Raw genomic sequence first — 144179 nt, forward strand, 5'->3', positions numbered from 1 at the left:
GCAAAAGCCTTTCGCACGTGCAAATCTTCGGTCAAAATTTGGTTTACGTTAAAAATGTTTAAGTTTAACAGGTCATCCTCTATCCTTATTGTTAAACGTCGCCTGACCTCACAAGAGACTGCGCATGTTCGGCGTTTTTGTCGGTTTTTGAAGTTGAATGTCTGTCTGAGCGAGGTTCTTCTACAAGGTGTTCTCAGCCTTCCAAACATAATTTGCGCCAGCGAAAAGCTTGTGCTCTTGATACGGAACGTTTCCGAAAGACCTGCTTCAACTTTTCAAAAGTCTCACTTGCAAATTCCCCCAGTTTAACGCAAAACTTGATTGCATAACGTTGCTCTAAATTCCTCTGTTCCGTTTTCGTAACATACAACAAAAACACAACTTCACTGACAGTGCTTTCAAAATTCACGTGGTGGCTTTACGGAGCTGATATGCAGACTGAGCATCTGGAAGGGATGAACAAACTCGTCTACACGAGTAGTACAGCCAGATTGCTCGCAGTGTTGTCAGTCTCAATAATTTTCTCACGCATGGTGTACCTCGCGAAGAGATTATCAAGACAGGTTTCGGGCACACACAGAGGTTTACCAGCAAGCGTTCTTCCGCGAACCATACGCTACTGGAACAGGGAAAGGGGAAAATAGCACTGGTACACGAAGTACCCTCCGCCACACACCGTAAGGCGGCTTGCGGATAATAAATGTAGATGTAGAAGCAGAAGTCGTCGAAGAGGCATCATATACAAAGTAAAAAGACTTTCGGCAGGCATCCAAGCAACCCCAGAAATTGTCTCCCAGCCAGTAGCGCCATACGATCATTTCATTATCATCACGATTTGTAATACAAGATCTTATCGCTCAGGTAAACTGGCGTCCTCTAACTTTTCTGTTACTAATTTCCGTCTCTGAAATCAGCTATCTTACATTTCCAGATCACTAGAACAGAGCTCCAGGAAGGATGGAGCAGAGACAGAGGTATTGTTCAAGATGCAGAGGGACTATCTAAAGCGACACTGGAGTTTTGCTGTATAGGGTCGTTAGCAGATATGTTTGAAAAAGGTCACTCGTTTCGTGATATGAGAGAGGCACGAATATGATTCACGAGTGTTCAAATGGTTCTGAGCACTATGGGACTTAACTTCTGAGGTCATCAGTCCCCTAGAACTACTTAAACCTAAGTAACCTAAGGACATCACACACATCGATGCCCGAGGCGGGGTTCGAACCTGCGACCGTAGCGATCGCGTGGTTCCAGACTGAAGCGCCTAGAAGCGCTCGGCTACTCTGGCCGGCTTCAAGAGTGTCTGTAATCATTAAAAGACATCTCCGTAGGATCCAAACCAAGTATGTGGTTGAATGGAGAGACTCGATTCCATATCGCAGACAGCATTTCTTCCAGAAAGCGTAACACTATGTATCTGAAAAGCCAGTGTATTGGTCTTAGGATTTTGTACATTTGATATTCGATATGGTCTTCCTCCAGGCAACAAGCTGTTCTGTGGAAGCGACTTCAATCACTGGTCACCTGCTCCAGTGGACCAATACACGTATAGTTAATGGGATCACCAGATACGGTTGGCACCAACACGCAGACAGTCTTTGTTTCCTGATATATTGGAAGAGGGAGAGGTGGTAAAATCTTATTGAGTTCTTTACCAACAGACTTTGGCGAAGTTTTTATAGTTTCTAGTCTTATTCAGTTGTGTGTTACAAAAAAATAAGACTCGGGCACCGTTAAACTGTCATATACGATAAAGGAGATTAGGTCATGTACAGGAGAGATATTTATAGTCAGTCATTTAATATCGATGAATTGTAGGGCTCATACTTCTTAATTTCTTTGTGAAGCCCATCTATACTCTGCATAGTTACGAACTTCTTCATGTACGTTAGTGTGCTTTTTTTCTTGTTGTGATAGTTCTCTACCTAGTCAGTGATGGACAGGGGACTAGACGGTCTTCTAACGAATGGATCAGTGCTGTCGAAGCGTGATGGGATGTTGAGAGAGTTAGAGGGGTCTGTAATGTTGCTGGGCGGACATCTCTTAGTCGCTGTTGGATTAAACGCTATATATCGAAGAATGGAAAATTCGTGGAAATACAGCAGGTAAGCGATTATGTGACGACTAGGGTGAGCTCTGAACCGTTTCTTCTAAGTATTGTGGATAAACATGTTACAAACTTTCACATACGTCTCGCAAAGTGAGTGCACTGAGAAAATTATGCGCTAATACGAATGTTTCTACAGAGAGACAGTCAGCAGCAGCAGAAGTTCCATCTTTTGTTTTCTCGATAAATAACAGACTCCTGTGACTTCTCTGCGTCTATAAATGTATGGGCTCACATTTTAATAGGTGTGCTAAACTTACATCTATATGCTCACTTCGCAAGCCATCGTACGGTGTGTGGCGGAGGGTATCTGTAGCACCACTAACATTCCCTTTTCTACTCCACTCGCAATTACAGCAAGGGAGAATCCCTATGAGCGCTAATTTCTCGTACTTTATCCTCGTGGGCCTTATGTGAAATGTACGTTGGCGGCAGTAGAACCCCTTGCGGTCAGCTTCAAAGAATAGTTCTCAATAGTGTTCCTCGAAAAAAAAAACATCGTCTTTCCTCCAGGGATTCCCATTCGAGTTCTCGAATCATCTGTCCACTAATTTGGCGGGAGGCGACAGGAAAGCTTCTATAGGGCTGTACTCTGAGGGAAACTTAGATATGCAGACTCGTACAGTTTCGGATGTGATGGTCAGTATACTGATGTATTGTTATTGTTCACTGTGTCATCCTTTCCAGGATATTTCTGAAACAGAAATCAGAACGTTTCAGTTTGCTGGAGGGACGAGGAGGTGGGGGTTATATTGTTCGACGTCCCGGTATCTTCAACAGCGACGTTAAAGGGCCGAGTCCTTCTGGGAAGGATAGGACAACTTTTGCGAGTCTGGAATCATTAACAGCAGTCTGTCAGAGAAAGTTTTTATCTCGCCTGTGGGAAGCCTCCAGAGACACCACGAAAACATCTGTAACGGTTACCTGGCGAGTGTAATCCGATTCCAGGAGAAAAAAAGTTTTTCACCATGCAAAGGGGTTCTCATGATCAAACTAATTAATTAGCCTATCAGTTTAATATCAATGACGTGCCGCTGGGCGGGTGGAAATAGGGGTGAAAGTACCAGAGATATGATTTGAGAGCTGGAGCATTAATCAGGCGTTCTTCCGTTGCGGTGAGATACACTCCTGGAAATTGAAATAAGAACACCGTGAATTCATTGTCCCAGGAAGAGGAAACTTTATTGACATATTCCTGGGGTCAGATACATCACATGATCACACTGACAGAACCACAGGCACATAGACACAGGCAACAGAGCATGCACAATGTCGGCACTAGTACAGTGTATATCCACCTTTCGCAGCAATGCAGGCTGCTATTCTCCCATGGGGACGATCGTAGAGATGCTGGATGTAGTCCTGTGGAACGGCTTGCCATGCCATTTCCACCTGGCGCCTCAGTTGGACCAGCGTTCGTGCTGGACGTGCAGACCGCGTGAGACGACGCTTCATCCAGTCCCAAACATGCTCAATGGGGGACAGATCCGGAGATCTTGCTGGCCAGGGTAGTTGACTTACACCTTCTAGAGCACGTTGGGTGGCACAGGATACATGCGGACGTGCATTGTCCTGTTGGAACAGCAAGTTCCCTTGCCGGTCTAGGAATGGTAGAACGATGGGTTCGATGACGGTTTGGATGTACCGTGCACTATTCAGTGTCCCCTCGACGATCACCAGTGGTGTACGGCCAGTGTAGGAGATCGCTCCCCACACCATGATGCCGGGTGTTGGCCCTGTGTGCCTCGGTCGTATGCAGTCCTGATTGTGGCGCTCACCTGCACGGCGCCAAACACGCATACGACCATCATTGGCACCAAGGCAGAAGCGACTCTCATCGCTGAAGACGACACGTCTCCATTCGTCCCTCCATTCACGCCTGTCGCGACACCACTGGAGGTGGGCTGCACGATGTTGGGGCGTGAGCGGAAGACGGCCTAACGGTGTGCGGGACCGTAGCCCAGCTTCATGGAGACGGTTGCGAATGGTCCTCGCCGATGCCCCAGGAGCAACAGTGTCCCTAATTTGCTGCGAAGAGGCGGTGCGGTCCCCTACGGCACTGCGTAGGATCCTACGGTCTTGGCGTGCATCCGTGCGTCGCTGCGGTCCTGCGGTCCGGTCCCAGGTCGACGGGCACGTGCACCTTCCGCCGACCACTGGCGACAACATCGATGTGCTGTGGAGACCTCACGCCCCACGTGTTGAGCAATTCGGCGGTACGTCCACCCGGCCTCCCGCATGCCCACTATACGCCCTCGCTCAAAGTCCGTCAACTGCACATACGGTTCACGTCCACGCTGTCGCGGCATGCTACCAGTGTTAAAGACTGCGATGGAGCTCCGTATGCCACGGCAAACTGGCTGACACTGACGGCGGCGGTGCACAAATGCCGCGCAGCTAGCGCCATTCGACGGCCAACACCGCGGTTCCTGGTGTGTCCGCTGTGCCGTGCGTGTGATCATTGCTTGTACAGCCCTCTCGCAGTGTCCGGAGCAAGTATGGTGGGTCTGACACACCGGTGTCAATGTGTTCTTTTTTCCATTTCCAGGAGTGTATTTTAACCGAACATATACGGGGCGAGATGATCATTGTAATAAATTCAGCTGTATTATCGAATTTAGAAAGTGACACATAGTATAGACCTGATATTTACAACTTCTCTGTGCTTTTACCTTGAGAGACTTCGTTGGTGACGAAACATTTGTCTACTTTAAGAGAGAGTTCGAAAGTAAAGAGGTCTTAATCAGGCGTTTTTTCATTGCGGTGAGATCTACGGAACCAGCGCGGGGTGAGATGATCATCGAAACAAGATCAGCTATAATATCGAATTTATAAAATTACATGTACTATAAACGTGATATTTACAACTTCTCTGTGCTGTTACGTTAAGAGGCCTCATATGTGGCGAAGCATGTGGTTCCTTTAAGAGGGAGTTCGAAAGTGGGGAGGCATTCTGAGACAAAGGTACAGCATGTTCTACACTCCGTCATGAGCCAAAAACGAGTTTAATATTCTAGTCCTGTGATGCAGGACTTAACAGATAAGAAAAATACTTTCCTACCTCATGAGAGAACACTTAGAGGAAATATAACCTATGGCATAGTGTTGTACAGGAGTTTCGCAACAGCTAACGATAGTTTTATCGACGTAAAAACGTGCGGGTTTTTTTCTTTATTGTATTTCAATTCCCCATCTGGAGCGGGCTGGCAGCAGCTTAGGTGCTACTCTTCAGCCGAAAGACATTAAGTACATAACAGAAGACATTTAAAACAACATAAAGGAGAGAATATGGCGGTACATAGATATACGAAAGGAAGAGAGCATACAAAAAAGGGGATGATTGTAAAAATGGAGATAAAAATAAAAAGTAATTTACACAAAAAAAAAAACACACACACTGTAAGGATTAAAAGAACACAAGGCGAAGTATGGCTGGAGCATAAAATTTGCGATGGGCACTCTAGCACAGAACAATCACGGACAGTAACACCATGTACAAGTCAGGCACACGATTAAAACCACATCACTTGACATCACTGCAGAACGGCACCGAAAGCAACACTGAGGTAGCACACTGATGACAAAGAACAAACTGAGAGGATCTGCCAAGGGTAGGGATACAAAGAAGAAGGGAAGAAAGGGTAGTAGGGGCGGTGCTAGAGGGGGCAGAGAAGGAAAGATGGGGTGGGGGGGGGGGCGCACGGAAGGGGACCAGGGAGGGAAGAATGGGAGAGGAAAACAGCAGAGGAGGGAGTGCACAGACTCAGGGGGGGGACGAGGAAAAACTGGTCTGTGGGAAGGAGAGGAGGGAAAGGGAGGGCGCTGGGGAGGGGGGGGGGGGGGACAAGACCAGGCTACAGTTGGTAGGAGAGGTAGCTGTCATGGTGAAGTTCATCATCTGGAGGGCGAGGTGCTGGAAATTGCTCTGATGAAGGATATGGAGGGTGTGGAGGTGGAGAGTGGGAGGTATACAACGGTAGACCCACAGCAACGGGTGGGTGATGGAGAGGAAGGAGGACACCATTGGGTGGGGGGATCAAGCCCGTGGACAGTGTAAAGGATGAGGATATGTTGGAGTAAAAGTAGGAGATGGTGGAAGGGGATGATGTCATATAGGAGCCATGTGGGGGTTGGAAGAAGGTAGATACGGAAGGAAAGGCAGAACATATGGCATTCTAGGATTTGAATGGCCTTATAAAAGTGGGGGGGGGGGGATTGGAGATCCAAGCAGTGTTGGCATAACAGATGAGGGATTTGTAGGTGTGGAGAACGATGGAAGGATGCAGCCCTCATGTACGGCCGGACAGGATTGTCCGGAGGAGGAGGCAGGTATGGGCTTTCTGCTGGAGGGTCAGGAGATGAGGGGTCCGGGTGAGGTGCCAATCGAGGGTGAGGGCAAGGTATATCAGGGTGGGGGTGAGCTGGATGGGATGACCATAAATGGTTACGTCGAAATCATGGAGACAGAAGGAGATGATAGCCTGGGTCTTAGAGGGTTGATATGAAGGAACCACTGGTTGGAAGGAAGTGACCAGATGGACAAAATTGATAGGCAGGGGATATGTTTGGAGTTTAAAGAGGAGACTGGGATGCCATAAGTGGTCATAAGCATTTTGGAGGTCGAGGGAAACAAAAATGGTGGAGCAACGGAGGAATTAAGTTTGTGGGAGAGAAGGTTGACAAGGTTAAGGAGTTGATCATCGACAGAGATGGAAGCCCTACTGGGTAAGGGGGAGGATGGTAAAGCTTTGCACAGATGCATTGCGCAGTGTCTCTACTATGCCCGCCTATCGTGGCAACACACTTCTCAGCTCTGAGTGCACAGTGAGCACGTAAACTTGCCTGGAAAATACATTGAAGCGCCAAAGAAACTGGTATGGGCGTGAGTATTCAAATACAGAGATACATAAACAGGCACAATACGACGCTGAGTTCCGCAACGCCTATATAAGACAACAAGTGTCTGGCGCAGTTATTAGATCAGTTACTACTGCTACAATGGCAGGCCATCAAGATTTAAGTAAGTTTCAACTTGATGTAATAGTTGGCGCACGAGTGTTGAGACACAGCATCTCCGAGGTAGCGACGAAGTGTGAATTTTCCCGTACGACCATTTCACGAGTGTACCGTGAATATCAGGAATCCGGTAAAACATCAGATCTCCGACATCGCTGCGACCGGATAAAGATCCTGCAAGACCGGGACCAACGACGACTGAAGAGAATCGTTCAACGTGACAGAAGTGCAACCCTTCCACAAACTGTTGCAGATTTCAATGCTGGGCCATCAACAGGTGTCAGCGTGCAAACCATTCAATGAAACATCATCGATATGGGCTTTTGGAGCCGAAGGCCCACTCATTTACCCTTGATGACTGCATGACACAATGCTTTACGCCTCGCCTGGGCCGGTCAGCACTGACACTGGACATGTTGCCTGGTCGGACGAGTCTCGTTTCAGATTATACCGAGTGGATGGATGTGTACGGGCATGGAGACAACCTAATGAATCCATTGACCCAGCATGTCATCAGGGGACTGTTGAATCTGGTGGTGGCTCTGTAATGGTGTGGGACGTGTGTAGCTGGAGTGATATGGGACCCCTGATATGTCTAGATACGACTCTGATGGGTGACACGTACGTAAGCATCCTGTCTTGTCACCTGCAACTATTCATGTCCATTGTGCATTCCGATGGGCTAGGGCAATTCCAGCAGGACAATGTGACACCCTACACGTCCAGAATTGTTAAGAGTGGCTCCATAAACACTCTTCTGAGTTTAAACATCCAAACTCCCCAGACCTGAACATTATTGAGTATATCTGGTATATGATGCAACTCGCTGTTCTGAAGAGATCTCCACGCCTCGTACTCTTACCCATTTATGGACAGCCCTACAAGTTATTTGTTTTTGTGTGTATATAGTGATTGTTCGAGAAGTGTAGTTCAGTTTCAATAAACGACATTATACTGAGTGTTCTACAATACTGAGTATTCTAAAGTGGCGACGAGTATAGTGGAACGAACCGACGAACATCATGTTTACGACAGCAGCACCTACGGAATGGCAACAATTCTTTCAAGGACTTCTGCACCAGTTATTGGAAACTCAGACACAACTGATCGCCGAAATCCGAAGCCTCCACCGCCCCGCGACGCCACCGCCGTTCCAAGCATTCAACGATGAAGTTGAAGAATGGGAAACACACAAACGACGTATCCGTCAAACACTTCACGATTCATCAAGTCACCCAAGAAGACCGGCAGCGCGCTTTTTTCTTGTCGTGGAACCAATCGAAGACGTACGTCCTGCTCACGAAACTACAGCCGCAGGACCCCGACTCCTTCACCTTCACCGCCGTCTGTGCGACGTTAAATGCCTACTACAAACGCCGATATCATGTACTCGCAGCCCGCGTCCAGTTCTACCAATGCCGGAAGAAACCCGAGCAGACCTATCGCCAGTGGGCCGCCGAGCTGCAAGGTCTCAGCAGGAAAAGTAAGTTTCACACACATCTTTCCAAGGAATCATACGCTGATGACATGGTGCGTCACCACTTGATACAGGCAGCGCCAGACGCCCGCCACGACGGCCTCAAGTTAAAAGACCTGTCCCTCGAGCAGGTCATAGAACTAGCCTATAAGTTCGAAATTTCTACAGCCACCGATCTTCGACTGGAATCCTGGGCAGATGTAGCAGCAATCCTGTGCTCAACGCCGCGCTCCTACCGCCGCCGCGGTCGGTGACCACCTCCACAACAAGACGCCGAGTAGCACCATCCCGGCCGGAGCCAGAAACCACTGCAGCAACAACATGTAATGTCTCTTGCAGCGGTCTCTCCGCGATATTTTCAGAAATTTTATAAATTATATAACTCAGTACATATCTCGAAATATCTCTTCTTATCTTACCGATTCCTAAACTTTAATATACGATGATTATCAATGCAAAGTACACTCCTGGAAATGGAAAAAAGAACACATTGACACCGGTGTGTCAGACCCACCATACTTGCTCCGGACACTGCGAGAGGGCTGTACAAGCAATGATCACACTCACGGCACAGCGGACACACCAGGAACCGCGGTGTTGGCCGTCGAATGGCGCTAGATGCGCAGTATTTGTGCACCGCCGCCGTCAGTGTCAGCCAGTCTGCCGTGGCATACGGAGCTCCTTCGCAGTCTTTAACACTGGTAGCATGCCGCGACAGCGTGGACGTGAACCGTATGTGCAGTTGACGGACTTTGAGCGAGGGCGTATAGTGGGCATGCGGGAGGCCGGGTGGACGTACCGCCGAATTGCTCAACACGTGGGGCGTGAGGTCTCCACAGTACATCGATGTTGTCGCCAGCGGTCGGCGGATGGTGCACGTGCCCGTCGACCTGGGACCGGACCGCAGCGACGCACGGATGCACGCCAAGACCGTAGGATCCTACGCAGTGCCGTAGGGGACCGCACCGCCACTTCCCAGCAAATTAGGGACACTGTTGCTCCTGGGGTATCGGCGAGGACCATTCGCAACCGTCTCCATGAAGCTGGGCTACGGTCCCGCACACCGTTAGGCCGTCTTCCGCTCACGCCCCAACATCGTGCAGCCCGCCTCCAATGGTGTCGCGACAGGCGTGAATAGAGGGACGAATGGAGACGTGTCGTCTTCAGCGATGAGAGTCGCTTCTGCCTTGGTGCCAATGATGGTCGTATGCGTGTTTGGCGCCGTGCAGGTGAGCGCCACAATCAGGACTGCATACGACCGAGGCACACAGGGCCAACACCCGGCATCATGGTGTGGGGAGCGATCTCCTACACTGGCCGTACACCACTGGTGATCGTCGAGGGGACACTGAATAGTGCACGGTACATCCAAACCGTCATCGAACCCATCGTTCTACCATTCCTAGACCGGCAAGGGAACTTGCTGTTCCAACAGGACAATGCACGTCCGCATGTATCCCGTGCCACCCAACGTGCTCTAGAAGGTGTAAGTCAACTACCCTGGCCAGCAAGATCTCCGGATCTGTCCCCCATTGAACATGTTTGGGACTGGATGAAGCGTCGTCTCACGCGGTCTGCACGTCCAGCACGAACGCTGGTCCAACTGAGGCGCCAGGTGGAAATAGCATGGCAAGCCGTTCCACAGGACTACATCCAGCATCTCTACGATCGTCTCCATGGGAGAATAGCAGCCTGCATTGCTGCTAAAGGTGGATATACACTGTACTAGTGCCGACATTGTGCATGCTCTGTTGCCAGTGTCTATGTGCCTGTGGTTCTGTCAGTGTGATCATGTGATGTATCTGACCCCAGGAATGTGTCAATAAAGTTTCCCCTTCCTGGGACAATGAATTCACGGTGTTCTTATTTCAATTTCCAGGAGTGTAGTTTCAAGCCCTATTATTCCTTGGAGCGTCCATTTACTCCATGGAATAGCTTCTCTGCTATCTGTTTTCTCTTATGAAAAGAATGAGGCAATGCTTGCCGATTAGCCGTGAAAGAAGGAGGATGTATATGTATATATTGTTGAGCTAGTCGCCATCTTGATGAGATTCTGTATGAGAAGGAATTTAATACATGAACTAAACTAAAGTAAGTGTGTTTGCGTACCATTTAACTGATTATTATTGACAGTGTCTGCTTACTACGCTGTGTTGCACGGGATCAGTGGGGAACGTCTGATTTACACTGGACAAACCTGCCGTTTTGTATGCTCAAGATATCCAGTTACTTCAAATAAATAGGCTAACACGGTCTTACCAGCAGATCTCCGGTCTTCCCCACGTGATCACCGAAAGTTAATAATTATTACAAATGTTTTCAGGAGATCGACTGACAATTTTCGTCGCACCGAGACTTCGAAATTGCTTCACTGCGTTATGGAATTTAAGTTAAGCTCAATTTAATCAGGATAGAACAGTACTGAACTGTGTGAATGTGATAAGCCTGCTTTGTGAATGAACGTTCCCTTAACATACGCATGTTTTTACTATCTTGATCAGCGAAGCTAAATCAGGCCGGTGTGAGAAAGGTTTTTTAAATTTTTTGAATACCACAAAAAAATATTAAATTTGGCTTCACTGTGAAAGGACAACATTTTTGAGCATTACTTAAACATTGTGTGAATTTTATGTTGCATGTGCACGAGAGAAAAGAAGACGAGGCCTGTTCCAGAAGTCACAATTTCGCCGCAACCTACGAGAACGTCGTTCAGGCCAGACAATATACAATTAAATTTTTGTAGATAGAAATTTAGAATAACTATTTAAATGTCTATCGGTTTGAATCTGATTGATTGAGTGACTGTTGGGCTGAACTTTAGATAGGAAGTGCTTATTATAAGTGAGTATTATGCAAAGTTTAGGTCAGTGACATTATTAACTCAGATGCGAGTGACTTTATATATTTGTTGTTCTGTGTATTAATGGTTCTTGCTAGGGCGGCTTATAAAACGCCAATGCAACAGCAGAGCGAATCACAACAGCCCTCATCTGTTTCTGGGGTTAGTGAAACATTAGACGCTAGCTTAACTGAAGTAATGCCTAGCGGCAGCATTAATCAGGCCCCACAACAAAGCTTAATGTCATCTGAGCAGGACGAAATAAACCCATTGACTGTAATCATGCAGCAGTTAACACTGTTAGCCAAAAATGTAACAGATTTAACTAAAGCGCAAATAGAGACTAAAAGGGAAATGAATGAACAATTAGCAGCAAATCAAGTGAAAGTCCAGGAGCAATTACTAGCTAATCAAACAAAGTTGAATGAGCAATTAGAAGCTAATCAAGTGGAATTAAATAAGTTAGTAGAGAGTTTTCAGAAACTTGATGATAAATTAAATAAAACTGCGGAAGAATTGAAAATTCAGAATGAAAAAACAGAATTAAAATTAGCTGCTCAAATTGAGCAAGTCACTCAGCAGTGTAATGAAAATGCGAAGAAGTTACGCCTAGAGCTAACCGAGAATGTTGCTACTAAGCTTGATACTATTAAAGAGCAGGTCGAGTCAATCCCACAGATAGTTCAAGCACAAGAACAGATGCAATGTTCTATGGCGGTAATTCCGGTATTAGTTGAAGTTCCAGATGAATTAAAGCAACAAGTAAATGAGATGTCAGCAGATATGCAGGATTTGAGACGATCACAAGACAAGATTCCGAAGGACATCCAAAATTTGGATAAATCCATAAATAACATAAAGGAGAGATAAGATGAGGTTGATCATAAGGTAAACATTCTCGCGGGAAAATTCTCGCAGTTAAGTTTGGAAAGGCAAAGCATTTCTTCAGACAATATTGAACATACGGGCAGTGCAGCCATACAATCTATGACTGAGAGTTCTGAAGAAAGTTTATTTAATAAAGGTTTGCGAGAAGCCAAACAACAACTAAGCGAAGAACTTTAATAATGAAAACATTGAGAGATCCTTAAACCTATCTCGAGAAGATTTGCGTTCCTTAATAAAGGTTTGCGAGAAGCCTGAGAACAACTAGGCGAAAAACTTAAACAATGGAAAGAGAACATTGAGAGATCCTTAAACCTATCTCGAGAAGATTTGCGTTCTACGAAAGGAAATGAACCCATACCAGGATCTATCAATGAAGCTACATTACTTCACATTGAGAGATCTTTAAACCTATCTCGAGAAAATTTGCGTTCCTTAACAAAGGTTTGCGAAAAGCCTGAGAACAACTAGGCGAAGAACTTAAACAATGGAAAGAAAACAATGAGAGATCTTTAAACCTATCTCGAGAAGATTTGTGTTCCACGCAAGGAAATGAACCCATAACAAGATCTATCAATGAAACTACATTACTTAACCGATCAAGTACAGAAAGGGACATTAATGCACACGTTCGTTTTTGCAATCAACATCAATCACAACACTACGAGGGCAGTCATAATGACTGTAATTGTAAAAGCAATACTGAGGAGAAAATGCTGAAACAACGTCAGTTCCAGATCTACAACCCAGACAAGAAAAATGTTCATCCAGTAGTGTTTATAAGAAGTTTTAGGGGAGTATTGCCAAAAAATTGGAGTGAGTGGCAAAAGGTTAGTTTCGTGACCGGTTATATTCAGGGGTCAGGAGCTATATGGGCATCTGGTATGATATCAACTTGGAACACATATTTTGAACGAGCATTTTTATCCAAATACTGGTCCGAAGGAGTACAAGAACCTTTAAGGCAGGAGGTATTATACCCGGAACCTTTTTCCTTTTCACGTGGGTCTTTAAAGAAATACTTTGAGAAATATATAAACAAATCGCGGTATTGGGATAAATGGAAATGTCGTGTGGCTAGGGCCTCCCGTCGGGTAGACCGTTCGCCTGGTGCAGGTCTTTCGATTTGACGCCACTTCGGCGACCTGCGCGTCGATGGGGATGAAATGATGATGATTAGGACAACACAACACCCAGTCCCTGAGCGGAGAAAATCTCCGACCCAGCCGGGATAAGCCTATGCCTCTACAAGACGTGATTGGCATATTAAAATCTCGACTTCCGGCCAGCATCAGAAATAGAATGCTGTATATTAATGAGCATGACCTTGACTCTTTCATGACTACGCTTGACACTATAGATATGATCGAGGAAGATGAACATCGGCCAAGACAACCGGTTATGCAGAGGAGAGCGATTGAGGCGCCAAACGCAAACCGGAACGGAAGCGGATTTAATAATTGTTATACTAGGAATAGTCAGAGATTCAATGGAAACAATTGCAACAGAAATGGAAATTACAATAACAGTGCTGCGAGGGGCAGATTCAGAGACAATCGAACAGGTCGCAGATACAACCCAATGTTTGGAAATGCAAGAGATTATCAGAACCAGTAGTTTTCAAACAATAATAATGCGTACAGAAATTCTGACCCACGATTTGAAGCAAATAACACAACCAGTCATCAACAACAACCAATCATAACAGAAGTAGTAGATGATTCAACAGGAAATAATAATCGACATTTAAACTGAAGGGGGCCGCTTTATGCTCCGTAAAGTCGGCCGGGGAAAACAAAATGGGCAAACCTGTTTTAAACGAAATTTATTCCGTGGCAATGTTGAGATATAATGAGGGCGAATTAATGACAGATGAATTGACGAGAGACTTGGAGGCCTGTGTAGTCGAAGATAAAAGGATTCCTGTGTCTGAGATCATCACAGAAGTGGGAGGAATTTTAACCAATGTTGTATTGGACACAGCTTCATCTACAGACGTAGTATCCGGAATGTTGTTTCGCAGAATTAATAAAATTAAGAAAATCCCTGTTCTACCAGTACAAAATTGCCGAGTTATAGGTGCAGTGGGAGCAAAATCCCGGAACGTCAAGATACAAATGCTTATAGAGATAAAATTGGGAAATGTAGCTAAACAATGCACATTCCTTGTAGTGGAAAAGTTGTTAGTAGATTGTATTCTTGGCATTGGATCTTTGCAAGCCTGCAATTGCAAGTTGGACTTGGTAGAAGGAAAGGTGCATTTTAAAATCGAAGATCAATTTGTTACACTGATCTTACTGAGAAAGGAGGCAGTGTATGAGCGATATTTCCGTGGTGCTGCTGTGCAGTTGATTTGTGCTGAAAATAATAATATGTACCGACTACCGATCAAGTCAATTCAAGTAGAGGATTTCAGACAAACAGTCGAACAGAAGATTGCTAAGTCAGATTGCCTAACGGATAGTCAGAGGGAACAATTATTTAATATTTTAACAGAATATGAGTCAGTTTTCGATGAAAAGCCCGGAATTATTAGAGGATATGTTTGTACGTTACAGATTAAGCCCCATAAGACATTTTGCCGCACACACTATCCCATTCCCTGGCGATTAAAACAACCAGTTCAGGAGGAGATACAAAAAATGTTAAACTGGAATCTTATTGAACCGTCGAACAGCCCATATTGTTCTCCGTTGCTTGTTGTACCAAAGCCAGGAGGAAAAGTTCGATTGGTATCAGATGCAAGTGAAATTAACAAAATTATAGTACCTGTGCGCACACATCCGGAGAACATCGAAGAGTTAATACAGAAATTTCAAGGTGTATCCTATTTAACCAGTATTGATTTGAAAAGTTCGTTCTGGCAAGTCCAGTCAGACAAGGACTCAAGAAAATATACTGCCTTTATATATGGAGGGAGAAGCATCAGTTCAAGGTCGTTCCGTTTGGTCTCAATATGAGCTCTGGAGTTTTTATTTCTGTGTTGGACTATGCCCTTGGACCAGAACTACGTAGTCGAATAACAATTTTTGTGGACGATCTATTAATTGCCTCTAAAACTTGGGAGGAACATGCACAACTTATTATGAGGATTTTTCCTGTGTTCAAACAAACTGGTATAACTGCAAATCTAAAAAAATACCAATTTTCTCTACAGAGAATTAAATTCTTAGGACATACGATTAATGCAAAAGGCATTCTTCCAACACAAGCGAAGATTAATGCGATAAAAAATTTTCCAACACCAAGAAACAGAAGACAACTGAAAGGCTTTATAGGTTTGGCTTCATTTTTTCGTCGATTTATTAAAGCTCAAGCAATGAACTCTGAAGCACTAAACCGACTACTGAGGAAAGATGTACCATGGCAATGGTCTAATGATTGTGAAAAGGCTTTTTGTAAAATTAAGGATCAACTGATAAATGCTCCGTTATTATACCACCCTGATATGAATGTCGGATTCTGTTTAGCCACTGATTCATCAGATGTGGGATTAGGATCTTGTTTATTTCAAATTAGGTACATCGATGGTGTAAAAACGTTTTGTCCAATTACATTTGCTAGCAGAGTTTTATCTACCTGTGAAAGAGCATATACCACTACGGAATTGGAAGCTTTAGCAGTTATTTGGTCTTTGAAAAGGTTTAATTATTATGTATATGGCTCAAGGATAACCGTTTATTGTGACCACTAATCACTAGCCTTTTTACAAACTTGTAAGTTGCTGCATCCTCGCTTGTCAAGGTGGACGCTTTCGCTGCAAGAATATCGGTTTCAAGTTATTCATGTAGCCGAAAAAGAAAATATTACAGCTGACGCGTTGTCAAGATCTCCAGAAGGAATAACACCTGAAATGGATGTAAATAATAAGGCAGAATTTCCAGTGCTTCTTCTTCAAGAAAATCATTATAAGTTATATTATATTCATTTATGTAAGACAACGGCTCAGCTTCAGAAGAAGGATCGGCGATGGAATGCTATAATACGACAATCCAATCAACAAAATCCTACGGTCAATTTGGAATACTACCGGCTTGTGAATAATATTTTATTTTTTAAATCTGGGAAGGCTGAGAATCCAAAGTGGTGTGTCTGCATACCTGAAGAATATGAAGAACGATTAATTTGGTTTGCACATTTGACCTGGGGTCATGTTGGTGTTGTAAAGTGTGCTAATAAGATTAGATATTATTGTTACTTCCCAAATATAAGGCGAAAAGTGCACAAAGTCACACAGAAATGTGTTTTCTGTCAAAAGGCTAAGCCGGACAACAAGGGAAATAAAATTGCGCTTCACTCAATAATAGCTGGAGCACCAAGATCACTTATATCATATGATATTTGTGGACCACTTCCTAGAGCCAGAGGTGGTGTTAAATACATTATTGGATTCTGGGATGTGTTTACAAAATATGTTAAACTATATCCTATAAAATCAGCAACTACAAGAGCTGCCGCAGTAAAGTTTGTAAAATGACTAAATTCCTCATGCAGGGATTCCAAAATCTATATTCTCTGACAATGCGAAGATATTTACTGGATATTTATGGAGGAAATTAGTATCACAACTAGGAATAAAACAGATATTTACATCTTGCTACCATCCACAAGGGAATTTAATTGAACGGGTTTTCCGAGAACTAAACAGATTCATGAGAACGTACTGTCACGATAAACAAACTACCTGGATAAACTATTTGACCGAGTTTGAGCAGATTTATAATAATTTACCACATAGTTCTACAAACTTTACCCCGAATGAACTGATGTTCAGAGATAACGAAAGAAACTTTTGGGTAGATAACTTGCCTAAACTCGAGGACACCAAAATGTCATGGGAAGAAAAAATTCGCAATGCTCTCATTAATATTACGGAGAAAGCAAGACAGCGAAAGGAAATCCATGATAGAAACATCAAACGGACTCAGACTTTCAATATCGGACAGAAAATTCTTTTAAGAAGACACATCAAGTGATCAAGGTTGAAGAAGACCATCAGAAAATGGAATCTAATTTATACAGGTCCATATACAATAGTTGATATACCGAATCCTGGTGCGTATTTATTAGCATATCCGGATTCTGGAAGAATAAAAGGATTATTTCCTCATGCAGACCTAAAGAGGTACTTTTAAGGCAAGTGTGTCATATTAAATGAAAAGTCTGTATGAAGTATTTGGGTGTTGACAAAAAAAATTGAAGTGCGAAGGACAGTATGCCTCAGCTACTGTGATAGGTTAAATGACAGCATGCCAAGCATCTGTGATAGTTTAATGAACAGAAAGCGATTGCTTCTGTGATAATATAGGAATATTTAGAAAAGTAAGTGGAACTGTAGCTATTGCTGCTGTGAAGACTTACGGATTATCTGTCTACACGATGATCACAAAGAAGCTTGTGCGTGTGAAATAATATACATTCAGGGAGTGTTAATCTCCAGTGATGATAAGTTTACTGAAACTGTATGATCGAATACGGCGCTTGCGTGTGAAGTTAGTGTTTGTAAACTGACAGTTCACAGGAGAACCAATGAACCGCGTTAGAAAATTAGAATTGATTGCAACTGTCCACAGACATAAAGACTCGCTGGTTTTTTTTGGCGCGAGCTAAATTCTGTTTAAGAGAATTTAATTAACTAGCTTAGTGTGTGTTTATAAAATTAGAGTTAATAAGAAAGTTCTTCATTGAAGTTATAATAATGTGTCATTTTCCAGTTGGATTTGCTTATTGTTATATTGCATTCATATATGTTCATGAGAAAATGCGGCAATCGAAGTATAAAAGAGAAAAATTTGATCGTCAACCACTACTAACAAAGATTAATTTCAGCTGGAGAGGTCATGCAGCAAGACTTAATTAAACGTTCTCTTTCAGCAAAATTTCATTTTAATCATGTATGAATAAGATATAATTTTTTTGGAAATTGTCTCAAATAATAAAGTTTTTAATATTCTGACATGCTATCCACATTCGTACTTGAAACCAAATTAGGAAAGATTCAGACCTACTTCCACCTGGAAAAGCCAACGAAACACAAATTAAAACCAGTATTAGAACCTTTCGGCTTACTCAAGAAGATGGATGAAATTATCCAAGTTTTTAAAATTGTTTTTCGATCTGGAGTTGTGATATTGTGCAACTACAGTATCGATTAAGACACCTAGGTGTGGAAAGTATAAGACGAATGGATTTTCCCATTCCTCAGATGGAAGATTGGATGGATCAGGTCCATATTTGAGTTCAAAATGAATCTGGAGAAATTCGATTAACCCTTCTCTTCCAGGAATCTTTAATAGTTGACCATTCCTTAGACGAATTTCGATTGTTTCATGCCACAATCCTGAGTACCTGTTCCTGGGGTTCCTTCTGGTCTCTCAAATCCGTTACGTCTCTTGTCCGGTACGCCAATGTCCTCCGTGCCGTGTCCCATGTTCCTGTTAGATCAGTTTCACCGCAGTTCAACAAGACATCGATGAAAAAAGTTTTTCAGAAGATTGTAAAAATTTGCATGTGTAAAGATTTTTTTTGGCTATGAGGCAGATTTTATCTTTCCTATGAATTCTAGAATATCTCTCAAATTTCTAAATTATTCTGTCTTTCCTATCATCTGTGATACCTAGTTGGGGTCTAAGCCTCCAGGTTTTCCGGGTTTCCCTGTGAAGGCCAGTTCCTGAATAGGTAGACCTGATTAACAACTATATAAGTCCATCTTCCCTGGTTGTGTACGTGGGATGCGGATATGCCCCAGTACACGTGAAAGCAAAAACTAGGTATCTAGGTAACGAAGATACCAAATCTCATTTCTTGTAATCAAAAAATCTTAACTTCTTAAAATTTATAGGAAGGTATGTTACACAAATTCTAACGAGTTAGCTAAGCCAATAGTTAGCTCGCAAAGTGCATACATATCAACTTTGCTCGCTGCGAGGGGCGATGTAATGTCACTTGCAGCGGTCTCTCCGCGACATTTTCAGAAATTTTATAAATTATATAACTCAGTACATATCTCGAAATATCTCTTCTTATCTTACCGATTCCTAAACTTTAATATACGATGATTATCAATGCAAAGTAGTTTCAAGCCCTATTATTCCTTGGAGCGTCCATTTACTCCATGGAATAGCTTCTCTGCTATCTGTTTTCTCTTATGAAAAGAATGAGGCAATGCTTGCCGATTAGCCGTGAAAGAAGGAGGATGTATATGTATATATTGTTGAGCTAGTCGCCATCTTGATGAGATTCTGTATGAGAAGGAATTTAATACATGAACTAAACTAAAGTAAGTGTGTTTGCGTACCATTTAACTGATTATTATTGACAGTGTCTGCTTACTACGCTGTGTTGCACGGGATCAGTGGGGAACGTCTGATTTACACTGGACAAACCTGCCGTTTTGTATGCTCAAGATATCGAGTTACTTCAAATAAATAGGCTAACACGGTCTTACCAGCAGATCTCCGGTCTTCCCCATGTGATCACCGAAAGTTAATAATTATTACAAATGTTTTCAGGAGATCGACTAACAATTTTCGTTGCACCGAGACTTCGAAATTGCTTCACTGCGTTATGGAATTTAAGTTAAGCTCAATTTAATCAGGTTAGAACAGTATTGAACTGTGTGAATGTGATAAGCCTGCTCTGTGAATGAACGTTCCCTTAACATACGCCGGCCGAAGTGGCCGTGCGGTTAAAGGCGCTGCAGTCTGGAACCGAAAGACCGCTACGGTCGCAGGTTCGAATCCTGCCTCGGGCATGGATGTTTGTGATGTCCTTAGGTTAGTTAGGTTTAACTAGTTCTAAGTTCTAGGGGACTAATGACCGTAGCAGTTGAGTCCCATAGTGCTCAGAGCCATCTGAACCAACCTTAACATACGCATGTTTTTACTATCTTGATCAGTGAAGCTAAATCAGGCCGGTGTGAGAGAGGTTTTTAAATTTTTTGAATACCACAAAAAAAAAAATATTAAAAACACAACCAGCAACGTCGTCGTGGGGTTCGTCTCCGCCCGCCCTCCTGTCCCACCTGCTATTCAACACATGATAGAGAAGACTGCCCAGACCGCTGGGAGCAATGCACACTCTGCGGCAGGGAAGGCCATTTAGCGTCCGTTTGTCGCGCAAAAATCACCACCTCCAGCAACCGCCAGGCCAGGCCATATCCAGACGGCGAGAACAACACCACAATGGACATCAACCAGGTAGACAACCCCTCGACATGAAAAATTTTTATAGACGTCACTATCAATGACAAGCCACCTGCGTCTGCAAGTGGATACAGGCGCAGCAGTATCCTTGATTAATTACACTGCATATGGCAACATTGGTTCACCACTCCTCTCTCCAGCCCCTAAGCGCCTATTGGCGTACAATAAGCAAGAAATAGCTCTCCTAGGGCAATTCACGGCTCAAGTCAAGTACAAGTCGGTTCACGATCCAGTCACGTTTCTGATTGTCAACAATTCCTCCACAGCAGACTTATTCGGACTGGACGCCTTCCGCTTATTTGGATTTTCCATTGTGGACGATGTTCACCTAGTGTCTCAGCACGTTCCTTTTCCTGAAGTTGATGCACTCTGTAATGAATTCCATGACCTGTTTTCACCGGGCATAGGCTGTGCCAAGGACTTCGAGGCCTCGCTCCAACTCTGTCCCGCTGCCGGCCCCGCTACTTCCGGGCACGCCAGGTACCAGTGGCACTACAACAGCCGCTCAAAGAAGAACTCCAACGTCTTCAAGATGAAGAGGTTCTCCAGCCTGTGCGGTTCAGCTTGTGGTCCACGCCTTTAGTCATCGTGCAGAAGCCAGGCCGCCGCCTTTGCCTCTGCGGTGTCTAAGTCTACAGTCAACCCACAGCTTCTCGTTGACGACTATCCCCTTCCACGACCGGAAGATCTTTTTGGCAAATTGTCAGGGGGCTCCTACTTTACCAAATTCGACCTAGCAGAAGCATATCTCCAAATTCCTCCTGATCTTTCCTCTCGACGATACACTGTTATAAATACTCCTTTCGGCCTCTTCCAACTAAACCGACTCATATTCGGTTTATCCAGTGCTCCTGCAATCTTTCAAAGATACCTTGAACAACTTCTCACTGATATAAATTACTTAGACGACATAGTCGTCACAGAGTCCTCCTCCGATGCACATAGCCAACCTCTGCCCCTCTTCCTCCGCCTTCGAACTGCAGGTCTGAAATGTAATATTTCTAAATGTTCATTTTTGCAACAATCTATTTCCTATCTGGGTCACATCATTTTGCCAGAATGGCATTTCTCCATCTTTTTCTTATACTGACGCCATTAACAACCGGCCCGTCCCCGGGACCTTCATCAGTTGAAATCTTTCTTGGGCAAAATTTTGTATTACAGGAAATTCGTTCCTTCTGCGGCTCAAGTGGCAGCACCCCTGTGCCACCTCTGCCACAAAAATGTCCCATTTTGTTGGGCCCCAGTCTGCGAGACCACCTTCCATACCCTCAAACAGCAGCTCCAATCCGCTGCATGTCTCATGCCTTATGATCCAAATCTTCCTTTGATACTTGCTACGGACGCCTTTGTGTGTGGTGTGGGAGCCATCCTGTCTCACAAATTGCCGGATGGCACAGAGCGCCCCATACCGTACATCTCAAAAGCTCTCTCCACAGCACAAATCAAATATTTCCAAATCGAGAAAGAAGCACTTGCCATGGTTTTTGCCTGTTCCAAGTTCTATCCCTTTCTCTATGGCAAGTCCATTCACATTATTACTGACCACAAACCGCTCTTCTCTTTATTTGCGCCTTCCGCGCGATTTCCTACCAAAATATCCCTACGTCTCAAGCGTTGGGCGCTATTCCTATCCCAATTTCGCTGCACCATGCATTTCAGTACCACTTCCCAGCACGCCAACGCAGACGCCTTGTTGCGTCTACCACAAGGTCCGGACCCTGCTTTTGACCAGTTGGACCTCCTCGTTTTTCTGATTGATGATGACGTCCAAGAGGCCCTGAAGGCATTTCCCGTTACAGCTGTCAAAGTAGCTGCAGCTACCACAGAAGATTCCCTCCTCCGAGTCGTCAGACACTGCGTTCTCCATGGTTGGCCATCCTTGCCGCCTCCTCAGGAGCAACGCCACCTCTGGTTGGATTATTCCATCTGACACCAGCTTTCGGTGGTGGATAGAGTCCTACTTCGCTTAGATTCAGCAGAACCAAGGGTCATCGTTCCGAGATCCCTGCAGTCGCCGATCCTCCACATTCTTTACCAAGGGCATTGGGGGATCGTTTGCACCAAATCCCTCGCAAGAAGGCATATTTTTTGGATCGGCCTCACGTCTGACATCACAGAGATGGTGCAGCACTGTACCGTCTGTGGCCAACAATTGCCCCATCCCCCCCAAAAATTCCTTCCCTGGCCTATGCTGAACAGTCCCTGGGAACGTATCCACCTTGACTTCATGGGCCCATTTCTGGGCCAACAATGGCTCCTAGTCATGGATGCATTTTCCAATTTCCCGTAAGTCATTTGGTGTTGAGCAATCACCATGCACGTTACCTTGTCAGCCCTTGCAAAAATATTTTGTTTGGAAGGATTACCGAAAGCCATAGTCACGGACAAGGGACCACAATTTCGAAGCCAGGAATTCCTCTCCTTTTGCACCAACAATGGCATCCAGCATCTTCTCACCCCGCCCTTCTATCCCCAATCCAATGGGGAAGCGGAACGCCTGGTCAGAACTTTCAAGACACAAATGCTCAAATATACCAAAGACCACTCCCTTGAAGATGCTCTGATGCTATTCCTCAGTTCCTATCGAGCCACTCCAATAGGGTACAAAAGCCCAGTGGAAACACTCCACGGCTGCCAACCCAGGACCCTCCTACATCTTTTCTTGCCCTCTCCAAGAATTAAGATTCCTCCTGGACAGCCCCAGTTCTTCCCTGGCTCCTTAGTCTGGACCCGAGGTTTTGGCACTAAAGCAGGTTGGCTGCCCGCCATCATCCAGCGTTCCTGGGGTCGCCAACTTTTTGATGTCATCTTGGATGGCCACATAGTCTGTCGCCATCGAAATCAATTGCGTCTTCACTACCCTGCAACACATGCACCGCACCCTAAGACACAGACCACCACCACCTCTACAACCCATTCCGGACCAACTACACAGACGCCTTCACTAATGCCATCTAATCGTTGCATGGGCGACGTTTCAGGGCATCAGTTGCCACCACCCGCACCACCGACACAGCAGCCGCAGCCGAGGGACAGCTACCCGGCCCCTCTTCGGCGCCTCCCCGACAGCCGATGGCCACCTATGAAGACAAACCGATGCCACTGGTCCCACCCATGCCGCCATTACACCCAGTACGCAGGTCAGCCCGCATCGCAGGCCGTACAGCACCATATTCTCCAAGAGGCAGCCTCCACAGCCTCCTCCAGGGAGCCGCAGCCGCAGGTCACCATGACGTAGCAGCTATCGATCTTTCGCGCAGCTCCCTCCCGAAAGGGAGGTATGTTACGTCTGCCACAGATGGCTCCTGCCAGTCAGACTACACTCAAGACACCCCTGTGTACCATATAACATACACAAGCACTTGCGGGCGCAACCAAGAGGAAAACAATTCGTCAAAATAAATAGAACTTGCTAGAGGCTAATGCGAACCTTTTCCTGCAGAGGTCGCCTCACAGACGCAGGGAAAGTTGGAGTACTCCGCCAGCCTCCACCGGCTTTATAAGGCCAGCGCAGCAGCAGTACAGCCAGTTCCTCACCGAGCTAGGACCAGCTCCGACGGACCGCACCGACGCTCTTGATGAATGATCGACTACAAGTTATTTGTTTTTGTGTGTATACAGTGGTTGTTTAAGAAATGTAGTTCAGTTTCAATAAACGACATTATACTGAGTTTCTACAATACTGAGTATTCTAAACAACGAAGACTCTCTGCATCGTTTTCGATCACCCACCATACAGCCCGGACTTGGCTCCTTCTGATTTTCATCTCTAGGCTCATATAAACCGCTGTCAATGAGGTCAGCATTTTGGAACAGATAGCAGACCAGCATAGGGGATTGGCCGATGTCCCTGGTGGCTGTCTTCCTATAACAATGGTATTAGAAAGTTGGTACCACGCTACGATAAAAGTCAATTAGAATGGTGCTTATCTTGGTGTAACTGGTAGGTGTAGCTAAATGTTGCAAATAAAATCATTTTGATTTTCACTGTTGTTTCCATTTCGAAACCAATCAGACGTTGAAAAAAAAGTAGCCCTCAGACGTTAGTGGCTAGACAAGACGGACGGTATAAGTAGACAATATGAGTATAAACTCTTTCCCTGACTACAGACATTTATTCCTAAGGAACTATGCTAGATACAGTTATGCGGCTTGTTGCACATGATAGCTCCACTCAGAAGTTTTTTATGGATACGTTTCACCTGTGCTCTGTTTGTTTTCTGGCGATATTTAATTTCTCTACGTCTCTTTGCCAAGATTTCTTCCGCCTCTATAGCATTTCGTATTCGCGCCCTAAAAGTGTGCACATCAGGAACTGATGATCTGAACACTTTATCCTTAACGTAAAGCTACAAGAAAGTCATTTCCGCCAATAAATTCTAAGCGCCGACCAATCATAGCAAAGCTGCTCGCTGGCTGTTGGTGTTACTCGCGCAAACAAAGCTGACACTCAGCGCGCTGACTTATAGGAGCGACTGTAAATGGGAAATGCCTGTACAGTCGCTCCCCATCAACCACCGCGCCGAGTATCAACTTAGTTTGCGCGAGTTATGCAAGACACGCTGTAGATGGGACCTTTGAATCTGACAGCTGCCAACTACGTAAACTGTGTTCACACTCAATTAGAAGTCATATTACGGCATTCTCATCACCAAGTGCGAGTTTATTTGGCTTTATAGTTGTAAATAAACGAAATTATAGCCGCTTCATTGATTATACCCGAATTTATTTCTGGGAGTTTCCGTGTTACATGTTCTTTTGGTGTTTGTTGCCGAATTCTGACGTGGTTACTTTAGTTAAGTCTGGGAAGTAAAACAGGTTTCTTTTGAGCTTAAATAAACGAAATTCACGGTCAAAGACTGCGTCAAGGAGATGTCTGAGGACGGTTTTCTTCACGCCTTCTATGTCACATATGGCAGGTGGAACGCCACAGCAGCTTCCTCTATGATGCTCTCCCCAACCCTTTCGATTAACGAATTTCGCCATAGATCTGTTCGGCAACTTCCATGTGTTGATGGATTTGCTAATAGCTGATGGTGTGCACATGCTCCTCCTTGACCTCAGTCTAGGTTTTTGTGGTTCATATCCAAATAGTGGGTCCCTGGGATCGACTACCTGCTTCTTTTTCTTCATTTCTGCGACGGGGTATATCACGTGGCACTATACTCATAATTTGATTAATTATGTTGACGGAGATGGTCCTAGGCAGTCACTGACAATGCATCCAGTCTCGTGCAACACCGTGCCCATTGTTTGAAATGTACGGAATTTCACCGAAGAGGTGCTGCGTATCCTGCTGCAGAGAAGCGTAATGCCAGGGCAGATTAACAGTGCACGTTTGATTGTGAGCTCCGGTGGTATCATAAGTTTACAGACGATGATGTTCCGAGCAAATATTTTTAGCTTTATTGTTTGGCAATGATCATTGAAGGTGGGACTACGAGTCATCTTAATTCCCAGCTGTTTTGGAGTATGGGAGTGGCATAGTTGTTGCGCTCTACTCCTCCTAAGAGGAATTCTAGCGGCAGATCCAAGGTCCAAAGTCGCCAGTTTCAAGCCTATAATTATGTTCGTTAGTGGTTGGCACTGAGTTTGTTTAAATTATGTTGAACATTTAATAGCGTTTTTGTGTCTAGCCAATTTGTAAACATTTCTGTGAGATACTAGATATATCACTTGCATGAGAGGACTTTATTGTTTCAACCACTGCAAATGTAAATACTTTGAATTCTACGACAAAATATTACGTCTCGATTGAAGAACAGCCCGCAGTTGCACAAAATTATGTTTATTTTAAACCTTGACCATGGTTTCTGCTATAATAATGTAGCCTTCTTCAGAAGTCTTAAAAATGATCAAAATAACGTCTAGACCAGTGATAGAATCTACACATAAACTTCAAAATTAGGTAAGTGATAACATATTACTTACATACACACTAATAAATGTAAAATGTCTTAGCCCAGCGGCTGTGTCAAGACCAATAAAATAACTTCAAAAGACATAAGCCTGTTACAAACCTAAGTAAAATTACATATGGCCCCGTATGTCCTCCGCCACTGCCTCTGTTATACTGGCCGCACGGTCGTCAAACGTGCTGCACCCCGCGCACCATAGGTGGCGCTCACCACAGTGAGCCACGTCGCACCGTTTATCAGGCAACTAGTCAATATGTGCGACAGTAAATTATTAACAAGCATACATGTGCAAATGAAGGACCATGTACTATTAATACGAATATCCAACAGATGAAATACTGTTGCATACCGTCATTAGAGTGGTAGCACTTTAACAATTTCATATAACAAAGTATGTCGTATCACTATTTGATGCATGATTCGCAAACGAGACTATCATATGCAAGTAACTTCAGCTCACTCCATACGCTCTAATAGCTTATAGGGCTAATTCTACCAGCCGACCGTAGTCGTTGTACATACCCGCACTACCAGTGACTGGCGTTATTTCTACGACTAGCACCCTAGTGCATGAGTGCTGTAACATGGTACAAGATGACAAAGGGCACACTAACATATCTGTCTCAACATAAACCACTATTAACATAAAAGCGGCTCATGACTCTTTGTGACAAAATACTACTGGAGCATTGTTCTAAAACATACAATCATATGTCACAATGGAGTAACTACTAGTGCCTATCTGCTACACCCAATACGGGCTGAGAACCTTCAAAGAAGCTGGAACTTTTCAAATAACACTGATCATTCAGTCCCTACCATGATGAAAATAATAAAATATTATGTGTTTGTCTGGTAGACCCTAACATAAGAGCGGTCCGAATATTTCGTTAGAGACTGCGTGTTGTGCCAATGCCCACTGCACAAATTTGCGTTAATAACGAGCGATGATACTTATCTTAGAAGAAAGATTAAGGAAAGGCAAACCTACGTTTATAGCATTTGTAGACTTAGAGAAGGCTTTTGACAATGTTGATTGGAATACTCTCTTTCAAATTCTGAAGGTGGCAGGGGTAAAATACAGGGAGCGAAAGGCTATTTATAATTTGTACAGAAACCAGATGGCAGTTATAAGAGTTGAGGGGTATGAAAGGGAAGCGGTGGTTGGGAAGGGAGTGAGACAAGGTTGTAGCCTATCCCCGATGTTATTCAATCTGTGTATTGAGCGAGCAATAAAGGAAACAAAAGAAACGTTCGGAGTAGGTATTAAAATCCATGGAGAAGAAATAAAAACTTTGAGGTTCGCCGATGACATTGTAATTCTGTCAGAGACAGCGAAGGACTTGGAAGAGCAGCTGAATGGAGTTGACAGTGTCTTGAAAGGAGGATATAAGATGAACATCAACAAAAGCAAAACGAGGATAATGGAATGTAGTCGAATTAAGTCGGGTGATGCTGAGGGAATTAGACTAGGAAATGAGACACTTAAAGTAGTAAAGGAGTTTTGCTATTTGAGGAGCAAAATAACTGATGATGGTCGATGTAGAGAGGATATAAAATGTGGACTGGCAATGGCAAGCTAAGCGTTTCAGAAGAAGAAAAATTTGTTAACATCGAGTATAGATTTAAATGTCAGGAAGTCGTTTCTGAAAGTATTTGTATGGAGTGTAGCCATGTGTGTAAGTGAAACGTGGACGATAAGTAATTTAGACAAGAAGATAATAGAAGCTTTCGAAATGTGGTGCTACAGAAGAATGCTGAAGATTATACGGGTAGATCACATAACTAATGAGGAGGTATTGAATAGAATTGGGGAGAAGAGGAGCTTGTGGCACAACTTGACTAGAAGAAGGGTTCGGTTGGTAGGACATGTTCTGAGGCATCGAGGGATCACCAATTTAGTATTGAAGGGCAGCGTGGAGGGTAAAAATCGTAGAGGGAGACCAAGGGATGAATACACTAAACGGATTCAGAAGGATGTAGGCTGCAGTAGGTACTGGGAGATGAAGAAGCTTGCACAGGATAGAGTAGCATGGAGAGCTGCATCAAACCAGTCTCAGGACTGAAGACCACAACAACAACAACAACGAGCGATGGTGTCGTAGAGAGTATCGGAGATTAGGAAATTGTAAACACCCCAAGAACGGCTATCTGGTGACATCAATCGTATGAAGACTCTTTCTACATCTACATGATTACGCTGCAGTGCACTCTTGAGTGTTTGGCAAAGGTTTCTTACAACTACTTTCAGACTACTGACAAAAGACGTGGGATATCCCATAATATTGTATCGGACCTGCTTTTACCGGGAGAAGTGCTGCAACTGGACGTGGCATGGATTAGCAAGTCGTTGGAAGCCTCTATTGAAATATTGAGCTATGCTGTCTCTACTATTGATCGTAATTGCGAAAGTGTTGCTGATACAGGATTTTGTGGAGGAACTGACCTCTCGATTATTGTCCATAAATGTTCGGTGGGATTCATGTCGGATGACTCGGCTGGCCAAATCATTCACACGAATTGTCTAGACTGTTCTGACATGGCGCATTTCCCCTAAAAATTCCATCAATATTTGGGAACATGAAGCTCCTGAAGGCTGAAAACGGTCTCCAAGTAGCGGAACATAACCATTTCCAGTCAACGATCGGTGCAGTTGGACCAGAGGACCCAGTCCATTACATGTAAACACAGACCACACCATTATAAAAATGGTTCAAATGGCTCTAAGCACTATGGGAAAGCACTATGGGAGTTAACATCTGAGGTCATCAGTCTCCTAGACTTAGAACTACTTATACCTAACTAACCTAAGGACATCACACACATCCATGCCCGAGGCAGGATTCGAACCTGCGACCGTAGCAGCAGCGCGGTTCCTGACTGAAGCGCCTAGAACCGCTCGGCCACAGCGGCCGGCTATACCATTATAGAGCCACAATCACTTGCACAGTGCTTTGTGACAACTTTGGTCCATGACTTCGTGGGATCTGCGCCACACTCGAATCCCATCATCAGCTGTTACCAACTGAAATCGGGACCCATCTGACCAGACCGCGATTTCCTATTCTTCTGGCGTCCAACCCATATGGTCACGAGTCCAGGAGAGGCGCTGCAGGCGACGTCGTCCCGTCAGCAAAGGCAACAGTCGCGTCAGTCGTCTGCTGCCATGGGCAATAACGCCCAATTTTGCCGCACTGCCCTAACTGATGCGTTCCCCGTACGTCCCACATTGATTGTTGCAGTTACTTCACGCAGTGCTACTCGTCTGTTAGCACTAAAACTCTACGCAAACACCCCTGCTCTCTGTCGATAAATGAAGGCCGTCGGCCACCGCATTGTCCGTGGTGAGAGGTCATGCCTGAAATTTGGTGTTCTCGGCACATTCTTGACATTGTGGACCTCGTAATATTGAATTTTCTAACGATTTACGAAATGGAATGTCTCATGTGTCTAGCTACATCTACCACTCCGCGTTCAGAGTGTATTAATTCCCGTGTTGCGGCCATAACCACGTCAGAAGCTGTATCATATGAACCACGTGAGTACAAATGACAGTTCCGCGAAAGCACTGCTCTTTTATACCTTGTGTACGTGATACTACCTCCATTTGTACGAGGGTTGGGACTTTTAATAGTGGCAACTATTTATTTACAGCTCGTACAGTATAGATACGTGTTCCAGAGTTTCACTGACCTTCAAAGCAGTCACCAGCATTGTGTATAACCCGTTGCCAGCGATGTGGAAGTCGTAGGATACTCTTACCAGTGCCAGTTGTGTTGACAGTCCGAGCAGCGCGGTCTATTACCTGGCGAATTTGTAGCAGTTCTGAAGCGAATGCCATGAAGTGTTACCTTCAGTTTAGAAATCGAGTTGAACTCACGAAGGCTTAAGTCAGGGGAGTGCAGTAGGTGGTTATAGCACTTAGCAGTCCCATCAGTCAAACAAATCAGTAACAGCTTGCACTGTACGTCCTTGAGCACTGGCCTGCAAAATGGTGGTCAGGTCCTGCAGAAAGTGTCATCACTTCTGTCTCTATGCCGTTCTGTTTTGGAACACAACTTACGACTATCTTAAAGACAGAAGTAATGACACTTTCTGCAGGACCTGACCATCATTATGCAGGACAATGCTCAAGCGCGTACAGTGCAAGCTGTTACTGATTTGTTTGACTGATGGGGCTGCTAAGTGTTATACCACCTGCTACACTCCCCTGACTTAAGCCCTCGTGAGTTCAACTCGATTTCTAAACTGAAGGAAACACTTCACGGCATTCGCTTCAGAACTGCTACAAATTCGTTGGGCAACGGACCGCTCCGCTCGAAGTGTCAACACAACTGGCACTGCTAAGAGTATCCTACGACTTCCACATCGGTGGTAACGGGTTATACACAATGCTGGTGAATACTTTGAAGGTCAGTAAGACTTTGAAACACTTATCTATTTTGTACGAGCTGTAAATAAATAGTTGCCACCATTAAAAGTCCCAACCATCGTACATGCGGGTATCGCTATCCCGTGACATCTGTTACATGGTGACAATTATTGAAGGGTTTGCGTTAGAACGTTCAAACTGCACAGTGGTCCGCGGGGCATGATGGAAATTAACATGAACATGGTTTGGTTTGACCCACTTTCATATGAATGGGTTCGTGAATAATCGATATTGGCGCATTTGGGGACTGAGAATCCGCATTTCGAGATCGAGAAGTCCATTCAACCTTGAAGGGTGATTGTGTGATGTGCAATGTCCAGTCACGGGATAATGGGTGCGATATTCCTTGATGACACACTGACTATCGAACGGTAAGTGAAGGTTTTGGAAGATGATTTCATACCCATTATCCAAAATCATCCTGATTTCGACAGGATGTAGCTCATGCAAGACAGAGCTTGACCCCATCGAAGCAAGAGAGTCTTTGACGTCCTGGAGGAACACTCTGGGGTCCGCATTCTGACTCTGGGGTATCAAGAGGCCACTGGCATGGGTCTCGATTAGCCGCCATATTCTCCGGATCTGAAGACATGCGACTTCTTTTTGTAGGGCTATATTAAAGACAAGGTGTCCAGCAATAACCTCAAAACTATTTCTGAGCCGAAAACAGCCATTCACGAAGTCGTAGACAGCATCTATATTCCGACACTTCAGCGGGTCATGCAGAATTTCCCTACTCGTCTGCGCCACACCATCGCCAATGATGGCAGACATATCGAACATGTCATAACCTAAATCCGAATGCCTGCAGTGACGATTACATGTTGAATAAAGCGTTTCTACGCGTAGTTTGTAACTAATTTACGGTTTTTTTCATGTAGTTCAATAATTGTCACCCCGTACCTCAGCGTATTCCTCGACCGTTCCACTCTCAAATAGCACGTAGGAAAAATGACCACTTAAAGCTATGGTACAAGCTCTGGTTACTCTTACTTTAGGACGGTGGTCATGTCTCTCTATGTAGGTTGAAGTCAATAAAATAATTTGCTATTCTGAGGAGAGAGTTGATGATCGAAATTTCGTGAAGAGATACAGCCAAAAAAAAAAAAAAAAAAAAACGCTTTTGTTTTATCTATCGGCACCCCAACTAGTTAATCATATCCGTGACATTATATCCCTTGCCTCGCGATAGTACAAAAAGAATTGTCCGTCCTTGAACTTTTTAGATATCGTCGTTCAGTCCCATTTGTTATGGATCCCAGCCACTCAGTAATGCTACAGAAGAGATGGGACGGACAAGCGTAGCGTAGGCATCTCTTTAGTAGATTTGTTGCAATTTCTAAGTGTTCTGACAATAAAAAACTGGTTCTCGTTCCTTATAACACATTCCATATGATGGTTGTAATTTCAGTTGTTTGAAATCTTAATTACTAGGTATTTAGTTGAAGCCATAACTTTAAAATTTGAATTATTTATTGTATAAACATAATTTAACGGAATTTTGAAGTACCCATGTGGAGGACCTTACACATCTATGACTTTACTAGACAGTAAAAGACAGCATCATCTGCAAACAATTGAGGGGAGTTGCTCAGATGTCTTCTAATTCGTTTATACAGAACATGAACAGCAGATGGCCTATGACAGTTCTTTGGGGAACGCCAGATATCGCTTCTGTTTTACTCGATGACTTTCCGTCAGTTACTACGAACTGTGACCTTTCCGGCAGAAAATGACGAATCTAATCGCACAACTGAGGCTATACTCCAGGGGCACCCAGTGTGATTAGAAGCCATCTGTGAGGATCGTTGGCAAGAGGGTTCTGGAAATTAGAAACATGGAATTAATCTGCAGTCCTTTGTCGATAGCACTTTAAATTTAGTTTTTCAGCGCAGTCATCCCTTTGCGGTTCAGTTGTAGAGTGGAAATCAATAAAGGGCTAAGTGCCATGAGACTGATTCCGAGTTATTCAGTTTTTTTTCTTTTGCCAAAAATATTTTAATGAAAAAATCTCAACAAAATTTTTTTATTTATTGTCTGCAGTAGAAGTCCTACAACTGCTGCGAAATATTTTTTTGAGTTCTCTTCTTTTTTTCAGTGAAAGTAAATATTCTATTCCGACAAACGCAGAACGTGCTAACTACCACATGTATCGGCCAATGAAAGAAATTTCAATTATTTAGTAATAATCGCTTTACAATTACATTTTACAGATATACTACCCTGTGATTAAACTGTTTTTAATCCTTCTTTTAATTTTATGTAGCGCAAAGCATTGTTAATCGATTAACTGTTCGAACAATGTTGTATTAGCTATTTTTAAAAACGGCAGCATCTGATGCAGATCATTTTCAGCTGACAAGTAGTTATAACATTGTTGTGATGGTAAAACGAAGCTGCTTATTATGTCAATGGTAACTGCTTTCTTGAAAATATTGTAGGTGCTCCACTCTTCAAGTTCGTTAAACATTGTCCTCTTCTTGGCAACATCAGGTGCAATTTTTATCACTTGAATCCAACTACGTTTGGAAATACTTATTTTCATTGTGTTAATATGTGTACCGGCTGCTTTTTTGAAAGAACAAATGTCCTCAGGCTGCACAATAGTAACCACAAATGGTCTGTTAGGTACGGCATTCTCCGTAAGTTTTACAAGGTCCTTACGTACTTGACACTTTGACATTCTTCCAGCCTCTTACGTTTCTCAATCTGGGCAAAATTTCTGTCGCACGCTGCAAATAATTGCAATGCTTTGTGCACTTTGCCCGCTTTAGCCTCATCAGTGGGCCAGCATATACCGCTCATGGTATCTTTCGGGCCTTAAATGCGCTACTAGAACTGATCGTCGCGCTTAGTCCGCTTTTGGGGTGTTGGCAAAGGCACTTAGCTGGGTTTTTCGTGTCAGTTTTTTTGTTGCTTACCGTTGCTTATTTCCACTCTACAGTTACTTCCTGTGTGAGGCGGTATGCGGAGCTTGAAAACTTATCATGTTAATGAGAAAAACATTCTAAGATATAAAAACTAACACTCGTTTCTAAACTTGTCGGCATTAGTCTTTCTTTGTAGCACCACAAAGACTCGCCTGAAAGTTAAATTCTATTCAAATAATTAATGACAAGTGCCTCAATACCTGGCCGCCAGTAAGCATTGTGAAAACTTCCCATGCCAGGGAAGTAGCCCTGGATACAAAGGAAGGATGCAACGGAACTGCATGTATCGGAACCGAAGTCTCAGTGAAATCGACGAAAATGCTGCGCAGTGTAAAAACTGTGAGAAAAGTCATAAAAAATTCATATAACTACATCTTTAGAAGGATATTAAAAATCCTTACACTTGTGAATATCAAGGGTGCAGGAAATAAAACATGAAAGAATTGTCACTTTTTGTCATTCTGAGGCGCTACAATAAACTGAGAAACAGGTAAGTTTGAAAGATTCATTGATGACAAATCGAAAACGGGATATGCTGTATCTAACATAGAAGAAATAGACAAGTTAATTTGTGAAATGATTGTTTTTGAAGTCCTCCCGTTTAATCGCGAGTCTCAACGCTCAATGTAATTTTTCTTCTATGTTGTAAGTTAAGAGGATACCGCGTCTTTTTATTTCCAATAGTCCTTGTAATCGATTACAACGTAATTGACATTAGTACTAATTTTTAATCTGAATAAATGAACTGACAATTTTGCATAGTGTTGTCGTTAATTTGAAACGGTAATTACACAGATACCACCGCCAGCTCCGACTCGACGAAACAACTGCTTCTCCTCCAATTGAGATTTCGCTTCCGATACATGCAGCTGCGTTACGTCCCTACTTTGTATCCGGGACTACTTGCCTCACATGGGAAGTTTTCTCAATTCTCCCTGGCGGCCAGCTATTGAGGCTCTCGAGACGCTTGTCATTAATTATTTGACAGGAATTCAACTTTCAGGCTAGCCACTGTGGCGCTACAAGCAAAAATTAATACCTAGTAGTTTTGAAAGAGGTGTTAGCTTTTTTTTATCTTAGACGGTTTTTCTCACTAAAAGCAGATAAATACACAAACAAATATTTTCCTTCCAAACAGTCAATGCAACAACAATCGGTCTTCATGTTTTCAATAGCAGTTCCGTTCGTGTCGGTAACCCCATTTTTAGAGAGAATCTTGGGTTGTTGGGGTTGGGTTGTTTGGGGGAGGAGACCAAACAGCGAGGTCATCGGTCTCATCGGATTAGGGAAGGATGGGGAAGGAAGTCGGCCGTGCCCTTTCAAAGGAACCATCCTGGCATTTGCCTGGAGCGATTTAGGGAAATCACGGAAGACCTAAATCAGGATGGCCGGACGCGGGATTGAACCGTCGTCCTCCCGAATGCGAGTCCAGTGTGCTAACCACTGCGTCACCTCGCTCGGTCAGAGAATCTTGCAATAATAGTGTGTTTCACAATAATGATCAGTGGGGAAAGCATGCGTCTCTCTCATCCAAACCTGTCTGCACTGGCTTTCGTGAGCAGAAATGGGTGAAGCATGCTGTCAGTTACGTGAAATAAACTACTGCCACGCTACTGTAACCACACTCACTCGACAAGTCGAATACCCTAACCGAGGAATTTTGACGGAAGCTAAATTTTTACTGGCATTCGATTTGCGTAAATTTTTGTACTGCTACACTTTCGGACCCGCGGTATTTCACTGATCAGCAGTTAGTCTCTATTGTCTCGCCTGCTGCTGTCAGCAAAAATGTCGAGTCAGCGTTCAGTGGTGTCAGCACGGCAGAAAGGAACTTGTTCCGGTCATGCGCTCGGTTTCATGCACTTCTCTAATCCTGTCGCTTGTCTTCATTTCATACCTCATCATTCACCGTCCGACCTATATATATTGGCCTTACCTTCAACATTCCTTTAACTACAGTTTTAGTAACAACTCGAATCATAATATGTGCACAACCAATCCCTCTCTTCGTTTCATTATGATCTTTATTAGATTACTTCTCGCTAACTTGTTGCAAGACGCCTTCATTTCTTACTCGACACATTCATACAATCAAGTTTTCGAAGATTTTATTTCTGTCTTCCCCACTGTCCCCGGTTCTCACCCATACACATCGGTTATACAGAGATAGCTTTGCATCATACCTTTTTCTGATCTCAAGATTCATGTTTTCGAATGTTGGCATCTGGTTCTTATCATAGTAAGCACTTTTGTCTTGGTGCAGTGCTTGCTGTTAAGTCTTTCTTGCACCTCCCTCTATTATCTATTCTGCTCCATAGATAGCGAAATTCGAGCACGTCCTAAAGATGTTTTCTTGTGGACATCACAGTCAGTCAGCTGGCACTCGCTCCATTTCATTGGACACCCGACTCGGATCCCGTTCACTTTATTGCCAGCAAATTGCGTCGTCCTGATTTTCTGTTCGAGACAAGCCACTGTCACATGTCCTTTACACCCTTCATTGCCTTCCCAACTTACAATTTAAATGCCAGTGGTGACAAAGAACAACCCTACCTCATGCCTTTCTTTATTTTGGTCTCTTGTACGTTTCTAGCAGTCCTTCGCTTAAAAGGAATGGATCACACTCTTCCCCCCCCCCCCTCCCTCCCTCGTAATTCACACCACATTGCCTAAGTAAACGTCGTATTCCATTCCACTTGCCAAAAGCCTTAGAATTTAGAAATACAATGCATGTTTCCTTGTTTTTTCGCAAAACTTCCCCCTACTATTAACTGTAGCGCTAAAATTCCATGTCAGTGCCCCTGCTTCTGCTTCTGCTGGAACCAAACTGATAGTCACCAAATCTACTTTCAATTTTCCCTTCCATTCTTTGATAAAGTTCTCTTGTAACTAATTTTGTTGTATGTGATATTAGACTGTGTGGCAATTTTCTCAGTTCCGGATCTTGCTTTCATTGGAGGCGTAATACTCAAAATCCTCCCGAACTTCTCCAGTTACATAAGTTTCATTCACGAGGTGGTATGGTTATTGCTCTGGTCCTTATCCTTGAACCAGTAAGACTTTCAGTGACATTACATCCGTTCTTCTGTGTTCGTGTATGGCTTTTAAGTTCCGAACGAAGAGAAGTGCATAATTTTAAACAGCAATAACAGATAGCAACGGTTCACAAACTACCAGTGTATTTTTTCCTGCAAGATGAGAGATCCTGACGCTGTCTTTGTTACATGATTAGTAAGGCATGAATACAAAATTGATTAGACTATGTACTCATTCAGTTACACAGTGGCTATAACTGACGGTCAAGAAGACGTCTTTCTCCAGTTCGAGGAGTTAATAAGAACGCTTTTACTACTTTTGGACAGGTACCAAGCATTATCAAAGCCATCTTTTTCTATGATTCCACGTCTTACCTATGGCTTTACTCGACAAGAGTTTGCGCCGAGCTCTTCATAGCAGACACCCATTAATGTTGGGCTTTTGGGACGTTGAGGTATGAGAGATTCCCAAACGAGTCTTACATTTCACGTGGCGGTGCTTTTCGTAAGTTACTTAGAAAGGAAAAGTTAGGTGCATCTTCAGGGAGGTTAGCCATGAGACACCATTTCGCCAAATATTTTATGATAGCACCAAGATAGGGTTTACCGTTCCGTTGGCGATTGACGATGAAGTCATTAAAAGCGGTGCATATGTTGGGGTTGGAGAAGTTTAGGGAGGGAATCGTTCGAGTGCTTTCCAAAAGTACTGTCCAGGCTTTTACCATAAGTGATTTAGGAAAGCAACAGGAAATCTAAATCAGGATGACTGGACGTGTTTTGAACTTCTGTCTACCGAATGTAAGTTCAGTGCCCTACCACTGCATCGCCTCATTTGGTAAGTGTATTACGGCTTACGAGTCAGAGAATTCCTGGCGCTGGGAACACTTTTATGTACGCTGATGTTGGAGCGACTACATCGGGGAATCTTTCGGAGGTACTATCTTGGATGCAAGTCAGTGAGTTTTTTTTGTGCCACAGATCACTTGAACGGTTCTTTTATCGAAATGATATGGTACGAGTCAGTTCACAGGATATGTGTTCATGATTAGTGTTAACATTAATGAACACACTATTATTATTTTTAGTCCTTTTCACGTAACTATACTTCATTTTTTAAATTATTTACTTGCTACCAGTTTTTAAGCAGAAGTTCCTCAATGGAATAGAAAGAGTTGTCCTGGAGAAATGATTTTAAATCAGATTTAAAGTTTGCTTCGCTGCCTGTCAGACATTTTATGTTATTGGGCAAGTGATCAAATATCTTTGTTGCTACATAATGAACTACTTTCTGAGCTACTGACAGCTTTAACAATGGATAATAAATGTTATTTTTCCCTCTAGTGTTGTGTGTATGGACATCACTCTTCTCAAACTGTGCTGGATTATTTATGACGAATTTCACCAGCGAATATATGTATTGTGATGGCGCGATTAGAATGCCTAGCACCTTGAAGAGGTTCGCGGGTGAACGCCACATATTATTCTTACAGCTCGGTTTTGCGAGATCAATACTTTCTTTCTGAGTGACGAGTAACACCAGAAAACAATTCCTTAAAACATTATTGATTGGAAACATGCAAGACATGTCAGGTTGTTGATACATCTATTTCCACGATTAGCAATTGTATGAAGAGAAAAAGTAGCTGAACTTAGCTGTTTGAGAAGCTCAGTAACATGATTCATTCAGTTCAAGTTTTTATCAGCATGAGCACTCCAAAATCTGGAGCATTCTACCCCACTTACTGACTCCTGCTCATGTGCTACATTAATTGCTGGTATGACCATTTGTTGTACAGACCTGAATATAGTACGTTTTTTTTAAAATTTAGTGAGAGTCTATTTTCAGAGAGCCACTTAATCATTCTTTGAAAAACATCATTTGTCAACTCTTCTGTTGCTATTTGTCTAATGGCATTTATGACAATGCTTCATTTACTAGTTTAGTAAGAGAAACACATCTGATGAAGACCACATACCATCAAAGACTATTTTGAACTTCAAACAGATAAATAAAATAAATAAATAAAAACAAGGGTGTGGGTCTCAACTCATGAGGTGTTGATGACGGAGCTTTGATAACGGATTGCAGCTAAGTACTGTAGTTAATGGAATGGAAGCCAGGGTAGTCCTGGATTTATAACGTGGGCTACGAATTATTTCGCACTGTGCTTGCTGAAAGCAAAACGATGTGCGAATGTCAATACTAAACTCTTGGAAACCACACTGCAAGACTATAAACACATGTTAAATTAAAAATGGATGTCTTCTTTTGCTACTGCCTTTGTCCCGCAGTTTTCGCAGGGTCGGCAGGTTTACAATCGGATGTGGCATGGTTAATTTAAAGGAGTGGCCAGATGCCCTTCATGCCGGCACCCCGTACCCGCCCTCCCCCCAGCTGTCTGCATCTGGTGTAAATCATGAAAGAGTGTGAACGTGTCACAGATGTCTGCGAGTTGTGTAACTGAGGCAGGACGTGGGGACCAGCCCAGTATTCACCTAGTGGGATGTGGAAAACCGCCTAAAAAACCACATACACGCTGGGCGGCACACCGGCCCTTCATCGTTAATCCGCTGGGCAGATTCGAGCCGGGGCTGGTGCACCTAACCGAGTCCAGGAAGCAGCACATTTGCGGTCTCAGCTAACCTGGTGGGTATTAAATTAAAAATGGATGTATTTTATTGAATTCAGATTCCTTTTCAGATATCTGTCTATTAGTTTGTCATTTACAAGTCTAGCACTTTCTTTTGTGCTGGAGTTCTTACAGTTGCGAAAATAGTAACAAGTAACCAACGTCACATGAGAATGTTTCAGCCACTTCACATAGAGATATAGATAGACAGATAGACATACAGAGAAGAGATCATCAAGGATATAGAACATTCCAGTATGTAGGGTATATATTGAAGTAAACGTCTCCTCCTTAGTCACGCTTTTACCACATTAGTGGTTATCCACTCTCCTCATCCCGTCACATATATGAGTTGATTCATATAACGTTTTCGATAAGCGGTGCTCCGCAGCTGTCAGAGATTTAAAGAAAATCGCATCGCTAACTCCCTAGCCCGGATAGACGAGCGCGTTAAAACGGCCGCTTCAGAGACATGGGGGGACACACAAGCCCGGACCGAATCCGCGCAGCTGATGAACGACGGGGACTGGTGAGTCGGCCAGTTTGGATGTGGCTTTTAGGCGGTTTCTCACATCCCACTATGTAAATACCGAACTGGTTCCCGCATCCCGCCTCAGATACACACTTCCCAAACAGAAAACGATTTCACGCTTGCACAGGAGATTTACTGAAGATGCAGACAGCAAGGATACAGGGATTACGTCCTGGGGAAAGTGGTAGTGTCAGCGAGGGCGTCAGACCACTACCAGTAGCATTTGCCACAGCCCAATAACAACGCTGACCCAGCAGAGAAATGGAAAAAGGAAAAGGAGAAATGCTGAAAATACCGACAGAATGTAAGATGAATTCATTTTTCGCTACCAGTTTTGATTATAAACCATCATATTCAACCGTAGAAACTACCAGCACAGCGTCCCTATGCATAACAATCATTATGTCAACAACGACTAGGTTCTGCTCAATTAGTTACTACTATAACGTCAAATCTGGCTAGAAATATTTAACCTCAAAACATTTGTAATCAAACAAAAGTTAAGAGAGCCATGTATCTCAAATTTTCGATTTATTATTGATAACATTTTTAAACAATATTATTGAACAGCATAGTACATAGTTCTAGTTAAGTACGATCCAGAGAGCAGGCGGCAGGCAGCGTGTCCATTAGAAATTATCATCTGCTGAAGAAAGCACACATACAGGTATTGGACAGAAGCACGGAGGCTGTCCCCAATATGTTGCAAGTGTCAGCCGTGGTCAGAACTGTGTTCCGACCAGTCGTGAGAGCATTATGTCGGAGCTAAGTGATTTCGAACGTGTGCAAATTTTGGTGCTCGTATGGTGGGCACTTCCGTAACCAAGATGGCTAAAATGCTTCGTGTTTCAAGAGGCGCCTTATCGAAGATTTATACCGCATGCAGGGAAAGCGAAGAAACATCACCCGCTATGTCACAACGCTTACGAAAGTATGTGTTGATTGATCATGACATACAGTCATTGAAGAGGATTGCGACTAAAAGTAAGAGGGCGACATAAGCAAAAGTAAGTGCAGAGCTGAATGCCGCATTCGCGAATTCTGTCATCATCAAAACAACATGAGGGGAGCTCAAATGGCTCTAAGCACTATGGGACTTAACATCTGAGGTCATCAGTCACCTAGACTTAGAACTACTTAAACCTAACTAACCTAAGGACATCACACACATCCATGCCCGAGGTAGCATTCGAACCTGCGACCGTAGCAGCAGCGCTGGTCCGGACTGAAGCGCCTAGAACCGCTCGGCCACAACGGCCGGCATGAGGGGAGCTCCAGAAACAGGAAATTACAGGGTGAGCTGGAATTCCAAAGCCACTCATCAGTGATGCAAATGCCGGTAACAGGAAAACACGGTGCCGAAGCCATAAGACCTGGGCTACGGATCAGTGGAAGAGTGTCATTTGGTCGGCTGGGTCTCGTTTCACTCTTGTTCCCAACTTCTGGCTGACTTTACGTCCCAAGAATGAAACACAGCGTGGATTCGGTGACGATTTCAGCAGCGATATCGTGGTGTTCCGTGGACCCGATGAGGTACTCTGCAAGGTTCCATTACTGCAAATTTTTACTGATCAGGGTCATCCCATGGCACAATGTTTGTTCCCCAATGGTGATGTTGTCTTCTAGGACGACAGGGCCGCTGTTCACACAGCTCGAGTCGTCCAGGGCTGGTTTTGTGAGCATGACGATGAATTATAGCTTCTCCCTTGGCCTGAATTTTGCACCATTTTGCATTTTATAAGATTCCCTTGAAAACCATACAGAACTTTTATTTATCCATTCCGAGATAAATGGAAGTTGGTTTGAATTTCAACGTTGTTTCCCACCTCGTAGCATGCTTCATAATATTTTGCTTTGTTGGTGCTTCCATATTTTTTGTCCACCCCCTGTAAGTCGTTCAATGTTCAAAGCAATATTTATCAGTTTCTGTGATATCCAGGACATGATTTTGGATAAATGTGGCTCAGTAAAGAAGTAACCCAAAATATTACAAAGAAATTCTGGGAAAGACTACATGAAGTGTCAGAAACGCCATCAGTTGCAGACGAATTTTGCCTCAGGACAAACGGCGCCCACAATACTTTATCTTTAAGTAACCATTGTCTAACAAAAACACGATCCTTGAACGTCCACCTCATTCTTCTGATCTGAACTCGTGTTGCTTTTTTCTGCTTCCTGGAATCTACTCTCCTTTAAAATAGATTCACTTTGCGATAGTGTAACAGGTAAAGGCAAATACTTCTGCGCTGTAATTTCATGATAAATTAAAACTCGATTGGACGAACCCGGAACAGACAAAGTTCCGGGTTCGGGTACAGATCCAGCACACAGGTTTACTCTGCCACGAATTTGTATAGCAGTGGACACTGCGCTGCAGAATGAGAGACTTATTCTGGTGACTGCAGGACATCTGCTTAGCTTCACGGATATTGCCACTCGGAAATGTTTCTCGTAGTGGAAGAAACGATTGTAGACAGGCGTATTTAAAGACCCAAATGGATTCCACTTTGAAAGAGGCCACTACCAATCACTGAAATCGTGATTTGTGCTATCTCGGAATTATAAAGATAAAAGTGACACAGCTTCGAAAAATAAATAAATAAAAACGTTCCATTGTAGCCATCGCAGGTGTTCCGATGTTCACGTTCTTTGCGTGCTAGGGAGTTTACGCTGTTCATCCTAATAGACGCCAGGGAAGAAATAATAATAATAAAAAAAGAGAGTGGACAAGTTACATATATTCTGGATCGGCACAGTCCTCCCAAGATGCAGCCTTTGTTTCATTCTTCTTGGGTATCTGTGAGCTACAGTTTCCTGGTAACAGTGTTCAGCTGATATTGCCGACCGTGGAGGATTACAACGAGACAGACTTTAAATTGTTTGATAGCGGGTGACTGAATATATCTCTGTCGTGTGCTCCGATTTGCCAGGCTACTTCTAGTGCTGATAACAATTGTTGCCATAAAATTCAGTACAGGCGCAGTATTCGTTTGACATGACCCTCAGAGGCACACTGATAAACTAAACAAATAAGTGCACTCGGACTGTGTTGCCCTGTCATGTTGACTGCAGTTGCAACGCGCTCTGTTCAACTGCACTAAGAACCTGCATTACACAGGTGCTGTATCGAAAGAGTGCTGAGAAAGATATTTCCTCTTGAAACAAAAACAAAAACCAAATTATAGAAGTCATTTTTTTAGCAGTTTCATTATCGTAGCTTCAGCTACGACCCGTAAATTCCGACTTAAAGTACATTGCTGGCCATTAAAATTGTACACCACGAAGATGACGTGCTACAGACGCGAAATTTAACCGAAAGGAAGAAGATGCTGTGATATGCAAATGATTAGCTTTTCAGATAATTCACACAAGGTTGGCGCCGGTAGCGACACCTACAACGTGCTGACATGAGGAAAGATTCCAACCGATTTCTCATACACAAACAGCAGTTAACCGGCGTTGCCTGGTGAGACGTTGTTGTGATGCCTCGTGTAAGGAGGAGAAATGCGTACCATCACGTTTCCCACTTTGATAAAAGTCGGATTGTAGCCTATCGCGATTGCGGTTTATCGTATCGCGACATTGCTGCTCGCGTTGTTCGAGATCCAGTGACTGTTAGCAGAATATGGAATCGGTGGGTTCAGGAAGGTAATACGGAACGCTGTGCTGGATCCCAACGGCCTCGTATCACTAGCAGTCGAGATGACAGGCATCTGATCGACATGGCTGTAACGGATCGTGCAGCCACGTCTCGATCCCTGAGTCAACAGATGGGGACGTTTGCAGGGCAACCACCATCTGCGCGAACAGTTCGATGGCGTTTGCAGCAGCATGGACTATCAGGTCGGAGACCATGGCTGCAGTTACCCTTGACGCTGCATCACAGAGAGGAGTGCCTGCGATGGTGTACTCAACGACGAACCTGGGTGCACGAATGGCAAAACGTCATATTTTCGGATGAATCCAGGTTCTGTTTACAGCATCATGATGGTCGCCTCCGTGTTTGGCGACATTGCGGTGAACGCACATTGGAAGCGCATATTCTTCATCGCCATACTTTTACCGAGTCAAATGTCGACAAAACTGTAAACAAACAACCCTTTCCGAAATTTATATATCAAAAGCAAGATCCGTTGCCGAGTGAGAAATTTTGATACTTAACGAAGTAAGTATTTAATTGATTTTAGTAGTTTTGTTCAGAAAATAACCGAACATTTTGAATTACGCGCAAACAGAGATATTTAGTGACATCCAGTTGGCGGCACTGTTTTGCCCATTAACTTCTTTGTAACCACTTGTTTTTGGAGTGTTGATAGTTCGATTACTTTTCGCGATATCGTCATCTGAGTGCAACATGTTTTAAGTGTTATTAGTGATTTTTGAAATGTGCGATTTCCTGGAGCAACGATTCATAAAACTTTGCGTGGAACTGGGGAAAACTTTTACAGAAACATTTCAACTTTTGAAGCAAGCTTATGAGACCATGTTCTGTTTCTCACGCAATGTTAAAAATGGTTTCCACGATCTGAAAGTAGTCGTCAGTCGATTGAAGATGATATTCTACAAAAAAGGTCTCGTTTTTTTACCTAATGACTCCGACGTTCAGGAGAGGTGAAACTGTCAAGGCGTTTTCCAACGGTTACGTGATAAAATCCGTAAAAAGAGACCAGGGCTGTGGCGAGGCGACTCATGGTCGTCGCACCACGAAAATGCTCTTGCGCATTCAACTTTGTCAATTCGTTGGCTTTGTGCCAAAAATAACTAACTGTTCTCCAATGAAAGTATCCGCCAGTGCATCACGAAAGGAAACATCGCTGTGAAAAGTGTGTGACTGCAGGGGAGAAAGGGGGGGGGGGGGGGGGGGGGAAGTGTTTTGAATGGGGTAAATACTTGTAGTCTGTAAAATAAATCTGAAAAAAACTTACGTTATTTTCTGAACAGATCTCGTATGTCGTGATTGGTTTGAAGCTGTGCCACAATCGGAAAAACTCCTCCAGTTTCAAAATAATTAGCACAGCTGTGGCCCAATTAAAGTTAAGAACAGATTTTTTGAAATGCTTACAGACATAATAGAGGTCTCTATCAGACGTGAATATCGGGTGTTTTACCTTTTTGGTAGGAGACGAAGATCAAAAGCGATTATCTATCGCCACGGGGAGCGGAACAATGTGGTGGTCAGCTTTGAACCTATAACGTCCATCTAATTTAAATCATAGTATAGAAGAGGAAAGCCCGCTCGGTTGGCCATGCGGTCTAACGCACGGCTTTCCGGGCGGGAAGGAGCGCCTGGCCAGTGTGTGGATGGTTTTTAGGCGGTTTTCCATCTGCCTCGGCGAATGCGGGCTGGTTCGCCTTATTCCGCTACAGTTACACTATGTTGGCGATTGCTGCGCAAACAAGTTCTCCACGTACGCGTACACCACCATTACTCTACCACGCAAACAAAGGGGTTACACCCGTCTGGTGTGAGACGTTCCCTGGGGGGTCCAACAGGGGCCGAACCGCAGAATAACCCTGGGTTCGGTGTGGGGCGGTGGAGGGGTGAAATGGACTGCGGTAGTCGTCGTGGGGCTGTGGACCACTGTGGCTGCGTCGTTTCTAGGTCCCCGCTTAACATACAATACAATACAATAGAAGAGGAAGAGGTCGAAATATAGAAAAAAAATTGTTGCTTGTTGTGATTACTGTAAGGTCAGTAATACTTTATTTTCAGCTGTTTTTACATATTACAAAAGAATAATCATTTCGTCGTCATAATCTATGACAACCCTGACTGTAGAAATTCGTGAAGGCACTGGCAGTGAAACGTGACATCTTAGAGGAACAGAGAACGAAGTCAGGTGGTGTAGTTTGCAGAGGGTGTACGGGGTTTCCAGGACGGCAGCCCCACGAAGCGTCGCACGAGGGCGTCGCGCAGGGTGGTAGAGGGTGAGAAGCGGCACAGCGTGTGGTAGACGCGGTAGCGCAGCGGTGCGCGCTCGTACACCGCTTGGGGGGAGACCAACGCCAGCGCAGAGTCCAGCGCATCATTGATGCCCGCGTCCGGCACCGCCGACGGCGACTCCGCGCTGCACGCGCTCGCGTCGCCCAGCGGCCGCAGGTACGCCTGACAGACAGGCGATACAATTACTAATATCTGTCTGGTTCCTATACCAACTGCAGGGACAAAGTGAAAGGAAGGGGAAAAACACTAACGAGGGTGAAAAATGTGAAGATAAAGAAGGAAAAAAGGAAGGGATAGGAAGAGGGGCAAATAAAAGTACAGGGAGAAAAATAAAAGTAGGGGAGAGAGAGAGAGAGAGAGAGAGAGTATCGAACTACCGAGCAAGAAAATAAAGGATGAGAAAGAAATAAAATGCAAAACGAAAAGTACAGAAGAGTAAAGGAAAATGGAGAAAAATGAAAAGAAAAAAATATGAAGAGAAAGAGAATAGATAGGATTAAAGAAAATAATACAAGAAAGATTAGAGTTTAACATCCCATCAACATCGACATCATTATAGACAGATCACAAGCTCAGAATGTTTCAATGCTGGGGAATGAGATCCACTGTGCCCTTTCAGGGAGCATTTTTCTTGAACGATTTAGGGAAATCATGGAAAATCTAAATGAGGATGGTTGGACACATATTAGCACTGTCATTCTTCCGAATGTGAGTCCCGTGAAAATAAGAGAGGGACAAACACTGGGGAAGAAGAGAAAAATAATATGGAAGAAGGAGAAACAGTTAACAAGAGAGATAGAGAGAGAGAGAAAATGAAGAAGAAAAAGAAAGACAGGAAGAAAGAGTGAGAAAACAATGTGGAAACAGAGAATGAAGAAGAGGGAAATAGAGAAAACAGTTTGGAGAGATACAGAATGAAGAACAGGTAGAGAAACAAAAACAAGAAATAGAGAGAAAGGGAGAGAGAGAACAATGTGGAAAGAGACAACGAGAATGAAGAAGAAGCAGCGTGAGAGAAAAATAAGAAGAGAGAGAGAGAGAGAGAGAGCAAATAAACAACAAGATAAGGAGGAGTTACAAAGCGAGTTGAAGAGAAACAAAGAATAAGAAAATAAGTTCAAGGCAGTGGGACGAAACAGAGTGAATCAGGAAGTCAACAAAGTTATTTTCATCAGTGGTGAGATTAACAAATAAGAAGTGCGAGTATGAATGCCATGTCTGTGAACCACAAGAAAGTATTAGTCTTTAAATCAAGAATGACAAATGCTATGACAAAGCAACTTAGTCATGTTTAATAACCGTAAACATGCTCCGTAGTAGGCTGTAATGTGATTTTTATTTCATCGTGAGATTACTTAATTTCGAGATAAATAAAAATCACGTTACAGCCTGTTACGCACCGTGTTTACGTTTATTAAGCATCTGGTGGCTGTGGATCCCCACAAATATAAAATTTTAACATGTTCGTCATAATATATAGACTCCAGAAACGCTATAGGACCCATACGTTATCAGCATTACTGTTTTGACAGTCTGTCCAGAAACAAATAAAACTAAGAGACGGCTTGGAATGTTTGCTGGCAACTGACCTGATAGCGTTTGAAGTACTCGCCGTAAAACTGGCGCTGCTCGTCCGTCATGGCCTCCTCCATCTCGGCCGCGTGCTGCTGCTGGCGGGCCAAGATGCCGCTGTGTGCGAAGAAGGAGCCTGCAACACAACACGCAACACTAGGTCACTCTCATCACAGCCCGCCTCTCACATGCATCAACTATACTATTGTTACCGGCTATCACAAAATTAATCAAAAAATGGTTCAAATGGCTCTGAGCACTATGGGACTTAACATGTGGCCATCAGTCCCCTAGAACTTAGAACTACTTAAACCTAACTAACCTAAGGACATCACACACATCGATGCCCGAGGCAGGATTCGAACCTGCGACCGTAGAAGTCGCGCGGTTCCGGACTGAGCGCCTGAACCGCTAGACCACCGCGGCCGGCCAAAATTAATCGTACATATTTGTGTGAGAGGTAGAGACCGCCAGGTAATCGTTTTGTAGGTCCACCTGTTGTGCCTAGTGTCCCGATTTTCGTAGGAGTCCCGATGTTTAGGCGCGTCACAAACCGTCCCCCGAAAGCCTTATGCTGGACGCCAAATGCAACGAATTTTGGGCACTGTTAACAGTAACATAATACGTATTCACTTATAAAATGGTCTAGTACATGGAAGTTCCAAAATGAGCTTCTGAACGTGTCGACGGCGGTAATGAAGACGCGCTGTTTTGCCTGTCGCTATAGGGCAGTTAGTTTCGCACAAGCGCGGTAGTCCCACGGTCGGTGTATAAAGGAGCCGCTGCAGCGTGTTTGATTTTACCTTGGCCTCACCCTCAACCGCCACCTCACCTGGACTACCCATCTCCTTGCCATCCAACACAAAGCTCACAACAGACTCCACCTCCTGAAACTCCTGTCCGGCCGGACATGGGGTCTGCATCCTTCCACCATCCTTCACCTACAAATCTTTGATCTGCCTCATCCTCTCTTATGCCAGCGTTGCTTGGATTTCCGTCCCTTCCAGGTTCTATAAATCCCTCCAAATCCTCGAACGCCATGCGCTCTGCCTCGCCTTCTGCATCCGCCTCCCACGCTCATCCTCTATGACTTCATCCCCTTCCCCCACCTTCTCCTTTTCCTTGAACACATCCACACACTATGTATTGGCTGCCGCTTTGATCCCCCTCTCCCCCTGGTGTCTCCCTTCCTCTCCACCCCCAGCCCGTCACTGCACCTTTACTGTTGTGCCCCACCCTCTCTCCATCTCCACACCCTCCTCTTCCTTTCCCAATGCAACTTCCACCATCTACCCCTCATGGATGATGAGCTTCGCCCTGACATCCACCCTTCCTACCAACTCTAATCCCATCTTCTCCTGCCTCCTCCTGAGGGATCCCTCTCCTCCCCCTCCCTTCTCCTGAGCGGCTTTCCCCTCCTACTCCCCCTCCCTCTCTTGTGCTCCCCTTCAGTGTCTCTGCACTCTCTCCTGCCTTGCCTTCCCTCTTAATCTCCTGCCCCACCTGTCTCCTGTCTCTTGGTGCACCTGATGACTCCCCTACTCGTTTCATCCTGCCCCCTCCCCTGCTGCCCCTTGCTCTCCCCTCCTTTGCCATCCTCTCTGGCCTCTACCTTGGCAGGTCCCACCTGGCAGCTTTATTCTTCATTGTGTGTCCTCCAAGTGGGTTTAAAGTGTGTTGTTCTGGAATGTTTTTAATACTGTGGCCAACTTTTAACCTGTGTGTGTGACTTCAGTGTCTTTTTGTGTTCTACAAATCGCCAACTGTGTTTTTTAACTTTATGTTGACTTTTTTAATTGTCCCCCCATGAACGTCTCCATGTCAGTGTATTTTTGCCTCCATTATCTCCCCTTACTTTGTTTTATGTCCCCCTTTTTTATTGCCTTACATGTAACATTTTATTCTTATATTAGTTGTCATGTCACTCGGCTGAAGAGCGGCGGATTGTACCGCTGACAGTCCTCCCCTGCCCATATGGGCTGGCGAATGAAATCACAATAAAGAAAAAAAAAAGAAAAATGTTTGATTTCATTTCTGGCGAGATAGTATAACGGCCTAGTCACCTGAAGATGGCGGCCAGGTGGACCGCCGAAATATTGTGTCCAGATGACGAGATGTTCCGGCTGGAGACCCGATATGAATACAACATATGATTATATATGTTTGTTAGACCGTAAACAGTCCACAATAACACTTTAGTCATCAAAGTACACGTCGCTATACACTTTATGCTTTGTATGACCGCAGTAACGACTTCAAACATTACTGACTTGCACTTGTTCGTATTACATTTAGAAAGAATCGTTATTCAAAGGGGAACTGCCCGACTCTTCCCACTGTTTAAATAGTTCCAGCCCCGTACTGCTGGAGAAGTCTCAATTTTCTCGAATGATGGCGCTAGATGTAGATGGTGCATGCATCGTCGATACAGGTGAGCAGCTGCAACGCCATCTGTGAAACGACTTTGTCAACAAACTTGCTATCATAAATAAAACTAAATGAGGCTGCAGTCACATGTGCTAGCAGATGGCGTTACTTCAGTACTTGAGCCAAGCTTGTAATAGTATTCTGTAAAATCGCGAAAACATTAGGTCTCGTCGGGTTGTCGGGACAAGGAGGTCCATAACGGTGATGGTTTCGATATATCGGGACGGATGGCAATCATAATTAGTAAATAAAAGCAAAAAGCAAGCGCCTCTGTACCATGTACAGGTAAGGCTTATGGAACTATTGCCCATCACTCTTCAATCCCAATCTCCTCATGATTTTCTTTTTATTTCAGTAGCTCCAACCTAATCCCCTGTTCTTGTTCAATTTCTTCAACTTTTTTATATACTACTTCCTCCTCCTCCAACTGCGCTATTCCTCTTCCCTCCCCCTCCCCTTTCTGTATTTTTTTTTTTTTTTGCTCATTTATTTCGCACGTCACAATATTGCCCCTCATGGAAAAGGCCGTTGGTACCTGTTCTCAAATTTTCTGGTCACCATCTATAGTCACGGCCGTTCCGAGGGGGTGGCGAGATATGTCCCTACGATATGGGCAGGCACAGAGAGGGCGCAAAAACGGTCCGGAAGTAAATCGAGAACGACAGACGATTTAAGAATTAGCCGGGAGACGTACGTGACTTCTGCTACCGCTCGTTTCGTTCCGCATGCGGTAAGAAGCCTTTCCCTCGAGCTGTGCTTGTAAACGCACCCTGTTGTCACAATCTCCCTTCTGCGCCGTCATTTTGTCCCAATAGTTCCACTGACAATTACTACCACTGCCGCCTATATGGCTTACGTGCCATCAGTGGTTCACACAGTTGCTGCCCACACAGCTAGCTGATGTACGACAACAGTCATTGCTGCTGCATCGCTACATCGCATGGACCTTATAGATTGGCGAATGGGCGCTGAAGTTAATATGCTATTCGACCGGAGGTTTCCGATTTTGACCTATCTATACCGACTAAGAGACGTAACTGAGGAGGCAACAAGCAAGAGTTGGAGAGAAAATGTAATTTACAGCTGTACTTTGTTCATACAATTCAACTTCTATGAACACGCAAGGAAACATTGTAAAATTGTAGTAGAAACACAATTTCCGGACAGGGATATTTTCACAACTCTTCATTATACTACTTTTTCTTTCCTTTATAATTAATTTTATATTGATTTCTAAGGAGAAAATAAAATGTGTTATTATTACTTACAGTGATAGTTTTTTGTACTTTTTTGATTAACTAGCGTCACAACCCAGCTTCGCAGAGGTAGCGAGAAGTGTCTGCGGCCAGACCCCATTGTGCCAGCTTAGCGCAGCTTGTGTGTGTGTGTGTGTGTGTGTGTGTGTGTGTGTGTGTGTGTGTCGGGGTATGAATAAATTCCAGAGAACAACTTTAAGCAACTGAATAGCATCACTTTCACATAACTTACGCGATGTAAGCAACGCACGGCAGGACAGTTACCTAAATTATTCCATATTGAACTGGTTGTTCCTCACAGCAATAATGAGAGCACATTGCGATGTAATACGTTTACAACCAGTGTACATACTACATGAGAATCGTTGAGCTATGGTTGTGTGAATGATTCAGTATGTGTCGGAGTTGGCAGGGGTGGCACAAACGAAAGAAAAAATAAGAAAAAAAACACGCGTTATGTACATGTTTAGCTCGTATTACAGCACTCCTCTTGTGAAGCTTAGACTCATTGCCGTAATTGTTTGTCGCGGACTTTTTATGGACGATTTCACCACATCTAGGTTTGATTCAAAGGAGGCGGAAAGCTGTAAGTTGATTCATCTGCTACACTGCTGAAAGAACGTACTGTATGTAAATGAAACAAAGTTGCTGAAGTACCTTTTCGGAGAAAGTTTAATAAAAATAAAACACCAAATATTTTGGATTCCCATGTTTTTCCGCTATGCAATTCTTGTCAAACGATCGTAGGAAACTAGTGGTTAAAATATGCCTGGATCTCCACCCCCCCCCCCCCCCCCCCGTCCTTTTACAAATCCCTTCAGATCCTTGAACGCCTTGCTCTCCGCCTCGCCTATCACATCCGTCTCCCCTCCCCCACGTGGATCCTGTATGACCTCATTCTGTTCCCCCACCTCCTCCTTTTCCTTGAAAGGATACGAATCCTCTACACCTCCTGTAAACTCGATCCTCCTCAACCGCTTGTCTCCCCCATCCTCTCCCACCCCCGCCCACTGCCGCGCCTGTATTCCCACGTCCCACCTGCTCTCCATCTCTCCACCCTCCTTACCCTCTCCCAAGGTTGCTTCTGCCAGCTCCCCCTCCCTGATGATGCCCTCCTTCCCTCCATCTACCCCTCCCACCAACTTTGATCTTCCCTCCCTCTTCCTGTGTTTGTTCCATTGGGCACCCTCCCTCCCTTCTCTCCTTCTCTCCCCCTTCCCTCCCTCCTCCCTTTCTCCCCACTCCTCCCCTGGGCTTCCCCTCCCCCGTCCCTCTACTCCTCCTCCCATCTCCTCTGCCATTGGCATCTTTGTTCTCCCCTCTCCCCCCCCCTGACCCTTTTTCCCCTCTTGGCAGGTCCCCGGACTTGCACACTTTACGTGCACATTTGGGCGCCGGAGATCATCGCCGTCGTGTTTTGTGTTCAGTGTTCACTGTCACACTCCACCGTTCACCTGTGCCATCGACATCTTCAGTGTTTGTGCGTCGTGTCAACAGTTTGTAGTGTGGATTATCGTCGAGTGGGAATGGCTCCGTGTTTGTAATTATGTGTCTACTGTTTTATTACCCGCCATTATGTAACTTATGTGTATTCTTTCTGTTTTTTCTCATTGTCTATTCTATGGCCGAAGAGCAGCGTAGAATGCTGCTGACAGCCTGCCTGTTGTACAGGTTTTAAAATAACCGTAAAGAAAAAAGGGGGGACATTACTTTACAGGTGGCAGCGCTCGTGGTCGGCAGTTACCTGGCAGCACCTGCACGACGCGGACGCCGAACTTGGCGAGCTCTATGCGCAGCGCGTCGCTCCAGGCGGCCACTCCCGCCTTGGTGGCGCCGTACACCGCCACGCCGGGCAGCGACACCTGCGTGCAGTGGCTGCTCACCGTCACCACGCGGCCTGCCAACACCCACACTCCACCTCACCTCACTGCCGTCGTAGCTGCGACAGCTGTGCTCGCTGTTAACTTGTTAAAATAAGCCGATACAGGAACACAGCAGTCCGTTTTGGACCGTAGACCGTTCCTGTGTAAAGCTCAGCCAGGCGACGTGGGCGACACACACACACACACACACACACACACACACACACACACACACACACACACACACAATATCGGCGAATTACTGCAAAGACTGGGCAATCACTGGACGTTCTAAGTGAAATGGTTGGATTTTGATGGGGAGCCGAAGTTTCTCAGTGGTGGGTCCATTCAGTTCTGGGTGGGGGTCACCCCCTTTTTTTAACATGCCAGAGATGGGTACAATTTTAATAATAACACCAAAATATACAAAAATTTTAATACTGAAATACTAAATTGCTTAAAATATGTAAAATACTAGCGGATGATTCTGTAGTATACAGACAAGTTACAGCATTAGAAAATTGCAGCGAAATGCAGGAAGATCTGCAGTGCATAGGCACTTGTTACAGGGAGTGGCAACTGACCCTTAACATAGACAAACGTAATGTATTGCGAATACATAGAAAGATGGATCCTTTATTGTATGATAGCGCAACAAACACTGGTAGCAGTTTCTTCTGTAAAATATCTGGGAGTATGCGTACGGAACGATTTCAAGTGGAATGATCATATAAAATTGTTTGTGAGGCGGGTACCAGGTCGAGATTCATTCGGAGAGTCCTTAGAAAATGTATTCCATCAACAAAGGAGGTGTCTTACAAAACACTTGTTCGACCTATACTTGAGTATTGCTCATCAGTGTGGAATCCGTACCGGGTCGGGTTGACGGAGGAGATAGAGAAGATCCAAAGAACAGCGGCGCGTTTCGTCACAGGGTTATTTGGTAAGCGTGATAGCGTTACGGAGATGTTTAGCAAACTCAGGTGGCAGACTCTGCAAGAGAGGCGCTCTGCATCGCGGTGTAGCTTGCTTTCCAGGTTTCGAAAGGGCGCGTTTCTGGATGAGGTACCGAATATATTGCTTCCCCCTACTTATACCTCCCGAGGAGGTGACGAATGTAAAATTAGAGAGATTCGAGCGCGCACAGAGGCTTTCCGGCAGTCGTTCTTCCCGCGAACCATACGCGACTGGAACAGGAAAGGAAGGTAATGACAGTGGCACGTAAAGTGCCCTCCGCCACACACCGTTGGGTGACTTGCTGAGTATAAACGTAGATGCAGATGTAGAAACCCGGCATTACCCAGGTATTTATACATAGTTGTGCTTCCACGCCCTTGCCACACAGCATCTGGATTTGTGCTTGATGTTTACGACGTCATATCTCCTGGGCTACGTGTAGTACAATGATATAATTTTGTAGGTACGTTCAGCCGCAAAATGTGCTGCAAGTGGAGTTAGTAGCAATGAAGTAATAAATTTAAATGTCGTGCGCGATCCGGCAGTATTTAACGTATCTCAGTGTTTATGAAGTCATATCTCATGAACCGAGGCCCACGAGAAAGACAGCCCGTGGCGCGTACGTCATAGCACGTGACACTACAGGCCTTACAAATGCCAGCAGCTGTCTCCGGCAGGGAGCGAGGAACTATTTCAGAGGAGTTTAATAATTCTGCTCGTTTAAATGCGTACAAACTCTCGACAACGAACGAGAAGGGTAAGACCTTTAATGGGGACCTTTTCAATTATATTTTGATTTCCCGTGAACCCAGCACGGAGCCGAGCATTCGCGAACTGTGGCGGAGAGGACGACTAGTGTGACGTCACCAGTTCGTTGCAGGGCCCACATATCTCGTTGACTCCGTCCTGAACTATATGTTCTAAAATGATATAATATTGTTGGTGCATTCAGCGGCATGTGTGGATACTGTCTGCGACATTTATTGCGAATATACTTAATAGGAAAGAAGTAAAAAATTTAAACTTTAAGCATTATGCAACAATTTCTCAGGTATCTCACTGTTTATAACGTCATATTTCCTGAACTATGTGTCGTACAGTGATATAATTTTGCACTTACATTGAGTGATATATAAGCATACTGTCTGAAAATGCGTCACCAGTACAGTTAGTATTAAAGAAGCGTCCGCCTCGGTATCTGAGTGGTCAAAAAACTGAGTTCACCGATCAACAACGAACTAAAAAAACGGGTGTCTTTCGACGTCCGCCCTGAGCATATACAACGAACGAAAACGAACAAAATGAGATTTAAAAAAAGAAAGTGGTGAGCGCTGCCGAATGCTGTGCATAGGGGCCCGAGTTCGATTCCCAGCGGGATCGCAGATTTTCTCCGCTCAGGGACTGGGTGTTGTGTTATCATCTCATCCTCATCGACAAGTAAGTCGCCGAAGTGGCGTCAACTCAAAAGACATGCACCCAGCGACCGGTCTACCCGACGGTAGGCCCTAGCCACACGACATTTCATTTTTCATTAAAGAAGTAATATATTATAACGTCATGCCTCATGTGGTACTTTTATTGCACAACCAGCGAAAAAATTGTAAGCGATAAACATTTTTCCTTTCAGAATGAGATTTTCACTCTGCAGCGGAGTGTGCGCTGATATGAAACTTCCTGGCAGATTAAAACTGTGTGCCCGACCGAGACTCGAACTCGGGACCTTTGCCTTTCGCGGGCAAGTGCTCTACCAACTGAGCTACCGAAGCACGACTCACGCCCGGTACTCACAGCTTTACTTCTGCCAGTACCTCGTCTCCTGCCTTCCAAACTTTACAGAAGCTCTCCTGCGAACCTTGCAGAACTAGCACTCCTGAAAGAAAGGATACTGCGGAGACATGGCTTAGCCACAGCCTGGGGGATGTTTCCAGAATGAGATTTTCACTCTGCAGCGGAGTGTGCGCTGATATGAAACTTCCTGGCAGATTATAACTGTGTGCCCGACCGAGACTCGAACTCGGGACCTTTGCCTTTCGCGGGCAAGTGCTCTACCAACTGAGCTACCGAAGCACGACTCACGCCCGGTACTCACAGCTTTACTTCTGCCAGTACCTCGTCTCCTGCCTTCCAAACTTTACAGAAGCTCTCCTTTCGTCATTTTGTTGGGATTATCAGCAAGAAAAAAATTCGTTAACGTTTGATGTGTTAAGTTCGTTATAAGTCGCTAAGTCCTCTGGTTCTCCAGTACTGGATGGATGAAGTCTGGGAAACCACGCGTCGTGAGCTACGCTTATTTTTCACCCCCACCCGTTCGATAGGTACGTGGTTCTTACCCCCAAGGCGAGCGTCGCTTGACAATAGGGTACATATGTACCAAGATTGGCCGAAATGGATCCAGTGATGTAGCAGAAAATATAAAACATAATACATACATACACATACGCTCGCTCACACACACACACACATTTTTACAATATGTGTGGATTTTAAAGTAATAATAATAATAATAATAATAATAATAATAATAAAAGGCAATATATGCAGTGGGACGGAAGGATTCATGACTGCAATACAGGATCAAACAATAAACACCAGATATTACAGCAAGCATATTATTAAAGATCCCAATACCACAACAGATAAATGCAGACTCTGCAAACAACAAATAGAAACAGTAGATCACATCACAAGCGGATGTACAATACTAGCAAATACAGAATACCCCAGAAGACATGACAATGTAGCAAAAATAATACATCAAAAACTTGCCATACAACATAAACTAATAAAACAACACGGTCCCACATACAAGTATGCAGCACAACATGTACTGGAGAATGATGAATACAAATTATACTGGAACAGAACCATTATAACAGATAGAACAACACCACATAACAAACCAGACATCATACTCACCAATAAAAAGAATAAATCAACACAACTAATCGAAATATCCATACCCAATACAACAAATATACAGAAGAAAACAGGAGAAAAAATTGAAAAATACATCCAACTGACTGAGGAAGTCAAGGACATGTGGTATCAGGATAAAGTTGACATTATACCGATTATACTATCAAGTACAGGAGTCATACCACACAATATCCACCAGTACATCAACGCAATACAGCTACATCCAAACTTATACATACAGCTACAGAAATCACACAAACACAAAGGAAGCTTCTGAAGCAGGGAACTGCAGGGTGAGATGGAATTCAAAACCCTTCGTCAATGACGCAAATGCACCAACGAGGAAAAAGTGGTGCTGACGAGATAAATCCTGGTCTATGGGGCAATAGAAAAAGTCCTTTGATGATTGTTGTTTCACTCTGCTTCCAACTTCTGGCCGAGTTACATTCCAAGAGTGAAAGGTGGCGAGTGTTCCCTGTTGATTTAGGCAGCCATACCGTGCTAGTCCATGGACTCCACGGTTATTCTGCAAGGTCGCATTGCTGCCAAGGATTACGTGACCAATTTGGCTAATCAGGTCCATCCCACGGTACAACATTTGTTCCCCACTGGTGACGCCGTGTTCCAGGACGACAAGGCCGCCGTTCACACAGCTTGCGTCGTCCAGGACTGGTTTTCTGGGCACTAGGGTGAATTGTCACACCTCCCCTGGCGGCCGTAAATACCAGACCTTAATATTATCTAGCGTTTGTGGTCACTTCCAGAAAAGGGCACGTGACAGCTGACCATCTCCTTCATCGTTACCTGAACTTGCCACTATTTTACGGGAAGAAAGGTGTAACTTTCACCTGAAAACCATGTGCAGCATGTGTATTTATTCATTCAGAGACGCCTGGGAGCGGTTTTGGTGCCCCGTACTGGGCCTGCTAATGGGTTGAGTCTGTCCTCTTTCCATATTTTTGTCTCTCCCCTCTAGACCAGCAACAGATTATCAAAATTTCGGTAATGTCATAACTTACATACTGTGAAATCGAAGTATGCACTCACCAGTAGTCTACGTTTATGCAGGCATGTAAATGAGGGAATACTATTTCTTTCACTCGTTTTCCGCTATCTTTAGGAATTCAGTTTTTTTTCGGTCTTGCCTCACTCAATTAGCCGATTCTAAGCGTGCACTCAGTTTCGAGACATAGTTTCCATGCTACTTTAATCTCCGAAGGTGACCTGTAAAATTCAGGAGTGGATACGCAAGGTGTGTTCAAAACATAATGGTCATTTTTGTAGGTTGACGTGGTGTACTAGTCCGATTCGCAAGATTTTTTCGTTGTTGTGTTGGTGAGATGCTATTCCAACAAAGTTGGAGCGCCTCTGCAGTGCTGTTCGAGTTTAGGGGGAATACCGACTGGGCTGAGGCGTGACAGGGAGTTTGGGCTGAGAACGGAGGCGTGCTAGAGTAATCTTTGCACCTGTGCATAGCCACTGTGCCATGGTGGCGTAGCTGTTAGCACATTGGCCTAGTGAGCAGGGTTCGAATCCTGCCCTTGGTACAAATTTTCATTTGTCACAACAGCCCGCATATATTCAAAATGGTTCAAAGGGCTATGAGCACTATGGGAGGTCATCAGTCCCCTAGAACTTAGAACTACTTAAACCTAACTAACCTAAGGACATCACGCACATCCATGCCCGAGGCAGGACCGTAGGATCGCGTGGTTCCAGACTGTACCGCCCAGAACCGCTCGGCCACCCCGGCCGGCGTGCATATATTCCTCATAGATGTTTCAGACTTGAAAAGGTCTCTGGAATCAGAGTGAAATTCCTCAAAAGTGTCTGCACAGTGTTACCCATATCGACTATTTAGTCTGTTCCAGATGACGACAGCTGCGTTCACAGTGAAACGTCCCCTTAAGAAAATTAATGAATTACTGTGCTGATAAACCTCTTACATTGTTTGATTTTGAAACAGCTGAGCAGAACTGAACGTACTCAGACATTTCGCTCTTTACCTATTCTGATCAACACTAAACTGACACACAATATTTTTAGCGCAACGCAATCTGACTTTCAATAATCCCTACAAAAAAATGGCCCTGACTAACATTAACCAATACCTTTCACTAATCACTTACCTCACAAAAACGTTCGCGACTCGAACTACTGCAATACAGCGAGCGCCACTACTGCCAGCTAAATAAAAGATTCAAACTACTGAAGGCACTAACTACTGATAGGCATAGTTAGTAAATGAAAGATTTTGATGGAGAACAAACAATGTATTTACCTTAATTGTGTTCAAAAGTCATAATATATATATCAGTCCATGATATGCAATATTACAAATTTACTCTTTCTGATGGACACACGTCCAGATCATCCGCTCTCAAAACTCCGCCATTTCTCTCCCCACATCCACCACTGCTGGCGGCTCACCTCCAACTGCACAACGCTACGCGCTGTTAACATCCAACTGCCAAACACTACAATAGCAAACAACAATGCAAGCCAGCGACAGACTGCACACAGCACAGTCAGTGATTTTCATATAGAGCGCTACATGGCGTTACCAACATAAAAACCTAAATAGCCCACTTACAACAGGCCTGCACGAATACTTTCTGGTTTCTCGAGCACTGAGACGCCCCATCGCACCTCGACTGGTCCGTTAAATGATGGAATGTTCATTCCGTAGAGAGTGTCTGACAAGGGGACCACAAGGCAATCTGGGTTCTGTAATTTTTTTTTTATTTTTATTATTTTACATGAAGCTCAGCACTCAAACATCAGACACCCAAAGCAGTTCGAAGCAATTGTCAAAAATTCTCGAGGAAATTGAAGTTTTCTGAGATTCATTAATACTCTAATGTAAGGTTGACTTTCCGACAGGAAGCGTAGTACTGCGATTGAATGTTCGGCTGCCACCTAGGTGGCATCGGTTCGATTCCTGGCTGCGGTAAATTTTTAAACAATAGTGTGTGCTCCGCGAGCATTTCCATGAAGTGTAAAATAAGTAAAGATGAAAAAAGTTTAATCGGTAATGTTTTTTTAATTTAAATATCTACAATAAACAATCTTTAATAAAAGATGGGTAACAAAGAATTTATATTTACAATGACAACTGGATATTTATTGACATGTACAATTAGAAACAAGGAGACGTTAATTTTTCTTAAAAATAACAATTAAATTTGTGTTGATTAGCATGAATTTCATGAAATTTATCTTTAAATGAGTAGGTATAGGAACTGTGCGGAAAAAACGAAAAAATAGCGGGAAAAATAACACTCGAACCAGAGATTTACAGTCTTAAGGCTGTTGATTTTTTCCCATATTTATGTATTTTACGCTTCAAGGAGATTCTCGTAAAACATCGGCTGGGAATTGAACAGAGGCCCCCCAAGCGGCAGCTGAGAACTCTGCCGAACTGCCGAACTGCCGCGCTGCCTGTCAAAACAGGGACCCGACTTCAGTGTGTTCAGGGCACTCGGAAAATTTCAAATTCGATTTTCTCGAGAATTTTTGAAAGTTGCATTGAAATGATTTGGTAAATAGATATTTTAGTTCTGCACCTCACGTACCATAAATACATACAAAAAAACTACAATAATACAATAATCAGATTTCCGTGTGCTCTCCTTGTGAGACTATTCGGAACAGCTTGTGAAACACGGCAGTTAAGATTCCACAATTTGGCAGCTCTACGATATCTAACAAAACGAATGACTTCAGTTCGATGTTATAGCTTACTTGAATAAACTGTCCTCCTGCCCGAATAGTGGCTGTTGTCGAAGCTTGAGTCGGTGTTAGCGTGACGTCTCCCGGGAGGGGGGGGGGGGGGGGTGCGCCGATATTTTTTTTCGGTATGCTTGCATTTCGTAAACCTAGCTACACGCTGTCGTCGAAAGGAAGATGACATCTCACTCTGTTTTCGTTCTGAGCTTCGCAACAGACTGTTTTGACGGTCCCATAAGGTGATGAATTCAGCTGAACGATGTAAATTTATCGAATATCTTATATATATACGAGCTGCAAGGCCGGCGTAAGTAGTTATAAGGATACTTTATTACTGAAACATTAAAAAATGTAGAGAAGAAATGTTGCATATAACTGAACTGACTGTTTTAGGGTTTTGTAGGTCAGTTGGTTAAAAAAATGTACTCTTACAGGATAACTTTGTTGTCCACCTGTGTTTGGCCGACTGTTCAAAATCGGTTTGCTCAGGAACGAGTAAAAGTATCAACTTGAAATTTATATCACATACTGAGGTCCATAGTCATTTGGTGGTGTAAAAATGTTAAGCATCTAAGACAATGCACTCAAGTGATACAGACACATTGTCACCTATTTTGATACTCGTAAACTCACTCATTAAAAGGTAGAGATTTTATAGATATTAAAACTCATAACGTAGAATCTTAAAATTTGGCAAGAAGAAAAGTTTCAAGTACCAGTAAAGGAAAAGAATAGGAAAATTGTTAATTTGTAGTTATATCAGTTTCTTTTGTTATTTGCTTCAAACTTGAAATGAAGACATTCTCGAAAGTCTGGGAATCCTTGGTACCGATATCTTGCTGGTATCAATGCCGATAGCAGACAAAAATCGTCGAGATCCCGGAATCCCAGGGTGGATGAACTGTCTAAACAAACAGTTAAGTTTGTACGGAACCCTCAGTGCGCGAGTAATACCCGCACCTGGCCAAATTGTTACACCTTCGTTTTGAACAACTACAACTATACTTTATTTTCTGTTCTTTCTCTGGCATATCACATTTGCAATATTTTTCACGTTTTTCGCGTGGTTTTTTCTTCATCCATACAGCTCCTTATTCCTTGCTTATTCTCCATAGGCATATAAAAAATTAGTATCTGTGAAACTCATTAAATGTTTTTCGAAAGTTTCATTCGAGATAATTTGTGTGATCTGATAAATTATGGTGGTCCACAGGATGATGATTAGGAAACCTGAAATGAAAGAAGAACCAGCAGAAGAAAAGAACTTTATCAAAGTATACGTGTGTACGTGTAACATTAAAAAGCAAGTCTCGAAAGCACTGCAAAGAGCAGTATACATAAAATCAGTGTAGCGCAAGAGTGTCTTTCATTCTAGATTTAAAAATCATTGTTTTATCGCTCAATGGTTTTCATTTCTGTTCAGACTCAATGAAAAGATAATTATGACTACAGTTTGCGTCTTTCTCCGCAGTAGTTAAATAAGATACATCGAAATGCAAACTGTTTTTCCATAATTTCGGTTCAGCGATTGAGACAGTCTTATACAATGAAGCGCCAAAGAAACAGGAATACGCTTGCGTATTCAAATACAGAGATATATAAACAGGCACATACGACACTGCAGTCGGCAACGCCTATAAAAGAAAAGTGTCTGGCGCAGTTGTTAGATCGGTTACTGCTGCTACAATGGCAGGTTATCAAGATTTAAGGGAGTTTGAACGTAATATTATAGACGGCGCACGAGCGATGGAACACAGCATCTCCGAGGTAGCGACGAAGTGGGAATTTTCCCGTACGACCATTTCACAAGTGTACCTTGAAGATCCGGAAGCCGGTACAACATCAAATCTCCGACATCGCTGCGGCCGGGAAAAGATCGTTCAAGAACGGGGTCAGCGATGATTGAAGAGAATCGTTCACGTGACAGAAGTGCAACCTTTCCGCACATTGCTGCAGATTTCAATGCTGAGCCATCAACAAGTGGTAGCGTGCGAACCATTCAATGAATCATCATCGACACGGGCTTTCGGAGCCGAAGGTCCACTCGTGTACCCTTGATGACTGCGCGACACAAAGCTCAAATACGCCCCGTTGGACCTGTGAACACAGACATTGGACTGTTGATAACTGGAAACATTTTGCCTGGTCCGACGAGTCTCGTTTCAAATTATATCGAGCGGATGGACGTGCACGGGTATGCAGACAACCTCATGAACCCATGGACCCTGCATGTTAGCAAGTGACTGTTCAAGCTGGTGGAGGTTCTATAATGATGTGGGGCGTGTGCAGTTGGAATGATATGGGACCCCTGTCTAGATACGACTCTGACAGGTGACGCGTACGCAAGCATCCTGTCTGATCAACTGCATCCATTCATGTCCATCGTGCATTCCGACGGACTTGGGAAATTACAGCAGGACGCTGGGCCTGTCCAGAATTGCTACAGAGTGGCTCCAGGAACACTCTTCTGACATTAAACACTTCCGCAGGCCACCAGACTTCACAGACGTGAACATTATTGAGCATATCTGGGAAGTCTTCCTACGTGCTGTTCATAAGAGACCTGCAACCCCTCGTACTCTTACGGATTTATGGACAGCCCTGCAGGATTCACGGTGTTAGATCTCTCCAGCACACTTCAAACATTAGTCGAGTACACGACACGTTGTGCTGCGGCACTTCTGCGTGCTGGTGGGGGCCCTACACGATATTAGGCAGGCGTACCAATTTCTTTGGCTCTTCACTGTATATGCATTGTGTCAGTAGTGTCAGAAGGCTTCAATAGCCGTTATATGTAGTTCATGATGTGACAAAGGACAGCGTTCTGAAATTTGTCTTTTTGGCTAAGAACGTATTTTAGGAATGCACAGTGCTAGCTTGGAATACCTTATGACAGAATGGAATAAAACAGCTCAGGACGCGAATGATATTGCCGCATTGCTCGTCACATTCCCACAACATCGTCGACTGGACGTTAAACCCGAATTACCTTCCTTCTTATGCCCCAAAATGGACTCACTGTCTTCAAACTAACACGTGATTTGTACACTTTAAATGGTTAATTTCTCTATTTTGAATAGTTATTAATAAACATAGAGAGTATAAAGCATTCTTACATGAAACTTCATGAGAGAGAGGGAGAGAGAATGGGCCGAACTAATCGAAACGTTGAGATGGCAATTGTGAACTGTTCAGATCGTTCAGCTGGTAGTGTGTTGCCCACGAAGGGCAATGTCGTCTTAGAGTACGCATTGCAAACCGTTTGTGATGTGTTACAAAGGCAAATATTCCTCGTAACTTACGGACAGGTGTTTACGAGATGTTCGCATATCTACAGGGTGTCCTACGAGGAAAAGTCAGTATTCGGGGATATGACCGGAACGATCATACGAAGCAAAAAAAAAAAAAAAAGGCCGGTAAACATGAGCTTGAAATACATACCTTAGCAGCTACGAGCACTTCTTCGTCTTCTGCTGCAAGCTCTTTCATTCCATATTTTGGGAGAAGGTAGTATGAACAAAAGAAAACAAAAAAGTCCAGCAAATTTGAGCTCTAAAATGCATAACCAACTTTAAGAGCTATGAGCGATTGTGCAGTAGAAGAGGTGTACTTCATAGTAGCGAAGATGAACAAGTGCTCATAGCTCTTAAGGTATGCATTTTAGAGTCAATGTTTACTAGAATTTTTGCTTCTAATGGTTATTCGTGTCATATCCCGGAGTACTGTGTACCTGGAACGCTCTGTATGCACGTTTGTTCATATTTATAACTTCCGCTGTGCTCTCTCAGCCCGATGGCTTTGCAAAAGGCACTCATGTCCCGAAGAATGAGCTTTCAGGTTGGCAATTTTGAACATCCCTCATGCGTACAGAAATACATCTCTCACTTTTAAATTTATGTTAAACACGTCCTATTTTGTAATTTCTCTTCTCCCTGAAAACTTCAAATCTGAACTGAGAAGGGGAACTGCTCAGAACGGAATCCTCTGATGCAAACATTTGTAGGTACTGCAGTATCCTTCGAGGAAATAAGACTACAGGTAATGTTAAGTCTTCGAAGATATAGAAAAGCCACTTCCTTCTTTTAACTATTACACATATGCCAAGACACCACGACGTACTCCGCAGAATAGCTTTAGAAGGCCAAGATCAAGTAAAACGTGCACTGCAAATATTGCAGAAAAGGAAAGTGCTATTGACGTGCGGTTTTCGTAGAACTGGTTAGTAGTCAGGGCCTCGTATTGTTAACCAATAAACAGATTGTAGTAATACTTGTAAAATGTATTTTTTGCGCAGACATACACTTTTTTAAATGTCACAATGTCTGTTGACATTAAACTAAAAGCAGGGCAAATTAGAATATTTGTTGCGAGATTCTAGTGCGAGTCGTTTACCTGATATCGTATTTTGAAAAAGTTTCCACACCGTCATTTGTTTGTGCCATTCAATCTGCGTAGTTGCTAGGTAAATGTTGTTACACCTGCTTACAGCGTGCTTCTGTGTTCCTTGAGTGCTCTGCCACTTGCCAGTCAGCAGTAGATTGCAGTTCATTCTTATACGGTGTATGCGACAAGATATCCTAGATACGTCCACCATCTCGGCAATTATTTCTCAACCTCTTCAACCAGTTATGTGAAAGTGGTAGTGTAACGCCTAGAAAACATAACAGAAGGAAATAAGTATCGACAGATTAGGGGGCTATTAAAGTTCTTGCTGCTGTTGCAGTTGATCCGCACACTAGCTACGCACAATCACAAAAGGAAGTGGAATGAGTCCGACAAGTGTCCTATGCCTTGTCCATCGACATAGGCTCCATCCCTATCATATTTCTCTCCATCAAAAGCTGCATGGAAACGACTATGAGAATAGTGTTGACTTCTGTGCATGGTCATACTCCTGATGTATTTTGTATGTTGCTTAGTGATGAAGTCACATTTGGCAATCACTGACAGGTAAACCGAGGAAGCATGCACTACTGGTTTGTTGACTTCGATGGCTTCGTCAGGTGGAACGTCAGCGTCCACAGAGTGTAAACGTGTGGTGTGGGATAGTGAACCATCAGCTCATAGGGCCGCTCGTTTTTCATAGGCGGGATATTAAGCGGACACAAGTGTTGCAGCCTCCTAACAGACCATCTTCGACGGAAGCTAGAAGACTTTCCTCTGTAGACTAGGAGGAATCTGTTTTGTCCAGCCCATAGTGCAGAAAGTACTTCAGCTGTCTCCACGAATTATTTCCAGATCGTTGGATTGGACGCAGAGGACCTGTACATTGGCAGGCCCGTGCCTCCGATTTGACAAGTGTAGACTTTTTTTCTATGTGGAAAGCTGAATGTCTACAGGACCATATCAACTATACCAGATGATATGCAAAGACTTACTACTGCAGTCTGCTCTGACAGCGTGTATTGCCGCTGCCTGTTGTCAGTTTGAAAACAACCTGTGACGATAAGTTGTCTCGTTACTGGTCAGAATCCACATAACTAATGTATGCACTTGTGTTGTTGTTTAGCGTGTGCTACCACAGGTACTGTACAAGCGCCGGTGTGTGAACTTTCCAAAATACGCTGCCTCGTAAACGGCTCGCACTAAAACTTGCAACAAACACCACTGCCATTTTAATTTACCCTATTTTTTGGCTGTTAGTATCAGCAAGCATTATTCCATAGCAAAAGTGTGTATTTGCCCAGAGGTACACTTTCTAAGCATTGTCATAATCCGTTTATTGGCTAACAACACGAGCCCCTGACTTCCAATGCATCCTGTGAAAACCGTACATCAATAGCACTTTCCGTTTCTGCAATATTTGTGCCTCAAGTTATAGGTGATTCACCCTTTATGATTTGTGAATTGGAGCTCTGTCGACAGATAACTCTTACTGCATGTTTCTGACTTAGATGATCATCTGCTTCAAAACCATTGTTGCTACTTGATCCGTCGGTGTGGTGCCTTTCATACGGGCTGCCTAACTATTTAACCGCAAGCTGTAACCAATATTCCAAAAGTCGTGTCACTCTGGTTCCATTTCCTTATCAAACGGCTCTCAGGCTCAAGTGGCAATGGCTCTTCAAGATAGTCTCTAAACATTAAGCTTACATTATGAGCACTTGTTCTGAAGACATAATTGACTGACATCTGTTACTGGCTCTGACTGTAACATCTGGAGCACACAGACGACACTTGTGCATATGTAAGAAATCTTCCTCACTTACATTTCATCGGGTGAGGTGTTAACACACTGACCTAGTATTCAGGTGGAGTAGGATTCAAAACTCTGTTCGACAGCGCCATTTGACTTTTTCCTCGTTTCCCGTCGATATCTTGAGACGAATCTGGCGTTGGGACAATACCGTAACCGTTTCTACCAGCCTTTTTTCGACCTAAGATTGAGATTCGCCTCACATGACTCCGACGTGATTGCTGTGTTACCCTCCAATTCTCCCTCCTCCCTTCTAATTTTTTCTAAATTGATTATTATCAATTACTTAGATTTGGCGTACCAAGTTGAAAAGTGTTTCAGCATTCTAGGAAAGTAAATGAATCTTCACTCGCAAGTTTTATTCTTTCCGAAAACCAGTAACAACGCTAGCTCAGCGCGGTTGATGGCATTGAAGAGATAAAGAGAACAAAGCACTACACGCAAATAAGACATATAACCTCTGCTTATCGTACAAGAACCTTCACCTCAGAGTGAGGAAAGTTACTGACAGCACAGACATACACAGCCACGCAAATAAAATTGCAACACCTTGGCTGTGACTTCTGTCTAAGGAGCTCTGTTTAACAATTTTTCTTAAGTTTCGCCAGCAGGGGTGAGTGACGTTCTCAAAGATTCATTTTTTATTGCTGGTGGTGGATCCACCAACAATGGAGGACCGGCCGCGGTGGTCTCGCGGTTCTAGGCGCGCAGTCCGGAACCGTGCGACTGCTGCGGTCGTAGGTTCGAATCCTGCCTCGGGCATGGATGTGTGTGATGTCCTTAGGTTAGTTAGGTTTAAGTAGCTCTAAGTTCTAGGGGACTGATGACCACAGCAGTTGAGTCCCATAGTGCTCAGAGCCATTTGAACCATTTGAACAATGGAGGGAGAACCTTTGACAATGTCTGCTACTGGTGCAGGCAAAATACCAAGAAGAATGTTAAACGTTGACCGAAGATCCAGAGATAGACTCAAACAGGTAATAATCTGACGAAAATTATTCGGATAGCCCTTTGTAACGAGAGATGAGAGACGGACCCGCCTCTACAAAAAGAGAAGCAGAGTGTTTTGTTTTCAGTAGAGATGCAGTAAAAGCAGAATGAGTCCTTCTGGAGAATTGTCATACAAGTTGAACGTGCTACGTCAGTAATGCAATGATGGTGGTCTCAGTGGTCACGCCAACATTCTCACAACCGTAGACGATGTTCCGGACGTCCGCCAGTATTGTCGTACTGTAAGGGCAGCAATGGCAGATCATGCGGCTACCAAGGCACAGGTAAGAGGGCTTGTGAGCCCAGAGGTGTGAACACGAACTGCTGCGAATTGGTTATTAGCAGTGGCACTGCAGGCACGCAAACCTCTAGCCTGTCTTCCACTTACGCCAGAGTATCGACGTGCACGGCTCGACTGATGCCTACAGAAGACCCCTTGGAAGATGGAATGGCACGCCGTGGTCTTCAGCGAAGAAAGCAGACTCTGCCTGCACGCAAGTGATGGTCGTTTTAAAATACGACGTAGACCTGGTGAGCGCTGTCGCAGAGTGCATTCGTCCAAGACACACTGCCCCTACCCAAGGCCTTATGATCTGGGGCGCGATAAGCTACTACACTCGTTCAGTTTTGGTGTTTCTGGAGGGGACGCTAACCAGTGCTCGGTACGTGCAGAATGTTGTTAGACCTGTTCTTTTGCCGTTCTTCCAACAGGAATGTAACGTGGTGTACCAACACTATAATGCTCGCCCACACGCTGTCCGTGAAACTCAGAGTGCCCTGCACGACGTGTAGTAACTTCCCTGGCCAGCAAGATCTCCAGAATTGTCTCTAATCGAGCACTTGCGAGATATGATGGGCCGAGAAGTGACTCTTGCGACTCGTCAACCAACAACCGTTACAGAACTGCGTGAACATGTCGGGCTGGCGTGGAATAACGTATCCTAGGTCAGTATTCGGCGTCTGTACGATCGAGTGGATGCCGGATCAGCGCCTGCATTGCTACCCGTGGAGGCTACACTACGTACTAAACCGGGTGTTGCGGCATGGGTCGACCCGCTGAATTCCTCAGCTCGCAAGTGTCTCACAGCATGTCGTCTTACTCTGCGCACTCCTTTTCTTGAGCTCTGTCAGAGGAAGTGAGAGAAGAGGAAACTCCTTCTGGCAATAAGAATGTCGCTGGGAGACGAGCGAAGTAGAGGGAACACCCTCCACCTCCTCCAAGCAGTGTAGCCATAAGATTGTCCTACCCTTTTTGTGTTAACACTTAGCACTGCTGTTAGCTTTTTCTAGTGAGTCATAGGTCTTGTACATAATGGACCAGGAACTGCTACATCACTCATTTTAAGCAAACGATTCGGAAACAGAATAATAAAAAACGATATCACCAGACTTCGAATAGGGCACTTCCCATTCACATATGTGTCCCTTTTTGGAGACAAGCCCCTCCAGGATGCCGTTCTGGTAATGTACACCCTTGGTAATCCACGTTTTAATTCATTCCACTTTAATTTCCTGATGAGAGGGGATCACCATAATTAGCCCACTATTTTAAGTGATGGTGGCGAGAGTTTTAAAATTTTGTTTAGTGCTATGACTCTTCTCTAAATTGTTCGGTCATAGATACTGACACTCATCAGAGGGACTGGCTCTTTGGAGAATCCGCACCCTAGACAACTCCGGTGCGGCAGCCAGTCCGACATCTAAAGCTCATAGCAGTTCGCCCTCTAGGGAATCAGGAATACTTGTCGTGACCGACCGACATCGGATCTGCTGACTGGACAACGTTCATGCTGTCATAAGAAAGGCACCTTTGTCATTTTTTAAGAACCGAAAAATGTTTCTGCAGTCGGCTAACGGTATTGTATCTCTTCCTAGCGGTTACACTGAAAATCGATTTCGTAACAAAGAGTTGAAAGAGATTCGCAAGTTTTCAAACACGTGCATCACTTATTAAATGGACCCACGAAATTTGTCGTTGTCCCCGGTGCATCGTTTGTGCACAAAGATTCCGTCATGAACTTGATTTGAAGCGTCGTGTGTTTTTTGAAAGAACTCGTCTGAAAGAACTGGTGTGCTCTGTTTGCGGATATATAAGAAAACACTCCATACCATTGCCAATAATATGGGATTAGTACGGAGACAGAAAGTGCAACCGTCGACGAAATAAAGATCCAAACTGAAAAAGAAACTGATTCCACGTTTGCAAAGCGGCATGCTCCAAGAACAATTAAAGGCGACGTCCACAAAGGAGACTGCTTACAAAACACCGATGCGTGCATGGATGTTTCTCAACCATTGAAGCCCATTGCAATTAAAATTAATAGTTGATACAAACCTAACTTTAACTTGCTTTCCCGTCTAACATGGATCCCGCACCCTGGTGCAAACTTGGCATTTTTAATTTGTGCAAATGACTGCCATAGGTTAAAAAAGGGAAATATGAAACAAATAATATTAATGTGGATCTGAAGATCAGACCTTTAGGATAGCAGTTTAGTATTTATAGACTGTGCCACTGAAACTGGCAGGCATCGTCAGTTGTAACATACGCACACAGTATTTCGCTAGCGGGGCCCCCTATTTGTTGACATAAAACTCTTGTTAGTCGCGACAATGGAGTTGGCAGGTTCTCATTCATGAAGCAAGAAAAGGCAAAGTAAACTGCAATGAAATTTTCACTTGAAGATATAACGAAGTGTTGGTTTACTTCGTCTGCTTGAATGGCCACCGCCGACCGGAGTGTCCGAGCGGTTCTAGGTTCTTCAGCCTGGAACCGCGCGACCGCTACGGTCGCAGGTTCGAATCCTGCCTCGGGCATGAATGTGTGTGATGTCCTTGGGTTAGTTAGGTTTAAGTAGTTCTAAGTTATAGGGTACTGATGACCTCAGACTTTAAGTCCCATAGTGCTCAGAGACATTTGAACCATTTTGAATGGCCATCGGCACGTACGATTACGCTACCCCGACTGCAGAGATATCTATCGGTTCGTGCACAATGAGCTTATTTAGCGAAATTCGCCGTGACTCTGGACATGAAGAAATTCATACACTAAATAAAAATCCGAGAAGCAGCGATACGTAGATGGAAATGGAAAGCATCAATTCTGCATTTAACTAACCTTGTGGATACATTGGTCACAAATGGGCATTAAATAATTAAACTCTCATTTTATTCAGTGCTGACGTGTATCATTAACATCAATATGGGGTGTGATGTTACCCCCATAGGCACAAACGTACTCACGTTTTCAATGTTACATGGAAGCAAACAACCTTCGAATGTTACGTTGGAGAATTTATTGCCATTGCTTGAGACACATGCTGTGTCATTTCATGAGTACTGCTAGTTGGAGATTGGTATTAAAGTAAACGTCTTCCCATCGCATTCCAGGCATGTTCCGCGGGTGACAAATCAGCGGACGTTCCTCGAAGTGTCTGCGCTGTGTATCGCAGCATGGGATCTTGCGTTATCCTGCTGGAATACGCCATTTGTTGCCCTGGTCGTGAACCGTATGACAGCAAAATCTACCGTTCTTTCCAGATACTGGTTAGCTTTGAGGTTCCATTCAACAGTCCTGTTGTCATATACAATAGCCCCGCACACCATGCTTTCAGTAGATGGAGGGCTATAACCTTGAAAATCGGTAATATCTATAGCGTTTCACCATACTGTCTATAGAAAAGTTTGCGTCCATTTGGACGTCACTAACCGAACTGATACTCGTCGCTGACCACCACAGATGCACTCAATATCCCAGTCGACTTTGGTTATACACTATGCAAGTGTCTGTTATGGTTCGGTAGCATCGGCAAACGATGCCCAACAACGCTCAACGTCGTCTTGTTCCTCCATTTCAAGGGTTTGTGTGTTGGCCCCCTCAGAGACCAAAAGAATTTAACTTTTAGATTTGGTGTTCTGAGTGCATTCGCGCAACTTGAGATCCAAGTCCTGTTTTCAGTAAGCTTTTTCCAACAGTTCGTAACGACACTCTACCCGTAACTTCCGAGCGGGCGTCAGCTGTTGTCAGCCGTCGATTCAAAACAGCCAGCCGAAGAGTCCTACGATTTTCTTGTGGTGCAGCTCTGAAGGGAAGACGGAAGGAAGACTGGGTGTAACGTCCCGTCGACACTCGGTTTGGTCGAAGATGGGTAAGAAAATCGCCGCGCACTTTGAACGGAGACAACCCGGCATTTGCCTGGGGCGATGTAGGGAAATCACAGGAAACCTAAATCTGGATGGCCGGACGTGGGTCTGAACCGTCGTCCACCCTAATGTGAGTCCAAGCTGCTAACCACTACGCCACCTCGCTAAGTTGGTGCAGCGGTGGAGGAAGGACCAGCGCCTGCACTTGTTGCCACGCTTTACTGAGTCCGTCTCATTCTGGGGTTATATATGCACAAATACGAGTACTTTCACACATAATTGATTGTGTTCCATTTTTCAGTAGGTTGTCAAATGAGAGCTGTAACTTCTGTACAACTGGAAAAAAAAAAAAAAAAAAAAAAAAAAAAAAAAAAAAAAAAAAAAAACGCTACGAGCAATTTTGAACATTCTTGAAAGGAGTTTGAAATATGCTCTTTGACTGCCGCTCCAGAATTTAGGGATGATCCAGTGTCTGCGCTTCTTATGAAACAAAAGTTAAACAATCACAACATGTTCGCCGTTCAGCTGGACTCTCTCGCTTCTGACTCGTGGTCATGATGGTCCTGGGCTGGCCGCTTGGATCTGGGTGCTCAAAATTTCGGTTGCCGCAGCCGGCTGCGCAGTGCACGGAGGCTCTTACAGTGGTAAGCCAGCCACGCATGCCTGAAAACAGTTTTAAGTACTCTTATTTCACAATTCACTGTGAAAGGTTATTTTATGTCATCATTATGACTTCATGAAACGTAAAGATATGTGGGACTCGTGTGTGTGCATGTATGTTGGAGTTCGTACGCTTGCTGGTACGTGAAGAAGAAAAATCGAAAGATTTGTAATATTTCAGAGTGGCTGACAATTTTCTGTTCTGTTTTATCTTTCCTTTTGCTAGGGGTCAGCCAGCTACACAAAACTTAAGGCTCTCATTCTATTATTGGACTTTTAATCGAGACTTACTTGATTTTATAACTACAGCTACTATTTTAACACATCGCAAGGAAAGCTCTTACATGCCTTAACTCGCTCAGAAAAAAAAGAATGTATAAGTGCTAATAATCTAGAAGTTGATCGCCATAGCTCGAAGCAACCAACAAGGAACCAATATTTGCTGCAGTATTTTTTAACTGCAATAGTTGGGAGATAACTGAGAAAAAGAACACAACCGATCCGATGTTTTCAGACTTGTGTAGCTTCGGAGAATTAGTGATCTGACAAGTCCGAAAAAAAAGGCGTGGATGAACGTGTAGTACGCGCATAGTCTGCACTTGACATTAACCACGCAAATACCTCTGGCACGTGCTGCAGACTAGCAGGTAGTTTTAACCTGGGGCGTTAGTGCATCGCGGCCGGCGTACCTGCGTACTTGCGGAGCAGCGGGCAGAAGGCGTGCGTGACGCGCATCGTGCCCAGCAGGTTGACTTCCACCTGGTGCCGCAGCTGGGCCTCCGTCTGCCACTCGAACTCGCCGAACACCATCACGCCCGCGTTGTTCACCAGCGCGTGGAACCCTGCAACACAGCCGCCCAGCAACGACCGACACTGAGCCCGCTCTTCAACATAAATAATTGATATTCCAATGACTCTAAAGAATAGTTCAAAAAACTGTTAAGTTTGCTGATGACAAGCATAAGAACTAAGAGTTAAAACCGAAACTTACCACGCAGCTCGTATGTCTTCTAAGATGCATTTCCAGTCTCCAGTGGAGTCTATGTTGATATGAAACTTCCTGGCAAATTAAAACTGTGTACCAGAACAGGAAAATGCTCTACCAAGCAAGAAATATATTAGGGATGGAGCCTATGTTGATGGAGAAGGCATAGGACACTTGTCTGACTCATTCCACTTCCTCTTGTGACTGTGCGGAGCTATCGTGCGGACCAACTGCAACAGCAGCAAGAACGTTAATAGACCCCTGTCGACACTTGTTTATGTTTTCTAGGTGTTACACTACCACATCCACTTAACTGGTTGAAGAGGCTGAGAAATAATTGCCGAGATGGTGAACGTCTTTTGGGATATCTTGTCGCGTGTACCCTACAAGAATGAACTGCAATCTTTTTTATACTCGCCATACATCACTAGCATGTTGGCTTTTTCTGCGTTGGCAAATCCCCTCGTAGAGCACTTTCCCACGAAAGGCAAAGGACCTGTGTTAGAGGCCGGGTCCAGCATAGAGTTTTAATCTGCCACGAAGTTTCAGCACATATGATAACTGAATAGGCCCACTACTGGTTCGCAGAAGGCAGTTTGTCTTCATCTCACAAAGATTCGCATCACGCAAGCAAAAGTGATCTGTTAGTAACAGAAGTACGCATTAATGGTCGTAAGCTAAATGAAACGTTATGTGCAAAATTAAAGAGTCCTGTTGGATAACAAATTACAATGGAATCAACACACAAAGTTACAAACGACTCTGTGGTCGGGGTCTCCACAGCTGTGGTAGTACAGTTTACACTGAAGTGACAAAAGTCACGGGACACCTAATATCGTGCCGGGCCTCTTTTCGCCCGGCGTAGTGCAGCGCCTCGACGTGGCATGGACTCAACAAGTCATTAGAAGACCCCTGCAGAAACATTGAGCCATGCTATCTCTATAGCCATACATAAGTGCGAATGCTCGAACTGACCTCTCGGTTATGTCCCATAAATGTTCGTTGGGACCCATGCCGGGCGATCTGGGTGGCCGAATCATTCGTTCGAATTGTCCAGAATGTTCTTTAAACCGTCGCGAACAATTGTGGCCAAGTGACACGGCGCACTGTCATGGCAACATGAAGTCTTTGAATGACTGCAAATTGTCTCGAGGTAACCACACGTAAACACTTCCAGTACCTGATCGGTTCAATTGGACCACAGGACCCAGTCCATTCTATGTAGACACAGCCCACATCATTATGGAGCCACTACCAGCTTGCGCAGTGTCTTGTTAACAACTTGAGTCCGTGACTTCGTCGGGTGTGCGCACCACCAGAACCCCACCATCAGCTCTTGACCAACTGAAGGCGGAACTTATTCTCAGTTCACCGCTTCAGAGTCGTCCAGGATCCAACCGATATGGTCAGGAGTGCAAGAGTGACGCTGTAGTGCAAAGGCACTCGCGTCGGTCGTTTGCTGCAGTAGCCCTTTAAAGCCAAATTTCGCCACACTTTCGTAATGGATACGTTCGTCGTACATAACACATTGATTGCTGCGGTTAATTTCACGCGTTGTTGCCATCTGGCCGTGAACAACGAAAAACTTAGTGAAGAGAAGAAATTGAGCGCCCGTTTAGTTTTGCGACATCCGCGACAAAAAAAAATAAAAAATAAAAATAAAAATAAAGTATCTTTTTCTGCGCTAAAGAAATTTCGTCTTTGATTAGCTGTATGTAGACGTTGGGAACAGCGATAAATCTCCTTTCTTTCTCGGAACTGCTGGAAGCAAAGCCAAATACAATTTATGTAACTTTGTGTTTTGTAATCAAACATCGGTTTTGTAATTAATGTTACAGAAATATTTATAAGAAACAGAAGTAACTCTGTAACTTAAAAAGTGAAAGTCTATTACGATTTGTGCTACAAATTTGTCCTGTACTCAAATACAGAGTATGTTGTTGAAATGATTGCTACCTTGAGAGATTTCATATATAACTTTTTCAATTATAGTATTTTTGGAAGGACTGTAAAATAGGCACAACTCCTGACGAATCTGAGTGACTGTAGACCATTTTGCGAATAAAAGATTGAGTGCACGCTGTTTGCAACTGGCGGTAGCAACGGTTTTCGAAGCCACCGTTGTACGCTCTCATCTGCGGTCAAACGACTACTTAACCGAAGCAGCTATTCCTGTGGCTTAGTAAACAAACAACAGATGCCACTGCTTTCGTACTACTTTGTTCTGTCTGCCAACGTTTAAATACGAGCAGACAACACTTTTCCTGTATGCCTTATGGATAAACTAATCAAGATGCTCACAACGACATGTTTTGCTTTCAGCAAAAAACTCTCATATTATTGACCTTAAGACAAGAGTGTTAACTTATTCTACATATTTGCACTTTGTTATCTTACGGAATTATCTTGTAGTGGACTGCACCGGAAGTAAATAATTATTCAGCACAAACAAGCAGTAAGGCTACTGTGTGCAGTAGATAACTGCATGCATTCAAGACGCCACCTTGAGGAACTTTGAATTCTTGCACACACTTCCAAATGCATTTACTCGTTAGTGGTTATGGTTATTAACAATAAAAATCATTTTCTGTTGATCTGTTATCTACAAAATCAAAAAACAAGACACAAAAATAATTTCCATGTTGACATTACCTCCTTGTCTAGGGACGTAAAGCGGTGTTATATACACTGACGGAAATAAAACTCCCAACACCAAGAAATAATTTAGCTGGAGTAATGAAGTTTCAGGAATACATTTTTCTAGGCAACATGTTTAAGTGATTAACAACTTCAGAGGTAAATGTAAGCGCGAGAAAAGCGGTTGCAAATGTGAAATGCTGATACATTAATAGCCTGTGTAGTCACCAGAAAATTGAATGCAAGCAGACAAACATGCCGGATATTTGTGTGATGGCATTCAGGCTTGCTGCACTTGGTCGGTCAAAACAGAGACGTGTGTGTGTGTGTGAAATCTTATGCGACTTAACTCCTAAGTCCCTAAGCTTACACACAACTTAACCTAAATTATCATCAGGACAAACACACACACCCATGCGCAAGGGAGGACTCGAACTTCCGCCGGGACCAGCCGCACAGTCAATGACTGCAGCGCCTCAGACCGCTCGGCTAATCCCGCGCGGCCAAAACAAAGACGGTTAATGCTCTTTGTGGAGACGCTGTAGCTGTCCCGTATGCGCTCAATTGGAGACAGATCTGGTGATAGAGTTGGCGAGTTGGCCAAAGCAACATGTCGGCACACTGCAGACCAAGTTGGGTTACAAAAATGATATGTGGGAGAGCATTATCCTTTTGGAAAATTACCCCTGGAATGCTGTTCATCACAGGCTTTGCAACAGGTCGAATCACCAGACTGATACCGAAATCGCACTCCCCGAATACAACTCCTCGTGTAGGTTCAGTGTGTCTAGGCTTCTGAAACGCTGGTTGCAAGCGCTCACCTGTAGGCCTCCCGAGCAACACACAGTCATCACTGGCACCGAGGCAGAACCACTTTTATCAGGACACGCAACAGACCTCCACTCCGCCCTCGTGTGAGCTCTCGCTTGAAGCCACAAACGGCGGTAGTTTTAGGTTAACGCAATGCGCGCTACAGCGCATGTAGCTAAGAGATGTTCTTGAAATAAGCGATTTGTAACTGTTAGTTTCTCACAGCGGTGCCAACTGTAGCTCTAATTAGTGCTGCAGACACAATTACGATGCGCCACAGACATACGCCAGATAGCCACGCGAGATTAGCCGAGCGGTCTAGGGCGTTGCCGTCATGGACGGTGCGGCATCTCCCGGCGAAGGTTCGAGTCCTCCCTCGGACATAGGTGTGTGTGTTTGTCCTTAGGATAATTTAGGTTAAGTGATGTGCAAACTTAGGGACTGATGACCTTAGCAGTTAAATCCCATGAGATTTCACACAGACATACGCCAGATCCGACGTTCTTCCCTCTCGGTAGTGCCACATGGCCGTACGGAACCCTGCCTTCTTGCGCCCGCACCTTCCCGTGACCACTTCTGACAACAGTAATATACAGTGATGTCTTTCTGCAACATCCAGCTCCTCGTAACTCTATTACACGACCTCGTTCAAACTCCGTAAACTGTTGAAAATGGCGTCTTTGTCGCCTTAAAGGCATTCTTGATTAACATCAACTCACTACGCCCAAATTTAAAGGTAAATAACGCTCGCGACCGTTATAGCGCGTATTTAAAGCAAACCTGGTTTGCGTCTTCACAGTGGCTCTACAAGCCCATTCTTATGCGATTGGCGCGAAATCTGAATAGACATCATTTGTCAAATGTAAAAACACGCCTGCCAACTGTTGTTTATGTCGCACAACCCTTTCTTGGTGTTACGACTTTTTTCGGGCATTGTACTCTGGTGCTAGGGGATCCAGTAAGTTTCCTTCTGATATTTAGCAAGAAACTGGGAATCACAACCAGTTCAAAAGAAATATAAAAATGTACTTCATTAGTAACTCTTTCTACAAATTATCTGATTATCCAGAATCAAGGACGGAAAATTTGTTAGCTACATGACAACCCTGAAATATTCCTTATTGACCTACATGACAAGTTGTGGTGTATTATTACAAAAGAACTTGTGTAATTACAGTTATATATAATACTTTCTTTGAAAAATACTAATGTAATCGAGCCAACGTGAAACTACTAATAGGTGAAACAGCAGCTGTTTAACATAATTGAGAAAGCAGCAGTTTTTTGTTCGTAGTATTTGCTTCCTTTGTAAATGGTTCAAAATGGCTCTGAGCACTATGGGACTCAACTTCTGAGGTCATCAGTCCCCTAGAACTTAGAACTACTTAAACCTAACTAACCTAAGGACGTCACACACATCCATGCCCGAGGCAGGATTCGAACCTACAACAGTAGCGGTCGCGCGGTTCCAAACTGTAGCGCCTAGAACCGCCACCCCGGCCGGCTTCCTTCGTAAATCACTAGGTTAAGACTACCTCGAACAAGCACAAATAACATTAAGCAGTATAATGACAGTTTATTATTAATATGTGTACACATTAAGTTTCTACGAGTCGCTTGTTCTTTGTTGCTGTGTATCTAGACTCGTTCTACATCCCTGGGCGTTCTCTTTCGTGGCGGAATTTGCAGACCGCAGTGAATGACTAAGCAAAAAAATAAATACCTGTGGACATCCTTCGTGTCTCGTAGCTCTCACTGTCCAAGTATCGCTACGGTCGTTGACGGTGGACCAAACTCGCTTGGTATCACGAGTGTGAGAATTGAGAATTGTTGGAGGATTTCACACGCCAGATAGATGAGGTAACTTGAACTAATGAAGTGCGCCGAAGTAGCTTACAAACAGATAATAAGATCTGAATACATAATGCTGACAGCACTGGGGGTTTAGCTAGCGCACTTACGTGTCATAGCGACAAAGGCCTTTGTTGAATACCTCACTGTCCATCCATAAACCAACATGAAGAAATCGAAAACTTTGAAAATTAGCATTGGCAAATATAAAGGTGTGATTCTTCACTTTCTCCCGGCGTATTTGCTGCTCGAACAGTCCACGAGTATACTGCCGGTTCATAGTGTCCAATGGGCACAATATTTCGGCGATCAGACATGTCGCCATGGTCAGGTGCGCTGACGAACTGAGCTCCTGAGGGCGGGCGGCCGATTTAAATCCCCTCCCCCCCCGCGAGCCGCTCTCTTCGCCGTCCGCGCCCGCATGCCGGGGGTCGCGAAGACGTGGGCGTCGGAATCTGTCGTAGCGTCGATGTGCTTGCTACGTCCGCCCTGGTCGCCAGTTCGTACTTCTTGCTGAGAGTCTTCTTAATTACATTGAATGCCGGGTCCCAAGCCTTGCTGAGATTGTAGCCGCAATCTCGTTTGATAAGATCTTCCCTGGTGCGAATTTCGATAGCCGTCCTTATAACGCTGGAACAGCTACGACAGATCCCGACACCCACGTCTTCGCGACAGCGACAGCGAAGAGACCGGCCCGCGGCGTGAGGGGACTTAAATCTTCCGCCCGCCCTCAGGAGCTCAGTTCGCCAGCGCACCTGACGATGGCGACATGTCTGATCGCCGAAATATTGTGCAAATGACACTATGAACCGGCAGTATACCCGTGGACTGTTCGAGCAAATATAAAGGTGATTTTGCAAATGACAGGTCGTCAGTGAACATAAACACACAATCTCACAACCATCTAAAAGAGAGTACTTTGACATTTCGATGTTGCTATTTATAGACTACGTTGCTTACGAATGCGGGCTTTCGCGGCGATATCCGTTAATAAAATAATCTCGGGTTTCAAGGCACGTGAAGTGCTTAACTGCCCACAACCTTTCGGCAGAGATTTCCTCAGCCATTGTCAAGTGATTGACTGTCGTCCGAATGCCGCGCCGCCGTCAGTGACATTACCAGTAATTAGTCCCGTGGCATACATCGCAATGTTTGGGTTCCCTGACCGGCGCGCCCGCGAAATTTCGCAAGCAGTTTCTGCTAGGCCGCGAAAACAGAAGATCAAAGAAGACACGAAAAAAATTGCGTTTTTTTTCCATTTCGTGGCTCAATAACAGGGGAGGAACATAAAATCGGTACAGTCTTCAGGCCCACTGTGAAAGACTATGTGGCCCTCAGAACACCGTGAACATGCGAAATACCATATGGGAGTGGGCAGTTTTATGTCGGTCAGATTGTCCGTACTATTAAACAGCGCCGTGTAGAATATGAAAGGTGTTTCCGCCTAAACTATCCCGAAGAATCAGCTGCGGCAGAGTACGTACTCGAAAGCGGTCACCGAATTGCTTTCAACGATACTCCTATTGTTAAACGGACCAACGGCTTCTGGGACAGCGTAATACATGAAGCAATAGAGATTAAAATATCGGACAACACGCTCAATAAAGACGGCGGGCTGCAGCTCATCCTGTGACCGGCGAGTTGAAGCGGGCGCAGCGGTCGTGCAACCAAAACATTGCCAGTATGGCGTGGGACTAGGCACCTGACCTTCATTGCTTACATATTCTGCCCTGACAATCATATTCCGCACATCAACATGCTTCATTCGAACCGAAACTCGATAAGATAAAGTAAATATTGTATGAATTCATGTAAACGATATGCAAATAACAAGTAAGCGCACCGGTGTTGAAATACTCGAGGCTGTTCCAGACACAGCAGTCACAGGAGCTTTTAGTTCGGGAGAGAAACCGCACAACGGGACGCCGGTTCCTTCAGAGGACGACTCAGCCTACCTATGTCGGCCAGTGACCGCCCGTGCAGCGGACAGCGTTTGCCTGAGGGAAAGGAGGAACGATCCCGTGTTCGGCTTAAAAGCAAATTCCGCTACATTGTGTGGGAGCGGCCAACCTACGCATTCTTTACACATAGCACGCAGTTTCAGAGATTTTCACAGGGAGACAGCAAATGCCAAACGCCGATACTACAGGTTACCGGATTGGTCGCCTTAAACGAAACGTCATTCTCCCGTTTTAGAAGAGCAGTGCTGATTGGCAGACGATATTTATGATGCCTTGAGCTGGAGGAGTAATGGAAGAGACCGAAAGATATACCCTTTCACGTCTGGCGTGGAGAGGGGCCGTTCCGTTGTCGCTCTTGGAGCGAGAACACTTAACGAGAGCGTGCGCGCTTGTACGTGTACTCAAAGAGCGAGGAACAAGTGTCTCCTCAGTAGAGCACCTCTGTCGAGGGCGAATCGAAGTGTCATTGTATATTGAGACCTTGCGATTGAGTATTGTTCACTGTGTTGGCCAACACACTTATTGTGCGGTGTGAACGGACAGAGTTATATTTAAACGCCTGCGAGCGAATTTTTGAGTGACATCGCGGTGGGCTGGTTAACTGACCGGTGTACCACGCCAATAGTTAGACTAGGGGGAAATAGGAGTCCTTGACTTCATCAAGGCGTAGGGAGAGTTTGATTGGCGAAGGTCAATCCAGATAGAACGAGAGTTATCTTATTTGTCAGCAGTGAGCGGCGCAGACAGCAGTCATCACAGCTTACGGTATTGTCCGCTACAGCAATTGCGAGCCCCGTATTTCCTCCACAACCCGCATTTCACACGCGACAGCCTCGACCGTACCTAGCAACATTCTAACAGATAACTATTCAAGTTGAGTAGGCGTGGCTCTCAGCCATTCTGCCAAGTCAATAACAATGTTAAACTTTGTATAGAAATTTCATTAGGGAATCCTATCCTTGAGAGGTAACTTAACATTCCAAAAAGAACCAGGATATAACTTGTTCAATTCATAACTAAAAGAGCCATTGTGATTTCTCAGAATTTTTGCAAAATAAATAATAATTTTCGTTAGTTTCATGGTTTTCTTACACTGACTAGCACTACTCCAGTATCCAAGTATCCCACTAGTTACGTAAGAAATTTGGTGAATTTTTGTGTCATTTCCTTACAGCGGACGACTCCAGATGATATTTATTGCTGAAAGTTTTTCAGGCATTTCTCTTTAGAACGTTAGGAGCGTCTGTCTGACTTCTGTAGTAGTGTGGGGGTGGAAATAGCATCTTGCAGGAGCCACAGGGTAAAGGGTACATCTCAGATCAATCCCACACTAACAACGTCACTTGACAATGGTAGAGGAGATCTCTGACGAAAGCTCGTGGGCAGTTAACCACTTGACGCGGCTCGAAACCCGAGAATATTTTATTAACGTACGTTGTCGTCGGATAACATGGCGACGTTACTGACAAATCGCAGTCATTGTGTGAACAGGACGAAGATACTGTGTTGCTCTGATCCGACTGACATTTTTAAGGGAATTTTGTTGTTTAACACCTCTTGTGGCGTCAATCCTAGCGTAGTATGTGTAATTTCGAGGCCAAGTGATAATGGAGATACAGTCTACAAAGTGCGCGGGAGTTTCCTAGAAGCCAGCATAAATCGGTGCGGAAAACCAGCCAGCTGTTGCAGGATACAGTGTCAACAGCGACTGAAGTTGTAGGGGAGGGAAACGGTGGATCCAGCATGCAAACTGCAGCCTGATGGTTCCGCAAAAGAGTGTTCATTTGTCGGAATTTTATGGCGATTACAGCAGAGTTACAAGGTTTGTCAGAACGAACCCTCGTGATTGATTACACTCCATTTCATTTATCTGTGAACCGTGCGCATGTGTGGAGATGACTCGAAAAAAATCTTGTTTGCGCTATTTCTAAAGAACAAGAGTGTGGCCTATTTCTCTTGGCTGAAATTACAATCATGGAACGCGTGTAGTCGAACAGTCATTGTTCGATGCGAGGAGGGGAAGGAATAGTTTATTTGCAAACAGAAAGGGACGTCGCCACAATGGAATACGAATGGTTGGGAGTATCTCAACCGTGACTTGCCAAATCAATGTACTGTTCTTTTTACTCATGAAATTTGGTCTTTTTATATGGTTCATTCTCGAGTAGCTTCTTAGAGAAGAAATTTAGTATCTCTCACTTGCAGTGACACTGTCAGAATTGAACGGGCGCGTCACACAGACGTCGAGAACATTACACCACGCCGCGCGGGATTAGCCGAGCGGTCTAGGCGCTGCAGTCATGGACTGTGCGGTTGGTCCCGGCGGGGGTTCGAGTCCTCCGTCTGGCATGGGTGTGTGTGTTTGTCGTTAGGATAATTTAGGTTAAGTAGTGTGTACGCTTAGGGACTGATGACATTGGCAGTTAAGTCACACAAGATTTCACACAGATTTTTTTCACATTACACCACTTCAGCTCTGGGGCGGACGGGCTTGTCAAGAAGCAGACAAACTTTCGACGTTCATCGTATTACATGTGCAGCGTACTTGGAGTGCATCTAAGTATACCGTAAAATTTCAGACTTCGTTCTTTGAATAGTATTTTCACGTGATACTTACGTTAAGTACTGGTCAAAATGCAAGCATATGATCAAAATGCAGGCATATGATTAATTTAATTATTATTTGCAACCTCTTCGTACATCTTATCTCCACTAGCCACTAGTCATTAATGGATGTTACGTCTCTCCTTTGCCTCCTTCATATAGCATTTATTAATGCAAGCTCTTCCATAACATTCAAAACATTACTTGTAGCAACTTCCAGTCTAACTTTTTAAGACTCCTGTAACGCTTTCACGGCAAGTAAAACAGACGTGAGGAATCACACGATTATCCGAAAATAAAGTTCACACATTCGACTGGACTTACAAACCAGCTCATCTGTAAAACGGGCTATTTTAGAATAATGCATTAATACGTTCCTCTTCGTCTTTGACACTGATTAAGTTGATGTACATTGTCGTCCATACATCAGTTTTTTGCGTCTGCTACATCTCTGAACCTACATATCGGCAAGAACAGCTACCACTTAATTAATCCATCTCGCTCTTCACCACCATTTTCTGTGTTGAAATAATTTTTTTTCCTTGGCTTCGTTGGCATCATATCTGCCATCATCCTCTCCATATGTGCTAAACAACCTCCTCCACGTGATTTAGTAATTTTAACTGTATCTTTATCTAATAATAGTTCCTGTAATTCGTAACTACCTAGTATTCTGTAACCCTCCGCCTCTCATACAGGCCCACAAATTTTTCGCATGATTGTTCGATAAAATGATCTAGGTTCAAAAATGGTTCAAATGGCTCTGAGCACTATGGGACTTAACATATGAGGTCATCAGTCCCCTAGAACTTAGAACTACTTAAACCTAACTAACCTAAGGACATCACACACATCCATGCCCGAGGCAGAATTCGAGCCTGCGACCGTAGCGGTCGCGCCGTTCCAGACTGAAGCGCCTAGAACCGCTCGGCCACTACGGCCGGCAAAATGATCTAGGCTCCCTGCATCTGCTTCTACCGTGATTCGGCCATCTGATCCGTAACTGACTGCCTAAGGTACTAGTGCAATTTCAGTTCTGATGTTCTCGTTACGTAATTTATTTATAACTACTACTTGAAAGACGACAGGGATGTGAACATAATTTTCAGCGTTCCTCCAAGTGTAAAACGCAAGTGGTCAATACGACGGAAACTTTGTCGCCAATGATAGCCCGCCACAAGTGGTCACTCATCCGTGAACCTGTATGAGGAGAGTGGAGAACGTGCGCGAGGCTGGCGCCTGCAGCCGACTGCAGCTGACACTGCAGCCACACGCTGGCGTCGCAGAGTCATCATCGCCTGCACAGGGCAACGTGCCAATCCTGTGTCAGCGAGGAGACTCATTTTTCGCTAACACGAACGCCGCTGCGGATACCTGAAAGGCGACCGATAGACTAGAAAGTTGTTTTAACGGAAAATGTACTGATCCTCTACAGCTAACTACACTATCGGCCATTAAAATTGCTACACCAAGAAGAAATTCTGATGATAAACGGGTATTCATTGGACAAATATATGACACTAGAACTGACAGGTGATTACATTTTCACGCTATTTGGGTGCATAGATCTTGACAAAGCAGTACCCAGAACCACCACCTCTGGCCGTAATAACGGCTTTGATACGCCTGGGCATTGAGTCAAACAGAGCTTGGATGGGGTGTACAGGCACAGCTGCCCATGCAGCTTCAACGCGATACCACAGTTCATCAAGAGTAGTGACTGGCGTATTGTGACGAGCCAGTTGCTCGGCCACCATTGACCAGACGTTTTCAATTGGTGAGAGATCTGGAGAATGTGCTGGCCAGGGCAGGGCAGCAGTCGAACATTTTCTGCATCCAGAAAGGCCCGTACAGGACCTGCAACCTGAGGGTGTGCATTATCCTGCTGAAATGTAGGGTTTCGCAGGGATCGAATGAAGGGTAGAGCCACGGGTCGTAACACATCTGAAATGTAACGTCCACTGTTCAAAGTGCCGTCAATGCGAACAAGAGGTGACCGAGACGTGTAATCAGTGGCACCCCATTCCATCACGCCGGGTGATACGCCAGTATGGCGATGACGAATACACACTTCCATGTGCGTTCAGCGCGATGTCGCCAAACACGGATGCGAGCATCATGATGCTGTAAACCTAACTTGGATTCATCCGTTTTGCCGTTCGTGCACCCAGGTTCGTCGTTGAGTACACCATTGCACGCGCTCCTGTCTGTCATGGAGCGTCAAGGGTAACCGCAGCCACGGTCTCCGAGCTTATAGTCCGTGCTGCTGCAAACGTCGTCGAACTGTTCGTGCAGATGGTTGTTGTCTTGCATCTTGTCATCTGTTGATTCAGTGATCGAGACGTGGCTGCACGATCCGTTACAGCCATGCGGATAAGATGCCTGTCATCTCGACTGCTGGTGATACGAGGCCGTTGGCATCCAGCACAGCGTTCCGTATTACACTCCTGAACCCACCGATTCCACATTCTGCTAACAGTCATTGGATCTCGACCAACGCGCGCAGCAGCGTCGCGATACGATAAACCGCAATCGCTACAGGCTACAATCCGACCTTTATCAAAGTCGGAAACGTGATGGCACACATTTCTCCTCCTTACACGAGGCATCACAACAACGTTTCACCAGGCAATGCCGGTCAACTGCTGTTTATGTATGAGAAATCGGTTGCAAACTTTCCTCATGTCAGCACATTGTAGGTGTCACCACCGGCGCCATCCTTGTGTGAATGCTCTGAAAAGCTAATCATTTGCATATCACAGCATCTTCTTCCTGTCGTTTAAATTTCGCGTCTGTGGCACGTCATCATCGTGGTGTAGCAATTGTAATGGCCAGGAGTGTAGTTTCAACTAAAATTTCTGAACAGTGGAAGAGCATCAGGAGCGGGTGAGAAATTGTAACACTGTGATTCTACAGAGATTGTGCGAACGAAATTGCTGCAGTTCTTGCAGCAGTTAGGGTAATGAAGATAACTGAAGCAACGAAGGATACTCATCGTTTTAAAAAAACAGCTAAGAAAATACAAGGGGTTAGAACTCTAATAGTGACAATATTTATTTACAGCTCGTACAAAATAGATACGTGTTTCCAAGTTTTACTGACCTTCAAAGCAGTCACCAGCATTGTGTATAACCCGTTGCCAGCGATGTGGAAGTCTTAGCAGTGCCAGTTGTGTTGACAGTTCGAACAGCGCGGTCTATTGCCTGACGAATTTGTAGCAGTTCTGAAGCGAATGCCGTGAACTGTTTCCTTCAAGTTAGAAATCGAACTTACGAGGGCTTACGTCAGCGGAGTGCAGTAGGTGGTATAGCACTTAGCGGCCCCATCAGTCAAACAAATCAGTAACAGCTTGCACTGTACGCGCTTGAGCATTGCCCTGCAAAATGATGGTCAGGTCCTGCAAAGAGAGTGATCACTTCTGTCTCTAAGATGATCGTAGGTTGTGTTCCAAAAATGAACAGCATGTGACCTGTGCAACTTTCCAGTCTTTGGGTACGGATCTTTCGTCGAGCGAACGGTTGAATATGGTTGTTAAGTGTGGAGCTAATGCATCAGCATACTCCGAAAGGAACCTAATTGGTATATAGTCTGGACCAGAAGACTTGCCTTTATTTAGTGATTTAAGTTGCTTCACTACTCCGAGGATATTTACTTCTACGTTACTCATGTTGGCAACTGTTCTCGATTCGAATTCTGGAATATTTACTTCGTCTTCCTTGTGTAGGCATTTCTGAAGGCTGTGTTTAGTAACTCTGATTTGGCAGCACTTTCTTCGATAGTATCTCCATTGCTATCGCGCAGAGAAGGCATTTATTGTTTCTTGCCGCTAATATACTTCACATACGACCAGAATCTCTTTGGATTTTCTGCCAGGTTTCGAGATAATGTTTCGTTGTGAAAACTGTTGTTATAAGCATCTCGCATTGAAGTTCGCGCTAAATTTCGAGCTTCTGTAAAAGATCGCCAATCTTGAGGTTTTTTTGTCTGTTTAAATTTGACATGTTAGTTTCGTTGTTTCTGCAACAGTGTTCTGACCCCTTTTGTGTACCAGGGAGGATCAGCTCCGTCGTTTGTTAATTTATTTGGTATAAATCTCTCAATTACTGCTGATACTATTTCTCTGAATTCAAGCCACATCTGGTCTACATTTATATCATTAATTTGGAAGGAGTGGAGATTGTCCCTCAGGAAGGCGTCAAGTGAATTTTTTCTGCTTTTCTGAATAGGTACATTTTTCGTTTGTTTTTGGAGGATTCAGTCTCTCTACGACAACCCACAGTTCATTAATCCTTGTATCCGTTTTGATGCTCGATATTAGCTAAAGATTATTTGTTGCTAAGAGGTAAAATGTGTTTTCACGCGCGTGGGTTCACGAACTAACTGCTCAAAATACTTTTCAGAGAATGCGTTAAGTACAATTTCGGATGATGGTTTATGCGTACTTCCGGTATTAAACATGTATTTTCGCCAACATATCGAGGGTAAATTAAAGTTACCACCAACTATAAACGTATGAGTCGGGTACGTGTTTGAAATCAAACTCAAGTTTTCTTTGAACCTTTCAGCAACTGTATCATCTGATTTGGGAGGTCGGTAAAAGGATGCAATTATTATTTTATTCTGGTTGCCAACAATGACCTCTGCCCATACTAACTAACAGGAACTATCTACTTCGATTTCGCGACAAGGTAAGCTACTTCGAACAGCAACAAACACGCCACCGCCAACCGTGTTTAGCCTATCCTTTCGGAACACCGTTAGGTTCTTCGCAAAAATTTCGGCTGAGCTTATATCCGGCTTTAGACAGCTTTCAGTGCCTGTAACGATTTGAGCACCAGTGCTTTCTATTAGCGCTTGGAGCTCTGGTACTTTCCCAACACAGCTACGTCAATTTACAACTGTTATACCGATGGTTCCTGTATCCACGCTCTTCCTGCGTTTGGCCTGCACCCTTTGTGACTGAAGCCCTTCTTGTGTTTTCCTGAGACCCTCTAACCTAAAAAGCCGCCCAGTTCACGGCACACAGCCCCTGCCTGCTACCCATGTAGCCGCCTCCTGCGTGTAGTGGACACCTGACCTATTCAGCGGAACACGAAACCCAACCACCCTTTGGCGCAAGTCGAGGAATCTGCAGCCTACACGGTCGTAGATCCGTCTGAGCCTCTGATTCAGACCCTCCACTCGGCTCTGTACCAGAGGTCCGCAATCGGTCCTGTCGACCATGCTGTAAATGGTCAGCTCTGCTTCAGACTAGCAGCCTTTATCACTTCTGTTAGCCGCTCGAAACCAGATAGAATTTCTTCTGATCCGAAGTGACACACATCATTGGTACCGACGTGAGCAACCACCTGCAGTTGACTGTACCCTGTGCTCTTCATGGCATCCGGGAGGACCTGTTCCACGTCTGGAATGACTCCACCCGGAATGCACACGGAGTGCACATTGGTTTTCAAAAACCATGATTCATCCGACCAAGTGACAAGTTTCCTTGGATCCACTGCCTATACTCTCGATGATCTCATACCCACAGGCATCTTAACTAACACGTCTTGGTTCAACGCTGGAGCACATAAATGTCGTCTGCTGCGGAGCCCCAAGTTCAACAGTAAGCGCTGAACGTTGTGCTCTGAACTGTGCCAGTAGAGGCGCTGTACTCTGTCGCCAGATCTGGCACAGGTCGCCCCCTATCCCTCTTTACATAGCGGGAAGGTCACCGAAAACCACGGTGAGGCCTCTGGACGCCCAACACCTTACCTCCTACTCTTAGTTTCGCAGTTCTTCGCCCATTTTCCATAGATTTTGACAACAGTAGCAAGCGAACAGCCTCGCCTTTTAGTGATGCTCTTTCCCAGGTGCCAGACCATACCATTCTACCCTTTGATGGTAGAATGAAGGCTTTCACGACTGGATGACGTTGCTGCTGTGAACCTTTCTGAATGTAAGGTCGTGGTCCACGAAACTCTTCTGTACAGATCTTAATTTCATATCAATTCGAAACACAATTCATTAATTCTGTACTCACTCTAACACTTAAATGTCTCTGTCAGACGTCCGACCCGTCAGTCGGCAAGACACAACGGAGGAGCAACGTCTCTGAAGATGTACAGCGCAGTTCTGGACGAAACGTTACGAACAGAAGACTTTCGTGGACCTCATTTGGGGCTCTTGCCGTCTCTTCCCTTCTTATATACTTTCCTTACCGTGTCAAGTGCGAATAATGCCATCAGATGGCATTCACTAGAGTGCATACGGAAGTTTTCCGACAGCCATTCTTTCCACTCATCAACCACCAACGGAACGGAAAAGGGGACAAAAGATACCAGAAGTTACCAGAAGAACATCTACGTTTACATCTACACCTATGCTCTGCAGACCATTGTACCGCTTATTGGGTTTTCTCCCGTTCCATTCACGTATGGAGCGTGAGAAGAATGACTGCTTACATTCCTCTGTGAGAGCTGTAATTAGTCTAGTATCTTCGCGATCGCTATAGGAGTAGTATGTTGGTGTTTGTAGTGTGTTCCTAGATTCATTACTTAAAGCTAGTTCTAGAACCTTTCTGAGTAGGCTTTCACGGGATAGCCTGCGCCTGCCCTTAAACCTCTGCCAGTTCAATTGTTTCAGCATCTTCATGACACTCTTCTACCAGTCAAAGAGACCTATCATCATTCGTGCTACCCTTCTTTGTATCTGCTCAATATCATGTGTTAGTCTTCTTTGGTACACGCTTCGGCAATATTCTAGGATTGGTTCCACGAGTGTTTGCATATGATCTTCTTTGTAGACTGATTGCATTTCCCTAGTATCCTACCAATGAACCGCAGTCTGGCGCCTCCCTAACCTACGACTGAGACTATGTGATCATTCCATTTCGTATCCCTCCACTTTTCCACCCACGTATTTGTATCAGATGATTGATCACAACTGTGAAGCACTAGTACTGTAAGCATACGATACCATGTTTCTTTTCGTTTTGTGAAGCGCACAGTTTTACACGTCTAAGATTTGAAGTAAATTTGTCAGACTTTGCAACATCGTTGCGTGGCTTTCGGAATGCAGATACAGATTTCAATGACTCATTTGCAGCTCTAGTTCCTAGCTCAATGGTCTATTTGAATTACTTGACGTAAGTATGCGGAACGAGCTAGTTTTAGGACTAATAAAGTAATTCACTTTTAGACTTGAACGCATGTTGTCCATGTACACATATGGAAACATAATAGTGAGAACATTCTTACATTCAGCAACATTAAATACACTATGTGATCAAAAGTATCCGGACATCTGGTTAAAAATGACTTACCAGTTCGTGGCGCCTATCATCGGTAATGCTGGAATTCAATACGGTATAGGTCCACCCTTATCCTCGATGACAGCTTCCACTCTCGCAGGCATACGTTCAATCAGGTGCTGGAAGGTTTCTTGGGGAATGGCAGCCCATTATTCACCGAGTGCTGCACTGAGGAGAGGTATCGGTGTCGATCGGTGAGGCCTGGCACGAAGTCGGCGTTCCAAATGATCCCAAAGGTGTTCCTTAAGATTCAGGTCAAGACTCAGTGCAGGCCAGTCCATTACAAGGATTTTTTTGTCGTGTAACCACAGGCCGTGCATTATGAACAGGTGCTCGATCGTGTTGGAAGTTGCAATCGCCATCCCCGAATTGCTCTTCAACAGTGGGAAGCAAGAAGGTGCTTAAAACAATGTAGGACTGTGCTGTGATAGTTCCACGCAAAACAACGAGGGATGGAAGACCCATCCAAGAAAAACACGACCACACCATAACATCACCGCCTTCGAATTTTACTATTGCCAATACACACGCTGGCAGGTGACGTTCACCGGGCAGTCGCCATAAACACACCCTGCCATCGGATCGCCGCATTGTGTACCGTGATTCGTCACTCCACACAACGTTTTTCCACTGTTCAATCGTCCATTGTTTACGCTTCTTACACCAAGCGAGGCGTCGTTTGGTATTTACCAGCGTGACGTGTGGCTTATGAGCAGCCGCTCGACCATGAAATCCAAGTTTTGTCACCTCCCGCCTATCTTGCAGTGCATCCAAATGCAGCTGGGAGTTCCTGTGTGATAGTCTGAATAGATGTCCGCCTATTACAAATTACGACCCTCTTCAATTGTCGACGGTCTCTGTCAGTCAACAGACGAGGTCGGCTTGTACACTTTTGTGCTGTACGTGCCCCTTAACGTTTCCACTTCACTGTCACATTGGCAACAGTGGACCTAGGGATGTTTAGGAGTGTGGAAATCTCGCGTACAGACGTATGACACAAGTCCCACCCAATCACCTGACCCAGTTCGAAGTCCGTGAGCTCCGCGGAGCGCCCCATTCTGCTCTCTCACGATGTCTAATGACTACTGAGGTCGCTGATATGGAGTACCTGGCAGTAGGTGGCAGCACAATGCACCTAATATGAAAAACGTATGTTTTAGGGGGTGTCTGGATAGTTTTGATCACTTAGCGTATGTGTGCTATTGTTCTGATTTCCTATATTACGAATGTGACCAAATACGCACGCGCAAACACAACACACACACACACACACACACACACACACACACACACACACACACACAGAGAGAGAGAGAGAGAGAGAGAGAGAGAGAGAGAGAGAGAGAGAGAGAGAGAGAGAGGGGGGGGGGGGGAATCAGTATCGGTGCGGACTTTCTAAAAGTAAAGGAAAGAAATAATACATATTAAATTGGAGAAAGCCTGGTGCTACATCACTGTCGTGCGGGTAACACCTCTCGACTAATTTTGCACACTGCATATAGGAATTTATGATGAAAATGTTTTACTTCAAAACTTACTACACGTGAGCAATCAAAATTTAAAAGTCCCTCAGATAAAGCGCTTATGAAACGCTTAAGTTAAACATCACGCTTGTTAGTTTCGGGGAGTTGGGGGTGAGCTACCGAATTAATGAAGCGTGTTTCGAAATCATATGAAAGTAAGATCTATGCAGCTGCTTTAAAATTTATGTTCCCAGCGAGCTAAACTAGGTCAAGAGCGTTACGGAAGGAGCATAAATGTGACGAAGCAGTACACTGCGGTGACAAAACTCATGAGACAGCAATACGCAGATGCACAGATGGCGGTGGTATCGCATACGCAGGGTATGAAAGGACAGTGCACTGGCGCACCTGTCGTTTGTATTTGCACTCACGTGATTCATGTGACGCGGTTTGCGACGTGATTATGGCTGCAGAACGAGAATTAACAGACTTTTCAACGCGAAATGGTAATTAGAGCTAGACGCATGGGACATTCCATTTCGGAAATCGTTAGGGAATGCAGTATTCCGAGATCCATGATCCACAGTGCCAACAGTGCGCCGAGAATATCAAATATCAGGCATTACCTCTCACGACAGACAACGCAGGGGCCGACGGACTTCACTTAACGATCGAGTGCAGCGGTGTTGGTATGGAGTTGTCAGTGCTAACAGACAAACATCACTGTGTGAAATAATCGCATAAATCAATGTGGGACGTACGACGAACTTGCAGTTAGGACAGTCCTGCGAAATTGGACGCTAATGGGTGACAGCACGACATCGCCTGCAGCGCCGCTCCTGGACACGTGACCACATCGGTTGGACGCTAGATGACTGGAAAACCGCAGGCTGGTCAGATGACTCCTGATTGCAGTTGGTAAGATCCGATGGAAAGGGTTGAACGTGGAGCAGGCCCCAAGAAGTCATAGACTCAAGTTGTTAACAAGGCACAGTGTACGCCGGTGGTGGCTCCATAATGGTGTGTGGGCTGTTTTTACACGGAGTAGACTGGGCCCTGTGGTCCAATTGAACCGATCATTCACTATAAATGGTTGTGTGCCGTTAATTTTAGACAATTTGCAGTCATTCAGTGACTTCATGTTGCCATGACAGTGCACCGTGCCACAATTGTTCGTGACTGGTTTGAAGAACATTCTGCACAAGTCGAGCGAATGATTTGGCTACCAAAATATCAGTAGGATTTTCGCGGTTATGACGGCTATAGAGGCAGCATGATGAAATCCTCCGACTTGTTAAGTCCATGTCAGGTTGAGTTGCTGCACCATATCGGGCAGAAGGAGATGCGACGCGACATTAAGACGTATACCATGACTTGTCACCTCAGTGTAAGACAGTTAAAGACGTGTGTGCGTCTGTATCTACTTTCGTTTCCCTTAGCATATAAAACAGTTAAGCAGAGGGAGAAATAAGCCTACCGCACAGAAAGCTGCGAAAGGGGGCGTGATCGACACCCGTGACGCCTTAAATTTTTATCTATCAAGTGGTTCAAATGGCTCTAAGCACTATGGGACATAACATCTGAGGTCATCAGTCCCCTAGACTTAGAACTACTTAAACCTAACTAACCTAAGGACATCACACACATCCATGCCCGAGGCAGGATTCGAACCTGCGACCGTAGCAGCAGCGCGGTCCCGGACTCAGGCGCCTAGAACCGCTCAGTCACAGAGGCCGGCTTTTATCCATCAGTTCTAGATACATTCATCAAGAGATATTTCGGCTGAAAAATCTCTCGTCTACAGCAGTTCCATCAGACAAAATTACGTAGACACTATAACGTGAAATTTTTCCAGAAATATATTTCAATAGCGGGAACGAATGAACATTAAGACCGTGTCTTACGAACGAGGTTTAATTATCAGAACAGATTGCTGCAGCCTGTAACCGTCGAATTCAATAGTGTGGAAATCTTATTTTGAAATGCAGAAATTTCCGGGACTCTATACTAACGAGCTAAAATCCAAGACTGTTACTGAAGATCAAGCTAAGCTCTGAAGTCTCTCGTGATCAATAAATATGACGTTCCAAAATATTTTCTGTTGCTTCTGCTCCATGGCTTTGATATATAATGGGGAGGGGGGGTTATTGTTGTTGTGGGCCTCAGTCCTGAGACTGGTTTGATGCAGCTCTCCATGCTACTCTATCCTGTGCAAGCTTCTTCATCTCCCAATACGTACACCTGCTCAGTGTATTGATCTCTTGGTCTCCCTCTACGATTTTTACCCTCAACGCTGCCCTCCAATACTAAATTGGTGATAGCTTGATGCCTCAGAAGATATCCTACCAACCGATCCCTTCTTCTAGTCAAGCTGTGCCACAAACTCCTCTTCTTCCCAATTCTATTCAATACCTCCTCATTAGTTACGTGATCTACCCATCTAATCTTCAACATTCTTCTGTAGCACCACATTTCGAAAGCTTCTATTCTCTTCTTGTCCAAACTATTTATCTTCCATGTTTCACTTCCATACACGGCTACACTCCATACAAATACTTTCAGAAACGACTATCCGACACTTAAATCTATACTCGATGTTAACAAATTTCTTCTTCAGAAACGCTTTCCTTGCCATTGCCAGTCTACATTTTATATCCTCTCTACTTCGACCATCATCAGTTATTTTTCTCCCCAAATAGCAAAAGTCCTTTACTACTTTAAGTGTCTCATTTCCTAATCTAATATCCTCAGCATCACCCGATTTAATTCGACTACATTCCATTATCCTCGTTTTCCTTTTGTTGATATTCATCTAATATCCTCCTTTCAAGACACTGTCCATTCCGTTCAACTGCTCTTGTAAGTCCTTTGCTGTCTCTGAGAGAAAGGGGTAGTCAAATGAAATCGTGATGGATGGAAGTAACCTTTTTATTATTTCAAAGTCAAATTTCTTCCATTGTGAGACAAGATGGTCGATGACTTCATAGAAAAATGTTTGCCGTTGCCTACGGAGTCATAACTGTACTCAGACGTCCACATTTTGTCTGAAGCAAACCAAAGGCCACGGCTGTCTTTCTTCAGGACTCCAAAAACATGGAAATCGGTTGGGGACAGATCGGGACTGTGTGGTGAATGTGTAAGGGCTTCCCTGCACAACTTCTGCATTTTATTCGAAACAACCTTTGCAACATATGGGTATACAAAGTACACCAGCCATTACGAAGACATCGTCCTGATGTGCTGTGCTGAAGCAGTAAGCACAGGTGTAGTGAGGAAAGTGCAGCTTCTAGAACGAATTTTCACCGTTTAACGGAGTGTGTGCAGATTTGAAATTTCGTGGCAGATTAAAGCTGCGTGCTGGACCGGTACTCAAATGTGGGACCTTTGTCTTGTACGAGAAAGTGCTCTACCGACTGAGCTATTCAAGCATGACTCACGATCCTACCTCACAGCTTAACTTTCGCCAGTACCCCTCTCCAGTCGGAAGAGCATTTGCCCGCGAAATGCACAGGCTCGGAATTGAGTCCCGGTCCGGCACTGTTTTAATCTGGAAGTTTCAGAGCACGCCTTGTTCACCTCGCACCTCCAGTCTCCCCTCACCATCTGTGTGTTGGGCTTCAGATGGGAGAGCTTGGTTCGCCCGCACCCTGCTGAGAGCGCGGTCAGGACGTTGTGGGAAGTATTTTGCAACTGAGCAGTTTCACAGTATGTGCCCGGGCGGTAGTCCTACCACGCGTCTTCTGAGAGGGACCTGGACCTCAGTAAGCGGCTACTGTATCCACGCCCGTGACCTCCCGTGTGAAATAGGTCTTCGCCAATCTCTTGCGACAATCTATAGTATGATTTAAATCAGTTGCCGTGTTATGTTTAAGGTCGATAGCTGTGGCGTTGTCGCGACGTGAGCTGTACAGGCAGCCGAAGCAACGACCCACTCTCTGCGCCGATGGAAAATTGCTTTCAAGTCTAAGTACTACGAAAATCACGTAAAAAATCTGAAATCCACATACAGTGTAGATATCTACAGTGTCACGAACCATATCAAAAAATCCTTTCTTAATCCGAATTAGGGGCAGAGCTATGTATTATAAAACTGGTGAAATTTTCCCGTCCAGGGAATATGAGGAGCGACGAAAATGTTGCCGTTCGGACCCGTACAATCGAGAATCGTTATGCCAATCAGGTAAAATCGCCGTGAGCATTGAGGCATTCGTCCCACAAAAGCAGCAGGAGGAAGATACTCTTTTAGTAAAACACCGTGTCCTGCTGCATGAAGAAGTCCGAAACTGCCGACTGCACATCCTCGTCCGACAGGAACCGTCGACACTTCAATACGTTTCTTAAGGGTCCGAAGGCGTGACAAACGCACGGGGAGAGATCAGGGTGTAAAATGACTTTTATCTTAATAATATCAATATTTATATATGTGTCTGGAGAGAGAAATTGATTTTGATTGAGACTTTTCTTTAAGTCGTAACTGGTACCTGAATTTTCGTTGCTGCCTCCTTAAATGATCAGCTTCTGCACCAGTTGGTAACGTATTATAATTTGGAGGAAGTCATTGTTCTTTAGGATTTAAAGTACGACTCTGTTGGTTACGTGGCCGCATTGCAGATAGCTTTGAGCCCAAGTTTTCGTAGCTTATCATACCTAAGGAACCACTGTTGTAAGTAAATAACATCAAACGGCAATCTGCTTTTCGTGAGAAAAGGAGAGTGCTTGACACACAACCTTCCTTCAAACTATACGTCCTACTACATCAAAATTGGTCAGTGGAGTTCAATACCATACTATTGTAGAAGAACATAATCCAATTACCGTAATTAAGAAATTATGAGAGGTTGTTACGTATTGAATGAAAACTACAGAGAATGCATTTATTTTCCTGTATTTTAGTGAACTTGTGCGCTTACAATTCTGTCAATTGATGGACGGCGACGACAATGAAGTTCACCTCCGTTTCCAAAAATTAGATATTTCTTTTCTTCACTTCCAAAAAGTTTGTATACATAAATGTTTGGCAACTCTTACACATACTTTACTCGGTTTTATCACTAAAATATCAATTTTCATTAAATGTAACAATACATTCTGAGCGACGGCCTAGCAACACGTCCTCTTCCCACAAGATACAGATTGTCCTCTTTTTTTTTAATAAATCAATTTTTTTTAGAGTCCGTACTCAAAGATTCACAACTACTATTGTTGCGGGGATTGCGCGCTAAAGAGTTTCTTGCTGTCCAGCTGCGCTTCACTTTACTTCAACTACTTTTTGAATCACATTTACATTTACGGTATTTACATACATTACTGAGCTTCTCAGAATAAAATCAGGCACAAATTAGTTTTTAAAAAAAAGGGCAGTGAGGCTCACATAACATTACAAGGGCTATAGCACGGCTGCTCGAGTGTATCTCACTTCACTTTGCGATATGGGGACGTGCGATATCACGGACCAGCTGCACCCCTCGGTACACCATCCCGCAACGGTGGTTTTGGACAGACATGCTGCCCCATACACATTCTTCATTTTCCGATGGATATCTACTGGTGTTTGTCCTTCAATAGCCAAGAAAAGGGTAACAGCAGGTTAGTCCTATTCGGACGCGTTTGTTAATGAAGGCGCCGAAGTTCACGGTTCGGCGTTCACCGCACGCTCCTCGGAAACACAAGAACGTCATACCAATCCTTTCCCTACTAGCCAGTGCTTACATTCCCGCATCGGGGTCGTGTTACGTTGCAAATAGACTACAGCAACGTCCTCAAATGGAAACATTTTGATTGCCCCTTACAGTTTTGTATACATATCATATGCCGAAAACTGTGAAACACACAGAAATGCGTTTGCGCACTGCTTTCTACAGCGGAAGCACAATCCCGTGCGAGCCGACAGTACCAGGCTCCCACTGGCGTGCAGTCCAAACCTCTAGCCGTCAAACGCCAACTACTTTAAATCGCACTATAATAATGGCACCTTGTACTGCAGTCTACAAGAGATCGCGTTACTGATGGACTCACTTCGCGAGCGTCACTGAGAGAGCGAGGGAAGAGTTGTCGCTTATACAATTCCGGTCAAGTCGATCTCAAACATTGTTTCACGACCCGACTTCATTACTTTTCATGGTGCAGTTGCTTTTGTCATCTTTACTGCGAAGAGTAACTGCTTTAATGTTAAGTATTCGATCCTTTTTGTAGAACTTTTAATTTGTCCATCACATGTTTTTGTCAACTGTTGATTGCGCTCTTCTGTCTAACAAATAATTAGTCACTTGGCGGCCCGCATCTCGTGGTCGTGCGGTAGCGTTCTCGCTTCCCACGCCCGGGTTCCCGGGTTCGATTCCCGGCGGGGTCAGGGATTTTCTCTGCCTCGTGAGGGCTGGGTGTTGTGTGCTGTCCTTAGGTTAGTTAGGTTTAAGTAGTTCTAAGTTCTAGGGGACTGATGTTAAGTCCCATAGTGCTCAGAGCCATTTGAACCATTTTTTTAGTCTCTTGGCCCGTTACTCCTTTAAATTATGTTCTTTTCTCAACTAATACTGTCAGTCTGGTTTACGGAAGCAGTGACCGTGTTATTTGTTATCGGAAGTTGTCCAATTTCCAGGAAAGTTAGTAAGTTTGTCGGAACGATATGGAACATAAGAAGCTGACAAGACTATTTTGCGTCGAAATTGTTATTCTGTTGCCACATATATCCGATTGAAGAAGGCTGTAGTCAGATCCTTTGCAGGGTTTTAGTAAATGAGGGTTCGTTCGGTAGTTTTCGTGTTAAGCTAAATTTTTGTGCTCTGCAGAGTGTGAATGATGAATCAGTGAAATGTGGCGTTGTTTGTCTAGTGTGAGATAAAATTTAGGAGTGCTAAGGTCTGCCCTCGTACGCTTACGCAACTTCTGCCTCACTTCTTGCAGTGCCAACAAATGTCACATAACCAAGCTCCAGTACTAAGTTCCCTAGATTAACGTACGAGACTTCAGACGTGCATTGTCACTGAATAGTGACCCCATGAATACGGACATGGCGGAATAATAGGCCACGATTACAAAATCAAAATGAATAGCGAAGTGGTATTCGTCGTTACGATAAATATGGGGCACTTTCCGTTCTGTTTATATGCGGTATATGGCCGTAATCGAGTTCAGCAAGTCAGTATTTAACTCACAAAGGGATTTTCAGACTTCGTGTTTTCCGTAACTATCATTAACAGCAGCTGTATGATGGTAGCGTGTGTAACACGTGCGCTGTGTAATATTAATCTTATTTTTATGCTTGTATGCTTTGGGATGTAATAATCACAAATCAAAATAAAATCTCATTTATGTATTTACATGTCGTACATTTCATCAGTTTCATTAAATGAAATATACAGGGTTATTACAAATGATTGAAGCGATTTCACAGCTCTACAATAACTTTATTATTTGAGATATTTTCACAATGCTTTGCACACACATACAAAAACTCAAAAAGTTTTTTTAGGCATTCACAAATGTTCGATATGTGCCCCTTTAGTGATTCGGCAGACATCAAGCCGATAATCAAGTTCCTCTCACACTCGGCGCAGCATGTCCCCATCAATAAGTTCGAAAGCATCGTTGATGCGAGCTCACAGTTCTGGCACGTTTCTTGGTAGAGGAGGTTTAGACACTGAATCTTTCACATAACCCCACAGAAAGAAATCGCATGGGGTTAAGTCGGGAGAGCGTGGAGGCCATGACATGAATTGCTGATCATGATCTCCACCACGACCGATCCATCGGTTTTCCAATCTCCTGTTTAAGAAATGCCGAATATCATGATGGAAGTGCGGTGGAGCACCATCCTGTTGAAAGGTGAAGTCGGCGCTGTCGGTCTCCAGTTGTGGCATGAGCCAATTTTCCGCGGGCTACGCGTGAAACTTGCCCGCACGCGTTCAACCGTTTCTTCGCTCACTGCAGGCCGACCCGTTGATTTCCCCTTACAGAGGCATCCAGAAGCTTTAAACTGCGCATACCATCGCCGAATGGAGTTAGCAGTTGGCGGATCTTTGTTGAACTTCGTCCTGAAGTGTCGTTGCACTGTTATGACTGAATGGTGTGAGTGCATTTCAAGCACGACATACGCTTTCTCGGCTCCTGTCACCATTTTGTCTCACTGCGCTCTCGAGCGCTCTGACGGCAGAAACCTGAAGTGCGGCTTCAGCCGAACAAAACTTTATGAGTTTTTCTACGTATCTGTAGTGTGTCGTGACCATATGTCAATGAATGGAGCCACAGTGAATTTATGAAATCGCTTCAATCATTTGGAATAGCCCTGTACTTTTCATGGCGGTGGCAATAGTAACAGCGAGGTCTAGCACTAATGCGTTGCACAGGAACGATAAGAGAAATGATCTTGCGTCTTCACATCAATCACTAGTTCGATGATAACCACTCCGAAGAATTTCTGTTACTTTAACGACCAATTTCGACATTGTAGAAGATAAGTCTCCCTCGAGGATTCGAAACCAACAGTGTTTCGCTGTATTTATACAACATTTAGTGTGATCGATATATTACTACATACAAACAGCCAAGCGTCATAAACCATAACTGAATTTACGATTATGTTATACGTCCTTCCTACTAGATGTAATCTAGGTGCTGTGTATGCGATCCAACGCTAGATTCAGTGACGGGAAATTTATTCAGTTAACTGTATTAAACTATTTCCGATGTCAAACAATATCCGTTGTGCTAAGCCTGCGTGTCTGTGCCTAATCATGTTGGAAGGGCAGTCATATCCCGTAATAGTGTTACCTATCTGGAGTTTATTCACTTAGTGAAGTGGGCATCTTTAATCATGGCAATTTTATGTGGAGCTTATTGACCACTACTTAAAGACAAACATTTCACAGAGACCATTCAATGGTTAGAGAGAGTAACTAGTGAGGAAGTACTAAAACGAATGGGGGGGGGGGGGGGAGATGTGGCACGACTTGACTATAAGAAGAGATTATTCGGTAGGACACACGCAGAAGCATGGATGACTCGTCAGTTTGGTAATGGAGGGAGGTGTGCGGATTGGGGGGGGGGGGAGGAGGGGCGGAATGGGATTTTTGGGGGGGGGGGGGGCAAAAATTGTAAAGGCAGACCAAGACAAGAATGAAGTAAGTAAGTAGGTTCAAATGAATGCAGCTTGTAGTGGTTATTTGGCGATGAAGAGGCTAGCACAGGATAGAGTTTGCGTAAAAAGCCCCAAGAACCCAGTCTTGGGACTGAAGATCGCTACAACCGGTGAAGATTTCAAACAAATCCTTAGATTTCTCTGCCTGCGAACGAGAGCTGAGGTCGGAAGGAAATCCACAAGCATACGCAATATGGGTTGAAATCCATCGCAAAGTATCTTCCTAATACTGGTACCGGCAAGTCAGAGACAATGGTGGTCCCTCTATACCAGTTGTTTCGAACACGGGGTAATTACACTCTGAACGGTAAAATGTAATTTTCTGACGAGCAAAAAGTAGAGGGTTCAATTTTGTTTCGGTCACGAAAGAACATTATTTAGGAAAGATCGTTTCTAATATCACAATTTCCAAATAGTGTAGCACTGATTACATAAGTTACTAATAATTACATTTGTTTTAAGCACTGGCACTAACACTTGGAATATGATGGAGGCTGCAACTTTTGAAACGAATGTACGAACATCATCTTCCTCACATTGTCCACCTACTACATATATACTTTGTGCTTCGTACCATGCAACTATGACATTAGAATTGAGAATTAGAGCTCTTATATCACTTATGCTTAAATATAACATGAAAACGCTTTCTCAGAGCTATAGACAGTTACCGCAATTGACCAGAAATTGCTTCATTATTCACTGCACAAAAATGTGAGGTCATCCACAAATTCCGAAAAGAATGTGTAAAATTTCGGTTACATGCTAACTCAAAGATCTCTAAAGGCTGTATACAAGTAAATACTTAGCGACTGCAATTAGGAATAACTTGAATTGTAAGAATTACGTAGATAATGTTGTGGGGAAAGCAAACCAAAGACTGCGTTTCACTGACGGAAAACTTAGAAGATGCTACAGAGACTGTCTACGCTACGCTTGTCCGTCCTCTTCTGAAGTTTTGCTGCGCGGTATGGGATCCGTAACAGACAGGATTGACGGAGGTCGTCGAAAAAGTTCAAAGAAGGGCAGCTCATTTTGTACTATCGCAAAAGAGGAGATAGAGCGGCACGGATATGATATTTGATTTGGGATGGCAATCATTAAAACAATGTCGTTTTTCGTTGCGGCGAGATCCTCTCGCAAAATTTCAATTACTGGCTTTCTCTTCCGAATGCGAAAATATGTTGTTGGCACCCATGTACATAGGGAATGAAAATCATTATTATAAAATGAGAGAAATCAGAGCTCACGCGGAAGGATTTAAGTGTTCGTTCTTTCCGTGCGCTTTTCGAGAGTGGAACGATAGAGAAACAGCTTGGAAGTAGTTGCTTAAACCTCTGCCAGGCACTTAATTGTAAACTGCAGGGAAGTCATGTAGGTGGGGTAGATGTCGATAAACGAAGTGACCGCACGGAAAAAAGTAACTATATAATGGCTACTACATTTGTGTAACACCTACACATTATCATTATTATTAATTTTATTAGTGGCAGTGGTCATACACAAAGCACTGGCAGCCTGAAGTCTTCCTATTTCTGCCAGTTGAGAAGTAGGACTTCCAGCAATCAAGGGTTTTACAAACAGCAGGCCTAAGTATAATGCACACATTGTAATTTGGTTAATTTTGTGTTGGGATGCAGAGTACTGGAGAAGCAAGTGTCGCTAGGGAGAGAAATGGCGCAGAGGTTCAAATGGCTCCAAGCACTATGGAATTTAACTTCCGAGGTCATCAGTCTCCTAGAACTTAGAACTACTTAAACCTAACTAACCTACGGACATCTCACACATCCATGCCCGAGGCAGGATTCGAACCTGCGACCGTAGCGGTCGCGCGGCTCCAGACTGTAGCGCCTAGAACCGCTCGGCCATGGCGCAGAGGAAGCATGTTTAAAGCGTCTAGGCTTAACTTGGAGAGCCTTCGTTTCTGAGTAGGACTTTCAGACAGCACTCGCTATGCTCTGAGAACAGGTTCATCATTCTCTAAAATACGGTTGCTAGGAATAAACAGTAATAATCCCATTGACTGATTAGTTTGTACTTTAATAAAACACCTACAAAAACTGAATATAATTTATCTTCCGGCATTCTGAAAATGCGAGTTCTCAAAGGATATCCTTTTTCATTCTAAAATATAGTTACATGCTTATGTGTATTCTGCACTCACAAGGGGATGGCCTTAGAGTCGGGCAACTCATTCGGCTCTTATTTGACAGGTCGCTTGTGCAGGACCTAAGAAGATGGACTTAAGACAGTTTGGTTTAACACCGCACTGTTTCTGAGAAAACCACCCTTCTAATTCATGACGTGCAATCGACTTAGAATTGAAGGATCGGTAAATAACAGAAAACTGAGTATTTCCCATAATTACGTATAAGGGGTCTGTAAGCGCATATTTTGCGATAAACCGGGGAAAAAAACCGGTGGGACTTCATCTTATCTATGCATAAGATAAACGCTGTTCAACGGAAGCGGTGCTGGGGTAGTGAACAAGGCACCTGGCATGGGAGCAAAGAACCTGTGATCGATTCTCAAATGCCGTTTTTTGATCTGTTTTTTCCCCGTATCATAATCTTAAGAATAGGAGGGTTATTCAGACAAGGACATATATAAGGAAGAAAACAAAGTAAGCAAATTTCTCAGACAACCGGTAGACGAATGAAAAAAAAAAAACTACAGAATGCATTTGGGAACCGAACGCATGTCCTGCGTTCTCCAACCAGATCCTTTGGTTGCTACGCCAGCAGCGCTTTCATTAAATAACTTTTATCTTTTGGGCACGTAAAAGGTAATAGTAAGAGTTTCTAGCTTCGATTTCTAGGAAACGACGCGTTTGTGGACCGCATATTTGACGAAAAATGCTAAATTTTCAATTATCTGTCGATCCTGTCAAACCTGAGTCAACTGAGCGTCAGGAATGTTAGGGCTGGTTTTATCAAAAAATGAGGCGGCGATGAGCCAGACTGAGTCATTTTAATTTACACACAAACTACCTGCAAAATATTAAGGGAGGTAGGACGTGAAACGGGCCGACTTGGAGCAGGGAAGTCACCACAGGACATTTTGATTTCCACTGTCTAAACTTCTAAACTAATAAAAAAATGGCTCTGAGCACTATGCGACTTAACTGCTGAGGTCATCAGTCGCCTAGAACTTAGAACTAATTAAACCTAACTAACCTAAGGACATCACACACATCCATGCCCGAGGCAGGATTCGAACCTGCGACCGTAGCGGTCACGCGGTTCCAAACTGAAGCGCTAGAACCGCAAGGCCACACCGGCCGGCTCTAAACTAATAAATTCATAAAACTTTGTCAGCGCGACCAAGAAGGATTCAGGATTCATATTCATAGCAGTGGAAGTTCAAACACATAACAAAATATTTTTTTTTAAATGTGAAATTTCATCATTTTTCACTTATTACTGGCTGCATTTGTTGCTATAGGTACACTTTTCTTTATAATTAACAGAGATTCTTCGATGAATTTTGCATAGCATACACAACATAGTTACAGGTGTGTGAAACTCTAGAATTTTCCAAATCTGTTAAAAACTGTGGTAAAAATTGAGTTAATTAATTATAAAATTTGAGCTTTTTCTAAACATGAAGTTTAAAATGTAACAGGTCATTCATTTTTTCATAAATTAGATAAATTCTAGAGTTTCATACATCTGTATGTATGGTTTGTATGCTGTGAAGAATTCACCAAAGAATCTGTCTTACTTATGAAGGAAAGTGTACCTATAGCAATAAATGCAGCCAACAGTAAGTGAAGCAAATGATGAAATTTCACATGTGGAAAAAATTATTTTGTCATGTTTTTGAACTTCCACTTCCATGAGTGTGAATCCTGAATCCTTCCTGGTCATTCTGGGAAAGTTTTATGGATGTATTTGTAAAATTATAGACAACGTAAATCAAAATGTCCTGTGGTGCCTCTCCTGCTCCAAGTCGGCCCGTTTGACGTCCTACCCCTCCTAACCGAATCGGTTGGCTGTGTCCGAGCTCATTCCCTCCTGAGGGGTAAGGGTCTCAGGAAGGTACAACCACTGCTCTATACACACAGTGCGGTATCGTGCTCGGGATAGGGTACTCACAGAGGCCGGGTTCCTCAGACAGGGCGTGCTCGACGGCGGCGACGGCCGCTCGCACGCTGTCCCGGTCGGTGACGTCCAGAGGCAGCAGGCGCACCGGCGGGCCGGCCCGCTGCTCGGCCAGGCGCCTGGCGCCGGCCCCCTGCGGCTGCAGCACGCCCGCGAACACCGTGAAGCCCTGCCGCTGGGCGTGCAGCGCCAGCGAGAAGCCCAGGCCCGAGTCGCAGCCCGTGATGACCACGACGCCGGCCGCGGGCCGCACCCGCGCCCGGAACAGGTGGCGGTAGGCCGCCACCGCCACCACCGCCGCCGCCGAGCACGCGGCCAGCGCCAGCTGGCTGCAGTCCGCCGTCCACGTCTTCCACTGGGCCAACATCGCCGGAGGCTGTCTCGTCTGCTACTGAAGCGCTAGGCACGCCGCGCGCACTGCCGCCCCGCCCTCGCCTCGCCGTCGGCTTCCGGGCCGGGCACAGCCGAGCAATTCCGAGCACGTCCGCGCAAGCGCATTGACTCGCACCCACCACCTCCGGCTGTGGCCTTGACCATGAGGGGGAGGGCGAATACAATGCTGAGGAATGTGAGTCGCTATGCTAGATAACAAACTGTATACTCTGCGCTTAATAAATTATTCATCTCTGGCGATCTCTTTCTCTCTCTCTTACTTTCTTTCTCTCTTCCCCTATTTAAATACGAATTCATCTTTCCACATTCACTGACGGTATACTGCGGAACCATTAACTATGCGCCCTTCCCGAGCATCACGATACTACACCTACACATTGCTTTTAAGTGCGTAATAGAGAGCACGTTTCATTGTGCCGTATATTAAAGTTTTTCCATGTATCATTCACTGATGAAGCTTCTTAACTATTTTAAATTTGAGCGAACTGTAAAAATCGCAGTGTTATTAATATTGCCGTTCTACATGTAACTTAGTCTGTGCTCCTCAAGCCATCTTAACGATGTGTGGTGGAGGATACTTTGTGTACCACTCCTTTCCTATTCCAGTCACAAATAAAAACGATTGCTGGTAAGCTACAGCGCGAACTCGAATCTCTCTAATTTTATCTTTCTAGTCTTTTCGTCAGATATACATGTGAGCGAGCAATCTAACGGTTGACGGTTCCAGCAACGTACGCTGCCGAAATTTTAAAAGTAAACCACACACTGAGGCAAAAAGTTTCTCTTGCAGCGTCTGCCAGAGAGTGCTGACCATTTCCGTAACGCTTTCATGCTTACTATATGAACATGTAACGAAACGTGCTGCTCTTCTTTGCATCTTCTCTATCAATCCTGTCTGGTATGGATCCCACACTGACGAAGAATTTTCAAGTATTGATCGACTGAGGGTTTTGTAATCTACTTCCATCGTGGTACGTTACATTTGTTTATGCTGAGAGTCAACTGTCAATCCGTTTACCAAGTGCCTATCCTCTGTAACTGTTCCTGAATTTTGGAATAGTTTTCTAGCATTACGACTTCTCTGCCAACGACAACATTTTTTGTGAAAACGTCATGCAACACCCGTCGCCGCATGCTGAGGTTTTACTGTTTTTCTGTTTCTTTTATGTGTTATGTCTTCTCGATTACAGTTATTTTTCTTTCACACTCTTGCCGCATTTCTGTTTCCCCGATGTCTTCACTATGAAATACTGAACTATTTAAACTTTCACTGTTAGTCTTTACAAACAAAATTACGATAGCGAAAGTTTGAAAAGTGTGTTTTATCAATTTGAAGACAATGAGGGAACCAGAAAAAGCGTCAGACTGTAAAGGAAAGCAAATCACAGCACATGGTAATAAGAAATAAAATAAAAGTCCACTGTTTCATACTAAAACGTCGTCGAAACATGTGTGGGTAACAGAAGAAAAATAAAATTATGTTTTACTCAAAGGCGGATTCCATCCAAAAACAAATTTAATCAATTTACTATTTCTGTCTTCCCTCTGTCATTCTCCCTTACGATGTCATTATGCTCACAGGACGTCTGGACAGATGGCTTCGATCCGTTTCTGATTAAAAGTAAGACCAAAACTTCTTAGGATTTTCTGACAGATCGATTTCTAGAATTTTCCTTTCGAATTCGTTAAACTCTTCACATTTGACTCTCCACATGCTGGTTTTTGCATCGTTTGGTTTTTGTTTATCTGTGAGGCTTTGGCTACTTTTAAATCAGCAGTGAAGCTCTTTTTGCTTTCGGAGAAACTTTCGAACATGTTTATCGAGTAATTGCATCTAGTCTGATATCTTGGCCTGACGTATCTTTGCATTTGAACTGCTTGAAAATATCTGCATAATAGTGCAATTGTTAACGGTATACGAGGTGTGATCAAAAAGGGTCGGGAATTTTTGCTTTTCTTCAAGAATCTGTATTTATTCATCAATAGCAACTTTATCCCTTCAAAGTAATTTCCCTCGGATATAATACACGTGCGCCAGCGCTGTTTCCAATCTTGGAAGCACTTCTGAAACTCTCTTTTTGTTATGGTGTTCAACTCCTTTCTGGTTTGTCTCATGAATGGGAGCAAAACGACGTCTTTTCGTGGTTCTCTTCAGCCTCTGGAATAGAAAGAAGTCGCAAAGGTCCATGTCAGGACGAGGAGATTAGTCCAGTCGACAGCGAGGTCATTAGAAACCGAGCACAAGCTCTAATTAGGGAAGGAAATCGGCCGTGCCCTTTCAAAGGAGCCATCCCGCCATTTGCCTGAAGCGATTTAGGGAAATCACGGAAAACCTAAATCAAGATGGCCGGACACGGGTTTGAACCCCGTCCTCCCGAATACAAAACCAATGTGCTAACCACTGCGCCACCTCGCCCGGTGCGAATGCGGTGGCTGAGGCAACATAATAGTTTTTAGTTTTTTTTTTTTGCCAAAAAATCACGAACGGACATTGAGGTGTGTTGTCAGTAATTGATATGCTAGGGCGTCAAGGGCGGTCGTCGTCTTGAACGTCTTCTCGACCCTCTTTGAAACGTTATACCACTCGTAAACTCTTTTGTCTGACTCATAGTAGATTCGCCATAAGCTATAGTCAACATTTCAAATGCGGCGCTGCCATTTATTCTATCTTTCAGGCAAAATTTAATGCAAAATCTTTGATCCAGTTTTTTAGAATGTAAAAATTCTCCGAGCACTCAAAAACACGTATACCATTTTCTGCTGTCAATATTAAACTAAATATTTCACTACAGCTGCAACTACAAATATATATCAGAACATGTGTATCAACAAGATAAAAAACTTGAAAATCGGATATATAAAGCCCGCGAAATCACACCTCGTGTGCGTTGTGTTTTATTTGAAAACAAGCTTGTTCCATTCACTTGCGGTACATGCTGTTGACAACAGTGTTGTCCACTTTACTCTTTGTCTCAAGCCTGCATTCAGTACTGCTCGGTTTTGTTTTTCCGGTAGTGTTAGTTGGGTGACTGTTGAAGTGTTCGCAGACGTGCACCTCGTGTATCGGTTTATTCAATACAATGCAAGAGTGACAAAACAACGTTATGCTGAGTTTTTCCCTCAGTGACGGCAATCACGTCACAGTACTATTGTTTCCCTAAGGATTGTTGCATTACTCTGTTTTGTTGTTTTACGTTTTATGGAGTGCATTTTATAGGCCCTTTTTTATTTTTGTGAAAGTATTTTCACAGAAAGAATGATAATTGGGACAACAATCTGACTAAAGTAAAATTACTTTATTTCTCTGTAACGGGCCCCTGGCACCAAATTACACAGAAAAGATGCCTGCACGAATTCCGAAATTTTGTCAGTGGAGTTCGGGTTCACCTTGTACAGCAGTGAAAATCACTATAAAGGCATGGGTATTTGCAGGAAAATTAACATTTTCAGTTGGAATAGTCGTGCAAAATGTATACGCAATAGTATGAAATCGAGTATACCAACAACTGCAGTCAAATGGTACCACGTCTGATGTCACTAGTACAGTACATAAAACAATATTTAACAAGACAGCGACGATTCGGGTGGTAGTGGGTGGAACTCAATATAAAGATAGTCGACTATGTACGGTAGTGGTCTGTGCGTGGGTGCCTTTGCTACAGATAGGAAACAGACACCATTAGTAACAGTGTGTTGTGTGTATATCAACCACGACTGTGGCAGGTCACAAGGAAAACTGTTATCATGTGATGAAAAAGCAAAAATCGGTACTCACAAGGAAATTGGGCTCTGTAAGTGTCAAATTGCCAAGAAGTTGAAGTGTTTAGGTACAGTGATTGGTAATTTCGTAAGATTGGGCGCACGATATAGACATAGCGGAAAATATGGGCAATGCAGAAAATTTTCTGTGGCATGGAAAGGATTACTTCTGCGCAAAGCAAGGGCCACAACGGTTATTCTTCTCAACTTGTTGCTGATTTACGGTTGCCAGTAACAGCCAGACGTGTGAGACAAATTTTGTCACATGACAAACATCTTGCATTCAAGAAACGACTGCAGAAGCCCATCCAAATACCCAAGCATAAACAAGCTAGGTTGGAGTTTCCAGAATGAGATTTTCACTCTGCAGCGGAGTGTGCGCTGATATGAAACTTCCTGGCGGATTAAAACTGTGTACCGGACCGAGACTCGAACTCGGGACCTTTGCCTTTCGCGGGCAAGTGCTTTACCAATTGAGCTACCCAAGCACAACTCACACCCCGTCCTCACAGCTGCCAGTACCTCGTCTCCTACCTTCCAAACTTTACAGAAGCTCTGGAGTTTGCTGGAAAACATATGTCGTGGACTTTTGGATAGACAAAGTGATAGACTGTAGTTTGCTGAAACAGGTACGTCATGGAATTCATCATTGATGAGAAAAAGTTTAATTTGAACCGGCAGGATACATTTCAGTATTGTTGACATGATCTGAGAACAGAGCAAGTAAGAATGAGCAGAAATTTTAATGGTGGAATTTTTATGGTTTAAGCAGCCCTCTGCGCTAACGCATTGCATTTCTGAACACTCGAATGAACTCTAACATATTACTGCGATACTAAGGGCACAACTGATCAGAATGTATGAGGACCCACGGGACGGAAGTCTAATGTTTCAACAAGATAATACATCTGTGTGCGTTTTTGCTTCAACAAGAAATTGTTTGGGATTATTGATGTCTTGCCCTTTCCTACACGTAGCCCGGTTTGAGCCCCGTGGAAACCTTCGGGGAAGATTTGCAAGGCGTGTTTACCGCAGTGGAGCTGAAAAGGGCGACACGAGACGAGTGGGCCACAATTTCACAGTAAGAACTACTAACCCTACCAAAATCAATGCCGAAGAGAATTTTTGGCCGCGAGGGATTAGCCGAGCGGTCCAAGGCGCTGCAGTCATGGACTGTGCGGCTGATCCCGGCGGAGGTTCGAGTCCTCCCTCGGGCATGGGTGTATGTGTTTGTCCTTAGGATAATTTAGGTTAAGTAGTGTGTAAGCTTAGGGACTGATGACCTCAGCAGTTAAGTCCAATAAGATTTCACACACATTTTTTTTGGAGAATTTTTGAGGTAATTAGGAAGACAAAGTGCTAACAGCCGGCCGGAGTGGCCGAGCGGTTCTAGGCGCTTCAGTCTGGAACCAGGCGACCACTATGGTCGCAGGTTCGAATCCTGCCTCGGGCATGGATGTATGTGATGTTCTTAGGTTAGTTAGGTTTAAGTAGTTCTAAGTTCTAGAGGACTGATGACCTCAGAAGTTAAGTCCCATATTTAAAAAAAAAAAAAAGAAGTGCTAACAACGCAATAACTTAATAGGACAGAGAGTATCTTTATACCAGTTTTCATCCAGGTAATGGAAAGGCTTTATTTTGTTACTCGGGTCATAAAGAAAACTATGTAATTGCGTCTTCATTGTTTACGTCTTATATGTATCTATTACTTTCATAACAAATTCCACAACATGTGTGGGTCAGACGTTGTATTATTGCTTTCGTGGAGCCATGCCTTTATACTGATTTTCACTACTCTACTTATGGTCCGAGGTTGCACCTAAGGTTAATTAAATCAATGCAATGTCAGCTTTCCCGTGCTCATCTCACATTAATTTCTTTTGTAGAAAACTTATTGCCCGGAATAATAAATGTTGTGAGGTACCGGTTGAGGTGTTTAGCATACTTCTGAGTTGCTGTAGATCCTATCCCCTGGGGCCTACGGGGATTGGAAGCTCCTCATAAGATCATGCAAATTTAAAAAACAACGGATCACCTCTTATTAAGTGAAAATTAGTACGGGTCGTCCAATCAAGCATGAAAGTATGAGTACCATACCTCACGTGGGCATATTAAAGAGAGGATCCATCAAACTATGAAAAGAAACTAACGGTCACTATAAAACTGTCTGATTTATTGCCAAAACACATAAAAAATGATTTTCCTACTGAATTAAGAATACGAATAGTTATAAAGTGGACAAGGGATTGGAAATACGGTTGGATGGATACATAAAAGAATGATATAAAAGTATGCCGCGAACATGGCTAATGATTGTGGAAAATGTTAGTGATTTTGAGAAGGGTGCCAGAAAAGCATGAACGGGCACCGATGTTCTGGCCTAAGCCCATGATGGGCGCAACTAGTTGGCAGTGAAAATTAAATTAACAAAATGATGGCCTGGTGTAAATTAACTGGCTTCACGGTCATCTTGTCTCAGTGGCTGCAGCGACGGCCCATGCTTACCAGTCTTAAGCTGTGGGAAGGCGGAAGACAGCTGCAGTGACGGCTGGAAATTCTAAAATCAGCTCGGCCTCTGCACTCTGCACTAAATAGGAGACATATCTCTGCGCCTCTCTACGACGACCTGGAGCAAGTATCTTCTGCGGCTGCCTAAGAAGTGCTCTCGACGGCGTCCCTGAAGCAAGTGTGTTCTAGCCTTTAAACTTCCTGGGAGGTTAAGATGTACGCTGGACCGGGACTTGGAAAATGGGGACCTATGCCTTTCGCGGGCAAGTACTCCACCATTTGAGCTATCCAAGCACGACTCATGACCCGTCCTCACGTCTTTACTTCCGCCAATATCTCGTCTCCTACCTTCCACACTTCACAAAAGCTCTCCTGCGAAACTTCCAAGAGTAGCAACCCTGGAAAAAATGGTATTGCGGAGACATGGCTTAGCAACAGGCTAGGGGTGGTTTCCAGAACGAAATTTTCACTTTACGACAGATTAAACTTGTATACTGAACCAAGACACGAATTCGATACCTTTGCCATTCGCGGCAAAGTGCTCTACCGACAATTTTAATCTGCCAGGAAGTTTCACATCAGCGCACACTTCGCTGCAGAGTGAAAATCTCATTCGGGAAACATCCCCCAGTCTGCGGCTAAGCCATGTCTGCGCAATGTCTTTTCTTCCAGCAGTACTAGTACTGCAAGTTGCGCCGGAGAACTTCTGTGAAGTTTGAAAGGTAGGAGACGAGGTACTGGCGAAAGTAAATCTGTGAGGACGGGTCGTGAGCCGTGGTTGGGTAGCACAGTCTATCGCGCACAATACGCTTACCTTCGTGCCACATTACGACGAACCTTCGCAGGATATCTCAACAGCATGTTTATTTAAACATTCTGAATGATCAGGTGTTACCTTTCTGTCAACATCTCTATTATGAGTATGCTATTGATGTCCCTGTTTTTCAAGACGACAACAGCAAAGTTCATCGGGCTCTAAGAATATGTGACAGCTATTCGGACCACTCCCTCGCCCTATTAAATCCAGATTTCCAAAATGAGATTTTCACTCTGCAGCGGAGCGTGCGCTGATATGAAACTTCCTGTCAGATTAAAACTGTGTGCCGGACCGAAACACGAACTCGGGACCTTTGCCTTTCGCGGGCAAGTGCTCTACCGTCTGGAAACATCCCCCAAGTTGCGGCTAAGCCATGTCTCCGCAATATCCTTTCTTCCAGGAGTGCTAGTTCTGCTAGGTTCGCTGGACAGCTTCTGTGAAGTTTGGAAAGTAGGAGACGAGGTACTGGCGGAATTTAGAGCTGAGGGGGCGGCTCGCGAATCGTGCTTGGGTAGCTCATACGGTAGAGCACTTGCTCTCGCAAAGGCAGAGGTCCCGAATTCGAGTACCGGTCCGGCACACAGTTTTAATCTGAAAGTAAGTTTCAAATCTCGATTTGCCTGTAAAATCACCTGACCTGAACCTCATCCAAAATATGGGACATGTAACTTGCTGCCAGATTTAAGCTGTGTGCCCGACCAGGGCTCTAGCTCGGAAACTTTTCCTTCCACAGGCAAGTGCTCTACCGAAAGAGCTACCCAAGCACAACTCATGGCTCGTCGCCATAGCTGTATTTCCACCAGTTCCTTGGCTACTATCTTCCAAAATTTCACAGATCTCCTGCGGAATTTGCAAGACTAGCACCCTTGGGAGAAAGCATATTGCGGAGGTATGGGTTTGCCACAGTCTGGGATATGTTTCCAGAATGAGGTTTACGCTATGCTGCTGAGTATGTGCTGATGTGAAACTTCGTGGCGTAGTTAAGCTATGTGCCGGACCATGACTCGAACTCGGGACCTTTGCCTTCTGCGCACAAGTGCTCCACTGACTGAGCTATCCGAGCATGACTGACTTCCCGTCTACAAAAATTAGCTGATTCTTCCAGTGTCGGAATCTTGCCGGTCAATTGCAGCAGACCTTGCGAGTTCGTCGAATGATAATTTAATAAACAAGTTTAACAATTTCCTATTCTTGCAGATTTTGTCGTGAGTAACTAATAATGTCTGCTTCTCTCATGGCGCAGAGAAGAAATCAGAAAATCTCTTCCACTATATAACACAAATTCAGTCACGGCCAACTAAAAGCCATGCTCATACGCACGTGGCCGGCCGAAGTGGCCGTGCGGTTAAAGGCGCTGCAGTCTGGAACCGCAAGACCGCTACGGTCGCAGGTTCGAATCCTGCCTCGGGCATGGTTGTTTGTGATGTCCTTAGGTTAGTTAGGTTTAACTAGTTCTAAGTTCTAGGGGACTAATGACCTCAGCAGTTGAGTCCCATAGTGCTCAGAGCCATTTGAACCATACGCACGTGCAGGAACTCTACCGAAAGCACCTGTCACTAAAATTTGAACAAACATTGAAGCAAGCCGCGTCTGGGATTAACGGCTGTTCTCACACTTCGTTTTATCCTGCCTTTTAGTGTCTTATCTTAGCTGAAGAGGATTCCTTTTCATAGTTTCGTGGCACACCGCCCAGCCTCCTCGATGCTCCTGGCTCCTGGGCTGGGATGGCAGGCTTTCTTGCACGGAGAATCGCTTTTACCAGAAAACAGCTTTACGACTATAACATTCCCCTAAGTGTAAACTTGGCTTCTCAGAACCAGGTAAAAGACCCACGGCGTCGGAAGAACTAGACTGTTTAACTGACTGTACAACACTGTACCAAGAGTAAAGGGGATATGGAAATACAGCAGGGCCTGGATAATGCTGCATGCTCAGGGGCCTGTTAATGCCAGAGTATCAAATATGCCGGATTATCGAGGTCATTTGTAAGAAAACTAATTTAAAGAGAAGCTGTATTAGTAAAACCTATAGTTTTAACGTGGAAAAACAAGTAATTGTTATTTATTAAAGAGAACAGGAAAGAATATAAAAAATTAAAAGCATGTATTACTTTTCTGTAAAAACAAAATTCAACGAAAAGCTGAATACTGTACTTCTCTCAAGTTTAAGGCTAAAAGTTTCAGGTAAGTTCAAAATACATTAATAATTTTTTGAACGTCGGTTATGAAATTAAATAACCACCACGGATTTGAAAAATCCAGAACAAGGTAATTAATAAAGATTTTTGCCATGTAATTGGTGCAGTTTAAATTGAATCACTGTCTTTAAGAATAATACAGACGTCTCACTGTGTCTAGGGCGTGGAACACGTCAGTCGGTTATCTACCAATGGTGGTTTACCTGAAATTTTCTTCTGACCACTCTGGAGCATTGTAGGAATGTGAATATGTTTCTCAGATTGAGCATTTTTTTTAAAAAAAAAAGAATATTTTGTATGTTGTGCCGATTCATAGCTTCAGAAGCGTTGTATTGTTAGCTACTCTCAGCGGATTTCACAAAAGTTTTTAAGGCTTTTGAAGCATCAGCCCAAGAAATGTCAGTTGAAGGCGTTTCTTCGTAAGCGTATCTCTTCTTCGATAGCTAAACTTCTGTCAACATCGATCCATTCGTCAACTTCTTCTGTTGAAAACGCACTCAGTTGATCGGTGGATGCTGGTTTTATCACTCTTAAAATTTAAGAGCGACCAGTTGTCGACTCAACATTATTTAAATGACTTTCCATCTCTGCTTCTTCGACCAGTTTAGGTCATAGTTTTCTCCAGGCTCTGTGCAATGTTGTATTTTTCATATAGGTCCAAGCAACTGCAGCTACGAAAATAGCGTCTTTGATGTTGATATTGCGTCCGAGTTCTTTTACGCTGCACTGTGGGAATAGCAGCACCTGAGATTTTGTATGATGCCCTGGTCCTGGCCGGACTATCGGATTTATCGGATTATCGAGGGCCGGATTATCACGGTCCTACTGTAATTAGAAATGCAGTCGCTTGCAGTAGTGAGTACTGCTGGAAATTTTCGTTCTGTGTTAGCGTTTTGACTTCACTGACTATTGCGATCTCCATGTTAAATTGTACAAAAGGGTGCGGGACAGTTTGGGAATTAACTGCTACGTGACAATGTATAAGTCCTTTACAGCAAAATATAGAGTCCATTTATTCTTCATAAACATAAATTTAATATTACTACCAATTGAGGAGCAACAGAACATCAGCATTATAGATTTTTAATACGAGTTTTAGCCAACGCGTTGCTAACTGTTAATTGAAAATATCTGACAGAGTGTAACAAGTAAGTTAAGGAACTCTAGTTCGGAGGGGGTAAGCATTTAAAGTACCAGCAGTGAGAACTGTTGTCCGCTTAGAGGAACAGATGTCGATATGTTAACATCGGAGCCTAAAAGATTTGTCCTACAAACGATTTAAATATCGCGCATGTGTTGTCTTAGAGGACACTGCACTACAGTTCGCTGTATTCACATATATTCAGGAACAGGCATCGTGCTCAGCATCATACAATGGTTACTCTTTTCTCGACCTCCGACTGGTCGTGACATTAAAACCAAAGTGATAATCTGGTGAAGCTTTTGCGCAGATATGGTGTGCAGTGTCTCTAGTGTGCCCGTACACCGTGTCATGTTGCACTTTTCAGTTCTGAACAAGGAGTGAGCACGTAAAGATGCCTAGAAAATAGTGTCTCCCGCCAAGTGTGAAGTCCAACTGAGGGCTTTCTCCCGATTGCATGCAGCCCACATGCTGTCATGCATTTCCTTCTGCATGACAGTTCTCGGCCGCATACTGCAGGTGCAACGAAGAAGCTCCTGCAGCTTTTCCGAGGGGAAGTGTTTGACCAACAACCATACATCCCGGCCTAGACTCCCTCTGATTTTCAGCTCTTCGCTCAACGTGAATCGCTGGCTATGAGATCAGCGCTTTGGCACTTGGCACAGACAACGAGCTGCAGACCAGCGTAGGGAATTGGCGGAAGTCGAGAAGTACCTGGAAGGTGTAGCTAAATGTTACAAATAAAACATTATTGATGTTCACAATGGTTTCCATTTCGCGACCGATCGCAGGCTGAAAATCAAAAAATAACCTTCGTATCATACAGAAAAGTATGCGGACGATCTGAATTGCGTTCCACCTCATTTTTATGCATCACATGTAACATAACTGTCTTGCAGGTCCTCTAATCAGTTTTCTGTACAGTTGTGTTACTTGCAACATTACAACACAGTGCCTCATAATTACCAAGTAAATAATTCTGTAATTTAAAGGTAATATCTCGAATATATATTTACTTCGTTAATTTTGTCAAAGTCTGTTATTTGAAAAACCTTAATGTATTTGTGAAAAGCTAGTGAAATTGATACTGTAAAACTTTGCGGTAGAAGCGCTAGCAAAGTCAGGGAAATTCGTATTCTATAAATTCCAAAGAATACGTTTTAAGTGTGGCTGTAATACAGTTGAGCGCGGGCGCACTCTGAAAAAGAAGTGCAAGGAAGAGTTAGTTGCAAGTTATCGACGGTGAAGTACAGACGCGATGTGGCGACGCTCAAGCACGTAACGGAATGTATATTGTCGAAATGGTGTTTTAAATATGGCAAGACATTGTAAATAGACGAGAGAGCACATATCTCGTCATAATACAAAGCATGCAAGACGAATTGATAAGTGAAGTATTGGAGGAAGAGTACTGCGTGGCAGAAGATATTAAAAGTTGCTCTTCCTTGAAGAAGAGGCTGTTGCCACTAATTATTGCCCCAAAATGCTTTACATCGCACCATCTGCAACTCGCCTCAAACTAAGATCGAGCCATTCAGCTACTTAGTAAAGTATACGGCTTGCTAGCGTCGTTGATGAGGTGTTTTGAACTTAATAGTATTTTTACTTCAACTGTAACTGACTTGATTGGTATTCACTATCCCACATCACTAACCATCAGCAGGTTTCTACCCTTTCACCGTTATTGTCGAATGTATCTTAAGTGAAAGAGATAGTGTCATTTCCACTGAGAGAAATTTAATTGCATTAGCTTGCTAATTTAAACCCAATCAGTTCATAAAACTAGGTGCAGTAATAATTATCTAAAGGTCATTGTACATTTAATGCTCATATTGCGACATAGAAGCAACTAAGCAAAAACTATCCAAAGTAAAAGTGACTTCAAATTGTTGGTAAAGTAAACAACCAATTCTGACTAAAGTGACTACACTCCTGGAAATGGAAAAAAGAACACATTGACACCGGTGTGTCAGACCCACCATACTTGCTCCGGACACTGCGAGAGGGCTGTACAAGCAATGATCACACGCACGGCACAGCGGACACACCAGGAACCGCGGTGTTGGCCGTCGAATGGCGCTAGCTGCGCAGCATTTGTGCACCGCCGCCGTCAGTGTCAGCCAGTTTGCCGTGGCATACGAAGCTCCATCGCAGTCTTTAACACTGGTAGCATGCCGCGACAGCGTGGACGTGAACTGTATGTGCAGTTGACGGACTTTGAGCGAGGGCGTATAGTGGGCATGCGGGAGGCCGGGTGGACGTACCGCCGAATTGCTCAACACGTGGGGCGTGAGGTCTCCACAGTACATCGATGTTGTCGCCAGTGGTCGGCGGAAGGTGCACGTGCCCGTCGACCTGGGACCGGACCGCAGCGACGCACGGATGCACGCCAAGACCGTAGGATCCTACGCAGTGCCGTAGGGGACCGCACCGCCACTTCCCAGCAAATTAGGGACACTGTTGCTCCTGGGGTATCGGCGAGGACCATTCGCAACCGTCTCCATGAAGCTGGGCTACGGTCCCGCACACCGTTAGGCCGTCTTCCGCTCACGCCCCAACATCGTGCAGCCCGCCTCCAGTGGTGTCGCGACAGGCGTGAATGGAGGGACGAATGGAGACGTGTCGTCTTCAGCGATGAGAGTCGCTTCTGCCTTGGTGCCAATGATGGTCGTATGCGTGTTTGGCGCCGTGTAGGTGAGCGCCACAATCAGGACTGCATACGACCGAGGCACACAGGGCCAACACCCGGCATCATGGTGTGGGGAGCGATCTCCTACACTGGCCGTACACCACTGGCGATCGTCGAGGGGACACTGAATAGTGCACGGTACATCCAAACCGTCATCGAACCCATCGTTCTACCATTCCTAGACCGGCAAGGGAACTTGCTGTTCCAACAGGACAATGCACGTCCGCATGTATCCCGTGCCACCCAACGTGCTCTAGAAGGTGTAAGTCAACTACCCTGGCCAGCAAGATCTCCGGATCTGTCCCCCATTGAGCATGTTTGGGACTGGATGAAGCGTCGTCTCACGCGGTCTGCACGTCCAGCACGAACGCTGGTCCAACTGAGGCGCCAGGTGGAAATGGCATGGCAAGCCGTTCCACAGGACTACATCCAGCATCTCTACGATCGTCTCCATGGGAGAGTAGCAGCCTGCATTGCTGCGAAAGGTGGATATACACTGTACTAGTGCCGACATTGTGCATGCTCTGTTGCCTGTGTCTATGTGCCTGTGGTTCTGTCAGTGTGATCATGTGATGTATCTGACCCCAGGAATGTGTCAATAAAGTTTCCCCTTCCTGGGACAATGAATTTACGGTGTTCTTATTTCAATTTCCAGGAGTGTATTAAGATTTTGTTGTGTGTTTGCAGATATTTCATGTGTTGCGACATTCATAAATTCCTTTTGCAGAAGCGTTTGTTGTTAGTTAGTGAAATTAGTACGAGCTTTTCTGGTGTAATATTTATTATAAAATAGAGATTATTCGTGGGTATTTGCTTTACAAAACCTGACGACGGATAGCATTACAATGAGTGACGTTTCTCAATACAACTCACGTCATATGTTTCTATTAGGTGATCGTTAATGAGTTTCATTAATTACGAAGAATGCCAATTCATTGCTAATTAACGTCAATGTGTTTTGTCATTCGTGATTTTTCCATTGAAACTCGCGCATGTGCATTTTGTCCTTTAACTGCATAACTACAAAGTAGTTATTATTGTTTAATAATTTGCAATTATTAACTTTACGCACTTTTGAGCTGGCGACCCAAATTTTTTTATCTGTGGTCATATTTCATACCATTTCATTTACTTATTCAAAACTGGAGCTAATTGCAGTGTATTATTTAAATCATTACGAAATTTCATTCGGACATTTTTCGTACACGATAAGTATCTGTGTGATAACAATCAAGTTATAATCTTGTTTGCATTCTCTCTGTTAGCATTATTCTCCTTTCTGTAAAAAACGGAACACGGGTAATTAAATCATTAATATACCGAAGAGGGTAGCCAGGTTACAGCCTGACTATACAAAATTACTACAAGAAATCAATTGAGAACAATGCCCTGTATGCCTGTTAAATACATATAAACAAAAACAATTCAGTTTGCACTACAAATACAATACACAGAAATATTTGACAGCTTCAATGTTAACCATGAAATATGGAAGTAAATACTCGACGCATTGTTACAAAACATTCAGATATATAACGTAAAAACTGTACACGCTAATAGCGTTTGAAAACGGCAATGCAGTCGAAATAATCTTAAAAAAAGTAACTGTACTACTCTTGAATAAAGCTTCAAAAAATAGCAGTGTCCTGGTATAATATACTTAAAATGTCTTCACAATATATCTACTACACTGCAGGCCCTGAGGAATACAAAATATTAAATATTAATCCAGATGCAAATTAATGCCACGACAATGCAAATATCAGGAGACACGTTATTAGATATGACAATTCTTCAACGCTTGTAAACGCAGATTTATTACAGTAAGTGACATTTCAAAAATCAGGGTTCAACTTGAAATTACGAAATGACGAAAAGTTTTGTACCAGAGTGAGTTTCGGGACTCCAGCCCAGCAACCATTGTCCCTGTTAACTAACCAGGAAAGATCTTAAATATGATAACAATCATAAGTAATGAAATGTGTGCATGAAACTACCTGACGGATTAAAACTGTGTGCCAGACCGAGAATCGAACTCGGGACCTTTGCCTTTCGCGGGCAAGTGCTCTACCAACTGAGCTACCCAAGTACGACTCACGCCCCATCCTCACAGCTTTACTTCTGCCAGTACCTCGTCTCATTCTGGGAATATGTGCATGTGTAAACTTGAAATGATATACGCTATTAATAAGCATTAAGTTCTGGTTTGCCTGTAAATGTAACTTCTAGGTCAGAGATTATCAATTAATAATAGTCTGTCATTAATTTTATTTTGTAACTGCTGTCCATCGTCTTTCGGAGCTACAACTCCATTTTCAAGGACTGTACGTATTTGTTGGCCATTACAAGAGCTTCCACTTTTCACCTAACAGTGACAGAACGATACAGTAGTTAGATTTAACGATATTAATGAGATCAAGCAAGAGAAAAGAGAGAAATAATGTGTAGTAAGATATTACCTACGTCTGGGCACATGACTTTTGTCACCTGCATTGGTGAAAAACCTCCATATTTGCACTTACATTTTGAAACTATTTAACACATTTGTTACAGCACTACATAATCAAATGGTGCATGGCTAACCTATGCTACATGGATGTGACGGCGTTCTAGATTTACTACTATTTCCTTTTATATAACTGCCGAAATAAAATAAGAAATTAAAAAATTTGTTGAGGAGTGACAGTTAACCAATTTAGTTATACATACCTAGATATTCAACAAAAAGTCTGACGTGCTTATTTACATACAGAGTGGCTTAATAATCATCGCAGTTTACTGCTTGTATTGTTAGATATGCATTTTATACTTTTTGCGTTTGCTTCACGTTATTTTAGTTATGCATAACTGAAATTGCCTACAAAGTTGCAGTGATTACTGTAACACCTCAAATATAGAACCCATAATAACCACCCTTCTGTTGCAAAAGAAATAGCAAAATTACTCATCCTGACAGTGACGACAGCTACTGACAACAAAATTTACACACTTGTCAGTTTGATTAACAGGGATGTTATATAAATACTAATGATTATCATAAAGAAAGGAATGAATGAAAGAATACCATGCGATACAAAACCGAAACTTAAAAGAAAGAACTCAAAAACTATTATTTACGAAGGTTAAAGCCCAGACCATAAATCAACCAAAGATAACATTTATCCTAGGAGAGAGTTGTAGCCGCACCGAGCTGTAAGTTCGCTGTGACTACAATATAACTCGGCAATGGAGATGTGCACTTCTCTCTTGCATTTGGCAACAGTAGTACGCATGTTAAGCGCTACTGTGAAAACTAAAACTGCTGTCACTTCTCAATTTTTTTAAATTTCTTATTTTATTTTGCCAATTATGTAAATGGAAATTACAGTAAATCCATTAGACCATCACATCAATGTAATATAGATTATGTATGCATCACTTGAATAATGTAGTACTGTAACAAAACTTGTTAAATAATTTCAAAACGTAAGTGAAAATGTGGTATCACCAATTTTCACTCCGTAGCTGTGCGGGCGGCTCATGAGCCGTGCCTGTATACTTCAGTTGACAGAACACGTGTCCGAAAAGAGAAAAGGTCTCAGGTTCGAGTTCTGATGATGAAGTTACTTGTTCTTAACAGCTCAATAGCTAATAGAGTATTAAACGTGCCACATTCTACACCTTACGTTGCTTAAGTCAAGCAAAAAGCCTTCAACCGCCGCAGAGATCTTCACTGTACTCTGTTATATAACAATGTAAGCCTATCCCGTACTGCGGAGTGAATTCGACCAGGACCTCACCTGCCCGAAGATCGACAGGTGGTAACCTGACTGCTCATCCATGATAATTCCATCAAGCACCCGCCGCAGCCAGTGCTGTAAACACAAAGAAACCTTGCCGTCTGGAATGTACAAGCTGTTAATGCATTTCAGATAATGTGTTGTAAAATAAAATAAAAATATAACAAAATAAAAGAGGAAAGGTAGAATAAAAAATTGAAAAAGATCGGTCATATATTTTGTGAGGTGATTTGTCTAAAAATAAGAAAGAAAACAGACCAAATAAGCATTTCACGCACCTCATTTGTTGTACATGATTTCCACATCATTCAAAGTTACGTCAAATTTTTTACAATCTATTTTACGTCTTATTTTAAAATAATCATTTCACAAAACGTTTGACTCATTTCTCAATTTTTTTCAAGTTTTCTTCAGTAAGCATGAGCTTATTGACGCCTCATCTACTTTCCTCATCTAATGTCCTGAATTTAGTATCTGATTCGAAAAAAAGTACTTTGATAGTAAAATATCACGCCAATGTTTCTTATGCGCAAAATAGCTAGGCCTTGAAAGAATGAACTTTATGACACTTCATTTATGTAGCGAACAGCAGCTGTTTGAGAAATATTTCGATTTTTGGTCAAATAACTAAGTTCTCTCAATTATGCTATTTTGCTAAAGTAGACCTCGTGCACGTCAGTTTGAGAACCATTTGTCCATCTCCCTTTGGCTGTGAACATTCGGATGAAAATCATGTGTAACTTATCTTCAAATCGCTAATTAAGCTCTCTTAGCTACCATAATTACTTTGAAGTTTTTTTTCAAAACTATACCTCACGCTGGTCAATTCTGTACCACATTTGTCCACTTTCCACTCTTCATGTAGCTACGAAAATTCGGATAAAATTTTTCCTCAAGCCACTAATTCGTTTTTCTTAATTACCCTAAATACTTTCAAAAAAAGCCCTTTTTTACAAACTTATTTTGACTCTGGTCTATTTGATACCTTATTTGTCGATTTCTTTGTCTTAGTTTGGCTATGAAAATTCGTGCACAACTTCACTGCGTAATTTGTATGGAGTCTTGTTTTCGTTCTGTTCAAACAATTGACCAAGAATGGAGGAAAGGGACAGAGAACAAGAGAAAAGTAAGAAAAAATATACAGAAAACGCAGAGCACGATAACATAAGTAACTTGATTTAGGTGGACGTGTGACGATAGACGAGCACTCACGAAGCAGCTCAGCAAAGGCGTGATAAGCACAAACCACAATGACCGCTGAGGGAGAAAAAGAACACCAGAATGGCATGTCGGCAGTACGCTTGGTAATTGGATGCATCTCGAGAAACACCAACTAACGAGAAAGAATGCTGTCCACAGCTGAAACGTTACACGCAACCGCCTTCTTGCCAGCGGAGCTTGCGACGATCCGAAGCCTTTGAGAGGTTCTAAAACTGTAAAGACGTGAGTGTTCTGTAACCTAAGCAGTCCCTAATTGTTTAGCGCGATTTTGCAATTTCTTTAAGGTTGGCGAGTACCAACGAAGAGTTAGTGAAACTAAAGTAGTAATTTACTAAGAGAGAAGGGAATCGGCGACTAGCAGTCGAGAGTACTGAACTAAAGAAGGAAATCACTACAGCAGTAAATTTTTAATCTTCTCCCGAAGTAAATTTATTTTTTTCCATAACTGATGGAGAGCATAATCAAAGAGTACCCTATTATGTTAGCAACGTAAGGGGGATATAAGACCAAAATTTACTCCTAAGGAGTAGTAGGAGTAAAGTCAGAGAGTAAGGCGAGTTCTTTGGTTTATGCATCTAAATACCGAATTGTATGGATTACCTGGACTACGAATAATATATGGAAATGGAGGAGACATCACGAGGGTTTTAATGGGGAGAAGAGACCCATTTCCGATGTATAGTGACGATGATTTCAAAGAATCGTTTAGATTTCGTAAGGAATCTACTGAGTCACTGCTTGGTATGCTAGAACAGTTAGTGCAGCGTAAATGTGACAGGAACCGTGCTTTGTCTCCTGAACTGCAACTTCTTTGTGGACTCCGAATCTTTCGCACAGGTACTTACCACATCGTAGCCGGGAATCTCATTAACGTCCGTCGTACTACTGCCGGAAGACATTTTAACATTGGTATAAACAGTTTGATTGCCTTAAAGCCACTGTATATGACCACGCCACAGAACCAAGAAAATATGCCAAAGAACAAAAGGGAATTCTACCAAACAGTGGGTTCCCGAATGTCATAGGGGCCATAGACTGCATACATATACCCATACTTTGTCCTTCTGGAGCACAGACAGAACTATACAGAAATCGTAAGAATCTCTTTTCTGTCAGTACACAAATCATCTATGAGGCCAATATGAAGATTATGAACGTGGGAAGCTGTTGGCTGGGTTCCACGCATTTAGGACAACACCAGAGTTGCTGCAGAATTTGGAAATGGACAATATGATGGATTTATTGTTGGAGGTAGTGGATATGCTCTCTCCAAACACCTTATGAGTTCCCTGTTTTAAACACAGGAACCGAAGAGCGCTACAGCAGAGCCCATGTTGCTACCAGACATGTAATAAAGCGTACATTCTGTGTTTGGCAATAAATGTTTCCAAATTCTCAACATAACAATGGGATGTAAAGAAAAAAAATGTGGGAATGTTGTTGTGGCTGCTGCAGTTCTGCACAACTTTGGAATAGAAAATGTTCAAATGTGTGTGAAATCTTATGGGACTTAACTGCTAAGGTCATCAGTCCCTAAGCTTACACACTACTTCACCTAAATTATCCTAAGGACAAACACACACACCCATGCCCGAGGGAGGACTCGAACCTCCGCCGGGACCAGCCGCACAGTCCATAACTGCAGCGCGTAAGACCGTTCGGCTAATTCCGCGCGGCTTGGAATAGAAGTTGGAGATTTTTATCCTGATGCTGCTGAGATGAATGACGTCAATAACATGCATTTCAGCCAGAAACAGATGCTGCGGACTAAGCTGTCAGGAGGTCTGTTATACTTCATTATGTTAATTGAAATTGTACCTAAGTTGGTAGTAAAATAACAGGTTGATGTAAAGACCTTTCCTTCTTAACGCATAAATAAGGCTCTAGATCGTAACTATTACAATGAAATGTGACCTGTTTTATCGTTACTTTCCTCTATCTCTTGTTTTCTTTCTTCTGCTTTTTTTTTGCAGTTGGTGGTTAATATTTTTGTTTTATTTCGTACTTCAGTAGACAGAGTTGTAAAATAAAGATGTTTAGATTGTTTCTAAGAAAAACAAGACATCTATTGTTATAATTTTGATAATACAAATAAATATTAGAATGTGGTGATTAGAATAATTAAAGTTAATGATACTGAAGCACATTAATCATTGGAAAAAATATCAAGCAAATAAAATGTTATATACGTATAAAACATATTCATATTCATTTGCAAAAACCTAAATTTCTCGAGCATATTGGCTGACAGACCGCAACCTGAAGTTTGCTCCATTTTGTTCTTGGTCTTATTCATAATTTCCATTTTAAGGTTGTGCTCTTCTTCCAAGACTTCTCTTCGTCTTTCAATTTTTGCATTATATTCCTCTAGTCGCAACTTCTGATTAGCTCCCACCAGAGAAGCCGAGGACCATAACTATGGGATACAGTTTCAGTTTCAGTAGTTTCATTGCCTTAGAGCAGTTATCATCTTCGACGTTGCTTGAAAGGACTACATTCTCTTCAGTTGTGTCATTGCCGTGACTGCAGTTACCCCTCGAAAACTTGTGGGATCGTATCAACAACTATTTGGCTTATACCCTCTGTCTTCGTCTCAGCTACTTCACAGCCAGTTTGGAACTGTTCTCGATTACATTTAGCTTTCATTTTCTTGCTTTCGCTTTCATGTCCTTCCAAAATACTTTAAGCTGCTCTTGTGACCTTTGTGAAAGAGCTTCTGCGTTGTATTCGACGCATATTTTTTCCAAGCATCTTTTTTTCCCCTTTGTAGCACGTTCGCATCATGCTTTTTAGATTCAATAGTAGTTATCGACTTCCTCATTGTTTCAGCAAACCGATCTTTGTTCACTCTCTGGTGTAGTTTTTGAACGTGTCGTGACTCGTAAACTGTCCTTGGCCGCCTTCTTGTTGCCGTAAGCTCGTATCTCAAGTTGCATCTGCCGCCTAAATTAACACGTGTTACCCGCCAATAATGGACGATGATAGCTGTAGATTACACTAACACGATATTATTACCAAAAAGTGATGCAATGATGTCTGCCGACTGCAAATATTTTTAGAGAGGAAATGAAATACATGTACCGGCGTTATGCTGGCATGGCTTACTTTTTTAGTAATAATTCGGTACTGCTTTAGGTACAACTAAAGCGGTAAATAGAAATTTCGCTCTTCAACTGTTAATAAAAGAGTATATTACTACAGAAGTAATTTACTAAAGTAGTCCAGATAGTCCAGACTAAAGAAGTAAGAGTTACTACAAGAGTAATTTACACTAGTTTGGTGCTCGCCGCCTGTCTCTTACATGGATTCTAAAGAAGACCATATGTCGTACGTGAAGTTACAAGGCGATAACATATTTTTATCGAACCATCAGTTTAGTAAGTAATGGCTGTAAAACGTTAACAAGAATGGTCCACTACTACAAGTAGTGGACGCTGACCTGGAGAAGATCAATTTAGGTACTGGAAAAATGTGGGAACATGTGGGACAATACTATCCTCTGACTTGTATTAGAAGATAAGGTAGAAAGGAAAACCTACGTTTATAGCATTTGTTGATTTAGAAAAAGCTTCTGAAAATGTTGGCTGGAATACTCTCTTTGAATTTGTGAAGAAATAAAAGAAAACGAGGGAAAAGTTATCTACAACTTGTACAAAAACCAGTCTGCAGTTATAACAATCGAAAGATGTAAAAGCGAGCAGTAATTTAGATGTGCGTGAGAGAGGATTGCAGCCTATCCCCGACCTGTACACTGAGTAAAGAAATGTCAGGAGAAATTTGTTAGAGTAATTAAAGTTATGTAAGTTAAAGCTAGAAACCTTAGAGGTTTACTCTTGACGTTGTAATTCCATCGGAGACAACAAAGGGCTTGAGAAATCAGATGAACGAAATGGGTGGAGTCTTGAAGAGAACTTTTAAGATCATCAGCAGAATTTTTTTTGCTTTTTTTCTTTACTGCGATTTCATTCCCCTACCCCATATGGGCGGGGGGGGGGGGGGGGTTGTCAGTGGCACAATCCACTGCTCTTCAGCTGAGTGAGATGACAGCTAATACAAGAAGAAAATGATACAAAGAAAGGCGATAAAAATGAAAAATGGGGAACATAAAAACACAGTAAGGGAAGATAATAGAGGTACAAATACAATGACATGGAGATTTTCATGGGGGGACAATTAAAAAAGTCTACATAAAGTGAAAAAACACAGCTGGTGATTTGTAGAGCACAAAAAAGACACTGAAGTCACACACACAGGTTAAAAGTTGGCCACAATATTAAAAAACACTCCATAACAAGACACTTTAAACCCACTTCAAGAGATGAAGCACACACGACAAAGAGTAAAACTGCCAGGAGGGACCTGCTGAGGGGGAGGCCTGAAAGATGGAAAAGGAGGGGAGTGCAAGGTGCAGAAGGGGAGGGGGTGGGATGAATACAGTTGGGGTATCAGAGTGTGCACCAAGAGGCAGGTAACAGGTGGGATGAGAGATGAAGAGGGAAGACAAGGCAGGAGGGAGTGCAGAGACACTGAAGGGGAGCACAGGAGAGGGAGGGGGAGCAGGAGGGAAAAGCCGCTCAGGAGAAGGGAGGGGGAGGATAGGGAGCCCTGAGGAGGAGGCAAGAGGAAGGTGGGGCTTGAGTTGGTAGCAAGGGTAGACGTCAGGGCGAAGCTCATCATCAGGGAGGTGTAGGTGCTGGAAGTTGCGTTGGGAAAGGAGGTGGAGGGTGTGGAGATGGAGAGAGGGTGGGACACAACGGTAAAGGCGCGGCAACGGGCTGGGGGTGGAGAGGAAGGGGGACACCTGGCGGTGGGGGGGATCGACGCTGCGGACAATATATAGGGTGCGGATGTGTTCAAGGAAAAGGAGAAGGTGGGAGAAGGAGATGAGGTCGTAGAGGATGCATGTGGGGTACGGAAGACCGATGCGGAAGGCGAGGCGGTGTGCATGGCGTTCAAGGATTTGGAGGGCTTTATAGAACATGGGAGGGGCGGAAATCTAAGCATCAGCAGAAACTGAGTCACTAAGATTAGTAGACTAGTTTTGTTGTTTGGGTAACGAAATACGAGACTGTGGCAGAAGTAAAGAAGATGTGAAATGCAGAATGTCATTAGTAAGAGAAACATTTCTGAAATGATAAATATTTTACAATCTACTATGAACTGAAGTTTTAAAACGTATTTTGTCAATGTAAACTTACCGGACAAAAAAATGTTGTCGCCCTAGTACGCATGCACTGATGATTCGTTAAGCCTTTACAGATGGCGCAGTGGTCGCGTCACTTGCTCAAGCATGCACACACTGTGTCTACGGCAGCAGCGGTCTGTGAGACGCTTCTGTTTCAAGCGATCATTGTACGTAAACATGGATAAATGTAAGGACGTGACAGGGTGAAAAAAGGAGCAATCGTGTTTGGCCACGACCTTACGGTATGTGAAGTTGCTGGATTTGTTGGTATTTGCAGCGGACTGTTCGACTTGTCTACAAGCAGCGCTGTAACACATATGGCTAGGAAACACGACGTCAGAATCGCAGTCGGCAAAAGATCACGACTGAGAGGGACCAGAGACGCGTCTCACGGTTTGTGAATCAAAATTGCTTTCGACAAGAATTGCTGCAGGCGGTGAAGGAAGGTACATCCCAAACTGTTAGCAAGACAACATTGCGATAGGAACTGCATGCGATGGACATTTGGAGCCGGTCACCTCGCAAGCGGCCATTTCTCACACACGCACACAAAGTTTTGCATCTTCAGTGAGCTGGAAATCATCGAATGTGGACAGCAGCTGACTGCTAGAACCTAATATGGTATGACGAATTACACATTTTCCTTTACTCAAATGACAGACCGAAGGGCAAATGAAACACTTGATCCTGAATGTGTGCAAGGTCAGGTTCGAGCCCGAGATTGGTGTTTTTATTCTCATGAACTGGGCCCACTCACTTATATGACGACTGACATGAACCAGCATGTTTATTTAAACATGAGTGCTGTTGACAAGGGATTTAAAATTGATTCCATATTTCTATACTTCCAGAAGGGTTTTGACACTGTAACGAAATTGGGTACTTACGGAATTTCGTCTCAGTTATGTGACTGGATCCATGATTTCCTGTCAGAGAATTTTTAGTAATTGACGGAAAGTCATCGATTAAAACCGAAGTGATTTCTGGCGTTCCCCAAGATAGTGTTATATGCCCTTTGCTGTTCCTTATCTATATAAACGATTTAGGAGACAATCTGAGCAGCCGTCTTAGATTGTTTGCAGATGACACTGTCATTCTGTCGTTTATCGACTAATAAAGTCAGCAGAAGACCAAAACAAATTGCAAAACGATTTAGAAAAGATATCTATATGGTGTAAAAATTGGAAGATGACACTAAATAGAGAAAAGTGCGAGGTCATCCACATGAGTGCTAAAAGGTATCCGTTAAGCTTCGGTTACACGATAAATCAGTCAAACATAAAGGCCGCAAATTTAACCAAATACCTAGGAATTATAATTACGAGCAACTTAAATTGGAAGGAACACATAGAAAATGTTGTGGGGAAGGCTAACCAAAGACTGCGTTTTACTGGCAGGACACTTAGAAAATGTAACAGATCACTGCCTACACTACGCTTGTCCGTCCTCTTTTAGAATACTGCTGCGCGTCATGGCATTCTTACCAGACAGGACTGACAGAGTATATCCAAAGGTTCAAAGAAGAGTAGCATGTTTTGTATTATCGCGAAATATGGGAGAGAGTGTCACCCAAATGAGATAGGGTTTGAGGTGGACATCATTAAAACAAAGGCGTTTCTCGTTGCGGTGGAATCTTCTCACGAAATTTCAATTACCAATTTTCTCCTTCGAATGCGAAAATATTTTGTCGACGCCGACCTACATAGGGAGAAACGATCATCATAATAGAAAAAGGGAAATCAGAACTCGCACGGAAAGATATAGGTGTTCGTTTTTTCCGCCCGCTGTACGAGAATGGAATAAGAGCGAATTATTGTGCAGGTCGGTCGATGCTGAGCTCTTAAATGTGATTTTCAGAGTATCGATGTAGAGTATCCATGCAGATGTAGAGTATCCATGTAGATGTAGAGTATCCATGTAGATGTAGAGTATCCATGTAGATGTAGATTCTTAATGATCAGATGTTCCCTTTTATGAGTAAACTATTGATTCCCCTATTTTTCAAGACGACAACAGCAAAGTTCGTAGGGCTGGAAGAAAATGTGACTGGTTTTCCGAACCCTATTACATCTCCATTTCTCTTCAAAATCACCTGACTTGAGCGCCGTAGAAAATCTGTAGGACATATTGGAAAAGCGAGTAAAATCCCTAAATCAGCATCCTCGCAATTCGCTGCAGTTGACCGATCAGATCCTCGGCGAGTGGCCTGACCTGGATGCGACGTACCTGCACAACCATGCGCACTTACCTCTTAACGGAATCCAGGCGGTTATCAAGTCCAGGGGCAGAATTACATGGTATTAATGAGGCATCTAAGAATTTCACTATAGGCGCCCAAATTTTTGTCCGGAGAATTTATTTGCCGGTAGTGTAGTCTGATAAGGATATGAAATGTTGACGATGAACTGTGTAGACAAGACAATCGAAATGCGGTGATTCAGAAGAATGTCGAAGATTAGACTGGAGGAAAGATGATTATGGCACACGTTGACTAGAAGAACATGCAGGTTGACATAACCTATCCTGGGGCTTTAAAAATAATTAATTTGGTGACGATGAGAAGTGTGGGTGGTGAAAGGTTTGGAGGCAGACCAGAGCTTGACTGCAGAAAGAGGTTCAGGAGGACTTAGGTTGCAACAGATATGGAGAAATAAAGAGGCTTACACGAGATAGACCAGAGTGGAGACCGGCATCATATCAGGCCTCAAACTGAAGACCAGATTAGTACACAAAATTTAAAATGTATCATTGTATTTAAGCAGCTATTGATATCACAGATGGGGCTCCTACTGAATACAAATCAAGCGTTTTAATCTCTGCGCCAAGTCCATCGATCAACATGGTGAAGAATTTTATAGAAATGTCTTAAAATCTGAAAGAACCTGAAGACAGTACATACAGTTGATACAAAATTCTTTGTTTTTTTAAAAAAATCTACTATTTCCCCTCTCAAATAACCATTTATCTTAAAATAATTCATGCGCTGACTGAAGAGTTTGAAACGGTTTCGTATTAGGAGCTTAAGTTATGGTTGAGTACGCAAAAAGGCCGTGAGCAATAAAGATGAAAGTGAGGCACTGAATAATTTCGAAAGTTTATGTGCTGCAAACGCGTTTAGTTAAAGCTGCAAGACATATTTAGAAACGTAAACGTGAATAACTGCTGCGTCTCTTGATGAATATATATTTCAAATTTTCAACTAATTCGTCCCTCTACTTTAATGAGCCGTGGACCTCGTTGTCAAGAGATGAAATGTTTCTCCATGTAACACATGAGACTTTTATATTTATACCGCCTGCAAGTAAACGATTTTATTTATCATTTGTCAGAACTAGCACTGGTTTGGTTCGTTAGCCGACATATTATTTTCTTTAGCTGCAGACTAATTTGTGTTGTCACATTATCTACATTCTACAGTTAGCTAAAGCATCGTGATGAAAACAGAATGTATTCCTAGGTTAAATTTACTGAAAAGCAAACTATTCAAAAAATGGCTCTGAGCACTATGGGACTTAACATCTATGGTCATCAGTCCCCTAGAACTTAGAACTACTTAAACCTAACTAACCTAAGGACATCACACAACACCCAGTCATCACGAGGCAGAGAAAATCCCAGACCCCGCCGGGAATCGAACCCGGTAACCCTGGCGTGGGAAGCGAGAACGCTACCGCACGACCACGAGCTGCGGACAGCAAACTATTTTCGAGACTCTAGACAGTGGAATGTATACTCTGTTGAAGAATCCAAGAGAAGGTGGTGTACTTGGAAAAGGCCGGGAGATATCGTAAGATTACACAATGGTTGTCACATTATCTACATTCTACAGTTAGCTAAAGCATCGTGATGAAAACAGAATGTATTCCTAGGTTAAATTTGCTGAAATGCAACTATTTTCGAGACTCTAGACATTGGAATGTGTGCTCTGTTGAAGAATTCAAGAGAAGGTGGTGTACTTGGAAAAGGCCGGGAGCATTGTAAGATTACACAATGGTCAGGCAGAGATACCGAAAAAATGGTTCAAATGACTCTGAGCACTATGGGACTTAACATCTGAGGTCATCAGTACCATAGAACTTCGAACTACTTAAACCTAACTAAGCTAAGGTCATCACACATATCCATGCCCGAGGCAGTTTCGAACTTGCGACCGTAGCGGTCGCGCGGTTCCAGACTGAAGCGCCTAGAACCGCTCGTCAACACTGGCTGGCAGAGATTTCGAAATCAGATATTGGATTATAAGACGTATCCAGGAGCAGACCACAATTTAGTAACGATGAAGTGTAGTTTGAAGTTTAAGAGACTTATCAGGAAGACTCAACGTGCAAAGAAGTAGGATACGGAAATACTAAGGAATGAAGAGACAGGCTTGAAGTTCTCTGAGGATATAGGTACTGCGATAAAGATCAGCTCATTAGGCGATCAGTTGAAGAGGAATGGACATCTCTAAAAAGGGCAATCGCAGATGTTGGAAAGAAAACCATAGCTGCAAGGAAGTAACTGCGAAAAAGCAATGGGCAACAGAAGGAATACTTCAACTGATTGACCAAAGAAAGATGAACATAAATGTCAGGAAATTCAGGAATATGGAGACACAAGTCACTTACGAATAAAATAAATAGGAGGTGCAGTGAAGCTAAGTCGAAATGGATGCATGAAAAATGTGAGCAATAGAAAAAAAAAAAAGATTCTCGGAACGACGGAGTCAGCGTACAGAAAAGTCTAAACAACCTTCAGTGAAGTTAAAAGCAAGGGTGGTAACACTAAGAAGGCTATAGAAGTTTCACTGTTAAATGCAGCCGGCCGCAGTGGCCGAACGGTTCTAGGCGCTTCAGTCTGGAACTGCGCGGCCGCTGTGGTCGCAGGTTCGAATCCTGCCTCGCGTATGGATGTGTGTGATGTCCTTAGGTTAGTTAGGTTTAGGTAGTTCTAAGTTCTAGGGGACTGATGACCTCAGATGTTAAGTCTCATAGGGCTCAGAGCCATTTGAACCATTTTGTTAAATGCAGAGGAGAGAGCGAATAAGTGGAAGGAGTACATTGAAGGCCTCCATGAGGGAGAGGAGTTGTCTGATCACGTGACAGAAGAAGAAATACGGTAGGATAGGGAAGAGGTAGGGGATCCAGTATTAGAAGTTCTGGAAGACAAGATCAGATAAGGAAGGAGGGGTAGATAACATTCTGTCGGAATTTCTAAAATCATTAGGGGAAGTTGCAACAGAACTACTATTATCGTTGGTGTGTAGAGTTTACGAGACTGACCATATACTGTCAGACTTTCGGAAAAAAATGATCTACACAGTTCCGAAGATTGCAAGAGCCGACAACCGCGTGAATCAGTTTAACTGCACGACCATCCAAGTTGCTGACAAGAATAATATACAGAAAAATGGCGATCAGTTTGGCTTTAGAAAAGGTGATGCCACGAGAGAGGCAGTTCTGACGTTGCGTTTGATAATGGAAGGAAAACTGAAGAAAAATCGAGACACGCTCATGGGATTTGTCGATCTGGAAAAAATGTTTGAAAACTTAAAATGGTGCAAGACGTTCGAAATTCTGAGAAAAGTAGTGGTATGCTATAGGGAATGATGGGTAACATATAATGTATACAAGAACCAAGAGGGAACAGTAAGAGTGGGAGTCGAAGAACAAAGTGCTCGGATTAAATCAGGGAAGCTGTCTTTCGTCCCTACTATTCAGGCTGTAAATCGTTGAAGCAATGACGGAAATAAAAGAAAAGTTCAAGAGTGTGGCTGAAATCAAAGTGAAGGGATATCAATGATAAGATGCGCTGATGACATTGCTGTACTCAGTGAAAATGAAGAAGAATTGTAGGATACTTTGATTGAAATGAACAGTCTAATGAGTACAGGATATGAATTTAGAGTAAGTCGGAGAAAGCGCGAAAGTAATGAGAAGAAGCAGAAATGAGAACACCGAGAAACTTAACATGATAATTGCTGATCACGAAGTAGACGAGGTTAAGGAATTCTTCTACCTAGGCAGCTAAATAACCTATGACTGTCGGAGCAAAGAGGACATAAAAAGCAGATTAGCATTGGCAAAAGGGCGTTCCTGGCCAATAGAAATCTATATAAATCTACTACTATCAAACATAGGACTTTGATAAGTAGGAATTCGGGGGAGGGGGGGGGGGGGATTTGGGATCGGGTCACCGTAGTGGAAGGACTGGAATAACCATCTTTAATACATAACTTGCCTTTATTAAAATCAAACGACTTTTAAAAACAATCAACAATAAAACTGACTGAGAAATGACTTTTAAGCAACTACCACAAATTACGAGCCGTCAACCATTAACTATACACCAAAAGTATAGAATCTGAAAAACAATTAACTACAGTTAGCAAAATTCATGAAGCAGTTTTTTTTTTAACAAAATGACCTTTAAAAAGCTGCCATTAATTATGAACACACTGTCACTCAGTAGACAGCAAGGTACAGAATTTTAAAAACAATTAACAGTCATAAAATAATTAGCTATTGTTAACCAAAATTCCCTGATCAGATTTTGAGCAAATGGTTTTTAAAAACCTGTTATTAATTATGAACCCACTGTGATTCAGTAGACAGAAAAATACAGAAACTGAAAAAACAATTAATAGTCACTAAATAAGCAGCCATAGCTAGCCAAAATCCACTGAGCAAATTTTAAGCAAATGAGTTATAAACAGCTGTCATTAATTACGAACCCACTGTTATTCTGTATACAAATAAAGTACAGAATTATAAAAACAATGAACAGTCACTGAATAGGGAGCTACAGGTAACCAAAACTCACTGATCAAATTTTAAACGGATGATTATTAAATAGCTACTACTAATTATGAACCCACTGTCGTTCAGTAGACAGCAAAATACAGAATTTTAAAATACAATGAACGGTCACTGAATAGGCAACTATGGTTAGCCGAAATTCACTGATGATTTTAAGCCAAATCACTTTTAAACAGCTGCTGTTAACTACGAATTGTGGTTGCATAAACCCCACCGGGAGGAGGAGGTGAAGCGCGAGAGGTAAGGACATACACGGAAGTTAATTAACTTGGACGGAATGGACACTCTCCTTCACTCCTTAAGCCTGCAAGAGAAGGCATTCATTACGCTACAATCGGCCAAATAACCTCCAAGTCGCTGGTGTGTTTTCCAAATAGCATGCCCATTCACGGAAACCTCTTCGCAAGGCAAGCGATAACCGACACTCAAAACCAGGTCGATGCCCTCACAGGAGCCAGTTCGCGCTCTCGTGTACCATCCAGAACTCCAAACCTCTCGAGCCCTAGGCCCGACTCGGTCACACACACTCATTATCCCATACCTTCCTGCTTTTCGGCTTGTGTTCCCACTGATGGAGTCACCGGCATATCTCCAAAGTTATCCAGACAAAGATCGTCAACGAGGGGCGAAATCGACAGAAGAACGAGGTCGCACGGCTCAATCTTGAAGATGAAATTTCTGTGAATCTAAGTTTGGAGCACAACATTGTATGGTAGTGAAACATGGACTATGGGAAAACTGGAACAGAAGAGAATCGAAGCATTTGAGGAGGGGTGCTACAGAAGAATGTTGAAAATTATGTGGACTGGTAAGGTAAGGAATGAGGAAGTTCTTCACAACATCGGCGAGGATGGGAATACGTCGAAAACACTGACGAGAAAAAGGGGCAGAATGATAAGACTTATGTTGAGGCATCGGGGATAAATTCTCTGGTGCTAGAGGGAGTTGTAGAGGGTAAAAAATGTAGGGGAAGACAGAGATTGGAATACATCCAGCAGATAATCATTTTAAAAAAAATTGACTGCAACACAAGCTACACTGACGGTTGAAGGCCTTATTAAGAAAGAATTCAAAATTATTTGTCGGCTGAAGGCCACAAGCAATATTTCAGAACAATCAACGGCTGAAGGCATGAATTACAAACTATACGAAAAGAATTTTTAAAACAATCATCAAAAAAATTTACTGTAACATAAGCTATACTGACGGCCGAAGGCCTTGTTAAGAAGAATTCAAAATTATTTGTCGGCTGAAGGCCACAAGCAATAGGAGTAATTTAAATAAATTACTATTTTAAAACAATTGACACAATCGACCAAATAAAAAAACGGACTGATCCACAGACAGTGCTCCAAGGATCGACCTGAGAAAGTGCCTACAGCTGCGTAAGCTGTGAGACAGGCAGCCAAGAGTTATGCTCACCTTACAGGATGGCAACTCAAACTAGGGACAGTTTAAACGCCGATCAGTCCTCTTACCAAATTCACCTAAAGTGTGATAACCAGTACAACGATAGAATAATTCCAGCTAGGGCAAAGTGACAGACAGCACTGCGTCTTCAGAATCTGGTGTTTAAAACATCGAAAGGCAGAAAGAATCACTACAACCAAGGTAGACAAAAGAAACCACAATCCACACCGCAATCATGGAGGCTGTCGAACTACACGGCCGGCCGAAGTGGCCGTGCGGTTAAAGGCGCTGCAGTCTGGAACCGCAAGACCGCTACGGTCGCAGGTTCGAATCCTGCCTCGGGCATGGATGTTTGTGATGTCCTTAGGTTAGTTAGGTTTAACTAGTTCTAAGTTCTAGGGGACTAATGACCTCAGCAGTTGAGTCCCATAGTGCTCAGAGCCATTTTCGAACTACACGTCATGCCAGACAGCATCGGCAAGACGAGGAAAAGTACACTGCCGCAAAAATATGCTAACCTCCAGGGCAGGTAACTGGGCCGTTAGCGGCCACTAGGCAGTAAGACACCGCTGGTTGCACTTCACCAAAGAATAACACAAAATTCAAAAACTAATAACAGGCAAACATAACTCTATCATCTTAACGTCTAAAAGTCACAAAAGTCGACAATGTGAGGTTTCCGCGCTGCTTATTTGCCCAGCAATAGCAGGATCATTTAGAATACCTGTCGTTTACTGCGAGTCGGGAAATGAGCTGTTCTCAGTTTTTTGAAACTATCTTAGTCTTGGAGGATGTGCTTTCACGTTACAGACGGTAATAGAAAGAAAGGAAAGTAAAGATTACGTCGTCCTGTCAACGTCGAGAGCACTAAAACAAAACGTGAGCTCGGATAGGGGAGGGGGAATCAGTTGTATAGTTGTATCCTCATGGCATTTGCTTTATCCGATTTAGTAAATCCAAGGAAAATCTGAGGATTTCCGTGTGGCGATTCCAACACAGCTGGTTCCGAACGTGAGTCTAGTGTTCTTTAATCATACTAAGTCCTGTACGAAAGAACTGAAACATACAATATTTATAATTACTTCTGCGTTAACTTGTTTCTGTCAGTTACTGCTATCATAGAACGTTGCTGGAAAAATTAATTGCTTTGGGTTGCCAATGAGACATGTTAATGTTTTGCTACGTTTTGTTAATGTCTTATCACGCTCAAAGTATCGGGAAGACCTGAATTGCGTTCCGCCTGATTTGTATACAACCCACATAACGCATCTGTCTCGCAGGTCCTCTACTCTCTTTTCGGTACAATCGTTAGACTACAGGAAGTGGTTGTTGCAAGAGACAGTAGAGAACACTGCTCTGTATGGCTATTAGTCCAGATGCAAATTAATACTACGATAATGCAAAGATCAGGAAACTCGTTATTAGAGATGGTACAGTTTTTAACACTTGTAAACTCAAAATTATTACAATAAATGATACTTCAAAAAGCAACTTTCAACTTGAAATTACATGACGAAAGCTTTGTACGGAATAAGAACCGGGTCTCCTACCCAGCACGCATTATCCCTGTCTATTAACAAGGAAAGATGTTAAATAAGGTTTCAGTCACAAGTAACAAATTAAATAAGGTTTCAGTCACAAGTAACAAAGTGTGTGCATGTTTGAACTTGAAATGACGTTGCATAAATCTTGTACTGGGTGGAGATTCGATCCTAGCGTACAAGTGGATAGTTAACTAAGCACAATAAAGTGTTATATTCCAAATTTTATCTCCAGTAGTGAGATAACAAACCAAAATGACGAGACGAAAAAGTTTTGTCTTACTGGCGTAGGGATTGTGTTTCAAGAGACTGCTCTGTGAATGTTTGTTTCACACATAACTTGATACGTCATATCTCCATGCAGCAATCGCTCCTTGATATCTGATGATTGATAAATTCCGAAATGCGTTATACGAGCAATAAAGTCATTCCTTGCCTGATGTTTGGCTTTTATCATTGCAGCACAGTCATCCTGAGCAAAGAACTACTAATGAAAAGTTCTGTGTATGACTGGGAGTCCAAACGAACATCAATCGTTATTGTTGAAAATGCACAGAGAAATATTAAACAACACGATTATTTTTCAGCTGTAGTTTGATGTGCGCACGCTACAACTTTAAATGACATGAAAGATTTTGTGCCAGATCGGGATTTGGAATCGCGGGGGAAAACGAAACGAATGAGCTGCAAGCGTCAGTCAAATGAAAACGAGACAGACGGAAAAAGTAAATAAAATGTTTATTATTCCAAAGGTACTCGCCATAGCTGTGAATACATTTGAGGAGCTGACACGCAAAGGCGAACATGTTCACAATTTTAAAAAGTGAGATACGGAATGAAATGGTACATATAGGATAAGCAAAATCTAAATACTTCACGCAAATTTAAATGAAATCGAACTTGTGCCATCATACAGGCCTGTGAAAGTATATGGTTCAGAGCAAACACGAACCTGTTCACATATACAGTCCGTACGAAGAAGAACTAGTCCATTACGGTCAATAGTCATTACGAGAAGCTGATTCCAGTCACATGGTCCCCATTGCAGTCAAGACCAAATGTTCCCGCGCAGAGCGACTACTAGCATCAGTTTGAGCTTCTGTTCTTCCTCGTAATTAAGCTGGATAGTACTAATGTTAATAATAATTATTACAGGAACACAGTTACTTACATGCTGGTCGCATTTTCGGTAGAGAAACTTCTACGAAAAAGGTAAACAACTGTATCAATAGAGGATTATAATGACGTCTAGCAGTCAGTGGGTGAGGTAATAAACCATGATGGAGACTGGAGAGTGATAAATGTGAAATCCCTAGATAAATGCCTACGAAATTTAGATCATATAAGCGATATGAAACGATTTTTCATGTACCGATACGAAGCTACGGGAAGCATTCATACTGATATGGAGACAGCTGCATTCTAGAGGTCCCAGTAATATTTACAAGAGCGTAAGTCTCTTTAGTAACGCGGATGGACCATTACGAAACTCTTTTCTTAATCACAAGCTGAATTGTTTTTCAGCCATTAAATCTCAGATGACAAGAAGAAAAATGTTGATGGTTTACTGTAAACTACTTTCAGAGCAGACTGACAAAATCGAGAGCACTGAAGTTGGTATACATTCATCATTGACGATATACCCATGTTGTTCAGCACGGAAGTGGAGGAAATGACATATGACTGCTCAGAAGATACTTCTGATTTATAGGTTTAAGTGTAACAGTTACCTCAAAGAACCGTTCTAATAATAGAAAATGCCAATGTTACATCATTGTACTCTGTTATAATGACATGAAATATTTTAAATAATTATGAAGCAGCAATAAACTCAAAACGTTCGGTGAAACATTGAATATCAACGTTATAGTTCCAATTTATATATTTTTCCATTCCGTTACTTATTAAATTGTTACAGATATACACTCCTGGAAATTGAAATAAGAACACCGTGAATTCATTGTCCCAGGAAGGGGAAACTTTATTGACACATTCCTGGGGTCAGATACATCACATGATCACACTGACAGAACCACAGGCACATAGACATAGGCAACAGAGCATGCACAATGTCGGCACTAGTACAGTGTATATCCACCTTTCGCAGCAATGCAGGCTGCTGTTCTCCCATGGAGACGATCGTAGAGATGCTGGATGTAGTCCTGTGGAACGGCTTGCCATGCCATTTCCACCTGGCGCCTCAGTTGGACCAGCGTTCGTGCTGGACGTGCAGACCGCGTGAGACGACGCTTCATCCAGTCCCAAACATGCTCAATGGGGGACAGATCCGGAGATCTTGCTGGCCAGGGTAGTTGACTTACACCTTCTAGAGCACGTTGGGTGGCACGGGATACATGCGGACGTGCATTGTCCTGTTGGAACAGCAAGTTCCCTTGCCGGTCTAGGAATGGTAGAACGATGGGTTCGATGCCGGTTTGGATGTACCGTGCACTATTCAGTGTCCCCTCGACGATCACCAGTGGTGTACGGCCAGTGTAGGAGATCGCTCCCCACACCATGATGCCGGGTGTTGGCCCTGTGTGCCTCGGTCGTACGCAGTCCTGATTGTGGCGCTCACCTGCACGGCGCCAAACACGCATACGACCATCATTGGCACCAAGGCAGAAGCGACTCTCATCGCTGAAGACGACACGTCTCCATTCGTCCCTCCATTCACGCCTGTCGCGACACCACTGGAGGCGGGCTGCACGATGTTGGGGCGTGAGCGGAAGACGGCCTAACGGTGTGCGGGGCCGTAGCCCAGCTTCATGGAGACGGTTGCGAATGGTCCTCGCCGATACCCCAGGAGCAACAGTGTCCCTAATTTGCTGGGAAGTGGCGGTGCGGTCCCCTACGGCACTGCGTAGGATCCTACGGTCTTGGCGTGCATACGTGCGTCGCTGCGGTCCGGTCCCAGGTCGACGGGCACGTGCACCTTCCGCCGACCACTGGCGACAACATCGATGTACTGTGGAGACCTCACGCCCCACGTGTTGAGCAATTCGGCGGTACGTCCACCCGGCCTCGCGCATGCCCACTATACGCCCTCGCTCAAAGTCCGTCAACTGCACATACGGTTCACGTCCACGCTGTCGCGGCATGCTACCAGTGTTAAAGACTGCGATGGAGCTCCGTATGCCACGGCAAACTGGCTGACACTGACGGCGGCGGTGCACAAATGCTGCGCAGCTAGCGCCATTCGACGGCCAACACCGCGGTTCCTGGTGTGTCCGCTGTGCCGTGCGTGTGATCATTGCTTGTACAGCCCTCTCGCAGTGTCCGGAGCAAGTATGGTGGGTCTGACACACCGGTGTCAATGTGTTCTTTTTTCCATTTCCAGGAGTGTATAATATGATGTAGTACAGCTAGGATTATACAATAAAATCATATATAATATGATGTAGTACAGCTAGGATTATACAATAAAATGTAAATTACTTTGAAAAAAAAAGATATTTGACCCAGGACAAGGATCGGTATTAATTTAAAGAAAAGACTTGATGAGTCGTTTATCATCGCCAAACAAATATTTTTATTTAATAACAGTTCTACCACGAGCCAACTAACAGTTACCAAGATTCCTGCAGAATTCGTACAAATTAATATCACAATGCATAAGAGCATTTGCATTATACATAAAATTACAAATGGTACTCGAAGAACATGCCAGCTGAGCAATACAATGGTAGCCCGATTACCAACAGTTAACTGATTAAATAAACCTGGGGCGGCACTCTGTCCGCGCGACTAATATCGCAACTGAAGGGCTAACATAAGTTCAAGAAACGTAAAATAAAAGACATCAAAATGCATACAAGAAATTAGACGCAAGAACGTATAATGTTGGTATCCACAGTCCATTAGCCACCTCCCACTTGGAGGTACACAGTCACGTTGAATTTTCCTTTTACTAAGAATACTAGGGGGCGTAAGGCAAGCAAAAACCTGTAACTGTGAGATGATAATTGATGGTTGGAGAGACAACATCACAATTACACGTAGTCTGCATAAACCAGTTATGTTGGCCACTATTGCATCGTGTATACGGATGGTGTTAACCTCTATCGCATCAGCCAAGGCCTGAAGTTGGTGCACTGAAGCACCGACACTGGTAGCCATACAATAAATGACATCATAAGGACGGCTGTAGGTGTTTCATTTTCTTACCTAAGTGAATGGCCGAAATCCCCCACACCTCTGATCACAAGAATGGACACACGAGAACTGTATGTAGTTTTGGTGAAAGTGTACTTGTATTCTATTGATGTTAAATAAAATGATTGTTTCACTGAGCCCCACATCTGTACAACAGCAGCCCCAACCCCACTCCGCCTAAATCCCACGCTACAATGTGTACTTTGTCTTACAATACTACACTAGGTATTAGTTCACTCTTTTCTGATACTAATTCGTGTTGCAACTAATTTTAAAGTTTTGATTGTGAAAGTGAGGTAGTTATCTTATCAAGTAAATACAGATTTTCAAAGAAAAAGATTGTTTTGTGTTTGGGTAAAATTTACCTTAGGTGGTGTTCAGCATTTGTCATGAACAATGACACAAAAACGGTAGGCCGTTCCAAGTATTGATATACCTGAGAAAGTATTGTTGAGATTATATTTGCCTTAACCAAAGTATTGCAAAATAAATTAGAATGGTTTTTGAAAAAGTTTGTTTAGGCATTTTTACTTTTTGGCGTAAGCTGGAGAGAAACAGCCAGAGTACGTCATAGCGTGTGTGTGTGTGTGTGTGTGTGTGTGTGTGTGTGTGTGTGTGTGTGTGTGTGTATGGTGATGGGGACAATAACTTCGACAAACATTTTGATGAGTTAGCAAAGGAGGACAGGGCAGACGTGCAGAAGGTCGAGGGAGCCCCACGATAGCCACTAGCCCCGAGTCTATACGAATCCAGTTGAGCTCCTGCCTCGCCCTGTACGCGAATGGGAAGGGATACAAACCTAATACATGGCACAAGGGGAAGTACCCTCTGCCACGTGCTTCACATTAAATGTATAGGTAAATTTATAAGTGAAGATTGAAAGAATTCAAATTTCCACTGCAAGCGTTTGATCGGTTAATTTTGTCGCTACCAGTAAGCTTTCCCCCCCGCCCCCCAACTCAGTAATGATTCGTACTCTCGTGTATAAAACAGCTTCAGACCTCTGATTGCTTTACAAAAGAATTAATGTGTTACATATTTGCTGTTAAGCAAGTAAGTGAGCAAAACTTTAGAAAACGTTTGAAAGTA

At 43.6% G+C, this 144179-nt stretch overlaps 1 protein-coding gene across 1 annotated transcript; it reads right to left on the bottom strand.

The window, feature by feature from the left end:
• Positions 1-45684: 45684 nt before the first annotated feature.
• On the bottom strand, positions 45685-105874 carry LOC124623072 (D-beta-hydroxybutyrate dehydrogenase, mitochondrial-like). Its single transcript, XM_047148867.1, has 5 exons — positions 105493-105874; positions 73350-73502; positions 52952-53104; positions 47542-47660; positions 45685-46114 (listed from the first exon to the last, which is right to left on the bottom strand). The coding sequence occupies exons 1-5, from the start codon at positions 105863-105865 to the stop codon at positions 45845-45847; spliced, it is 1068 nt and encodes a 355-aa protein (XP_047004823.1). The 5' UTR covers positions 105866-105874; the 3' UTR covers positions 45685-45844.
• Positions 105875-144179: the final 38305 nt, after the last annotated feature.

Source organism: Schistocerca americana, chromosome 1, assembly GCF_021461395.2.
Source record: "Schistocerca americana isolate TAMUIC-IGC-003095 chromosome 1, iqSchAmer2.1, whole genome shotgun sequence".
In the NCBI taxonomy this organism is placed as follows: Eukaryota; Metazoa; Arthropoda; class Insecta; order Orthoptera; family Acrididae; genus Schistocerca; species Schistocerca americana.

Excerpts from the sequence above, each read along its gene's own strand:
- LOC124623072 (XM_047148867.1), bottom strand. The coding sequence starts at position 105,865 with ATGTTGGCCCAGTGGAAGACGTGGACGGCGGACTGCAGCCAGCTGGCG. Across the intron at positions 47,661-52,951 it reads CGTCGTGCAGGTGCTGCCAG|GCTCCTTCTTCGCACACAGC; the intron begins GTAACTGCCGAC and ends GTTGTGTTGCAG. Across the intron at positions 46,115-47,541 it reads AGTACTTCAAACGCTATCAG|GCGTACCTGCGGCCGCTGGG; the intron begins GTCAGTTGCCAG and ends CCTGTCTGTCAG.